The following is a 132,755-nucleotide window of genomic DNA, read 5'->3' as shown; positions in this document are numbered from 1 at the left end:
AACCTGCCCTGCCTGAGGAGAACGGGTCCAAGCCCAGGACCGCCCTGACGGGACTGTAGACACGCAGGCTCCGAGCAGCAGGACTGGGGTCGCTTGCCAGGCAATGCGCTCGCTTCTGGCTAGTCCACATCCTGAGTGCCGTCGCCTTCACCCGAAGCCGGATTTCACCCACATTTGCACCCTGTCCCTCCTCCACCTCATGAGCCCTGTTTGCTAGGGACCAGGCGGCCACCCTGCCCGTCAAATGACTCGTTTCCTCCTCCCCGGAGCCAGGCGGTTCTGCAAACAAGAGCCTCGGCTACTTTGATCCGCTCTGACTTGGGCTGTCACCCGCGGCCACGCAGCCCCCGTCTCAGTGGAAAGGCCTGGCTGGATTCCTCCTTCGTGTGTTTAACCCTAAAAGCTTCCCTTTGAACGGCTGCTTCTGGGGTGTGCCCAGGAGCCGAGTAAAACGAAGGGCGTGGTTTGAAAGGAGCCCCGGCTCCCCTGGCCCTGCGCAGCGTCCGAGACAGAGAGAGTTTACAAACCCCTTCAACTCCCTGGGCCTCGGAGGCCATCTGCAAACCGCTGTAGGGAGGCGGGAGTTTGGGGGGACAGTGGGGCGAGCAAGTGTGAGAAATCGGTTTGGGGGAACAGGCCAGGGTCAGGGTGGGGGATGGGCGTTGGCGGGGAGATGGGGGGCGGTCGGGGCGGGGGAGTGGCAGGAGAGGGGACAGGGGCCGAGGTCACAGCAGAGCATTGGGGGTTTGAGGGGAGACGGGATGGGGGAGGGGCTCCCCGCTCACAGATTCGGGGTCACCGGATCGGGTGTGAGGGGGGATTTGTTCTCATGCCAAAACTGCGCCTGAGCTGGGGCACCTCTGGCCGGGCGGGGGTGCAGTGAGGGGCAGGCGACCCCTATGGCCTCTCAGCGCCCCCGCGGCCATGGGGCAGATTCACCCTGAAACGCTCACGAGGGGGGACCCAGAGACCCCCAACCACTGGGGGCAGCTTCCCTTGTCACCCCGTCACTGCCCTGCCCCCCTCCAGCTCCTGCCCTCTCAGCCTCAGTCCCCAGCCCCCAATGTTCCCTCCGTGTTCTCCCACCCCCCATATTGCCCAGCCTCCCCCCGGCCCCTCCCAGCCCAGCTGGCTGCCATTTCCCAGAGGGCAGCCTGGGAGCCATGGCAACAGGGGAGGTTGGCGGCCATCTTAACTGAGGGCGAGGGGATGGGCAGTTGAGGGGAAGGGGAGCAGACAGGTTCTGAGGGGGGATGGGTGGGAGGATGAGGAGGGACGGGCTGTGGTGGGGGAGGGTTTTGGGGGTCAGGCTGGGGGGATTGAAGGGGGATAGACCAGGGGGAGGTGTGGATGGGGGTGAGTTTTGGGGGTGACTCTTCCACACAATAAATCTGCTGCTCATCCCTCCCGCTCTGCGGGGTGGGGCAGCCGAGGGGGGCGGCTGCAGGGCAGTTGTGGGGCGGCTGCTGGGCAGTGGGGTGGGGATTGAACAAGGCCCATTGGGACCATGCGACCGGGCGGCTGAGTCACTGTAACGCGGCTCCATGTGACGGTGCCGCTGGCGTTACCAGCTGTGTCAGAGCGACGGGCGGGTGCTGCGCCACAGTGACACCGGGTCCTGGCTCCCAGCCCCCTGCTCTAACCACTGCACCCCACTGCCCTCCCAGAGCCAGGGACAGTCACAGTTCCCTGGTCCCAGCTTTCTGCTGCTTCTAGCCAATGGCTGTACAAACAGAGCCTGTCTCACATCCTTCTCCGGTGGCCCGGCCACAAACCACTCACCGTTTCCCCTTCAGCTCGAGGTGCAGGGTCTCTGCAGGCACGGGATGGTCCCTGGCTGTCTCCCGGCTGGTGACCCATCAGGGGCACGGGTTGGAATTTCTCTTTCTCCGATTTTCTTTTGAACCTGGTTTATTCAATTCACGCGCTGAGAAAAGCCCCTTAGAAGCAGGTGTTACAGTGTCAAGCCGTCCTCACCGCCCAGCTGTGGGACAAGGGGCAGCAAACCCAGGCGTTCCCCATCGCCCCCACGCCTCGCACGGTGCCGCGGCTTGTGTCGCACGTGGGCAGGTTTGCAGGCTGAGAGGGAAGCTGCAGAGTCAAACCATCCAGCCCCTGGAAATGCTACAGTTAAGGTCTCCTGAACAACCTTAACTCTGCCCGCTTGGACATGTGCATTACGATGCCATCCTTTGCCAGGCTGACGGTGCCAGGATTTCCTGGGGGTTGCAGGGACCTCTGCTCACTTTCATTGCACTAGATTTGGCCGGCGGATTAGCGAGAACATGTGAGAGATGCAGGAGGAGACGAGCCATCGCCAGCTTCCTGCGGCTGCATCTGCTGGCTCCACACCTCATTCAGGGCTGGGTGGAGCTGGGCACCGGGGTGTTGGTGGCAGCGCTGAGGGGCCCCTCGCTGCCCCATCATGGCATCCAGGACCTCAGGCAGCAGGGTAGTTAAATCCCCCAGTACCACCAGGGCTTATCGCCCAGCCCCAAGCCGGGCCCCCATCCCGCAAAATCCCAGTGCCCCGAGACAGAGCCCCCGGTCCCCCGTGTGTGGGGATGCTGCGTCTGGCACTGGAATAAGGCCCTTACTGCCCCCCAGGTGTCTGCCCCCTCCTCCCTCTGCAGTGGAGTCCCCCCAGCCCCTCTTCTCTCCCCATTTTTCCCTAGACATCACCTGGCCCTGTATTTCTATTGCACAAACCCCCCCCAGAACATCCGTCTCCCCTGGCCCCCAAATCTCCCCCTCCGAGGGGCGGCAGCTGTGATAATGGAACCTCAATTGTGGGTTCAGCCAAAGCAGGCAGGGAGAATCTCAGGCAGCGTCACGAGAAGCTGGGCGAATAAACGCTGGCGGGGGGAAGAGAAAGACAGGATTAGTCCAGCCTGACCGGCCGCCGAACAGAACCCGGCTGCAGGGCGTGCCTGGGACACAGGAGAGGTGGGGGAGCGGAAATGGGTGACCCCAAACTGGGGTGTCAGGAACAAGGCCTCATTGGTGAACGAAACGCCGAGGGCCGAGCTGCGCTGCCACGGCCCCTTTGGGGACCTAAAGAAAGAGATTTGGGGAGGAGAATCAGCTTCGCCGTCGCAGCCGCCACCCCCCAGCCAGACCCGGATCCGCCGGAGTGTCCTGAGGCTCCCCTGGTTTCCTGCTCCTCGGGTCTGTCGCAGGCGGCTCCAGGGGGTTCAGTGGGGGGCTGAGAGCAGACGGGCTCCCCCCCAGAGGGGCTGGAACTCGGGGTGCTGCGGGTGCGGCTGCACCCCCGGACAGGACGTGGTTTCCAACACCTACACCTGGGCTCTCTGCACCCCGCCCCACCCCCATACTGATTGTCCCAGCACGCCGGGCCTCTCCCCCAGAGGTCAGAGCCGGGGGGCAGGATTGTTGGGGGAGGGGCAGACGGTGCCCCCCAGCAGGACACTGCCGTTTCTACCCCTTAGCAGCTTCCCCTCTCACTGCCTCGCTCCTACTCCTGCCCTCTCAGTCTGGGGTCCCCCAATTTCCTTCCCCTCAGTCTCCTGCCCCCCACAGTGCCCCGCCCCAGTCTGCCCCACATTCCCTGCCCCATAATGGCCCCCATACCTCATCTTCCTCCGCCCGCCTCTCTAGATACTCCTGCCCCCCATTGCCAACCCCCCAGTTCCGTGTGTATTGTGAATACAGACATTTTTAAAAGCAATTACCTAGTTACTCACTCACACACACAGTTCAACGGATGAAATATCGTTACCAGCCCCAGTTCCTCGTGTTAGTCCACTGGCCAGGTGACCCAGACATGAAGGAGAGAGCTGGGTCTTGCCGATCCGCACCGATGCTCCTGGAGGATGATTGTAGAACCAAACCCAAAGTCTCCACGTCTTCACCCAGTTTTCCAAGAGCTCCATGCCCGTCCGGGGCCATGGATCGTGCTGTATCATGTAGCTTTCTTACGTCAATCACTCGTAACGTTGCAACCCAGGCTTTCTGTTCTCTCCTGATTCCTGTTCCACACTTTGTCTTGTTCCTGTCCTTGGGGGTTGACTCCCTCGTACATTGGGGTTATCTGGGTCTGTGTCCTCTTCGGCCATTGGGATCCTGAAAGTTGTAGTCTGTCTCTACGGCTCTTCTTGTAGTCATGGAGATTTAGAACTGCCGCCTTTTACCGCAATATTACACCCACATGCCACATCCCGTTCCTCAGTCACACTAGCTAACTTCTCCTTCAAAGAAAAGCAAACTTAAAACAACATTACAGCCCTCAGTTAAAGCTTCCTACCATTAAAGCTACAGTCCAACAAGGTAACAGACTTTCAGAAAAGAGGGGCGTCCCTGTTATTACAATCCTAAAAACGCTAAGGTGGAATTAGCCGTCAATTTGGATCATTCTACTGACACAGAAAAACAAAGCACATTCACGGCGACTGTTCTCAGAGGTGAGCAAGACAGTGGCTTGTGTAACAAAAGGTCCCAAAGCATTTCTAAACAACCACCCGAACTGTGAGATGTTCCAAACAAAATGCAGGCGGGCCTGCGAGATATTCCATGTTCCCAAACACACGTCAACAGGATTATAGCAATAGCGTTTAGGGTGTTACAACTGCTCCTGTCTCCTGAATACTGCTAAAATTGTTGCTTTCAGGCTACATTATTCCCCCTTTTGACCCTTCAATCTTCAAGGGGTTGAATGGGTCCCCGTTTATGCAGTTGTTTGAGAGCAAGGTTCAGAGAGGCAATTTGGGGACATGGTTCCGGCCTCGCGTGCATTCGTTTTATTCAGCAACACATAATGCACCTACCAATAAAACACACACACCTAAAAATGAGAATAATTAGCACATGGTGTATTATTACCGCCAGTATTCCCTTGTTTGTGGGGGACCAACCTGTAAAAACATCATACCAATGATAAGCCATTAACTTTTTGTTTTGTTTTGATTTAGCGATTTGTAGCATGTTTTTATTTGCCTGCATTATTTGTAAGGGTCCCATTTTGTAAATGTTGTTGGAAGTTTGTTGTAGCAGCCGAGTGACCTTCTAACCTTTTAACAGCTGGTCTGTTAGCTCTTGTCCGTCTAAACCGACCCGGACAGAAAAATCAGCTAAGTCTGCAATCACTGCTGTTTGGTTTTTGCTTTGTTTTTGGGAGGGAGTAGCTGTGATTACACTTACATTACACTTACATTATATTTACTTCCTGGAGATTGTCTTACATTTTCATTTTTTCAAACTACACCCTCCCAGGAGGAGGCCCATGCAAATAAAGGCCATTATACAATAGTCCGGTTCATTCCATACGTGTTCCCAGTGGCACATCTTTACTGCATGGCTCAGGAGTGACAGGCAGGGAAAAGCACACCCGCCTTGGAGAGCTCCAAGTGGGACAAACCCCGGGCGTCCTTCCTCTCTGCCAGCCCGCTGGCTTGAAACGCGAGGCAGCCCATGCATAATACGGGGAGTGGGCTAGCGCTCCATAACTCTGGCTCCAGGCTCGTTGGTGGGCAATCTGAACAATGATCTCGCCCAGTCACAAGCCCGGCCTGCCCATGCTAGATACATATTGCATCCATTCATATCTGCAGGTGTAAAACAATAACCTTTGTCTCTGTCTTGACAAGTGGGATAGAACCTTAATAATCCCAGATATAACCCAATGCAGTTCATGTTTTAGTGTAGCCACACTGGGAATTTGCATTTCAGCACATCCAGTAACCAAAGCAGTTTTATTTTCCATTTCTATTTGCTTTTCACACAGCAACCACGTGGTAGTATTGAACCATTGCCATTTAGCTTTCAGGGTTTTTAACCCTATTTGTACTAAATTCACATTGGTGTGTATCTGTTTTTATATGATGCTGTCGTGCAGTTGGGATAGTGAACTTTGTTTTTGATTGCCTTCAAATCCACAGTATTCAGGATTCCTGTTCCAGTTCCGATTCCTCCCAGTATGGGGCCGGTCAGGTCTTGCCTCACTTGAGTGCGCGGGTGCTGGTGGGTCTTTACCAATGCCAGAAGAACAGAGAGCGAATAAAGTGTACGTTTGGGTTCCGTTGTAGTACGTTCTATTTTCTTTTTAACCCACACCTTCTGGCGTCTCTCTGCAGTTGTTAGGATTTCTGAAGTCCAAACAGAAACTCCAGTTCTTTAGATACCTTAAGGGCTACTATTCAAAAGCTTGCTGAAATTTTCAGGGTGTCTCAGGAGACATTTCCCACAGGATCCTATTAGCAAAATTAAGCAGTATTCTTAATTTTTTAAAGACATCTATTTTTAGGACTCCTTCTTTTAAATTCATTGAATTAAATTGACTTTCATTTTTATTCATTTATTTATTTTATTTGCTAGAGGATGTTTTTATAAATACAGTTACACTGCTCATTGATTTTTTTTTTCACTTACTGTAGTAGTCCACACAATGTTAGTAACAAGACAAACAGCACAAAACAGAAAACACAATCTTTGTTCCAGAGGGGTCGCCGTGTTAGTCTGTATACAGCGAAAACAAGGAGAGTCCTGTAGCACTTTAAAGACTAACAAATTTAATTTCTGCAAGCATAAGCTTTTGTGGGCTGTAACCCACTTGGTCAGATGTAAGGAATAGAAATCACAGTGGAGGTATATATACATCCAAGGGTAAGGAACAACAGTGGGAAGGGTAGGTATAAGCAAAGTCCATTCAGTTAGAGTGGTTGAGGCCTATTCACAGCCATTGATTAGGAGGTGAGAATGTGTGAACAGTGGCAATTACTTCCTTTCTTTGCTGCAACAATAAATTCATGGTGCTGCTTTTCAGCTGTTTTGCTGGCGCCCACTTTTCCTGAAGTCCTGAAAGAAAGATCCTTTAGGGGTGGCAGATTATTGCTTAAAATATCTCTTGTTACAAATCTTTTTGCTGATTGCAGGCAAAACAGAGGAATTACCCCCATATTTTTTGTGCCTGGCTGACTTTTTCACAGCCACGACTTTGATCTTTAAAAGATATTAAACTTTATAAAGCATGGAACTACCCAGAAGGCTTACAGGATAACAAAACCAAGTCATCTTACACCAGCAAAACGGGATTTGCAAACCAAGAGGGCTGGTTTAGGTCCTTAAAACCTTACGGATTTAGATTGTCTCTCTTTGCCAGCTGCTCACAGCTCTCATTTACAATCAATTGTTTACAGACAATTCCTTTTGGAAAAGTGTCCCTTTTCCTTCAGAATAGCTGTAAAAATTCCCGGGGACAAAAAGGTGATAGTAGGCACTACCTGACCCCCTGGTATAATTTGTTTCACTATTAGGGTTCCACCCAACGTGACTGCTTCAAGTTATACATATCTTTATTTTACTGGATGTTATTAAACCAAGAACTTTATTTGTATAACACTGTTACCTTCTGAACATTTCCACAACTGTTACCTTTGAACAGAAATCGAGCGCCGGCTCTGGGCTGAGTTCCCCTTTCGCGGATTTATTGGCTCCTCCTTTAACAACTCAGGACCTAAATTTAACCCTCCCTCGCCCCCTCAGTGGGGCTGGAAACCTCAACTCCCCCATCCCCCGTCCTGTCTCTATCCTACATCGCTGGGCTAAGAATAGCATCTGCAGCAATGCTACCTGAGAAGGAGGTTGGACAAGCCAGACCCCCTCCACCCTCATGCTCCAGGGCGGGTGCTGGGCCCAGCTGGGTCAGGACGGAATCTCCGCCCTACGCCATGGGAGAGGGTCGCTCTGTGGGGGAGCACTGTGTGTTTGTGTGTGTGTGAGGGGGGTGGAGGTGCCCTCATCTGCTCAGAGCTCCTGCTCCAGGGAGGGTAGATGGGCCTGTTGGAAAAGGTCGGGGCAGCCTGGGCACCACTAGACGCCTCCTGAGATACCCCCGTTCCCAGCTGGTGCCTGCACTGGGCAGCTGCGATGTGGGGCTGGGAGGCCGCAACTCCTCTGGCTCCCCCATGCAGAGGTGGTGGTGGTGGGCGGTCTAAGCAGCTGAGCAAGGGGATGTGGTTTGCTGGGTGTTGAAGGGAGCTGGCCCTGCACTGACCCTGGTACATTGGGCCTGGTGATTACAGAGAAACCATCTGATGGGTTTGCAGGGGCTTTTTGACTGATGTAGATTTTGCCAGCAGATTAGAAAGCGAAGGTGTGAGGGACACAGGAAGAGATGAGCCATTGTCAGCTTCCTGGAGCTGCAGCCCCTGGCGCAGTCCCTCACTTCGCTCGCACTCAGGCCTCGGACTCAGTGAAGCTGGGCACCGGGGCGTTGGTGGCAGCACTGAGGGGCCCCCACTGCCCCATCATGGCGTCTGGTCTCATCGTCCTCCTCCTCGGTGAGTATCGGAGACAGCCAGGCAGTGTGTCCATGGGGGGATCTGAGACCAGGGCGTGTGTCAGGGCGGGGAGGGGGTATCAGAGACCAGGGTGTAGGATCCAGTTGCTCTGGGATCTGTTCCCTAATGAGCCGTCTCCTTTCCAGGTTGCTGGCTGCCTGGCCGGAGCAGGGTGTCGGGACGTGAGTATCGGTGGGAATGGGGCAGCTGGGGGAATTTGCACATTAAGGATGAGGGAAATGGGTGGGGGGAGGGGCACAGATCCCATCTGAATAGGGTGATCCTATGAATCCTCTGCTCCCTTCCACACCCAGAGGTGGTGACTGAGACCTCGCCACACTCATTGCAGGGATGGGCACCACAAAGGGTGAATTCAGCTGCCCTCAATCCTCTGATCCCCAGGAAGTACAGAGTCGAGGTACCCATCCCCCAGCAGTGACCCCCGATCTCTGCCTGGGGGCTGGCAATAGCCCCTAGGAACAGGTCAGTCAGAGCTGTGCTGTAAGACGAGGACACGCAGAGGGACGGTAGCGATGCCCCGTTGTTTCTCACCCCTCGTCTTGCTGCACACGCCCGTTTCACTCTGCTTCGCTCGTGGGTCAGGCTCAGCCCGACCCGGCGTTCTGCACGTCACCCCGAATAGCTTTGGAAATATCGCAGCCCCAAGGGGCCGTCAGCACCATGCACGAGCGGAGCCAAATCCCCAGCGACTCAGAGCAGTTTGGGGCGGGTCAGACCCACAGTTTGAGCCCCAGGTGTGGGCAAAATAATGTTAGAACAAGCGGGGGATTCTGCAAACACAGGTTTTTTCAGGGGCCTGTCCTGGGAACCGCTTGCTTAAGTGACCGAAATGTGTCCCATGAACACGACCCGCACCCCCAGCGCACAGCACATTTCAAGGGAATTGAGAAACGTGGATTTTAGGACATTGTAAAGAATAATCCATGTTCAGCCCAGCTCCAGCAGAGCTGCTGCTCTACTGCAATGTTAGACCAACAGAATGAGGGTGATTCTGATCTCAGCCCCCCCGGTCAATCCGGAGTCACTCCAGACTGCAATGGGGACAGAGCCAGGTTATAACCTCACCCCCCGCGGGGTCAATCCAGAGTCACTCCTGACTGCAATGGGGAAAGGGCTGAATACCCTGGGTAACTGAGAGCAGAACAGGAATCAGAGATTGGAAATCTTCTTTTCCTCTCCTGTGTCTCACCCCCTGTGACATAAGGATGGCTGTGGGGTAAGATGTTGGAGCGACAGACGGGCAGAGGATTGAATGAGACCAACGCGGTTTGTGTCACCCCCACATAATGCCTGTTTGTTTGTGACTCCAGAGGGGCTGCACCAAACCCTCCATCTCCATCAGCCCCAGTGGGGTGATCCCCGTGGGGGGAAACGTCACCATCTGGTGTTGGCATCATCAGTACCGGTTCACGATGTTCCTACTCTACAAAGATGGAGATGAGAACTACCTGAGATACACGGTCCCGACTGGTTCTGTGGCTGAATTTCCCATCCTCAGCATGAGACGGGAACAGAGGGGAATCTACACCTGTCGTTATTGTGACACAACAGGAAAAGCTAACTACTCAGAGCACAGCGACCCTGTGCAGATCATTGTAGCAGGTGAGGGGTGTGGCCCAGCCTCTATGCCCCCAGCCCCACACCCAGCTGGACCCTCTTGGGGGCTTGGGCCCGATGGGATCCCCAGAGCCAGGCTCTGCCCTGAGCCCTGGGGTTTGCAGGTCACTGTCCATGCTGCCCTGTGCTGGTGTCAGAACAGGCTGGGGGGGGGGCCCTGGAACACACAGCTGCCCAAGGAGCCGCCCCTGGGGGGAGCCACGAAGGGCTGGGGCTGGCTGGGTGGGACGGGGGCCATGACTCCTGATGCATGGGCCCAGACTCCAGCAGGAGGGGCAGCCCCCCCGCTCCTCCCTCACGACCAGACCCCCAGCTCCTGCAACGCCTCCTGCCCTGGAGTTTGCTGCCTGGGAGCTGTGGCGGATCCCAGGGGAGGGCCTGGGCTGTGGGGTTGGGCACAGCTGGGTGCCCGGGTCATGGGGCAATAACCCACCCCCTTGGGGTGCATGACGTCCCCCTGGCAATAGTGGGGGGTTACCCAGAATTCCCTCTGCTCTTGCTTCTCCCCCCCCCACTAGGCTCTCAGGGGACCCCCCAATAGATCTTCTGCTGTCTCTGGCTGGGCCCTGGGCACCGTGGGGCGTGGGGGGCAGCGGGTGACGTCCCAGCCTGCCCCAGTGCACACTGCCTGGCTGGGTTGGCAGGAGCCGGGATGCCCCGGGGATGGGCTGACGGCACAGCAGACAGGCCAGGGCAGAGGCACCTGTGGGGGTGGGCAGAGGGTCATTGGGGGACAGGGAGCTGGGGGCAGTTCCCTGTTCTGGGGGCCGGGGACCTGGGGCTGTGACTGTCCCAAGCCCTGGCCCGGCCCTGGAGGTGCCGGGGGCCTCAGGGGGCAGTGCCCACCTCTGAGTGCCCCCTTCACTGGGGAAGCTGGGGCTCAGCCCCCCAGGATAGCGCGACGCAGCCTCCCCAAGGGGGTCTGACCCTGGGGAGGCCCCAGACCTGCAGCACCTGGGAGACCCCCAGAGGGGGGCTGGGCCAGACCTGCTAGACAGGGGGGTTGGCAGCTCAACTCCCGGGCGGCTGATCTTCCCGTCTGAATCGCCCAGTGACTCTCCCCTTCCCCCACAGCAGCCCCCCCAGAGCGCTCGGATTTCACCCACGCCAACATCGCCCGCCTGGGACTGGGCGCCGTGATCCTGCTGGTCCTGGGGCTGATCCTGGCTGAGGCCTATTACAGCCGCCCAAGGGGGGCGCCCTAGGTGAGGTGACTCCCCTCCCTTCAGTGCCCCTGCCCCCCTCCCCCCCAGGGGATGGGCCCTGGGCGACACGGGCCCCTGTAACCCGCCACCTCTCTGTGCCCTCAGGAGCCTGGATCCGGCCGTGAAGAGAAAAGAATCTGTCTGGGGGACGAGCCACTGTCCCTTGGGGGGGTTGAGACACTGGCACAAAACCCAAACAGCCCTGCCTCGGAGAACCCCCGCTGACAAGGGCTACAGCCTGGAATCAAACCCCCGACCCCATGATCACCAGCCACTGTGGAGCCAGCTAAAGGAGTTGCCCCTGTGCTAGGCTCCCCCAGAACAGCCACTAGAGGGCGTTGGGGTCCCCCTCACTCCACCCAGCTCCGTCTCAGGGCCAGGGATAGAACCCAGGAGTCCTGACTCCCAGCCCCTTGCTCTAACTACTAGACCCCACTCCCTTCCCAGAACTGGAAATAGAACCCAGGAGTCCTGGCTCGCAGGTGGATGCAAGAGGCGAGGCAGCCGCTGACGGTGTGTCCTGCCATCCGGACTAGGGGGTTCAGGTGCGGCGTGGGGTGCAAACCAACCCCTGTTCTCCCTCTGGATGCAGGCATCTTTTATTTGGGGGGCAAGGGAAAGCAGACAGGAAAGAGCGGGCAGGCGGGGGTTGAGTGTGGGGCAGGGGACGTCAGGTGAGGGTGCCCCATGGCAGTAACCCCCCAGCTGCTCCAAAGGGGGAAGTGACCACAGGATACCACTAGGGGGAGCCCTGGCTCCATGGCGAGTCATCCACCAGCCACGGGGTCCCCTAGCTACATACAGCCCCGTGCACCACGCCTGAGTGGGGGGCTGGGGGTCACTCCTTGTCCCAGGGAAGGTCCTGGCCAGCTCGCTGCAGCTGCTCTCTGGGCAAAGTGCCTGTTCTGGGCCACAGTGAAATGGTTTTTCAGTCACTGGGGAGCCCTGCAAAGCAGAGACACAGCCAGTGTCCCTGCCCCCCTCCTCACAGTGCCCCCTGCTGGGAAAGTGGGGCTGAGGTAGCCGGGAACTCCCCCCAGCTGATGCCCCATAGCAGCCATGTCATATGCCAAAAGGTGGGATTAGGGTATAGGGCCCTAGGCTGTGGGTCAGGACTCCTGGGTTCTATCCCTGCTCTGGGCGGGGAGTGGGTGACTCCAGATCAAAACTCTGACCCCACTGCAGTCAGGGGGGTCTTTACCCCACCTCCCCCCAGCCTTTGGCCCAAGAGCCCAGTGTGTGGCGAACCTGGGACTGGCCAGAACAAGCACCCCTGGAAATAGGCCCCTGCTTGCCCAGGGAGAGGGAGCCAGTCCCGGGCCAGGCAGCTCTTTTCCTTCCCAAGCGTCCTACGAGCCAGCCAGTGCCAGCAGCGGGCAGGGGGTGTGTGACCGGGGGGCAGCCTGGAGGAAGCTGCGGATGCTGCTGGGAGCCAGGGGGAATGCCCCACTTGCCCCGAAGCTCGCCAGCCGCCCCTCCTTTTGGGCAGCTCTGGCTGCCCCCCCTCTTCTGCCTCTTCCACAGCCCCCCAGACGGGTACCACCTACCCCCATTCACCCGTGACCCCCCCACAGGCCCGGCCTGGCTCCACACGCCCAGCTGCTGGCTCTGGTTTGGAGCCCCTTGTACACCCCAGCGAAGGGCACTGCTCTGTTTCTACAAGCTGCAGAGCTGCCTCCTGCAGCCGGATGGGGACCTCTCCCCACGTGGGACCAAGGGAAAATGCCCTGTAATATTTTTATGATGCCTCAGCGTGCCTCAGTTTCCCCCTGTCCTTTGCATGGCTAGCAAGGGGGAGAGGAGTAGGGTTAAATCTGTTCTCAGGGGGCCTGGAGGCGCAGGCCTGGAGGTGTGGGTGGCGCCCGGCTGCCTGGGCCACAAGGATTGGGCAGTTAAGGATCTGGCTGAATGCAACCCAGATCCAGAGGGACACGAGAAGCCCCAACACTGAACAATCAATGCGCAGCAGCAAGACGCGCCGGGGAACTCAGCAGCTGCATCTACATGGCAGCGTAAGCCCAGGCCTAACCCTCCTCCCATCCACACACCAGCCGTGCTCACCCAGGGCACGGACCCAACGCCACAGCACCTCACGGGGGTGCAGGGTCCTAGCCTGAGTCAAGCCAGCCCCTGGGGTTCAAACCCTATTGCTCCGCAGTGTAGACGCAGCCCCACTGGCCTCATGCTCCAGAAGTCCTCCAAACATAGCCCACGGCCGGTGGGGCTGCGTCTATATATCTGAGCAATAGGGCTTGAACCCTGGTTCCCGGTTTGACTCAGGCTTACATTTCGGGAGGCCACTAGGACTCATGGGAGCCAGGGTTCAAGCCGGGGTCATGAGGAAGTGTAGCTGCTCAAGCCAGGGGCGGGTCACTCTACTAACTCGGGGCTTACAGGAATATTTTGATTCTGATGTGCAATGCCTCATGGGAGTTGTAGTCCGGGTGCCTCGTGTCCACATTTTCCCGATAGCCTGGACTGCATTTCCCATGATGCACCATGGCATCCCCTCTCAGGCCACACAACCTCCCTGAGTGCTTTTCTAGGTCAAATTCTGCAGGTGTGAAGCTTTTTTTATACACTGAATTTCTAACGGGGGGAAAAATTGTGTGTATATGTGTTGCCTATAAAGGATAACAACCTACTACTGCTGCTGGTTACTGGAGCAGCTCCTTCAGCTCAACCCCTGGGGCCTTTTGCTTTCAGTGCTGAAGGCTGCAAGTTCAAATCTCAGTGCAGGGTTTCAGAAGTGGCAATGGAAAGCTGGTGGGTGCTGCTGGGTTTGCAGCTGCCTCCCACAATGCCCTGGGGCTGGGGCCTGGCAAAACTCCCACAATGCCCTGATGCCAGGAACTGAGCGAGAGATACCCAGAATGCATTGCAGCTACCTCCCACAATGTCCTGGGGGAAGAACGGGCCAAATCTCCCACAGTGCATTGCTACCAGGGGTAGCTACCCAGAATGCATCACAACTGATCATGCTTGCTGGCGGGCGTGTGGGGGAAGGAGCTCGTCCCTGGTCGCTGAGGCCGGGGGACAGTGGTGGCCGGGCTGGCTGGGCGCAGGACCCGTGGGCACCTGTTTTAACAGGAGTTACCTGGTGAAACAGGATTTCCAGGGAGGTCGGACGGCTCCAGCACACGCTGCCCTGGCTGGGCTGCAACGAAAAGTGGGGAGCAAATAGCCTACTACTGCTGCCAGCTAATGAAGTGACCCGCTTGAGCTTGAGCAGAAGCTCCTGGCAGATCTCTCGCCCTCCAATACAGCCTGGCTGCCCTAGTGTGGGAGGAGGGCAGCGGGGTCACTGTCACCCTGAGGGACAGGACGGAGCCGGCCGGCCTTGCTCTGGTTTAAGGCACTTGGTTTCCCCTCTGCAAGCTGGACGTGAGGCCATTGCTGCGCCATCCAGCGCCTGGCACGCCAGCGGGCAGAGCTGATTAGCAGCACACAAAGGCGCTGGAGACCCGGGGCTGTTTCCCCTTTTCGGCTGTGTTATTTTCCGCTGCGTTTTTCTTCCTCGCCAACTCACACGTCCGGCTTCCCAGCAGATCCCGAAGTCAGGTGTATCGAGCCCATCCCAACCTGCCCTGCCTGAGGAGAACGGGTCCAAGCCCAGGACCGCCCTGAGTGGGCTGTAGCCACGCAGGCTCCAAGCAGCAGGGGCTGGGGTCACTTGCCAGCCAATGCGCCCGCTTCCGGCTAATCCACGTCCCATGTGCCGACGCCTTCACCCGAAGCCGGATTTCACCCGCCGTTGGCAGCCTGTCTCTCCTCCACCTCGCGACCCCTGTTTGCTAGGGACCAGGCGGCCACCCTGCCCGTCAAATGACTCGTTTCCTCCTCCCCGGAGCCGGGCGGTTCTGGAAACAAGAGCCTCGGCTACTTTGATCCGCTCTGACTTGGGCTGTCGCCCGCGGCCACGCAGCCCCCGTCTCAGTGGAAAGACCTGGCTGGATTCCTCCTTCGTGTGTTTAACCCAAAAAGCTTCCCTTTGCACGGCTGCTTCTGGGGTGTGCCCAGGAGCCGAGTAAAACGAAGGGCGTGGTTTGAAAGGAGCCCGGCTCCCCTGGCCCTGCGTAGCGTCCGAGACAGAGAGAGTTTACAAACCCCTTCAACTGCCTGGGCCTCGGAGGCCATCTGCAAACCGCTGTGCGGAGGCAGGAGTTTGGGGGGACAGTGGGGGGAGCAAGTGTGAGAAATCGGTTTGGGGGGACAGGCCAGGGTCAGGGTGGGGGATGGGTGTTGGAGGGGAGATGGGTGGCGGTCGGGGCGGGGGAGTGGCAGGAGAGGGGACAGGGGCCGAGGTCACAGCAGAGCATTGGAGGTTTGAGGGGAGACGGGATGGGGGAGGGGCTCCCCGCTCACAGATTCGGGGTCACCGGATGGGGTCTGAGGGGGGATTTGTTCTCCCGCCAAAACTCCCCCTGAGCTGGGGCACCTCTGGCCGGGTGGGGGATGCAGTGAGGGGCAGGCGACCCCTATGGCCTCTCAGCCCCCCGCGGCCATGGGGCAGATTCAGCCTGAAACGCCCCCGAGGGGGGACCCAGAGACCCCCAACCACTGGGGGCAGCTTCCCTTGTCACCCCGTCACTGCCCTGCCCCCTTCAGCTCCTGCCCCCTGAGCCTCAGTCCTCAGCCCCCAATCTTCCCTCCATGTTCTCCCACCCCCATATTGCCCAGCCTCCCCCCGGCCCCTCCCAGCCCAGCTGGCTGCCATTTCCCAGAGGGCAGCCTGGGAGCCATGGCAACCGGGGACGTTGGCGGCCATCTTAACTGAGGGCGAGGGGATGGGCAGTTGAGGGGAATGGGGGCAGACAGGTTCTGAGGGGGGATGGGTGGGAGGATGAGGAGGGACGGGCTGTGGTGGTGGGAGGGTTTTGGGGTCAGGCTGTGGGGATTTAAAGGGGGATAGACCAGGGGGAGGTGTGGACGGGGGGTGAGTTTCGGGGGTGACTCTTCTACACAACAAATCTGCTGCTCATCCCCCGCCTGCTCCGTGGGGTGGGGCAGCCGAGGGGGGCGGCTGCAGGGCAGTTGTGGGGCGGCTGCTGGGCAGTGGGGTGGGGATTGAACAAGGCCCATTGGGACCATGCGACCGGGCGGCTGAGTCACTGTAACGCGGCTCCATGTGGTGGTGCCGCTGGCGTTACCAGCTGTGTCAGAGCGACGGGCGGGTGCTGCGCCACAGTGACACCGGGTCCTGGCTCCCAGCCCCCTGCTCTAACCACTGCACCCCACTGCCCTCCCGGAGCCAGCGACAGAGTCACAGTTCCCTGGTCCCAGCTTTCTGCTGCTTCTAGCCAATGGCTGTACAAACAGAGCCTGTCTCACGTCCCTCTCCTGTGGCCCGGCCACAAACCACTCAGCGTTTCCCCTTCAGCTCGAGGTGCAGGGTCTCTGCAGGCACGGGATGGTCCCTGGCTGTCTCCCGGCTGGTGACCCATCAGGGCCACGGGTTGGAATTTCTCTTTCTCCGATTTTCTTTTGAACCTGGTTTATTCAATTCACGCGCTGAGAAAAGCCCCTTAGAAGCAGGTGTTACAGTGTCAAGCCGTCCTCACCGCTCAGCTGTGGGGCCAGGGGCAGCAAACCCAGGCGTTCCCCATCGCCCCCACGCCTCGCACGGTGCCACGGCTTGTGTCGCACGTGGGCAGGTTTGCAGGCTGAGAGGGAAGCTGCAGAGTCGACTCTCCAGCGGCAGGACATGTCACAATGAAAGTTTCCTGAACACTCTTATCTCTACCGCCTTGTTCACCTGCCTTAGGACGCCATCCTTTAAATTCATGGTCACGTACTAATTTCACCGATACGGGTCAGCAGCTGGGTTTGCACCCAGACTGTGATAAGGGTGGGGAGGATCTGCGCTGAAATATTTGCAGTGCTCAGTTGAAGTTATAAGACCAGACCCCCGTGATCTCCTGGCTGCCAGCTTGGTGCACTTTCCTGAAGGATGCAGGGTACATCAAGGTGACCTGTTCCCCCTCCCCGCAGAGACAGGGACAAGCTGCGACCTGCATGATGCTTGGCCGGGCTGATGGGCCCAGGATTTCCGGGCTGTTGCAGGGACTTCTGCTCACTTTGGCCATGCTAGATTTGGCTGGTAGATTAGAAAGACGAGTCATCGCCAGCTTCCTGTGGCTGGAGCCTCTGGCTCAGTGCCTCATTCGCTGAGGTGGAGCTGGGTTCCGGGGCAGTGGCAGCTCTGAGGGGCCCCTCGCTGCCCCATACAGACATCTGCCCTCACCATCCACTTCCTTGGTGACTGCGCCCATGGGCCATTTCCTTTCCAGGGTGCTGGCTGGCCGGGTTGAGGCACAGCGTGTGTCGGGGTGGGAGGGGGTGAGTATCAGCAAGGAAGGCTAGGGAGATAGCGGGAAAGTTACGAATGGGGGAAGAGAAAAGATGACTTAAGCCTTGTTTCTTCCCCCCAAAACTCAAATCAGCCCCCGGATTTAACCCAGGGGGCTGAGATCAGAATCCAGCGCACAGGTTTCCTGTAGATGCCCTGAGGTGTCCGTCAGTCCTGGGGCTGTCCCTGGGGCTGGGAGCTACAGGCTGGTTCCAGACACAGGGTGGGGTTTGTGTCTCCCCCTCTCCTGTGTGTGTGTGAACGCAGCGATTGCTGTGCCCGGACCCTCCATCTCCCTTAGCCCCAGAGGGTGATCGCCAAGGAGGGAACCGTGTCTCTGTCGCAGCATCCTGAGGTCAAAGAGGGAAACTCAGCTCAGCCATCGGCCCCGTGAGCTCTGCCCAGGGCCCTGAGCCATGCAGACCCGCTGCCCCGGGGATGGGCTGGGGAAGGGGACACGGGGCCTTTCACCTCTAGGGGCTGGCTCGAATCTGGATCTTTTCCGATGTAAGTAAGACCTGAGTGTCTGAGTGGCACTTGCCCTGCCCAGCAGCTGAAAGGGGGCAAGTTATTTGCAGGGGCTTTGTATTTGCATGAGTACAATTAAGTGCTCAGCATATTGCATAAGCACGCTAGGTGCTGAGCATGATGGGAAATGTGTCTGGAAATGTCAGTGTGTCTGGTGTTGTGTTACAAGTCACTTTTGTGTTAACTGCAGGGGTAATGAAATGTTGTCCTTCAATTGTGTGAACAAATGGCATCAGATCTGTGTTTAGCCTGGTCTGGTACAAAATTCACTCGCACTGTAACAGAGTCCAAAAAGGGTGGCGGACGGATGTTTCAGCATTGTGAGTGGTGAGAAATTGCCACAGTAAAGGGCTACCTTCAGGCATAAACTGATGATTTCCAGTTTTCTCCCGCTGCTAAATGGTAGAATTAATGATTCCTCTTGGAGTTGTTTGTGGAAAGCAGGATGTTGCTTTTGTATCAGCAGAAGGTTTTCCCATGAGCTGAAGTTCACTAAGAGCTGAATCACTAGAGAGCCTGGGAAACCTGGACTGACAACCCCCAGAGAGGTGCCAGCAGTGGGCAGCACCTGCGGACGGTGGGATTGGTCGGCACCAGCAGACAGCGGGAGCCAGGAGCCATCAGTGCCTGCAGATGCCAGGCTGGGTTAGCATCTGTAGACAGAAGGGGGCAGCAGACGGCGGGAGCCAGGAGTGGTTGGCACCGGCAGACGGGGAGAGCCGGCAGCAGGGACTCGTGAGACCCAGAGGTGGCAGGAGGCAGCAGCAGAGGAGGCCTGGTCAAGCCTGCGTCCGGCAGGAGCCTGCAGAGCGGGACTGGCTGAGCCCCACCCGAGAGGTGGACATTTCAGCTCCGCTGGTCAGTGCAGGGGAAAGAGAGAGGCGAGAGGCGCAGGACACACCCCATACCCTGGGCTGGGTTTGGCTCACTGAGGTCAGGAATTCTGTTTACACTGGTTCCCAGACCAGGACTGTGTTACTTCCCGTCCGCTATTAAAAGGTTTGTTTTCCACACTCGGACTCTGTACTTGCGAGAGGGGCAGCATTGCCCTTTGGGGCGCCCGGGGGACAGTGTGTGATTTCCCAGGTGACTGGGATGGGGTGGGATCATTTGGGGTGGGATCATTGACAGGGACCCCTAGATCCAGAACCTGGCCCTCGCTGCTGCCGGCTCTGTCTGGCACAAGGGTTCCACCTCCAACCACTAGACCCCACTGCCCTGCCACAGCCGGGGAGAGAACGCAGGAGTCCTGGCTCCCAGCCCTCATTCCCCACCCAGAGCCGGGCTATATTACAGGGTAGGTGCCGAGGCATCATTAGGCTTATGCTGCGTGTCACCAGCAGTAGCAGAAACAAATCGAGTGCTGGCTCTGGGCCCAGTTCCCCTTTCCCAGAATTATTGGCTCCTCCTTTAACAACTCACTCCCCCCCTCACTGGGCCTGGAAACCACGACTCCCCCATTCCCCATCCTGTGTCTATCCCACATCACTGGGCTAAGAATAGCGTCTGCAGCAACGCTACCTTAGAAGGAGATTGGCCAGGCCAGGCCCCCTCCACCCTCATGCTCCAGGGAGGGCTCTGGGCCCAACTGGGTCAGGAAGGAATCTCCACCCTGTGCCATGGGAGAGGGTTGCTCTGTGGGGGGCACTGTGTGTGTGTGTGTGCGGGAGGAGGTGCCCTCGTCTACTCAGGGCTCCTGCTCCAGGGAGGGTAGACGGGTTCCTTGGAAAATGTCGGGGCAGCCTCGGCACCTCTAGACGCCTCCTGAGATACCCCCGTTCCCAGCTGGTGCCTGCACTGGGCAGCTGTGATGTGGGGCTGGGAGGCCGCAACTCCTCTGGTTCCCCTTTGGGGGGGCAGGGCCTGGGCAGCTACGCAAGGGGATGTGGTTTTCTGCGTGGTGCAGGGAGCTGGCTTTTTGCTGACCACGGTACATTGGGCCTGGTGATGGCTGAGAAACAATCTGATCGGGGAAGAAAGAGGCTGAGTGCATCACGGGCTTCCTGGGGCTGCAGGCCCGGATTCAGTTCCTCACTTCGCTCACACTTGGGCCTCGGGCTCGGTGAAGCTGGACACCGGGGCGTTGGTGGCAGCACTGAGGGGCCCCCCCTGCCCCATCATGGCGTCTGGTCTCATCGTCCTCCTCCTCGGTGAGTATCGGAGACAGCCAGGCAGTGTGTCCGTGGGGGGGATCTGAGACCGGGGTGTGTGTCAGGGCGGGGAGGGGGTATCTGAGACCAGTGTAGGTTCCAGTTGTTCTGGGATCTGTTCCCTAATGAGCCGTCTCCTTTCCAGGCTGCTGGCTGCCCGGCCGGAGCGGGGTGTCGGGACGTGAGTATCGGTGGGAATGGGGCAGCTGGGGGAATTTGCACATTAAGGATGAGGGAAATGGGTGGCGGGAGGGGCGCAGTTCCCCCCCCCCCCCAAGGGGCTGATCCTATGAATCCCCTGCTCCCTTCCACACCCAGAGGTGGTGACTGAGACCTCGCCGCACTCATTGCGGGGATGGGCACCACAAAGGGTGAACTCAGCTGCCCTCAATCCTCTGACCCCCAGGAAGTACAGAGTTGAGGTACCTGCCCCCAGCAGTGACACCCAATCTCTGCCGGGGGGGCTGGCAATAGCCCGGGAAACAGGTCAGTTAGAGCTGTGCTGTAAAATGGGGACACACAGAGGGACGGTAGCGATGCCCCGTTGTTTCTCACCCCTCGTCTTGCTGCACACGCCCGTTTCACTCTGCTTCGCTTGTGGGTCAGGCTCAGCCCGACCCGGCGTTCTGCACGTCACCCCGAATAGCTTTGGAAATATCGCAGCCCCAAGGGGCCGTCAGCACCATGCACGAGCGGAGCCAGATCCCCAGCCGCTCAGAGAGGTTTTGGGCGGGTCAGACCCACAGTTTGAGCCCCAGGTGGGGGCAAAATAATGTTAGAACAACCAGAGGATTCTGCAAACACAGGTTTTTTCAGGGGCCTGTCCTGGGAACCGTTTGCTTAAGTAACCGAAATGTGTCCCACGCACCCGACCCGCACCCCCAGCGCACAGCACATTTCAAGGGAACTTGAGAAACGTGGATTTTAGGACATTGTAAAGAATAATCCATGTTCAGCCCAACTCCAGCAGAGCTGCTGCTCTACTGCAATGTTAGACCAACAGAAAGAGGGTGATTCTGATCTCAGCCCCCCGGTCAATCCAGAGTCACTCCTGACTGCAATGGGAGCAGGGCCAGGTTATAACCTCAGCCCCACCGGGTCAATCCGGAGTCACTCCTGACTGCAATGGGGAAAGGGCTGGATTGACCCTGGATAACTGAGAGCAGAACAGGAATCAGAGATTGGAAATCTCCTTTTCCTCTCCTGTGTCTCACCCCGGCTGTGAGCCGTGGGGCCGTGCCTGCACCCCAGGGACGGCTGTGGGGTGAGATGTTGGAGCGACAGACGGCAGAGGATTGAATGAGACCAATGCGGTTTGTGTCACCCCCACTTAATGCCTTTTCATTTGTGAATCCAGAGGGGCTGTACCCCAAACCCAACATCTCCATCAGCCCCAGTGGGGTGATCCCCGTGGGGGGAAACGTCACCATCTCGTGTTGGCATCATCAGTACCGGGGCATGAGGTTCCTCCTCTACAAAGATGGAGATGGGAACTACCTGAATTACATAGACCTGGCTGGTTCTGTGGCTGAATTTCCCATCCTCTGCGTGAGACGGGAACAGAGGGGAAACTACACCTGTCTTTTTGCTGCCAGAACAGTAGATGGTGCCTACTCAGAGTTCAGTGACCCTGTGCAGATCATTGTAGCAGGTGAGTGACCCAGCCCAGCCTCTATGCCCCCAGCCCCACACCCAGCCGGACTCTCAGGGGGGCTTGGGCCCGATGGGATGCCCAGGGCCAGGCTCTGCCCTGAGCCCTAGAGCCCAGAGAGGGGCCGCCCGGGCGGGGAGCAGGGGCAGAGTCACTGAGGGGAGCAGCAGCCACAGGAGGTTGGAGTCCCAGAGAGGGGCCGTGCCCCCCAGGGGAGCTGCAGAGCAGGGGCCTCTCCCAAGGGGATGCTCCCCGTCTCTGGGACGCACAGAGGAGTCAGGGCCCAGGGACTGCCCAGCCACCCCCTCCCACACGCTCCGAATCCCGGGCACCTCCCCACTCCCCTGGGAACCCAGCACTAAATGGCAGGCTGGGCTGATGGGGGCCGGTGGCTGGGTTGCCATGTCAGCCCCTCCCCGCCCGGGGCCTGCATCTCACGGCCTGTCTCCTCCGGCTCCCAGAGCCCTCTCTGCCCAAGCCCTCCATCTCCATCAGCCCCAGCCGGGGGGTCAGCCTGGGAGAAGCCGCCACCATCCGCTGTGGGGCTGGGTCCCAGAACGCCACCTTCCTTCTCTACAAAGACGGAGGCTATTGGGGGCGTGCGATGCCCAGGGGGGACGTGGCCGAGTTCTCCGTGGCCAGCGTCACAGAGGAAGACGTGGGGAGCTACAGCTGCTCCTATTTCACCAGGCGGGAGCCGGTCGCCCTGTCCTACCCCAGCGACCCTGCATGGCTGGCGGTGAGAGGTGAGGGGCCCAGATCTGCGTCTCCCAGACACTCCGCCCCAGGCAGCGAGGGGGCAACAATGGGGCAGGACTGGGGACCCCCTTGGCCAGTTAAAGGGGCTCGATCAGCCCATGGAGCCGTCCCAGGGGAGCCACGAAGGGCTGGGCTGGCTGGGGAGAATGGATGCACTTTTTATGGGTATGTGGGGCCCAGACAGCAGAGGGAGGGGCACACTGCGGTGGGATGGATGGAGGGGTGCGCACGGGGACACACAGACACAGCCGGGTGTGGGGGGATGGGTGTAGGGCGCTGTCGAGGCTTCCTGTTTATGGGGGCACAGGAGGGAGGAGGGAGCCCCATTGGTCTGACAGCACCAACCCCCTTCCCTCTTTGTCATCCCCAGATTACACCTGGGGCAACGTCGCCCGCCTGGCCCTGGGCACCGGGGTCCTGCTGGCCCTGGCCCTGATCCTGGCCGAGGCTGCCCGCGGATGGAGGAGGGGCGGATGCTAGGTGAGGTGCCCCCCCATTTCAAAGTCCTCCCCACTACAGCCTGGCTGCCCCAGCGTGTGGGAGGACAGGGGGTCACTGTCACCCTGAGGGACAGGACAGAGCCGGCCGGCCTTGCTCTGGTTTAAGGCACTTCGTTTCCCCTCTGCGAGCTGGACGTGAGGCCATTGCTGCGCCACCCAGCGCCCGGCGCGCCAGCGGGCAGAGCTGATTAGCAGCACACAAAGACGCTGGAGACCCGGGGCTGTTTCCCCTTTTTGGCTGTGTTATTTTCCGCCCCGCTGCCTCTTTCTTCCTCGCCTGACTCACACTTCCAGCTTCCCAGCAGATCCTGAAGTCAGGTGTATCGAGCCCATCCCAACCTGCCCTGCCTGAGGAGAACGGGTCCAACTCCAGGACTGCCCTGACCGGACTGTAGCCACGCAGGCTCCGAGCAGCAGGGACTGGGGTCGCTTGCCAGCCAATGCGCCCGCTTCTGGCTAACCCACGTCCCGCGCGCCGACACCTTCATCCGAAGCTGGATTTCACCCACCGTTTGCACCCTGTCTCTCCTCCACCTCACGACCCCTGTTTGCTAGGGACCAGGCGGCCACCCTGCCCATCAAATGACTCGTTTCCTTCTCCCCAGGGCTGGGCGCTTCTGGAAACAAGAGGCTCGGATACGTGGAGCCACTCTGACTCGGGCTGTCGCCCGCGGCCACGCAGCCCCCGTCTCAGTGGAAAGACCTGGCTGGATTCCTCCTTCGGGTGTTTAACCCTAAAAGCTTCCCTTTGCACGGCTGCTTCTGGGGTGTGCCCAGGAGCCGAGTAAAACGAAGGGTGTGGTTTGAAAGGAGCCCGGCTCCCCTGGCCCTGTGCAGCGTCGGAGACAGAGAGAGTTTACAAACCCCTTCAACTCCCTGGGCCTCAGAGGCCATCTGCAAACCGCTGTAGGGAGGCAGGAGTTTGGGGGGACAGTGGGGCGAGCAAGTGTGAGAAATCGGTTTGGGGGACAGGCCAGGGTCAGGGTGGGGGATGGGTGTTGGAGGGGAGATGGGTGGCGGTCGGGGCGGGGGTGTGGCAGGAAAGGGGACAGGGGCCGAGGTCACAGCAGAGCATTGGGGGTTTGAGGGGAGACGGGATGGGGGAGGGGCTCCCCACTCACAGATTCGGGGTCACCGGATGGGGTCTGAGGGGGGATTTGTTTTCCCGCCAAAACTGCACCTGAGCTGGGGCACCTCTGGCCGGGCGGGGGGTGCAGTGAGGGGCAGGCGACCCCTATGGCATCTCAGTGCCCCCGCGGCCATGGGGCAGATTCACCCTGAAACACTCACGAAGGGGGGACCCAGAGACCCCCAACCACTGGGGGCAGCTTCCCTTGTCACCCCGTCACTGCCCTGCCCCCCTTCAGCTCCTGCCCCCTCAGCCTCAGTCCTCAGCCCCCAATGTTCCCTCCATGTTCTCCCACCCCCCATATTGCCCAGCCTCCTGCACGGCCCCTCCCAGCCCAGCTGGCTGCCATTTCCCAGAGGGCAGCCTGGGAGCCATGGCAACCGGGGACGTTGGTGGCCATCTTAACTGAGGGCGAGGGGATGGGCAGTTGAGGGGAAGGGGAGCAGACAGGTTCTGAGGGGGGATGGGTGGGAGGATGAGGAGGGACGGGCTGTGGTGGGGGAGGGTTTTGGGGGTCAGGCTGGGGGGATTTGACGGGGGATAGACCAGGGGGAGGTGTGGACGGGGGGTGAGTTTCGGGGGTGACTCTTCTACACAACAAATCTGCTGCTCATCCCCCGCCTGCTCCGTGGGGTGGGGCAGCCGAGGGGGGAGGCTGCAGGGCAGTTGTGGGGCGGCTGCTGGGCAGTGGGGTGGGGATTGAACAAGGCCCATTGGGACCATGCGACCGGGCGGCTGAGTCACTGTAACGCGGCTCCATGTGGCGGTGCCGCTGGCGTTACCAGCTGTGCCAGAGCGATGGGCGGGTGCTGCGCCACAGTGACACTGGGTCCTGGCTCCCAGCCCCCTGCTCTAACCACTGCACCCCACTGCCCTCCCAGAGCCAGGGACAGAGTCACAGTTCCCTGGTCCCAGCTTTCTGCTGCTTCTAGCCAATGGCTGTACAAACAGAGCCTGTCTCACGTCCCTCTCCTGTGGCCCGGCCACAAACCACTCACCGTTTCCCCTTCAGCTCGCAGTGCAGGGTCTCTGCGGGCACAGGATGGTCCCTGGCTGTCTCCCGGCTGGTGACCCATCAGGGGCATGGGTTGGAATTTCTTTTTCTCTGATTTTCTTTTGAACCTGGTTTATTCAATTCACGCGCTGAGAAAAGCCCCTGAGAAGCAGGTGTTACAGCATCAAGCCGTCCTCACCGCCCAGCTGTGGCCCAGGGGCAGCAAACCAGGCGTTCCCCATCACCCCCACGCCTTGCACACTGCCACGGCTTGTGTCACACGTGGGCAGGTTTGCAGGCTGAGAGGGAAGCTGCAGAGTCGACTCTCCAGCGGCAGGAAATGTCACAGTGAAAGTTTCCTGTCCCCCCTCCCCGCAGAGACAGGGACAAGCTGCGACCTGCATGGTGCTTGGCCAGGCTGATGGGCCCAGGATTTCCGGGGTGTTGCAGGGACTTCTGCTCACTTTGGCCATGCTAGATTTGTCTGGCAGATTAGAAAGTCGAGCCATCGCCAGCTTCCTGTGGTTGGAGCCTCTGGCTCAGCGCCTCGTTCGCTGAGGTGGAGCTGGGCTCCGGGTGTCAGTGGCAGCTCTGAGGGCCCCTCGCTGCCACATACAGGCATCTACACCATCCACTTCCTTGGTGACTGCGCCCATGGCGGAGAAGGGGAAGGATCCAAGACCAGTATGTAGGACCCAGTTGCTCTGGATCCTTTGTCTAATGAGCCATTTCCTTTCCAGGCTGCTTCCCGGGTTGAGGCACAGGGTGTGTGTGTGGAGGAGGGTGGGTGAGTATCAGCGAGGAAGGCTAGGGAGACTGGGGGAAAGTTACGAATGGGGGAGGAGAAAAGATGAGTTAAGCCTTGGTTCTTCCCCCCCAAAACTCTAGATGCTCTTGAGAAACCCCCGTTCCCAGCTGGTGCCTGCACTGGGCAGCTGCGATGTGGGGCTGGCCAGCCCCAACTCCTCTGGTCCCAAAATGTGGTGGTGCGGGGGGTGGGGCCTGGGCAGCTGCGCTAGGGGATGTGGTTTGCTGGGTGGTGCAGGGAGCTGGCTTTTTGGTGACCGCGCTACATTGGGCCTGGCGATTGCAGAGAAATAATCTGATGGGGAAGAAAGGGGCTGAGCTCATCACGGGCTTCCTGGGGCTGCAGCCCCGGGTGCAGCTGCTCACTTTGCTCGTACTCAGGCTTGGAGGAGCTGGGCACTGGGGCGTTGGTGGCAGCTCTGAGGGGCCCCCACTGCCCCATCATGGTGTCTGGTCTCATTGTCCTCCTCCTCCTCGGTGAGTATCGGGGACAGCCAGGGTGGATGTCCATGGGAGAGATCTGAGACCGTGGTGTGTGTTCATGGGGGGATCTGAGACCAGGGCTTGTGGTCATTGGTGTGGGGGAGGGAGGAGATCTGAGACCAGGGTGTAGGATCCAGTTGCTCTGGGATCTGTTCCATAATGAGCCGTCTCCTTTCCAGGCTGCTGGCTGGCCGGCCGGAGCGGGGTGTCAGCAAGTGAGTATCGGCGGGGAATGGGGCAGCTGGGGGAATTTGTGCATTAAGGATGAGGTTAAATGGGTGAGGGTGTTATGCTTATAAAATAAACAGCAGGATCTTATTCAGGGGGACAAGGCAATACACCATGTTTATTGTGAATACAAAGATTTCAGAAAGCAATTTCAGAAAGCGCGCGTGCGCGCGCACACACACACACACACACACGCTTCTACAAAGATGAAGTGTAGTTACCTGTCTCAGGTGCTGTGTTAGTCCACTGGCCAGGTGGCTAAGACGCGAGGGAGGGAGCAGGGGTCTGCGGGTGCGCACCGATGCTCCTGGAGGATGATTGTAGAACCAAACCCAAAGTCCTCATCTTTCTGTCCCCTTATATCGGGGTGAGCTCTCACGCCTTCCATAGGTTCTGCTTTGTCATGCTGCATCTGCATCCTGGTGTGATTATTAATCGCCCCTGTTTTGCAAGCATGACCGTTGTTATTTTTCATAGTTCATCTTGTTTTCGTCCTTTGAGGTGGATCCCAGGGACACCAGGCTGGGCAGTCTTCGGCCCTCTGGGTCGTAAAAGTTGTTATCTTCGCTTCCTTGAACACCCGAAGCTGGCGCCTTTTCCCGTCACTCTCTGCTCTCACATACACACATCACTCATTCATCTAGTCACATTCTCATCTCAACATTTACTTACAACGTGTAACTGGAAGACACAAGTGTCCTTCCGAACCAACAACGTTTCTTTTGATCTAAAACATTCACTGTTGTCACAAAACTGCCTCATTTCACGCTGAATCTTTCCGGTTCGGAACAGTTGCTGATGTTACTTTAAGCAGTAACCATAAAACAGGTGTACTTCAATAATAGCAACAGTGTCCCAGAATGATCTTTGGTAACTTTACAAACAGGATAATCAATGACCCGATGTCAGTTTCAGGCAAAGAGATGGTGGCTTCAAACAAACGTATCAATAGTGAACAGATCACCCTGCGTACGCAGAATGCAAAGCCCCACAGAAACTGCTGTGGTGGTTTTTCACATACCAAAAGAATATGGGTATTTCACATAGAACCAATATAACAAAATCTAGCTGTGGGCCTACAGGGGGAGGGGCACAGATCCCCCACCAAGGGGATGATCCTATGAATCCTCTGCTCCCTTTCACACCCAGGCTGAGACCTGGCCGCACTCATTGCAGGGATGGGCACCACAAAGGGTGAATTCAGCTGCCCTCACTCCTCTGACCCCCAGAAAGTAGAGTCAAGGTACTCATACCTCCCCTGCCCCACAGCACCCCCTGAACTCTGCCTGGGGGGCTGGCAATAGCCCCAGGGAACGGGTCAGTAAGAGCTGTGCTGTAAGAAGAGGACACGAATATGGACGGTAGCAATGCACCGTCGTTTCTCAGCCCTCGTTTTGCTGCACACGCATGTTTCACTCTGCTTTGCTCATGGGTCAGAGCGGTTTGGGGTGGGTCAGACCCACAGTTTGAACTCCACATGGGGGCAAAAATAATGTTAGAACAACCGGGGGATTCTGCAAACACAGGTTTTTTCAGGGGCCTGTCCTGGGAACCGCTTGCTTAAGTAACCGAAATTTATCCCATGAACCCGACCCGCACCCCAAGCGCACAGCACATTTCAAGGGAACTTGAGAAATGTAGATTTTAGGACATTGTAAAGAATAATCCATGTTCAGCCCAGCTCCAGCAGAGCTGCTGCTCTACTGCAATGTTAGACCAACAGAAAGAGGGTGATTCTGATCTCAGCCCACCGGGTCAATCTGGAGTCACTCCTGACTGCAATGGGGAAAGGGCTGAATTGACCCTGGATAACAGAGCAGAATAGAAATCAGAGATTGGAAATCTCCTTTTCCTCTCCTGTGTCTCACCCCGGCTGTGAGCCGCGGGGCCGTGCCTGCACCCTGGGGATGGCTGTGGGGTAAGATGTTGGAGTGACAGATGGGCAGAGGATTGAATGAGACCAACGCGGTTTGTGTCACCCCCACATAATGCCTGTTTGTTTGTGACTCCAGAGGGGCTGTTCCCCAAACCCAACATCTCCATCAGCCCCAGCGGGGTGATCCCCTTGGGGGGAAACGTCACCATCCGGTGTTGGCATCTTCAATACAGGGACAAGAGGTTCCTCCTCTACAAGGATAGAAATGCAAACTACCTGAGATACACAGACCCGGCTGGTTCTGAGGCTGAGTTTCCCATCCGCAGCTCGAGACGGGAACAGAGGGGAAGCTACACCTGTCGTTATAGCAACAAAATAGGAAACAGAACACTAGATGTTGCCTACTCAGAGCACAGCGACCCTGTGCAGATCATTGTAGCAGGTGAGCGACCAGCCCAGCCTCTCCGCTGCCTCCCCCACCCCATCCAGACCCCAGGGGGATCTCCGCGAGCTCTGGCACCCAGCCGGTGGGACGTCCAGCCAGTGAAGGTTGGGGTGGGGAGATCAGCCTCCTGGAGGTGGGTGTAGGGAGGGTGGAGATCTCGGCCCCTGGGAGGCAGGCATGGGGGGAGAGGGTGAGATCTCAGCCTGGTGCCTTTCGTGCCCTGGAACACCTGGGAGACCCTGACCCCGTCTCTGCCCCGTGGCTGCCCCTCCATGCTGGCGCGGTGGCTGTGCCGGGGTCTGTCTCAGGCTCGTCTCTGTCCCACTGCAGAGCTCAGCTACCCCAAACTCTCCGTGTCCCTGAGCCCCAGCGGGGGGGTCACCCTGGGGGGAGCCGGGACCCTCCAGTGTCGGGGGCAGCGCCGGGGTCTGGAGTTTGTTCTGTACAAGACAGGGCAGCAGCGCAGATGTGCGGGGCAGGGACCCAGCTGGGGTCAAATTTCCCATCCCCAAAGTGAGCCGGGCAGAGGGGGGCAGCTACCCCTGCTGTTATCACCCCAATGGCAGCCGGTCCCCGGTCGAGCCAAGCGACCCATTAGGGGCACGGGTTGGAATTCCTCTTTCTCCGATTTTCTTTTGAACCTGGTTTATTCAATTCACGCGCTTAGAAAAGCCCCTTAGAAGCAGGTGTTACAGTGTCAAGCCGTCCTCACCGCCCAGCTGTGGGGCCAGGGGCAGCAAACCCAGGCGTTCCCCATCGCCCCCACGCCTCGCACGGTGCTGCGGCTTGTGTCGCACGTGGGCAGGTTTGCAGGCTGAGAGGGAAGCTGCAGAGTCGACTCTCCAGCGGCAGGAAATGTCACAGTGAAAGTTTCCTGAACACTCTTATCTCTACCGCCTTGTTCACCTGCCTTAGGACGCCATCCTTTAAATTCATGGTCACGTACTAATTTCACCGATACGGGTCACCAGCCGGGTTTGCACCCAGACTATAATAAGGGTCGGGAGGATCTGCGCTGAAATATTTGCAGTGCTCAGTTGACGTTATAAGACCAGACCCCTGTGATCTCCTGGCTCCCAGCTTGGTGCACTTTCCTGAAGGCTGCAGGGTACATTGAGGTGACCTGTCCCCCCTCCCCGCAGAGACAGGGACAAGCTGCGACCTGCATGGTGCTTGGCCGGGCTGATGGGCCCAGGATTTCCGGGGAGTTGCAGGGACTTCTGCTCACTTTGGCCATGCTAGATTTGTCTGGCAGATTAGAAAGACGAGTCATCGCCAGCTTCCCGTGGTTGGAGCCTCTGGCTCAGCGCCTCATTCGCTGAGGTGGAGCTGGGCTCCGGGGTGTCAGTGGCAGCTCTGAGGGGCCCCTCGCTGCCCCATAGAGGCATTTGCCCTCACCATCCACTTCCTTGGTGACTGTGCCCATGGGGGAGGAGGGGAAGGATCCAAACCCACGGTGTAGGATCCCGTGGCTCTGGGATCTGGTCTCTAATGAGCCATTTCCTTTCCAGGTTGCTGGCTGGCCGGGTTGAGGCACAGGGTGTGTGTGTGTGTGGGGGGGGTGAGTATCAGCGAGGAAGGCTAGGGAGACTGGGGGAAAGTTACAAATGGGGGAAGAGAAAAGCTGAGTTCAACCTTGTTTCTTCCCCCCAAAACTCAAATCAGCCCCGGGATTTAACCCAGGGGGCTGAGATCAGAATCCAGCGCACAGGTTTCGTGTAGATGCCCTGAGGTGTCCGTCAGTCCTGGGGCTGTCCCTGGGGCTGGGAGCTAAGGGCTGGTTCCAGACACAGGGTGGGGTTTGTGTCTCCCCCTCTCCTGTGTGTGTGTGAACTCAGCGATTGTTGTGCCTGGACCCTCCATCTCCCTTAGCCCCAGAGGGTGATCGCCAAGGAGGGAACCGTGTCTCTGTCGCAGCATCCTGAGGTCAAAGAGGGAAACTCAGCTCAGCCATCGGCCCCGTGAGCTCTGCCCAGGGCCCTGAGCCATGCAGACCCACTGCCCCGGGGATGGGCTGGGGAAAGGGACACGGGGCCTTTCACCTCTAGGGGCTGGCTCGATGTAAGCAAGGCCTGAGTGTCTGAGTGGCACTCGCCCTGCCCAGCAGTGGAAAGGGGGCAAGTTATTTGCAGGGGCTTTGTATTTGCATGAGTACAATTAAGTACTTAGCATATTGCACAAGCGTACTAGGTGCTGAGCATGATGGGAAATGTGTCTGGAAATGTCAGTGTGTCTGGTGTTGTGTTACAAGTCACTTTTGTGTTAACTGCAGGGGTAATTAAATGTTGTCCTTTGATTGTGTGAACAAATGGCATCAGATCTGTGTTTAGCCTGGTCTGGTACAAAATTCACTCGCACCGTAACAGAGTCCAAAAAGGGTGGCGGACGGATGTTTCAGCATTGTGAGTGGTGAGAAGTCTTGTATTGCCACAGTAAAGGCCTACCCTGAAGCATAAACTGATGATTTCAAATTTCCTCCTACTGCTGAATGGTAGAATTAATGATTTTTCTCGGAGCCGTTTGTTTGTGGAAAGCAGGAGGTTGCTTCTGTATCAGCGGAAGGTTTTACCATGAGCTGAAGTTCACTAAGAGCTGAATCACTAGAGAGCCTGGGAAACCTTGACTGACAACCTCCAGAGAGATGTCAGCAGCGCAGCACCTGCAGATGGCGGGATTGGTCAGCCCCAGTAAATGGCAGGAGTAATAGCAATCAATGCCAGCAGATGGTGGGATCGGTCGGTGCCGGCAGACGGGGACTCAGTGAGGTCCGGAGGTGGCAGGAGGCAACAGCGGAGGAGGCCTGGTCAAGCCTGCGTCCGGCAGGAGCCTGCAGAGCGGGACTGGCTGAGCCCCACCAGAGAGATGGACATTGCAGATCCTCTGGTCAGTGCAGGGGAAAGCGAGACGGGAGAGGCGCAGGACACGCCCCGTACTCTGGGCTGGGTTTGACTCACTGAGTTCAGGAATTCTGTTTACACTGGTTCCCAGACCAGGGCTGTGGTACTTCCCGTCTGCTATTAAAAGGTTTGCTTTCCACACTCAGACTCTGTGCTTGCGAGCGGGGCAGCATTGCCCTTTGGGGAGCCCGGGGGACAGTGTGTGATTTCCCAGGTGACTGGGTGGGGGCTCAAGCCAGTTTGGGGTGGGATGATTGACAGGGACCCCTAGATCTAGAACCCGGCCCTCGCTGCTGCCGGCTCTGTCTGACAGAAGAGTTCCACCTCCAACCACTAGACCCCACTGCCCTGCCACAGCCAGGGAGAGAACGCAGGAGTCCCGGCTCCCAGCCCTCACTCCCCACCCAGAGCCGGGCTATATTACAGGGTAGGTGCCGAGGCATCATCAGGCTTATGCTGCATTCCACCAGCAGTAGCAGAAACAGAAATTGAGCGCCGGCTCTGGGCCCAGTTCCCCTTTCACAGAATTATTGGCTCCTCCTTTAACAACTCAGGACCTAAATTTAACACTCCCCCCCCCCACTCACTGGGGCTGGAAACCACGACTCCCCCATTCCCCATCCTGTCTCCATCCCACATCCCTGGGCTAAGAATAGCATCTGCAGCAACGCTACCTGAAAAGGAGGTTGGCCAGGCTAGACCCCCTCCGCCCTCATGCTCCAAGGCGGGTGCTGGGCCCAGCTGGGTCAGGAAGGAATCTCCGCCCTGCGCCATGGGAGAGGGTCGCTCTGTGGGGGGCACTGTGTGTGTGTGTGTGCAGGGGGAGGTGCCCTCATCTGCTCAGAGCTCCTGCTCCAGGGAGGGTAGACGGGTCCCTTGGAAAAGGTCGGGGCAGCCTGGGCACCTTTAGACGTCTCCTGAGATTCCCCCGTTCCCAGCTGGTGCCTGCACTGGGCAGCTGCGATGTGGGGCTGGGAGGCCGCAACTCCTCTGGTTCCCCCATGCAGAGGTGGTGGTGGTGGGCGGTCTAAGCAGCTGAGCAAGGGGATGTGGTTTGCTAGGTGTTGAAGGGAGCTGGCCCTGCACTGACCCTGGTACATTGGGCCTGGTGATTACAGAGAAACCATCTGATGGGTTTGCAGAGGCTTTTTTGACTGACGTAGATTTTGCCAGCAGATGAGAGAGCGAAGGTGTGAGGGACACAGGAAGAGATGAGCCATTGCCAGCTTCCTGGAGCTGCAGCCCCTGGCGCAGTCCCTCATTTAGCTCGCACTCGGGCCTCGGGCTCGGTGAAGCTGGGCACCGGGGCGTTGGTGGCAGCGCTGAGGGGCCCCCACTGCCCCATCATGGCGTCTGGTCTCATCGTCCTCCTCCTCGGTGAGTATCGGAGACAGCCAGGGAGTGTGTCCGTGCGGGGGATCTGAGACAGGGGTGTGTGTCAGGGCGGGGAGGGGGTATCTGAGACCAGGGTGTAGGATCCAGTTGCTCTGGGATCTGTTCCCTAATGAGCCGTCTCCTTTCCAGGCTGCTGGCTGCCCGGCTGGAGCGGGGTGTCGGGACGTGAGTATCGGTGGGAATGGGGCAGCTGGGGGAATTTAACATTAAGGACGAGGGAAATGGGTGGGGGGAGGGGTGCAGATCCCCCCCCCAAGGGGCTGATCCTATGAATCCTCTGCTCCCTTCCACACCCAGAGGTGGTGACTGAGACCTCGCCGCACTCATTGCAGGGATGGGCACCACAAAGGGTGAATTCAGCTGCCCTCAATCCTCTGACCCCCAGGAAGTACAGAGTCAAGGTACCCGCCCCCCGCAGTGACCCCCAATCTCTGCCGGGGGGGCTGGCAATAGCCCCGGAGAACAGATCAGTCAGAGCTGTGCTGTAAGATGGGGACACGCAGAGGGACGGTAGCGATGCCCCGTTGTTTCTCACCCCTTGTCTTGCTGCACACGCCCGTTTCTCTCTGCTTCGCTCGTGGGTCAGGTTCAGCCCGACCCGGCGTTCTGCACGTCACCCCGAATAGCTTTGGAAATATCGCAGCCCCAAAGGGCCGTCAGCACCATGCACGAGCGGAGCCAAATCCCCAGCGACGCAGAGCGGTTTGGGGCAGGTCAGACCCACAGTTTGAGGCCCAGGTGTGGGCAAAATAATGTTAGAACAAGCGGGGGATTCTGCAAACACAGGTTTATTCAGGGGCCTGTCCTGGGAACCGCTTGCTTAAGTAACCGAAATGTGTCCCATGAACCCGACCCGCACCCCCAGCGCACAGCACATTTCAAGGCAATTGAGAAATGTGGATTTTAGGACGTTGTAAAGAATAATCCATGTTCAGCCCAGCTCCAGCAGAGCTGCTGCTCTACTGCAATGTTAGACCAACAGAAAGAGGGTGATTCTGATCTCAGCCCCCGGGTCAATCCGGAGTCACTCCTGACTGCAATGGGGAAAGGGCTGTATTGACTCTGGGTAACTGAGAGCAGAACAGGAATCAGAGATTGGAAATCTCCTTTTCCTCTCCTGTGTCTCACCCCGGCTGTGAGCCGCGGGGCCATGCCTGCGCCCCGGGGACGGCTGTGGGGTAAGATATTGGAGCGACAGCCGGGGAGAGGATTGAATGAGATCAACGTGGTTTGTGTCACCCCCACGTAATGCCTGTTTGTTTGTGAATCCAGAGGGGCTGTACCCCAAACCCAACATCTCTGTCAGCCCCAGTGGGGTGATCCCCGTGGGGGGAAACGTCATCATCCGGTGTTGGCATCATCAGTATGGGGGCATGAGGTTCTTCCTCTACAAAGATGGAGATGGGAACTACCCTAGATACACGGACCCGGCTGGTTCTGTGGCTAAATTTCCCATCCGCAGCGTGAGACGGGAACAGAGGGGAAACTACACCTGTCGTTATACTGCCATAACAGTAGATGTTACCTACTCAGAGCCCAGCGACCCTGTGCAGATCATTGTAGCAGGTGAGCGACCCAGCCCAGACTCTATGCCCCCAGACCCACACCCAGCCGGACTCTCAGGGGGGCTCAGGCTCGATGGGACGCCCAGAGCCTGGCTCTGTCCTGAGCCCTGGGGTTTTGAGGTCACTGTCCATGCTGCCCGGTGCTGGTCTCAGAACAGGCTGGCCGGGGCAGGTCGCCCGGCTGGGAGCCTGAGGCGGGGCAGTTTGGGGGTCCCATGGCTGCTGGGGCAGGTTATTCTGCAGCCCCCCGAGGCAGTTCTGTGCCCTGCCCAGATGAGCGTGACCCTGACTGTGGCCGGGCCAGAGGGGAAGCCGACACCACGGGCTCACCCCGCACTGTGGGCTATTGTCAGGTGTCTGCCCTGCCGCTGCGAGCCAGCGTGTGGCCCCCGGGCTAGCTGGGATGGAGCTGAGAGGAGCCGCAGATGCTCAGGAATGTCCACTCACACGTCCAGCCAGCGCCGTGGGCGGCCTTGTCCTCGAGCGCCACGCCTGCTGTGGAAGGACCCTGCAGACAGAGCCGTGGACCTTGGCGATGGCCCGTCCGCCACCAGGGGCTGCATTGCGCCCGCCAACACCTCCCACGGCCGCTCTCCGCCCTCCAGCATCTCCCCTGCCTCGCTCGGGGCCAGCCCAGCCGCTGCTCCCCATCCATGCGCCCCGCCAGAGAACAGCCCGGAGACGCTCCGCGTTCGGGGGCTGGATGCAGAGAACGAGGAGCCCAAGAACGAGGGAGCCGCGGCTCCATATCTCTGGGGCTGGGAGCCCAGCTCGCAGGGGCGGGATTCTGGGATTGGGGAGCTCTGGGCCGTTGCAGAGAATCTCTGCCCGGGGCTGGGGCTGTCCGGGGAGGACGGGGCTGGGTGACGGCCCGGGTCTGGCTCTCGCTGCCTGTCTCCCGTGCGCAGCTCCCAGCTTACCCAGACCCTCCATCTCTCTGCGCCCCACGTGGGTAACTGCCCCAGGGGCAGACGTCACCATCCGGTGTCAGGGGCAGTGCCGGGACGTGAGGTTCTTCCTGCGCAAGGCTGGAGACCTGAACCTGCAGCGATGCATGGACCCCACTGGGGCCGAGTTCTGCGTCAACGGGACGCCCAGAGCCAGGCTCTGCCCTGAGCCCGGGGCCCAGAAAGGGGACGCCCGGCCGGGGAGCAGGGACGGAGTCACCAGGGGTTCCCCAGCCAGGGGGAGCAGCAGCTGCTGGAGATTGGAGGGAAGGGGGGATCTCTGCCCCCAGGGGCCTTTCCCGGGGGATGCTCCCTGGGCTGCCCTCGCACTGGGGACGCACAGAAGAGTCGGGGCCCAGGGGGTTTGGAGCTGGCACTGTCCCCCGGCCATAAACCCCCCACCCCACCCCTGCTGCTAGGAAGGATGGGGAGGATCGGTGCTGAGTCATGGGGAGGGCGATCACTCAGTCTCTGCTCCGGCCCCTTCCCACTCCCCCTGACAGATGCTGGTTCTATTCCCGCAGGGGGAACCCACCCGACCCAGCCTGCAGTGGCGCCGGCTCCCACCCACCCGGGCAGCGCGGGGCCAGGGCCTGGGGTTGAGGGGGGAATCACCATCGGACCAGCCCTGGAAACAGGTTCGTGCTGCCCAAGTTTGCAGGGGCAGGATTCTGGGTTTGGGGAGCTCTGGGCCATTGGAGAGAATCTCTGCCCAGGGCCCCTGGGTCTGCCCGGGTCTGGGGCTGTCCGGGGAGGACGGGGCTGGGTGATGGCCGGGTCTGGCTCTCGCTGCCTGTCTCCCGTGCGCAGCTCCCAGCTTACCCAGACCCTCCATCTCTCTGCGCCCCACGTAGGTAACTGCCCCAGGGGCAGACGTCACCATCCGGTGTCAGGGGCAGTGCCGGGACGTGAGGTTCTTCCTGTGCAAGGCTGGAGACCTGAACCTGCAGCGATGCATGGACCCCACTGGGGCCGAGTTCTGCGTCAACGGGACGCCCAGAGCCAGGCTCTGCCCTGAGCCCGGGGCCCAGAAAGGGGACGCCCGGCCGGGGAGCAGGGACGGAGTCACCAGGGGTTCCCCAGCCAGGGGGAGCAGCAGCTGCTGGAGATTGGAGGGAAGGGGGATCCCTGCCCCCAGGGGCCTTTCCTGGGGGATGCTGCCTGGGCTGCCCTCGCACTGGGGACGCACAGAAGAGTCGGGGCCCAGGGGGTTTGGAGCTGGCACTGTCCTCCGGCCATAAACCCCCCACCCCACCCCTGCTGCTAGGAAGGACGGGGAGGATCGGTGCTGAGTCATGGGGAGGGCGATCACTCAGTCTCTGCTCCGGCCCCTCCCACTCCCCCTGACAGATGCTGGTTCTATTCCCGCAGGGGGAACCCACCTGACCCAGCCTGCAGTGGCGCCGGCTCCCACCCACCCGGGCAGCGCGGGGCCAGGGCCTGGGGTTGAGGGGGAATCACCATCGGACCAGCCCTGGAAACAGGTTCGTGCTGCCCAAGTTCGCAGGGGCAGGATTCTGGGTTTGGGGAGCTCTGGGCCATTGGAGAGAATCTCTGCCCAGGGCCCCTGGGTCTGCCAGGGTCTGGGGCTGTCCGGGGAGGATGGGGCTGGGTGATGGCCGGGTCTGGCTCTTGCTGCCTGTCTCCTGTGCGCAGCTCCCAGCTTACCCAGACCCTCCATCTCTCTGCGCCCCACGTGGGTAACTGCCCCAGGGGCAGACGTCACCATCCGGTGTCAGGGGCAGTGCCGGGACGTGAGGTTCTTCCTGCGCAAGGCTGGAGACCTGAACCCGCAGCGATGCATGGACCCCACTGGGGCCGAGTTCTGCGTCAACGGGACGCCCAGAGCCAGGCTCTGCCCTGATCCCGGGGCCCAGAAAGGGGACGCCCGGCTGGGGAGCAGGAATGGTGTCACCGGGGGGTTCCCCAGCCAGGGGGAGCAGCAGCTGCTGAAGATCAGAGGGAAGGGGGGATCCCTGCCCCCAGCGGGAGCTGCAGAGCAGGGGGCCTTTCCCGGGGGATGCTGCCTGGGCTGCCCTCTCACTGGGGACGCACAGAAGAGTCGGGGCCCAGGGGCTGTGGAGCCAGCACCGTCCCCCCGCCATAAACCCCCCACCCCACCCCTGCTGCTAGGAAGGACGGGGAGGATCAGTGCTGAGTCATGGGGACGGCGATCGCTGAGTCGCTGCTCCGGCCCCTTCCCACTCACCCTGACAGATGCTGGTTCTATTCCCGCAGGGGCAACCCACCCGACCCAGCCTGGAGTGGCGCTGGCTCCCACCCACCCGGGCAGCGCGGGGCCAGGGCCTGGGGTTGAGGGGGGAATCACCATCGGACCAGCCCTGGAAACAGGTTCGTGCTGCCCAAGGAGCCACCCTTTGTGGGGGGAGCCATGAAGGGCTGGGGCTGGCTGGGTGGGACGGGGGCCGTGACTCCTGATGCATGGGCCCAGACTCCAGCAGGAGGGGCAGCCCCCCCGCTCCTCCCTCACGACCAGACCCCCAGCTCCTGCAACGCCTCCTGCCCTGGAGTTTGCTGTCTGGGAGCTGTGGCGGATCCCAGGGGAGGGCCTGGCTGTGGGGTTGGGCTCAGCTGGGTGCCCGGGTCATGGGGCAATAACCCACCCCCCTTGGGGTGCATGACGTCCTCCTGGCAATAGTGGGGGGTTACCCAGAATTCCCTCTGCTCTTGCTTCTCCTCCCCCCACTAGGCTCTCAGGGCCCCCCCCCAGTAGATGTTCTGCTGTCTCTGGCTGGGCCCTGGGCACCGTGGGGCGTGGGGGGCAGCGGGTGACGTCCCAGCCTCCCCCAGTGCACACTGCCTGGCTGGGTTGGCAGGAGCCGGGATGCCCCGGGGATGGGCTGACGGCACAGCAGACAGGCCAGGGCAGAGGCACCTGTGGGGGTGGGCAGAGGGTCATTGGGGGACAGGGAGCTGGGGGCGGTTCCCTGTTCTGGGGGACGGGGACCTGGGGCTGTGACTGTCCCAATTCCTGGCCCAGCCCTGGGGATGCCGGGTGGCTCAGGGGGCAGTTCCCACCTCTGGATGCCCCCTTCACTGGGGAAGCTGGGGCTCAGCCCCCCAGGACAGCGCGACGCAGCCTCCCCAAGGGGGTCTGGCCCTGGGGAGGCCCCAGACCTGCGCGCCTGGGAGACCCCCAGAGGGGGGCTGGGCCAGACCTGCTAGACAGGGGGGTTGGCAGCTCAACTCCCGGGCGGCTGATCTCCCCGTCTGAATCGCCCAGTGACTCTCCCCTTCCCCCCACAGCAGCCCCCCCGGAGCACCCGGATTTCACCCACGCCAACATCGCCCGCCTGGGACTGGGCGCCATGATCCTGCTGGTCCTGGGACTGATCCTGGCTGAGGTCTATTACAGCTGCCCAAGGGGGGCGCCCTAGGTGAGGTGACTCCCCTCCCTTCAGTGCCCCTGGCCCCTCGCCGGGGATGGGCCCTGGGTGACACGGGCCCCTCTAACCCGCCATCTCTCTGTGCCCCCAGGAGCCTGGATCCAGCCGTGAGGAGAAAAGAATCTGCCTGGGGGGACAAGCCACTGCCCCTGGGGGGGCTGAGACACCGGCACAAAACCCAAACAGCCCCGCCTCGGAGAACCCCCGCTGACAAGGGCCACAGCCTGGAATCGAACCCCCGACCCTGTGAGCACCAGCCACTGTAGAGCCAGCTAAAGGAATTACCCCTGTGCTAGGCTCCCCCAGAACAGCCACTAGAGGGCGCTGGGGTCCCACTTGCTACATACAACTCCCTCTGAGAGCCAGGGATAGAACCCAGGAGTCCTAGCTCCCAGCCCCCCTGCTCTAACCACTAGACCCCACTCCCTTCCCAGAGCTGGGACTAGAACCCAGGAGTCCTGACTTGCAGGTGGATGCAAGAGGCAAGGCAGCTGCTGATGGTGTGTCCTGCCACCCGGACTAGGGGGTTCAGGTGTGGGGTGGGGTGCAAACCAACCCCTGTTCTCCCCCTGGATTCAGACATCTTTTATTTGGGGGGCAAGGGAAAGCAGACAGGAGAGAGTGGACGGGCACGGGTTGAGCGTGGGGCAGGGGACGTCAGGTGAGGGTGCCCCATGGCAGTAACCCCCCAGCTGCTCCAAAGGGGGAAGTGACCACAGGATACCACTAGGGGGAGCCCTGGCTCCATGGAGGGGCATCCACCAGCCACGGGTTCCCCTAGCTACATACAGCCCCGTGCACCACGCCTGAGTGGGGGGAAGGGGGTCACTCCTTGTCCCAGGGAAGGTCCCGCCAGCTCGCTGCAGCTGCTCTCTGAGCAAAGTGCCTGTTCTGGGCCACAGTGAAATGGTTTTTCAGTCACTGGAGATCCCTGCAAAGCAGAGACACAGCCAGTGCCCCTGCCCCCTCCTCACAGTGCCCCCTGCTGGGAGAAGTGGGGCTGAGGTAGCTGGGATCTCCCCACAGCAGATGCCCCATAGCAGCCATGCCATATGCCAAAAGGTGGGATTAGGGTATAGGGCCATGGGCTGTGGGTCAGGACTCCTGGGTTCTATCCCTGCTCTGGGCGGAGAGTGGGTGACTCCAGATCAAAGCTCTGACCCCACTGAATTTCTAACAAGGGGGAAAAATTGTGTGTATATGTGTTGCCTATAAAGGATAAGAACCTAATACTGCTGCTGGTTACTGGAGCAGCTCCTTCAGCTCAACCCGTGGGGCCGTTTGATTTTAGTGCTGAAGGCTGCAAGTTCAAATCTCAGTGGGGGGGTTTCAGAAGTGGTAATGGAAAGCTGGTGGGTGCTGCTGGGTTTGCAGCTGCCTCCCACAATGCACTGGGGCTGGGGCCTGGCAAAATTCCCACAATGCCCTGATGTCAGGAACTGAGCAAGAGATACCCAGAATGCATTGCAGCTACCTCCCACAATGTCCTGGGGGAAGAGCAGGCCAAATCTCCCACAGTGAATTGCTACCAGGGGTAGCTACCCAGAATGCATCGCAACTGATCATGCTTGCTGGCGGGCGTGTGGGGGAAGGAGCCCGTCCCTGGTCGCTGAGGCTGGGGGTCAGTGGTGGCTGGGCTGGCTGGGCGCAGGACCCGTGGGCACCTGTTTTAACAGGAGTTACCTGGTGAAACAGGATTTCCAGGGAGGTCGGACGGCTCCAGCACACGCTGCCCTGGCTGGGCTGCAACGAAAAGTGGGGAGCAAATAGCCTACTACTGCTGCCAGCTAATGAAGTGACCCCCTTGAGCTTGGGCGGAAGCTCCCGGCAGATCTCTCGCCCTCCAATCCCCGTGTGCCACGCCTGAACCAAACCCCCGTTGCTGGCAGCCCCGTCTGCACATGTAACTAACAGGGGCTGCCCCTGACGGAAACACACTAAACTGGACTGGCTCCCTGGGAAGGGAGTTGGGTCTAGTAGTTAGAGCAGGGTGGGGCTAGAAGCCAGGACTCCTGGGTTCTGTTCCAAAGCCTCTCTGCCTTGGGGTTCTAGTTTCGTCCTCAACCACCAGCTCCTGAGACTCTAATACACATGCCTGGGCCCTGGTCTCAGCTGGGGTCTCGGATAGCAGTAATTCACGGGGGAGAACGTGCAGCCCTGGCACAGCAGCTGCCTATGCAGCGACTTCAAGCACTGCAAAAGGAAGGGCAGAATCATGGTTCTGCTCCCACTTTACAGATGGGGAAACTGAGGCCCATTGGGCAGTGACACAAAGCAAGGAATGGAGCCCAGGGGTCCTCGGTCCCCTATTCCTGAAGGCCCGCTATTGTATTAAAATGAGGATGGGCTGGGTTTTTTTCTTTAGTGCCCATTAGACTCAAAGGCCGGGAACACACTAGGGAGAAGAGCACTCTGTGCTAAAGATGCAATCACCCAAGGCCCAGCTGACTGGAGATCCCATCGCAATGATGCTTGGCTCTTCTGAGGAATCAGAAGCACAATTGGTGCTATTTAGCACGGGGGACAGCCCTGACCGCTAGGGGACAGCACCCCCTACTGAACCCCTTGCCCTATCCCTGCAGCCTAGCACAGCACCCCCCTCACACCACATCGGGGCCTGGTGGGTTAGAACATGTGAGCTGGGAGCCAGAACTCCTGGGTTCTCCCCCTGCTCTGGGGTGGAGTTAGTGTTGAGCGCAGGGGGGCTGGAAGCCAGGACTCCTGGGTTCTTTTACCAGTTCTGGCAGGAGAGGGGTGTCTAGTGGTTAGAGAAGGGGGGCTGGGAGCCAGGACTCCTGGGTTCTATTTTGAAGGCTGCTCCCCACTTTTCCTCTTGTCAGCTGGTTCCCTGCCTCCCAGGGCACCTTTGGACCCAGGTGCTTGCTAATCCCGGCCACGATCAGGGAGTGCCAGCGCAGGTGTGTTTGCACCCGGCCCGCTCAAAGAAGGGATGCGGGGGAGGGAACTGGACAGGGAGTTCTGGGGGGTGGCATGCCGTGCCCGAACTGGACGGGAAAGGGGAGGCTGGTGCTGGAGGCTGGATGAGGAGCGGGGGCCCTAGCTGCTCCAGGGGGGGATGCCATGCCTGGAGACCTGGGTTCATTTCCCACCCCTCTGTCTTTGGTCCTGTAAAGACTGGGGCATGGATGGAGCAATTTAGGTGCCGGCATGGGGAATAAACACAAAGGGAGGGAGAACAGACTGCCGGGGTGCTGTGCTGGAGGGACCAGGGCGGGCGCCTCACTGGGGGACCCTACACCTGAATGAGGCAGCGGAGAGGTAACATGATTTACCCAAAATCACACCCCAAAACTCTGCTGGAGAATAGAACCAGGAGTCCTGGTTCCCAGCCTCCACTCGAACCACTAGACACCTCCTCCCTGAGCCGGGGATAGAACCCAGGAATCCTAGGTCCCACGCCCCCCTGCTCTAACCATTAGACCCCACTCCCCTCCCTGAGCCAGGGATAGAACCCAGGAATCCTAGGTCCCACCTGCTCTAACCATTAGACCCCACTCCCCGCCCAGAGCTGGGGATAGAACCCAGGCATCCTGGCTTCCAGCCCTGATTTTGCAGTTTTGTTGCAGCATCCAAGGAGTTAACTGAGGTCCAGGAGGAGGGCGGGGCGATGGATTGAGGCTATAAAGGGCCACCCCCACACAGCCTGGAGCTGCTTCCTCAGCAGGTCCTTTGCCTTTGCTTTGTGGTGTGCTCCTAGGGGGACCCCCTGGAGGCGATGGCAGGTGAGACACAGAGAGCTGGGCCCAGGATGCCTGGGTTCTTTCCCTGGCTGTGGGAGGGGAGTGGGGTCTAGTGGTTAGAGGGGGAGGGCTGCCCCGCCCCTCCTTCAGGTTTCCATTGCTACCTGCAGCCCTAACTGGTGATGGGAATTTCTCTCCCACTTTGGAGCAGGGGCCCATCTACCCTGGTGTCCCGGCTGCACTCCTGACATCCCACCTCCCTGCACAACACACATTGTTCGGTGGGAGAGTCCCCCTGGTGGCTGGTGAAGGGGAAAGTCCTCCCAGCTGGTGCCCTTGGAGCCCCCCCAACAGCTGTTTCTCTCTCCAGTGGTTGCCGGAGAGGGGCCGGTTCCCGGCTCGGAGCTGGCCCTCAAGGGGGATGTGCTGGGGCTGCTGCTGAGCCACCCGGGGGGCATCCCCCTGCGGGATTTCGGGAGGCTCTTCCGCCAGCACCACAGCCGGCGCCTGGATCTGTCCCGGCACGGCTACCGCTCGCTGCGGCACCTGCTGGGTGACATGAAGGAGCTGGTGGTCCTGGACGAGGAGGGCGAGGAACCGCGGGTTCGGTGCTGGCACCCGGCCTGCGCCCCACAGCTGGGGCCTGAGCCTCCCAAGAGACCCCTCCGGCCCCGCCGGGTCCACAAGGCGGTGCCACCCAAACAGCGGCAGCTGGAGGCTCCTAAAACAGGTATGGTCATGGGGGTGGAGGGACCGCTCTCTACTGGGGGAACGGGAATTGCATGCAGTGGCTGTGTGTTATTTATAGCCCTTCCCTTTGCCTGGGGTAGAGTGTGCTACAGGCACCGTCTACACTAAGGGGTGCAACAGTGATTGTTCAGGGCAGAGCTATGCCAGGACTCCTGGGTTCCATCCCCAGCTCTGGTAGGGGACTTGGGGTCACGTTATCAGAACAGCTCTGTTCCCAGTTCTGCGCTTGCCTACAGATTGTGAAGTTTAACTGGAGCTCTGGCTTTGATGCCCTCTGACTGGGGGACAAAGTCCATCTGTGAGAATGCAGTTGCCTCTGGGGTGTAGCGTGTTAGCTGGCTATAATGAGGAAAACCATGTGGTCCTGCCTCTGCTTTGGAGGCAGTGGAAATCAATTATATGGCACACGAGGGTTCCCTGAGTGACTGACAGGCATCCTGTGAACAGGCCTGGCACAGAAACGTCTGCAAAGGGGACGCAGGAAAACCCCTCCACGGGGAATCTCCACCCTCCATGCAGATGCCGGGTCCAGACAGCCACTGTGCCCTGGTGGGAAATCAAACGCTGCCCTCCCCCTGGGTTGGCATTGAACCTGGCTCCCCTGATTTAGTGATGGAGCTGAAAGACCCGGGCTTGTGATACAGGGGCCATCTGTCCCTGGGGGGCCACCGACGGCTGCTCGGCCGATGGGGGTCAGGCTCCCTGCAAACGGTGCCATCGGGAGGGGCCGCGTGCCGCGCTCCTGCGTCCCCCAGGGACGGCGAAGTTCAGTGTCTCACAGGGCGTCTCTTCTCCCCTCTCCTTCCAGCTCCCAGGCTGTGGAACTCCTGCCACCACTTGGCTGCACCGATCGCCGCTTCCCCGGGCCACCCGCCGGCCAGATCCGCCCCCGGGCACCGTGCCCGAGCCGTCTCCCTGAGCCACTTCCCCGGCTCCCGCCTTCCTGTGGCCGTCCCCCGGCAGCCGCCCTTGCTGACCTTCGCCAACCAGCCGCTGGGCCTGGTGGCCTACGGGGGGGCTGCCCCGAACAGTTCTGCGCCGGCCCCCAGCCGGCTGCCCCGCCCGGCCAGCCCCCGGCTGGACCCGGCCGCGCGCTCTGAGCTGGAGCAAAAAGTGGCCCGAGTCCTGCGGGGCTACCCGGGGGGCATTTCCCTCTTCCACTTCCGCCAGGTCTACAGCGCTGCCTACTGCGACCTCTTCCCCCTGGACAGCTCGGCCTCGGTGAAGGAGCAGCTGGCGGCCATGCCCGGGGCCGTGAGGGTGGAGGGCTGGGGGGTGCAGACGCTGCTCTTCCCGGTCTGCCCTCAGGAGCCCCCCGGCGCCGGCGAGGAGACAGGTACGTGTGAGGAGGGGGAGAAGGGCCAGGCTGGGTCACTGCTGGGGGTGCCGTGCTGCAGAGAGCTGGTTGGGGGGGCTTGACTGGGGGGTGGTGCTGTGCTGTGGGGAGTTGGGGTGGGGGGCGGCTCAGCAGGAGGGCGCTCTCCCCCTTCTAAGCTTCACAATCACTGAGCCCATTTCCCTTCTCTCCTGTCTGTCTAGGTCTCCCCCCATCTTTGCCGGAGGCAGCATCCCCTCTCGCCAGCCCTGCCGTGGTGCTGGCGGCCCCAGCTGGGGTCTGTCCATCTCCTGCCATCCCTGCCAGCCCCCTGGAGGCTCAGGAGGGGGGCACTGGTGTCCCAGAGGCCTCCCCTGCTCCTGCAGGCCCAGACCGGCCCCCTGTTCCTTGCAGCCCTCCCCCAGGGCATGGGGTGGCAGCAGAAGCCCCAGCTGAGCTCCCCACTGCCTCAGCTGCCCCCTGCTCCCCAATGACCGGATTAGAGCACGAAACCATGGCACCAATCACTGTGGAGACTGTCGCCCTGGAGGCCGTTACCGTGGCACAGCACCAGCAGCTGCTGTACCCATCTGAGCTGGTGGCCGAGCTGCCCCTGCCACCGGATCTGGCATCTTCTGCACTCCCGTCCTGCATGGGCTCCCCTTCTGCCTCGACCCCACCTCTGAGCCTGCACTACGAGGTTGGCACGGATGCCATCCTCTACAGCCTTAACTCTGCCCCCAGCTCTCCAAGCTGTCCCAGCCCAGAACCATCCTTTCCCCCAACTTTGCCAGCACCCACGTCTGGTGACCAGTCCCCCATGGCCCTGGTCTCCCCTGCGCCGGCCTGGTCCCCCATCCAAGGCATCTCTGGCGCCGCAGATTCCCCCACGGTGAGAACCCCCTTTAGGCCTTTGCCTCTGAGTGAAGCCAGTTTTGCAGCCCCCTACAAACAGCGGGAGGACGGGGGGGCACCATGGGCGGCCATCAAGCCAAAGCCCCGCCTGCCCCCTGTCTCCCCATCCCGTCCCCCGCCTATGGGGAGTAAGGGGAAGCCGCCCAAGCGCAAGAAGGACTGTGTCCTTCTGTGAGGCGGGCGGTGGGAGCTGATGGTGTGTGTGAAATGGGCGTGGGGGGGGTGTGTGAAATGGGCTAGGTCAGGATGGGTAAGAGGGGATTGTGGAGCCAGTGCAGGTGGGAAATGCTTCTCTCCTGCTAGGGGAGAGGGAGCCGCGTTCCCACGTCGCCAGCTGTGCGTGGGTCTGGAGGTGCCCCCCAGGGCATGGGAAAAGGGGGCAGGTGTCGCTATGGGGTTGGGCGGAGCCTTCCTGGAGGGCAGGAGAGGTTGGTTTGAAATTAGGGAGAAGGCCCCATATCCCCCTGGCCTGGGACTGGATTGACCCCACTGCCCCCGAGTGGTGGGGGGCACCCAGCCTCCCCGTAGCGCTGGCTGAGCAGGGGGTGGATTTGCTAACAGGGAGTAGGCAGAAAAATGTACTCCTTCCTTTCAAGCTGGGGTCTGTCTGGGATTCAGCCAGCGGGGGGTGGGGGGAGGCTGAGAATCTAGAACCCACCCCATTTTAGTGGGGACTGGGGGTGGAGCTAGGACACTCTCCATTTTGGTGAGGTCCGGTGGCTCGACAACCCACCCCCTCTTGGTGGAGGTTGGGATGGATCCAGCACATACTCCTGCATTGTGTGAGATCTGCAACCTTCTCCACCTGCTGGCAACCTGAGTCTAGAACCCACTTGATTTGACAAGGGAATTTAAAACCTGTTCCACTTGAGAAGGGCTATCTAGAACCAGCTCCATTCTGGTGTCTGGGAAGCTGGAACACCCTCCATTGGGCTAGCACATGGTGGAATCTAGAACCCACTCCGCTTTGAATCTAGAACCCACCCCATTATGTTGAGGCCTGAGGAATGTAGAACCCGTTCTGGTGAGGGAATCTACAACATGGTTCATTTCGTTGGCGGCTAAGGAATCTGCAACCCACTCCATTATGTGGGGATCTAGGCCCCACCCTGTTTTGGGGGGGGGGGGGCATGGGAGGGGGCAGTGAAAATCTAGCACACGCCCAGTGTTATGTGGGGTTGGCTGGACAGGGTCTGATGCGCCTTCAGAGCCATAGAGTTGCCCTGAGAAAAGGAAAAACTTTACTAAAATATTTATTTCTCCACTCCTCCGGGGGAATCTTGTCTCATAATTTATTTTACGAATCTCCAACTGTTCTCCCAATAAAATTTGCTTCCTGAATGATCTGCTCCTGGGTGACATTTTTTCTCATCACGGCAGGTGTTAGAAATAACCAAACAGGTTGTCCCGGGGGGTGGGTTGGGGAGACGGCTTCTTTTATTGCCTGCTTGTTCCACCTCCACGCCGGGAGTGAGCGACGAGGGGTTACTTTACAATTCTTTTATTTATAACCGTCTGTAAACGTATACACTTCCAGCAACTCCCCATAGACCATGAAATCTATAAAATGAATATTAACTACATGATGAATACAATTATACCTGCCCCTGTTTGTTGTTTACAGGATTACCATACAGAGGGCAGGCACATCTCCTCAAAACCTATTAATTTTACCCTAATATTCTTTGAAGTAAAGGCATGCCAGGGAGAGAAGGAAGATCAGGCTTTCCTCCCACCAAGGGCCTTGTGCAGGAGTGGTGATAAACTTATCCCCTGTGCAGATGGCCAGGAAGGGAGGAAAAGAAGAGAGATAACAAACTCGAAATAGAATTCACACCAATTAACGAACAAGGTTTGCCCGTGCCTTGACTCCGTTCCCTGTAGCTTAGGCCTGACCATTTATCCAGCTTTTAACTCTTTACTTTCCTACAGAAGGGAAATCACCTCTTAAAGGTTCTAGAGCAGAGGCCCTTGCCTTGCAGAACCTAGAACCCAACAAAGCAAAGTCACCACTGGAGGTTCCTTCACATCATCCACTTGGGTAGCGTGTGCTGCACGAGGACAGCCAGGTTGGCTTGGCGCTGAGTTCCCTCTAGCACATTCTCCAACTACGAGAGACGCCGGCTGCTTCAGAGCCAACTGGTGGCAGCGGTGGGATTGTCCTCCATCACTCCTGCTCTAAGGTGACGTCTACACAGCAAGCAGCTGCAAGTCTCTCAGCCTGGGTCCTCAAACCTCCCCCTGCCCCGAAGACTCAGGCCCCAACATCTACACCGCTCCATCTAGTGCTGTAGCATGAGCCCGGTCTGCTGCTTGCCGTGTTGACGCACCCGAATAGAGCTGGGTGAAAATCTTCATTCAAATCCTTTAGCTGAGAAATGCAGATTGGGGCGCTCTGAAATGCTTTGCGTCTGCGCGTTGATTTTTGAGGCTTATTTTAGTGGAAGAAGAAAAATCGGGCAAACGAATGGCTGTGATTTGAAATGGTTTCGTTTTGAGAGTCCCTTCCGTTGCAGTTAGAAAAGGACAGGAAGGTCAGAACTGGAACAAAATGTTTTGTTGCTGGTTAAATGAAATGTTTAGTTTGACCCTAAACCAAGGGTCATTTTTTTTCTTTTTCATGCATCAAATTTTTTTCTCAGCAGACGGGGGGCCAGGGAATTTATGCTATGATGGAAGAACCCTACTGGAGCAGGGCCTGGGCTTAGGGGATCTAAACAAGTGTTTTCAACCTATGGTGTGTGGACTCCTAGGTGTTACCTGTCAGTTCTGTGTTCTTGGGGAACCCGGGCGCAAAACCCCTACTCTCTCTGACTCACCAGAAACCAAAAGCAATGAAAAGGCAGCGGGAGACACACCTGAACCCCTCCAAACAAGGGTGATAGGGTTGAGGCAACTCCCCTAGCCTCATCGACAGCAAAGATGTAAAAAGGCAGCATCTCAATTAGCACATCCACTGGAGAACAGAAGCAAAGATGGAACAAGAATTAGCATACCGAAGGGAGAACCGACCTCCATGGCAGGAACCGCACTGAACTCTGGGACTGGCAAAGCAGGGACGCACTGCATGATGGGAGATCTCTGCTCCTGCTATAAATGAACCCCCACCTGCACACACCCAGCTCTGCGGTTATCAGACCATTCCAGTTATTGATCTCCAAAGCACTGATTCTGCCTGGTCGCACTGTGAGCTCCCTGGAAGGGACACGGCCCAGAGCCAGCAACGATCAGCTCCTAACGTCCCGCATAAAGGAAACCACTCTGGTGTCCCCCTTGAGTCATCGTCTACCCATAAACAAACCTGGTGTTCTCCCTCGAACCCTTGTTTCTTCCCTACAAAAACCCTCCAAGTTCAAACTTCTGTTCTGCAGCCTGGGTCCAAATGCTGCAGCAGCTCCACGGGGACGTCACCTTTTCCTGACTGCTCGTGTTGGGGGCTTTGCCTGTCTCAAGCGCTCCGGACCCTACGCTGAACAGCCTGTCTGCTGGGAACCTTTGAGCTGCACGGGGTGGGGAGACGTCCCCCCCCCTTACCCCAACACTCTCTCTCTCAGTCCTGGTATAACTTTCTACTTTTGTAATCAAAGCTGGGCTGATTTCTCCAATAGCCCAATGTTCAGTGTGTAGTGTTGGAAGTGTGTGATTGTGTTTCTCTCCTTGGATGGTATCACTATTAGGATCATAAGTTTTATACACCTGGCAATAAACTAACTCTTATAATCATGCTGGGTGCCCGTCTCTCTCTCTCCAAACTGCATTTACTCCTTTGTGTTCTGGGCTTCCCTGTCTTGCTCTGCAGCCACGCTTCTCTTACCTCAGCCAAAGATCCCTGGAGTGCCCCAAAATCCTATGGGGCTTGGTCAGCAAGGGGGTTGCTACTAGAACAATTGTAGAGTGGTGCGGGGCAGCTGAGAAGCGCTGCTCTGCCTAGGCGGCGGAGTCCAGGGGCATATGAGGGTGGCAGCTGAAAGTGCTGTTTGGACCCAGCCTGCTCAGAAGTGCGCTCTGCTCTGGTGTGGTGCAAAGGGGCATATAAGGGTGTCACCCAGCCTGCTGAGTGCAGGGACATATCGGGACAGCTGAGAGTGCTGATACCCAGTGCGGCTGAGACCAGGCTTAATCTGGAACGTGTGTGTGTCTCTGGGGGTGGGGGGTTATTTGAATCTGGGGCTGGAGGAACCCAGCCCTGAAAAACTTCAGGTCCTGCAGGATAACTCCCTTGGGATGGGACTTGTAGCTGTATGAACACACACGTAACACAAGCAGTACGTTAGTAGAATCACACCCCCCCTTCCAGGAAAGTAACCCTAATAAATGAGCACACCCCAAGGTAACAGGCAAATCTGCTACCACAGGAGATCCCCGTGGTTTCCCAGAGGGTCCGTACCTCCGTTTGAAATTTTTAGGGGTACACAAATGAGAAAAGGTGGGAAATCACTGCCCTGGAACACAGCAGGGCAAAGGCACCTCAGGAGGCACCTGACCCAAAATAAAATGTTCTTATCTTTCTGAGCCGCCAGGGAACTAACCCCCCCACCCCCAATTGTTGTCCCAGCTCTAATCAGAAATGGGTGTAAGATCCAGCTGGGGAGGTTTCTTATTCGATCTGTTTGAAATGGCGGGGGGAAGGGGCGGTTCCCTGGGCCGTGCAGACCCGTCCTTTCAGCCTGAAGTCCACATTTTCAAAAGGAAAATGAAAAAAGAAAAGAAAAGATGATTTTGGAAATCTCCCTGCGCTCTCATTTTGCCTGTAATTAATATCTAGGGACCTGCCCGGTCTGTTACACACACAGCGGGGCTGGAACACTTTTTATGGGGTGTTTGCTGTTACTGCGTCAGGCAGGGGGTGCGGTAACCCCTCCAGTGCCGCCATTACTGTGTGCATAGGGCCGGAGCGCTGCTCTCCAACTGCAAAGCAAGGAAGGAAAAAAAACAACCCATTTGCACCGAAGGAGCAGCTGAGACGGCCCCGCGGGGTTGTAGCTGCGAAGGGAAGGGTTGGGGACGGGGATGAAATTTCCGGGTTACCAAAGCGGGAGCATCTGTCCCAAATTTCAGAGGCTGAAGGACCGTGGCCGGCTGCGCCAGCCCCCTACGCCTGTCGTCGCCCTTCAGAGCTGCTGTTCTGGGAACCCCCCAAATCCCCCCTCAGCCACCCCCAAGATCCTGCTCAAAGGACCCCTGCCAAGGAGGCTAACACTGTTCTCTTTGGCCCGCTACGCCTCTTTCAGGGGAGCCGACCACATGCTCCCTGACCCCCAAATACCTGATTCCTCCTCCCTGAATGATCCCCCCCACAGGAGGCCTCTAAACCACCCCCTCAGTGATCTCCCCAAAATGCCCCTTCACATCTTCACTGCCCCACAGTGGCTCCCTCCCCCAAAGTGCTCCAGTCCCTCCCCTGCCCAATGTCTGGAAAATAAAGGGGGCCTGGAACTCCCAGAGGGCACAGGGGATTGGCTTGGAGCACCAGCCAATGGCAAGGCCTGCTCCTCAGGTCCTGCCTTCAGTGACCAGAGGGTGTCCCCTGATTGGCTCCCTTGGGCCACACCCCATAAGGGACTAAGGTATAAAAGGGGCTGACCTGTTAGTTTGTGCCTCCTGGTTTTGGTTTTTGTTCTTATAGTGTCTTTTTTGGGGGGGGATCCTCTCCGAAGGGAGCTAGGACTCCTGGGTTCTCTCCTTGACTCTAGGAGGGCAGTGGGGGCTGGTGGGTTAGAAGCTGGGGGTGGCTGGGAACCAGGGCTCCTGGGTTCTGTCTCTGGCTCGAGAGATCTCCCTTCACAGGTGGGCTGGCGAAGATCCTGGCTGGGCCCCATGGAGCCCTGGCTGGAGGTGGTGGTGGTGTCTGATGGTTCCCCCAAGTTGGGCTTGGGGAAGAAGCTGTTGGCTGAGGAGGGGTGCCCCCCTCCTAAGAAGAGACCTTGCCGCCCCCAACCTCGGACAGAGGCCCCCAAGGAATTGAAGCCCCTGAAGCCAGCTGGTACGGCCAGGGGCAGTGCATGCCTTGGTTCCCCTGCTGGGAGGGGAGTGGGGGGGCTGGGATGGAGGTGGTTTGGGGGTGAAAGGAGGGGATGGAGGATTTGGGGAGTGAAGGGGGCTGGAGGGTTTTGGTAGGCCTGGAGGAAGCAATAGGGGGTGGGGGGAGCCATGGGGCCTGGTGTATCCGTGGCTCTGATCTCTGGCTGTCTGTCCCAGCTGTCACGGGCCCTCTGCCCAGCCGTCTGTCTGGCCTGGGTGGCTGTATGCTGCATCTTCCCTATGGGGTTGTGGGGGAGAGCATGGGCAGGCCCCCCAGCTCCTATCCCCTGCCCCTGGGCTCTTCCTGTCTCTCCCCCTGGTTGGTTTCATGACCCATGGGGCTCTGTCCTCTCCTCCCTTCAGGTGGGGATCCCCCCGCGCCAAGCTCCGCTCCCGGGTACCCCTGCTCTGCGCCCCCTGGCGACTGGGCCACCGACTGCTGGGACCCGGTTCACGAGTGGCCCAAGGAACGGGCTGGGCCAAGAAGTGAGCAGAGGCTACCTCTGGGGTTAGAGTGATGGGGTGAGGGGAAGGGGGTCAGGACTCTGGGGTTCTATCTCCTGCTCTGGGTGGGGAGTGGGGTCTAGTGGTTAGGTGCACACAGGTTATATCACAGCCTTGATTTCTCTCCCCCACCCCGGTGTCTTTCACTCACTCACCCACCCCAGGCCCTGTTGCTGCTTTATCTCTGCTCTGTGTCAGTGATTTATTTTTTCGGTAGATTCTGTTCTCTTCCCTCCCCCTCCCCCCCTTTCTAGAGTTGCCAAACAAATCTTCACCAGCCCTGGGGGCCCCCCCGAGTCCGGCCCCACGCAGCAACCCGGCGCAGCCAGCCCGACGCTCCGCTCCCGTGTCCTCTGGGTCCCGCCGTCCTGCAGGAGGGGACCTGGCGCGCCAGCGGCCCCCGAAACCTGCACAGTCGAAAAGACCGAAATCGGGGGGAAACGAAGGTGGGTGAAGTGCAGAGATGGGAGCCAGACAGGAGTCCAGGGGATGCTGGGAGCCAGGACTCCTGGGCTCAATCCCTGACTCTGGGAGGGGAGTAGGGTCTCGTGAGTGGGGCTGGGAGCCAGGACTCCTGGGTTGTACCCCCAGCTCTGGGAGGGGAGTGGGGTCTAGTGGTTAGAGGGTGGCGTGGGTGCTAGGACTCCTGGGTTCTCTCCCCGGCTCTGGGGTGTGACTTGACTCCTAACTCCAAGCTCTGGGCTCTGTGTCGGTCGGCGCCAGGTGCTGCGGCCATCGCCCTGCTCGTGCGGGGCGTCCTGTCGGCGTTTCCCTCCGGCCTGCGGCTGGCGAAGCTGCTGGAGATCATGAAGCGTCGGCATGGGGTCACAGTGGAGACGCTGAGCCAGGCTGCCGGTGCCGCGGACGTCCTGAAGTTCATGGCCCAGGTGCCCGGCCTGCGGCTGCGCACCCCTAAGAGAGGCCTCCAGTGCCTTATCCAGCTTCAGACAGGTAGGGCTGGTGGGTTCCCATCCTCCCATGGGAATTTCCCCCTCCAGGGGGTTTGTCCCGCCCTGCTTCCCTTCAAACAGCTCCAAAAGCTACAGCCCCTCCTGCCAGGAAATATTCCCCTGGTTGGGAATTACCTGCGTTGTAGCCACTGTGATGTCTTTTCTCGTGGCCCAGTGGAGGCCACTCTGCCTGGTAGCCCTGGATGCTCGGACAAGAATACATCTTATGCAGCGTGCTCAGATCCGCCTTCCTGAGTGTGCCCAGAGCCTGCGCCTGGTGCTACGGAGGCGGGGAGGGGAGATGCCCTGAAGTTAAGACACTGTGCGTCTTATGCTCAGCTGCTCCGCCCCCTCTCAGAGCCGTTTGTTCCGGCTCCCGGCAAACGCAGGCAGGTGGCAGCTGCGCCTCTCTCGGGTTTTTGAGGAGTTCGTTGCCACCCTGGGGGCGAGAGGCTTTGTTTTGAGGCACGCTGAGACCCTGCACATCGAGCGGGACGCTTGATGGGCAGGTGGGGGTGGTGAGTGGGTGCCCCCAGGCTGTATCGCAGCCTTGATTCCCTCCCCACACCCCCTGTGTCTGACTCATCCACCCTGCTGCCCGGTTGTTGCTTTATCTCTGGTCTGGGATTTATTTTTTTGCTGTAGATTCTGTTCCTTCCCCCGCCCCCCCTCTAGAATTGACAAATGAATCCGCAGCAGCCCCAAAGCCTCCCCCCAGTCCGGCCCCACACAGCAGCCTGTCACAGCCAGCCCAGCGCCCGGCTCCAGTGTCTGCTTGCTGCTGCTGCTGTCCGGAAACAGGGGACCTGGAACTCCAGCAGCCAGAGAAGCCGGCTCCGTTGAAGAGATCGAAATCCACGGGAAACAGAGGTGATTAAAGCACAGAGATGGGAGCCAGGAGGCCTGGGCTCCCTCCCTGGTGCTGGGAGGGGAGTGGTGTCTAGTGGGTAGAGCGGGGGGGAGGCTGGGATCCAGGACTCCTGGGTTCTGTCCCCGGTTCTGGGAAGGGAGCGGGGTCCAGTGGTTAGAGCAGAACTGCTGGGTTCTGGAATTTTGAGCGGGGTCCAATCTCCGGGGCTCCGTGTGTCTCCGTCCTTCTGATCCTTCGGCGCGTCTGTCCCCAGATGCCGCCGGCACACTCGCCCCATTGCTGCAGCAAGTCCTGCGCCCCTTCCCCATGGGCTTGGGGCTGCCCAGGCTCCTGGACACCGTGTGGCGGGACCACGGCCTGGACCTGTTGGCGCTGAGCCACGAAGCAGAGGATGGCAATGTGCTGAGGCTGCTGGGGCAGGTGCCCGGGATCCAGCTCCACCAGCCGTCAGGACACAGCAAGGGCACGGTGATCCTTCCCACAGGTGGGTGGGGTGGGGTGGATCTTTGCCCCTCTCCCTTCCACACTGAGTCTGTGTCGCCTGCTCTCTGGGGACATCCTACGGCCTGTGTTACACGTGATGTCAGACGGGGCCCCCACATGGGGGGAAGCGTACACTTTACCAGGGCCTGGGGACCTGGCCCAGGCTGCAGTCCCCATTACCACGAGGAAAACACTTTTCATGGCTCATAAAATTGTATGCATGGGACCAGGGATTGTGGGGGGGTGTGAGAGGGGCCCCGTGTTACAAGTTTGTCCTGGGCCTGAAAAAATTATGCTTGGGCCCTGATGTCTGATCAGATTATCACAGTGGTGCCGTCAGGCCTTGGAATCTGACTCTGGCGCACCCCCCACCCCCGCCCCCCGCGGTTGGGTGTGAAGCTGGTTGGCTTTTTTTCATCAAAAGGGTTTTTGACCCAAAACCCCCCACCCCATTTTTGTCAAAATTGAAAGGTTTAGGAAAAGGCTTTGGGGGGGGGGGAGAAAAACCTTCTTGCCCTTTTTGGAATAGACTACTTTGATTCCCCTTCCCCCCCCCCCCCCCCCAAAAAAAAAAAAAAAAAAGCTTCATGGGTTTTCTGTAGGTTCTTTTTAAAAAGGGAAGTTCCCTTTTACAAAACTCTTCTGATTGTCTCAAAGTGTTTGACCTGAAAAGAGTCTAAAATACTTTGTTCCAATAAAAATCCAAACACGTCAGTTTCCACTTTTGTCCCTCTCTTAAAACATTTTTTGCATATTTGGAAAAAAGTGTTTTTGGGAGGAAATGGTGAAAGGTTCATGTCACAACAGCTGACGCTTCAAAAATGTGCAATTTCCTGTAACTTCCTTGGGCTATGTGTGTGTTCAACCCCTGCTTGTGACCCAGCTGGGGCAGGAGGGGTGACCAGGGCAGATGAAAGGAGGGACACTTGTACCAGAGCTCTGGGCCCCCCAGATTGCCTGTAATTGGGGTGAAATGGGAGGGGGTAGGGCCTCAGCAAATGATGGTCAAGGGCCCCACACTTCTCTCAACGAGCCTACAGTGTGTCAGGGGGTGGAAGCCCCAAGCATGATCCAAACTGAGCCCTCTGCCAGCTGAGGTGTGTGTGTGTCTGCTGCCGGCAGCAGTAGTAGGTTGTTACCCTGTGGAAAGTACACACTGGTTCTGGAGCTTATAAAACAGCAAGAGCCCAGAAGTGCTCAGTCGGGGTGGGAGGATGTTGAAGGGGTCTGTGGCCCAATTTTTGGGGGTCCCACCCCCCCACCTGAGCCCACCCCCCATTTTTCTTCCTGCAGCCATGAAACCCCCCTCCTGCTGACCTGCCTCCCTGGGGAATACTGCCCTTGAACTGGCTGTGAGGCTACAGAAGGCATCTGAGGGAGCGCAGGGGGACCAAGAGGAGTGGCGGCGTGAGTCCCATGCAAAGGCGAGGGCCGCTGGGTCCTGACCCCATCCCTCTGTGCCAGAGCCATGGGGCCTGGGGGGGGGGGGCAGCTTTGCCCTGCAAGAGATCTGGCCTGCAGCAGCTCCCGCTTTGCATGGCGGCAGGCGACCCTGCCCCTGCTGTGGGGCGCTGGCAGCTGACACCATTGTGTGTGGGGGGGCCCCCTTCCTAGTGATTGTCCAGCAACCCTGGCTCTGCTGGATTTGCAAAGGAGGCTCTGCCCTGGGGGTGTGTGTGGTGTGTGTGGCCTGTGGAGGTAACAGCTGTGCAGGGGCACAGTGCTGTTACAGCCCTCGGATCTGTCTGTCCGTCCTGGGAGTTCTCCCCTTAATTAGTAGCCTATTAAACCGGACCCTGCCTGCCTTACAGCCGTGTTCTCTGTTCACCCCCCTTCAGCTGGCATGGGTCAATGTCACATCCCCCTGGGTCAATTGCACTGCCCCTCACCCCACTGTGCTCAGCCCCACATGGGCAATGGGGGGGGGCCTACTGGCCCCCCACTCGTCTCCTCCCACCTACAATGGGCAGATATGCCCCCCCTGAGCTATGGCTTGTCTTCTGTGGGGTGCTCAGTCCCAGCCTCAGTGCTGTGGGGGGCAGAAGACCCCATGCCCAGGGCAGGTCCCCCAGGGTAGCAGTCAACTCAGGCTCTCTGCAGACCCTGGCAGCGCTCAGTCACTTTTTTCTTCCTTTCTCCCAAGCCCCACAGGCCAGTAGCTGCTTTGTTAATTGAAGGGGGTGATCCACCAAAGATCCCCTGACTCCGGGAGCTGGGGCTCCCCTGTCCAACCCCCTGCAGCCGGGTCCCAGACCAGCAGGGGAAGGGCGAACATTGCAAGGGAACACACCCCCTCTTTGAATGGGAGACACATGTTGGGGTGTTTGCACCTTGACAAGGGATGATCATTATGTACAATCTGGTAACAGAACCCCGGTGTCCAGTCCCTCCCCCCACCCACTAGACCCAATTCCCCTCCCAGAGGTGAGGGGCACCTGCAGGAGTCCTGGCTCCCAGAGCCCCCACCCACTCTAACCTGCTACACCCCCCCCCCCTTCAGTGTACATCCGCTCGCTCACGCAGCCTTTAGCGCGTGCTCCCATTAAAATGAGCGTGGGCCCCGTTGACGGGGATCTGGGGCCCAGTTCATCCAGACCGACTGCGTAAGATCACCGCTGGCGTAGGCCCAGTTCAGCCCCGTATTCCCACCAGCGCTGGCTGGAAAAGCCCAGCGGATGCCAGCGCCTGGGCCCCCGTCTTCCAAACACGTTCTCAAGAAGCGGGAGAAAGACTCGCCCCTCTCCTTCCAGTTTAACCCAGTCATACTCCGGCCCCCCTCCCCAGAGCGCCAAGGCCAGTAAGCCCCTGGGGTGTGGAAGGAAATCTTTGTACCCCCAGTTTAACCAGTCCACGCCAGTAGCTCCAGCAGAGCCGCTTGGTTGGGTTCCCAGCGGCGGCCCAGCCCTGTTCTCTGTGGGGTGCTGACCTGGCCCCGTGTCCCAGTCACTCCAGTGCAATCATTACTCTCCTGCCCCCAGGGCTGCCAATCACCAAGCTGGGAGGTGGTGGGGGGGGGGGGGAGTAATTGTCTTGCAGATCCCCTTCCCATCAAGGCCCACCAGTGCAGCCCAGTAACACCAGTACAGAGGCTCCCAGGGCCTGGCTGACTCCAGTGACTTCTCAGCTGCAGCTGTTCCAACAGTTAACACCTGAGCTGGAAATAAAGCCGAGTGGTTCCAGTTTCGCCCACAAGCAGGCCCCAGTTCTTCCGAGGAAGCCTCTCTCCAGAGTCCAGGGGATGCCAGCAGCAGTTCCTCCCAGTAACACCAGTATAACAGCTTGTATAACAGGGAGACGCCGCCCTTCCGATTCCAGTTGAACCCCACAGCAGGCACTGGTTTCTCCCAGTAACACCAGTATAAGTCCTTCCCACTCACCAGTTGGATCCAGTGTAACCCACTGGCCTGCCCCACCGGGGACAGCATGGGGGGATGGGGGAGGTCGCTTGCCCCCCGGTCAGTAGTGGCGGGGCCGGCTGTAGCCGTGGGGGACCCCCCAGGGCCGAGGCAGGGCTGGGGGCCCATGGTAGAGCTGGCCCTGCAGCCGGCCCAGGCCTCCGTACCCAGGCGCCGGGGTCTTGTATGCGGGGGACAGGTAGATGAGGGGCAGGCGGGGGTCCTCGCTGGCGGGGGGCGCACCCCTCCGCCTCATCAGTGCCCGGGCGGGCGTGTCCTGAGAGCCCCACTTGGGCTTGCCCTGGGGGGGAGAAATGGGGGGCAGCCCCCCCAGGAGAGTTAGTGCCACTCAGCTGCACCCCAGAATCTCCTATTTCCCCTCCAGCACCTTGTGCCCCCAACATCTCTCCTCTGCCCCCCAGCCCAGCACCATGTACCCCAACATCTCCCCTGAGCACCCCCCACCGCAGGACCTCCTGGCAGCACCCCAGTGCCCCCCAGCACCCTCTTTCCTCCCCCCTCCAGAGCCTCTCTGACCCCCCAGAGCCTCTGAGCCCCAACATCTGCCCCCTGCCATGCCCCCCAGGGCCTCCCTAGCCATCTCCCAACCCCAGCCCCTTCCAGCAGCTCCCCTGCCCCACCCCACCCTCCTTCTACCCTCCGACATCTCCCCCCACAGCACCCCCAAGGGCCCTCCTGCCCCTCCAGTGCCCCATCATCCCCCCCCCCAATCTGCATCATTTCCCCAGGGGTGTCAAGGCCTGGGGGAAAGGCTCTGCACCCCCCCATGCCCCACAGCTTGCCTGGGGCACTGGGGAAGGGCAGAGGCGGGCACTGCACCTAGGTCAATATTGACCCATGGCGGGGAGAATGTGGTGCCAAGGCGGGGCCCAGGGTGCAGCCAGGACCAGAGCCGCAGGGGATGCCAGGCCACCATCAGCCCTGCCCGGGTCATGTGGGGGGGGCAACCTCCAGCCCTAGCCCCCTGGATCTGCCCCCATCCCGTACACAGGCCCCCCCCATTTCCCCAGCCCTGCCCCCGTCCTGAGATAGCCAGCCCCCCAGCCCTATCCCTTGCTCCCTGGTGCCACCCGCTCACCTTCGCCTCCTCCCCTGGCTCGGTGCCGTCCGGGCCAGTGCTGGAGCCGGAGAGCTGGGAGAGGCGGCTCAGGTCCCAGAGGGACTTGCTGGGTCTCTGCGCCGCGATGCCCGCCAGCCGGGCCGGCTGCCCGCCCCGGTGGACGTCGCTTAGGGCGCTGTGGCCCTCGGGGCCCAGGCGGCGGGGTGGGGCGGGCGGCTCGTCGGCCGCCGTGGCCCAGATGGCCCGCACCAACTCCCACTCCCCAGCCCGGCTCTTGGCCACGGGCTGGGGGGCCACGGAGCGGCGCTCGGCCACCCGGTGGGCACCCTTGGACAGCTGCAGCCCGCCCAGGACGCTGAGGTAGGGGGCAGGCTGGCCGTTGGCGCGGCCGTCCCGGGGTGGGGCCGGCGGGGCGGGCGGGAGGTCCCGGGCGGGCGCCAGCGGGCGGGAGGCAGCGTAGAGGGTCCGGAACTCGCGGTCAAAGGCCCCGGCGATCTCGCCCGTCAGCAGCGTCACCAGCTGGCGGCTCAGCCGGGCGTCGCTCCATGTGAAACTGGGGAGGGGGGGCAGGAGGAGAGTGGGGTGCAGGGGGATAGTGGGGGGGCAGGGGTGCATGGGGGAGGGGAACGAGGAGAGGGGTGTAGAAGGGAAGCGAGGTGGGAGGGGTGCCGCAGGGAGGGTGAGAGGAAAGTGGGGGGAGGAAGGGGGAGTGGGGATAGCAGGGTGCGGGGGGGGGGCAAGAGGGTCGCGAAGTGCAGGGGTGGAGGTAGTGGGGCGCAGGGGCAAGGGGGGAGGGGCAAGAGGGTAGCAGGGTGCAGGGGGAGGGGAGACAAAGAGATGAGAAAAATTAAATGTTTTGAAAGACCCACATTGGAAAATAAAACCCTGGAAAATGGGGGGGGGAACCCCCAAATGCTCCTTCATGGGAGTGGGAACAGCAACATTGCCCCCCGATGCACCCCCCGACTCCCAGCACTGGGATGCGACCGCCTCTGGGGTGGAGGATGGGTATAGGGGGGACCCCTCGCCCGGCGTTGGGGTGCGGCAGCCCCTTACCTCATTGGCATCGCTCGGCGTTTAGGCAGGAGGGTGGCAGCATCCAGCATCCATGGGCTGGGGGGGCACTTAGGGAGGCAGGACGCATGGGGCCCGAGTGGGCCCAGACGCCGGGGTTTGGGGGCCCCGATGCTGGGTCGGATGCCTGTTGTGCTGACGCAAAGACGGGCCTCCCCAGACGCCTGGATTCCATTTGCCATCCCCACTGCTCCCCCCATGACTCTGCATGCACCCCCCAGACGCCTAGGTCCCATTTGCCAGCCTCTATGATTCTGTATACACCACCGGACGCCTGGGTCCTTTTCCCAGTTCCCCACTGCCCCCCACATTCATTCCACCCCACTGATGCCTCATCCAGATCCCTCCCAAAGCCTCTGGGGCCACAGAGAACCACGCCAGCCATCACCCTGTGCCAGGGCTTTATTCCTCGAATGCCTCGTCCCCCCGGCCGTCACAGCGCCCCCAGCAGGACGGCCGCGCCCAGCGCCAGCTGCAGACCCAGGCCGGGTCCCCGTGGGCGGGAGCTGGCCCGGTTGCACAGGTTGCCTTTGCAGCACTGGGTGACCAGGCTGTAGGTCACCCCCATGTGGGTAACGGGGTGCTCCTTGCCACAGCGGATGGCCCGGGTGCAGCCTTTGGTCTGGATGAGGGAGACTCCCAGGGCGGCACCGCGCCCCACGAAGCAGTCCTCGTCTGCGGCGCAGCTCATGCGGGTGCTGGGGCAGTGCCGGGAGGAGGTCACCTCGCAGAAGAAGCATTCCTTCGGGCTGGCGCCGGGCAGCGCCAGCAGGAGGGCCAGCGCCAGCAGGGGCGGCATGAGGGCAGTGGAGGTGGGTGGGGGATCACGCAGATGCGGACAGCGGAACCGGAGTCTGGGCTGCTCCGGGGACGGCAGAACCAGGTCCTGGCCCTCCTGATCCAGCGACTTCAGAACCGGAATCTGGATCCGGGCTGCTCCGGGGACGGCAGAACCAGGTCCCGGCCCTCCTGATCCAGCGACTTCAGAACCAGGGTCTGGATCCGGGCTGCTCCGGGGACGGCAGAACCAGGTCCCGGCCCTCCTGATCCAGCGACTTCAGAACCAGGGTCTGGATCTGGGCTGCTCCGGGGACGGCAGAACCAGGTCCTGGCCCTCCTGATCCAGCGACTTCAGAACTGGAGTCTGGATCCTGGCTGCTCCGGGGACGGCAGAACCAGGTCCCGGCCCTCCTGATCCAGCGACTTCCCGGAATCTGGATCCGGGCTGCTCCGGGGACGGCAGAACCAGGTCCCGGCCCTCCTGATCCAGCGACTTCAGAACCAGGGTCTGGATCCGGGCTGCTCCGGGGACGGCAGAACCAGGTCCTGGCCCTCCTGATCCAGCGACTTCAGAACTGGAGTCTGGATCCTGGCTGCTCCGGGGACGGCAGAACCAGGTCCCGGCCCTCCTGATCCAGCGACTTCAGAACCGGAATCTGGATCCGGGCTGCTCCGGGGACGGCAGAACCAGGTCCCGGCCCTCCTGATCCAGCAACTTCAGAACCAGGGTCTGGATCCGGGCTGCTCCGGGGACGGCAGAACCAGGTCCCGGCCCTCCTGATCCAGCGACTTCAGAACCAGGGTCTGGATCCGGGCTGCTCCGGGGACGGCAGAACCAGGTCCCGGCCCTCCTGATCCAGCGACTTCAGAACCAGGGTCTGGATCTGGGCCGCTCCAGGGGTTTCAGTACCAGGGCTAGATCTGGATCTCCTGGCTCCAGAGACTTCGGAGCCAGGGTAGCAGCTGGATCTAAAGCACTCTCATCCAGTCGCTCCAGAACCAGGTGTGAGCCACGAGGACTCGGCGCATTCAGAACCAGGGTCTGGAGGATGGATCCGGATTCTTCGCTCCCGTTCGCTCTGGGTTCCTGGCCGTGGCCGCCGCAGAGAGCTGAGTGCTGCCGCAAGCCCCCACCCAGACTGAGTAGCCCAGCCGTGATGACCTCACAATAAGGCTGCAAGATTCTCATTGGCCCATTCCAGCCAGAGTCTGGTGATGTCACAGTGAGTGATGTCGTCACAGTGATGTCACAGTGAGTGATGTCACCATGAGGTCTGGCGCCCAGGGGAGCCCATGGACAGGAACCATAAAGTCATCAGCTAAAGAGGGAGTCCAGCGGTTGTGGGGGCTGGGAGCCAGGACTCCTGGGTTCTATCCCCCATTGTGGGATCTAGGAGTCAGGTCCTTTCCCCACTCTGCCCCAGATTCCCCATCTGTAGTGTGGGGGTGCAGACCCCATCCCACCAGGGGGCTCACCAGGGGGCACTCCCCAGTCAAATAGCAGGAGTCCCCCTCCGCCAGCCCCCAGGCTGCCCCACACCTGGGCACGCACAGCCACGCACTCCAGCACTGCTTAACCCTAGCGCTTCTCTCACCATGGCACCCTCCACTCATGAACCAAGTGCGGTGCGTTCTCAGCCTCACTGCCAAGCCGGACGGGTCTGTCCCCATCACACAAACCCGCCCCATTGCCGAGACCAAGGCCCGCCCCCCCGAGACGTGGCCCCTGTGGGGTGGGACAAGACAGGAGACACTGAAGGAAAACCCAGATGTGCTGCAGGGAGCGGGGCAGGGGCTCAGCCGGGGATGCTCTCCCTGATACCACTCCTCACCTGTAGCTCCCCGTTATCACCATCTCCCCATCGACCAGCAAGAACTTCTCCTTCAGGCTCCCGGTGACCTGTTTGCGCTGTCGGCTCCAGAAGGTGCAGCCCGCAATGACCCGCACCCGCAGGTTCTGGGGGGGGGGGGGGGGGAGGATGCATAAAATCAGGGACTGGGTCCAAAGCAACATCCGGGGGGATCCCCACCCAAATCCACCCAAAGCCAGGCAGGTTTGGATCCCTGAGCATAGCCAGATGCCCCCGAGCTCTGTAACCCAGCCACGAGTCACGCCCCCCCGGCTTTTCTCCCCTCGCATTCCCTGCCCTGCTGGGGGGGCCCAACAGGGGCGCTCTCCCCCATGTCCAGGGCTGGTGCCAATGCCCCCGTGAGGCACTAGGGGGCGCTGTGCTGCAGGGGGGGCACGGCAGGCCCAGCACCCCAAAGCGAGGCCTCACCTCCATGTAGCGCACGTTGAGGCAGACGCCCTCGGCCATGCTGAGAAAGGCGGCCAGGTGCTGCTCCCCCAGGATCAGGTACACGGGGACCCCCCGCCTCATGCCAGCCTCGTGCAGATCCAGCAGGATGTCGGGGTCCGTGAAGACGTCCATCACCACGGCAACCACCTGGGAAACACCCCACAAGGAGTAGCAGACGTCACCTCTAGGGGGCGCCGGCTCCCATCCGGCCCCAGGGCCGGGAGTGGCTGACTCAGGGAGGTGGGGACTGAGCAGAGCAGGTTGGGCACCCAGCACTCAGTATCATTCCTCCGGGGCTCCCAGTAATGCATATAACTCCTAGACCCCACATCCCCCCCAGAGCCAGGGAGAGAACCCAGGCATCCTGGCTCCCAGCCTCCCCTGCTCTAACCACTAGACCCCACTCCCCTCCCAGAACTAGGGAGAGAACCCAGGCGTCCTGGCTCCCCATACCTTAGTGGCCTGCTGAATTTTGCTGCGCACCAGCTCCTTGACCTTGGGGGCCCCGTCCCCCGGCGGGTGGGTGTAGACCTCCGCGCGGGTGATGCCCTTCCAGCTGCCGTCCTGGGGCCAGCCCAGCTCCAGTTCTGGGAGGGGCTCGTCCGAACACCCGGGCCAGTAGCTCAGGCTGAGTTCGTCAGCATCCCCGTCCCGCTCCCCCGACGGCTCTGGGACATCCCGGGCTGCCTCGGCCAGGCACCGGAGCTCGTCGTCAGATAGGAAGGGGCGCAGCCCATCCTGCGCCAGGCGCTGCGCGTAGGCTGTGTGCCCTCCGGCCAGCAGGGCCTCCAGAGCCAGGCGCTGCCCCTCCGAGTAGAAAAATTCAGGGCTGGATTCGGTCACTGGGGTGCCAGGGGGGGCATCCTCCAAGCAGGCCAGCTGGGAGGCTGCCATGGGCCCCGTGGTGAGTGGGGCTGGGGCTGGAGGGCACACCCCCCCCACACACACAATCAGATACAGACACAACAGCAACACCTACCCAACACACCCCACTCTCAGCCAACCTCCCTGCCCTCCTGGTCAGACTGTCCTTTCCGTGAGCCGGGCGGTGCCTCGATACAGTCACGGAGATCGGGGCCCTGTCACGCTGGGCGGTTCCCAGACTCAGTCACCATGATCGGGGCTCCGTCGTGCCAGGTGCTGCCCAGACACAGAGCTCACAGTCTGTCCATCCTGTCGCCTCTCCAAACCGCGGTTCCTTTATCCCCGTTGGGCTTCCCGCAAGCCCCCATGGCCAGAGGTACAGTCCTAGGAGGTAGCGCCATCTCCAGGGAAACACCCCCACGCCAGGGGCAGGGAAATCTCTGTCCTGGGGCACATCACAGGTGGAACGTACCCCTGGTTGGCCCAGGGGGCAGAAGGCAGGCTGGGCTGGGAGCAGCGGCACAGTCTCAGACTGGAGAAACCTGGCTTCAAGGACCTCTTGCGTGAGTCAGGCAATCACCCCGTGCCTCAGTTTCCCCATCTCTACCACAGGGGTGAGGTGCCCACATGCCACAGTGATGGGGGCCGGCTGAGGATCTAAACCAGATCTAAACTTTAGACAGGATTGCAGCTGGCACACAGAGCCCCTCCTGGGCCGGTCGGTGGCTGGGATCGCCCCAGGGACCCAGCCCTTGGCAATCGGGTTCCTGCCGCTGGGGGGGGGGCGCCGCTGGTCGAGGGCCCTAGAGGGAGGGAGACAAGGCCTCAGGGCAGGATCCCAGTTTTGGGGAAGTGAGACACGCCCCCCACCCCGCGGCTCTGTTCCCAGCAGAGCGCCGCAGCGGAAGCCCCGATAAGATTAGGTTCAAGGGGTGTGTTTGTGGTTCCCCGCCTCCAACTCTGTTAGTTATAGGGCTCTGTGCTTGACAGGATGTGTGGTGCAATGGTTAGAGCTGGCGGGTGCTGGGAGCCAGGACGCAGTCACAGACCATGGAGTCTCCCCTTCCCTCCTGCAGGCTCCCTAAAAGGAACAAGCTGATCACCTGGGCATCGTTTCCTCCAAACAAACAGAACCAGCCCAGCCAGGATTTTTCTAGTAAATCTCTCCAAGAACCAGGAAGAGCAGCGGGAAAGAGTCATAATGGAGCCCAAGTCCCCCCATTCAGCTCCCCTCCGTGAGCCAGGGAGAGACCGCAGGAGTCCTGGCTCCCAGCCCCCCAGCTCCCAAACCCCACTCCCCTCTCCGAGCCAGGGAGAGAACCCAGGAGTCCTGGCTCCCAGGCCCCCTGCTCTAACCACTAGAACCCCACTCCCCTCCCCAAGCCAGGGCTAGCACCCAGGAGTCCTGGCTCCCAGTCCCCCCACTCTAACCATTAGACCCCACTCCCTTCCCAGGGCCAAAGAGAGAACCCAAGAGTCCTGGCTCCCAGCCCCCGCTCTAACCACTGCAGCCCACACCTACCTGCCCCAGGGATCCGGGTTCATATCCTCCCTCCTTCGCTCTCCTCTGTCCTTCCCCTGTTAATGATTCCTCCAGGCAGGAGTTGCTCCTCCCCCTGGGCTACGCAGCCCCCGCCCCGGCTCGGCCCCCCAGGTCCCAGCTGCGGGCGGGCCCGGCTGGGGATGCTGGGCACAGGCTCCTAGCAGGTGGCCCAGGGCCGAGTTGCCGGTTATAGGAGGAGGCAGCTGGGCCCTGGCCCTGCCCGCTGGGCAAACAGGGCGGGCGCCTGGGCGGCGGGTGACGAATGGGGCCGGGGGCACCGAAGATGCAGCCCCGAGTCCCAGCTGGTGGGGCGGCTTCCCAGGGGATTTCCAAGCGCTGGGCGCAGGGAGCCTGGAAGAGTCAAAAGGGAACCAGGTGTCCTGGCTGCCCCTTGCCCGCCCCCCAACCACTGGACTTTCCTCCCCGAGTGGAGGGTGAAGGGACCAGCCCCGACTACACTCCCTCAGCGGTATCTATGGGGCGGGGGCGTGCGGGGCTGGCACGCTCGCCCCTGGCCTGGGGGCTCGGTCCCCCACCCCCATGCCGCTGGGGCAGGGGCAGGGCTGCTTGGCAGGATCCCGGATCTGGGTGGCAGTTCCTAGGAATCCCCGGCCCCGAGATAACAGGAACCGGCTAGACCAGTCCGGCTGCCATGGGATCTTTCCTGCTACCCCGAGCCTGCCCCCTACGCTGCCTGGCCCCTCCTCCCCCCCATCTCACCTCCCGACCCTCTCCCCCTAAACTCACCTGAGTTCCCCAAACCTTCCCCCCAATTCACTCCGATCCCCCACATCCCACCCCCAGATCCCCTCCCCTGACCCCCCACATTCACCCTTGGCCCCCCAAACCTTCCTCCCAACTCCCCGGGAGCAGAGTACTGAAGGGGGCATCGCCCCTGGGACTGACACGTTGGCTGAGGGGCAGGGACAGAGCCAAGACCCAGCGTCCTCATGCCAGGGGTGGGGTGGGCATTGAGACAGGCTCCGCACGCCAGAGGTGTTGGTACCTATAGGGCTCCCTGTCTCGGGGGCCATGACTAGGAGTCTGCCCCATGGGGATGTGGCAATTGGGGGGCCCTCCAGAGGCTGCGCTGCAGAGCCCCATGCGCCCAGCTCAGGGGCAGCTCCCCTAGCTGGCACTGGCGTGGGTCCAATCCCGGGGCAGGGCCATCGGGCTGTGAACATCCCAGGGGCGGGGGATTCTCCGAGGCAGGGATGTTTGGGGGCAGGGGGATTTTGTGCCGGCCTCTCAGCCTGCGGCTGTTCTCCCAGGAAGATTCTCTCCTCCGTGTGGCCGGGTACAGCCTCCTGGCAGCTCAGAGAAACCTGGCGCTTGATCCCCATCTATAGGTCCCTCCATGGGGAAGGGCACTGGGATAATTGATGATTCAACCTAGTGTGACACGACACCCCCCTCCCCCCCCCCCGGCCGGACATTGAAAATAGACCCATTCCAACTGGGAAGATGTGAATTGTTCCCAGGGAGGGCGGGGCATTAACCACCAGATTGATTTCCCCAGCCCTACGCTGGAGTCCCCATCCCCCATTTTTAAATCCAGATGGGCAGTTTCCCTAAAAGATCTGCTCTGGTTTGAACAGGAGTAATTCCGGGGCAAGCCTACAGCCTGCATCAGGCTAGATGCTCCCAATGGTCCCTTCTAGGCTTAGACTCGATGAAGCTGGGCTTTGATCTATAAAGGAGCAATTAAAAGCCCCCTTTACAGAGCGATACTGGAAACCAAAAAAGCCACCGCCCAAGGCAGCAAAAACTAACCCAGGGAAAATAACGGGTTGCCCTCATCCTGAATGAAAACCCAGGGGCTATGGGACAAGTACATCTCAGAACACTTTACCCAGGAGGTCACAATCATCATCCCCATCGTACAGCTTGGGGAAACTGAGGCACAGAGTGGCAAAATGACTCCCCTGTGCTCATCCGCTGGTACTGCAGAAGTAACTAGGTCGCTGGAACAAAGGCAGAAGCCGAGCTAAGAGGCAGCGAGAGAAGAGTTACAGGTAGCAGCGATTTCAGGGATGATTTAGTCAGGGTTGGTCCTGTTTTGAGCAGGGGGTTGGACTAGATACCTCCTGAGGCCCCTTCCAGCCCTCATCTTCTGTGACTATTATTTCGAGAGACGCCGGTGAACCCAAACGCAGGAGCTTCGGCTGCAAATTATTAGAAAATTTAATGGAAACCATTTCCAAGCTGTGAGCCAGGGCGCAGGCCCGTTTCCCTAAGACGTCAGTGGGGGGGCCACCCCTTTCAGCAATGTTCAGTTGAAAAGCCTCGGCTGCATTCCAGAAGCACCGAGCACTTGTACTACGAGGGGGGAGAGGTCGGGGGGCTGGGGTGGGGAGGGTGTCAAAAGTTAGGATTCCTGAAATTAAGCCACTTCCCCCCGCCAAAGAGTCATTGGCCGGCTTTTTTAAAAGTTGGAAGCCATCGTTTTCAAGGCCACCCGATAAAGAGATCTTCACTCACCCATCAAAGAAATGTCCCTGTCCTGGGGGGAGAGGAAAACGCCCCAGTGCTCAGGGAAGGTGAAATGCCCCAGGGGAAATCACAGGGCTTCCTTTCCCGTCCTCTCCTGCAGAGCTCCGCAAAGTCTGAGGCCTTGCGCTGAGCTGTCCTGAGGCTGACACGCTCCACCCCAGAGCTGCCGGCCCGCTGTGGCTGGCAGCAGCCCTGATTTGCCAGCTGCACCCTGGCCGATGCTGCGGCTACAGGACGATGCAGCTGTCAGGGCAGTGCTCCGGCGAGGGGGCCGGAGGGGCAGAGGGGCTGCCGGCCTCTGTCTCTGGCTGGGTCCTGCCGGCGGCGGGGGCCGGCTGGTCTGGACTGCAGTGCCACAGGGGGTCGAAGGGAGACCCGACATCTCCGCCCGACTCAGAGCGCCCGCTCTCTGGCCAGCCCTCTGTGAAGGGGTTGGGGGTTGCTAAGGCACCGGCATCTGGAGCAGGGAAGGGGCCTGGAGCCACAAGTGGGAGCTGCTTGGCAGAGGAGACGGCCTGGTCCTCGGCTGGATCCAGCCCAGCAGCTTGAATGGCTGGGATTGGGCCCACGGCAGCGGGCATGTCCTGGCTCTGACCCGGGCCTCGAGGGAGCAGCTGCACCTGAGGGGTGGCGCAGGGGGCATCCTCAGCCCAGGGGTGGCTCTGGAAGGGGGACACCAGTTGGACCACCTTGTGCCCTGCCGGGAGTGGCCCCGGTTCCTCCCGGCGCCAGGAGGGCAGCTCTGGGCTGGCGTGGGCTAGGAGCTTCTTCCAGGCAGGAGAGTGCACAACGGGTCGAGCGGCTGCACAGGGATCATCCGGGGCTTCAGGCCAGGCAGCCTCTGGGCACAGCGGGGTGTGGGGGACGGGAGGGATCCTTGCCAGGTCAGGAGGGGGCTTAGCTGGGGTGTGGGCGTCCCCAGCCAAGGCAGGGCCTGCGGGGGTGGGAGAGAGCTCGGCTGGGGCAGGAGGGGGCTCGGCCAGGGTGTCAGGGTCCCTAGTTAAGGCAGGACCTGTGGTGGTAGGAGGGGGCTCAGCTGGGGCAGGAAGCGGCTTGGCCAGGGCGTTCATGTCCCCAGGCAAGACAAGACCTGGGGGGAGGGAGGGGGCTCAGCTGGGGCAGGAGGGAGCTCGGCTGGGATGTCGGGGTCCCCACCCAAGGCAGGACCTGCGGGGGTGGGAGGGAGCTCGGCTGGGGCAGGAGGGGGCTCAACCAGGGTGTGGGGGTCCCCACCCAAGGCAGGACCTGTGGAGGTAGGAGGGGGCTCAGCTGGGGCGGGAGGGGGCCTGGCCAGGGCATTCATGTCCCCACCCAAGTCAGGACCTGCGGGGGTGGGAGGGAGCTCAGCTGGGGCAGGAGGGGGCTCAGCCAGGACGTTGGGGTCCCCCCCCAAGTCAGGACCTGTGGGGGCGGGAGGGGCCCCCGCCGGAGCGTCAGGGTCACCAGCCAGGCCGGCAGCTTCTTGTGGGATCCACCAAGCGAGACCTTGAAAACAAACCCCAATAAATCCCATTGACAGTGGGGCAGAGCCAAGCCAGTGGGTCTGATCTGGTGCCCCCCCAACTCAGCCATGCACTCCCCCCCTCCCCCGGGTTTGGGTCTGCCAAGCTCAGTGCTAGACATGCTCAGGGCCCGTGGGGGAAGCTCCCCCGGCTGCCAGCGATTGGAGGCTTTTATTTTCTAAGCCGCCCCAACCAGCAGGGGGTGGTCAGAGCCCCCCGCTGCCCTGGTGCATTCTGGGACATACCCGGTGTGCCTCAGCCAGTGGGATGCAGAGCGGCACCAGCAATGCATGCTGGGAAACGCCCCCCCCCACTGTACCTTGTGCCCCAGTGCATTCTGGGAAGGCCTGGGCTGCTCCGGGGCCGGGCACCAGTAGGGCATGGTGGGAGACGTCCCAGTGCAGGGGATGCTGGGAAGGAATTGGACTGGCCCAGCCAGTGGCTGGCCCAGTTTCAAGGCCAATGGCAGAGGCCTGATGGTTCGGGGCCTCCAGATCTGGCTGGGGGAAGCCCCATCACCCCCTTTGGGGGACCCAGCCTGATCCCTCCCCCAATCACACACCCCCCTTGGCGGGACCCAGTCCAGCCTCCCCTCAATCCCTCCCCGATGTAGGGCAGCTGCCTCCCCCGTTACGTACCTGGCTCTGCCCCCGGGGGTTCATCAGGGGCCACGGGCAGCAACAGCGTCTGCACCCCGTAGCCCTGGATCCTCACCACGTCGGGCATCTGGGCCAGCCGCTGCCTGGTGGAGGCCGTGTGGCCCAGGGGCAGCGGGTGCTGGTGGCTGGCGCTGTACGCAGCCCGGAGCTGGAAGAGGGACATGCCCCCGGGGTGCCCGGCCAGGATGTCCCCCACCTTCCGCTTCAGTTCCGTCAGGTCCTCAGGGGACCGGGAGGCGGGCGCTTCGGGGGAGCCTGCCCTTGGGTTCAGGGGGACACTGCCCAGCTGGGCCCCAGACTGCTGGGTCCCCTCTTCTGCTCGCAGGACCAAGGGGATGCTGGCACACCTGGCTCCGGACTCCTGGGTCTCATCGTCCACTTGCAGGCCTGAGCGGGCGCCGGTGGGCTGGGGTGGGCTGAGTAACCAGGGCGGGAGGCAAGGGGTGGCCCCAGGGGATTTTCCCAGCTTGCCCAGGATGGCAGGGGCACTGAGGGGCTCCTGGCCCGAGGGCAGGCCAGGAAGCAGAGGCTGGTTGGTGAGAGCACTGGGCAGCCGGGGGTTGAGGCAGCTGGAGGCGGGTGGGGCCGGGCGCTTTGCGGCATTAGTGGGGAGCGGACACCTTTTGGAGCCGGGCAGGGGTTGGGCACCGTCAGGGGGCAAAGAGCCCGAGCTGCCTTTCTGCCCTAGAGGAGAGAAGGGGGGAAAGCACCGTCAGGGCAGGGTGGGTAACAGGGCCCACTGCATCCCCCCCAGCAGGTACTGCATCCCTGCCCACAGCCTTCGCCCTGCCCCACGGCCGGGGAGTCAGACAACCAGCAATCCAGGTCTCAGCTACCCCCCATGGCTCTGGGGAAAGCTGGGGGGCGGGGCTCTGGCACATGGGATGGAGTCCAGTGGGGGGCCAGGACTCCTGGGTTCTATCACCGGCCCTGGGAGGGGAGCAGGATCTAGTGGTTAGAGCTGGGGGGCTGGAAGGCAGGACTCCTGGGTCCTATCCCCGGCTCTGGGAGGGGAGCCAGGACTCCTGGGTTGCGTCCCTGGCGCTAGTTGGGGTTCAGTCGTTACTGTTCACCGCTCCCCACCCGAGTCGAACCTGTCCCCAGCCGGATGATGCACTTCTCCCCCTTCTCAGGCCTCCTGTACTCCAGCCCAGGCAGGCGGCTCTGCAGGAACCCCACCACGTCCTCGTAGCCCTGGGAGTTGACAAACGCCTTCAGATCCAGCCCGTGTCTCTCCAGCAGGAACTCCTGCACCTTCTTCAGACGGAGGCCAGACGTGTACGTCCTTAGCAGACGCTTGAGCAACTTCAGGACCTCAGCTACGTCTGCAAAGAGGCCAAGGGCAGAAAGATTGCCAAGGTCAGGGGGTGGGGAATGGAGCACCGGGCCTTTCCCCTCTAAGGGGTGCTGGCTCTGAGCCTGCCCCAGGGTGGGGACTGGCCGGCTCAGGGGGGCAGGAATGGATGAATCGAAGTTCCCCAGATCCTAGGTTGGGGGCAGAGGAAGGAAACAAACTACACACCCTGGAGAATCCTACTTCTTCCAGCACACAACAATTTCCATGCCTCCAGTAGGGGGAACTGGTCATTCTGTAGGTGCCAGGCAGAGATCCCTAGTGGTTAGAGGAGGAGCGCGCGCCCGGGGGGGGGGGAGGGGGAGGTTGGGCTGGGAGCCAAGACTCCCTGTCCCCAGCTCTGGGAGGGAAGTGGTATCTAGTGGTTAGAGCGGTCGGGAGGGGAGGGGGCTGGGAGCAAGGACTTGGTCCTGACAGTGGCTCTGAGCGTCACTCCCTACCTGTCCACAACCGCACAAGGCAATTCTTGCCCTTCTTAGGGGCCTGGAGTGAGAGTCCCGGGACATCCCGCAGGAAGGAGACCACGTCCCCGTAGCCCCTGGCTTGGCTGAAGGCCTCCAGGTTGACTCCGTGCTTCCTCGCCAGCGCCTCCGTCAGCTTCTTCACCCGCATGCCCTGGGGGAGGGGAGCCAGGAGGTCCCGGATCAGCCGCGCCATTGTGCCCACGTCTGCAACCAGACAACGGCGCTTCTTCCGCCTCGCTGGGGCCGTCGGGCTAACGGCCGCATCTAAAGAGGGGGAAAGGAACAAACAGCCCCTCGATAGAGTGAGAGAGCACGGGCCCCCCACAGACACACCTCCAGCCTGCCCGCCCCGGGGCAGGCCCAGCTAGCGCCCCCCTCCACCGCCACCCGTGCCTAACCCCAGCCCTGCCCTGCCCCCCAACACAGAGCACGGGCCCCCCAACCCCTGGGCACCGCCCCAGCCGCATCTCACCCTAACTCCCGCCGCAGGCCCAGCTGCGCCCCCTCCCCTCCCGCCAGCGCGGGGAGATCCCGGCCGTGCCCACCTACCCGTGCCCAGCCAGGCCAGGCAGGTGTCGCCCTTCCCCGGGTCCTGCAGCCAGAAGTGGGGCAGGCCCCGGAGGAGCCCCAGGGCATCCCCGCAGCCCTGCTGGCGGCTCAGCACCTCCAGGTCCAGCCCGTGCTCCCTCTGCAGCGCCACCTTCAGCTTGCCCACCTTCAGACCCAGCGGGAAGCGGCCCAGCACCTCCCGCACCGAGGCCGAGACCTCGGCCAAGCCTGCAACAAGACGGGGGGCTGGTAAGGGCCTGTGCCGGCTGGGCCCTCCTTTCCCCCGCCATGGGGTACCCTGGGCTTGTGGACCCAGCCCTGGTGGGCGATCGGCCCAAGTCCTCGTGTGTCCCCAGAGCAGGGCAGTGGCCAGGAGAGCACCCCACACGCTGCCCCCCAGTGTGCCTCCCAGCCAGACCCGCCCACCCCACAAACAGGCTCCCTTCATCCCCACCCCGGCATCCCGGCCGACAGGCCACCCACACCTAGCCCCCGCCAACACGGCCCCACATAGAGCCCCCCAACCCCCAACCACCAGCCATCTCCTACTGACGTGCCCTGCCCCATGGCCCCACACAAGATGGGCGAGGGACCCTCTTGGGGAAAGGGACCAGACTCCGAGCCCCACCATGCCCCCTGCGGTGCTTGGCAATGGGAGGGGGCATTCAGGGCCTGGCTCAGAGCTGGACCGAGTCTCTCATCCCCCTCCGCCCCCCGGATTCACGCCCCACACACGGTGGCCTTGCTGAGGGGCTGGCTGAGCTGCTCACCGGGTGCCTGCCCCGGGGCTTCCATCGGCTCCACGTCGGCAGGCGGCGAAGGGGCGTCAGCGGCATCGGGTGGGGGGGTGCTGCTGTCCCAGGCCAATGGGAGAGCGGGATCCGGGGGGAGCTTCAGGATGGGGGACTTCACGCCAACACCTAAAGGAGGGGAAAAGAAACAAGGGCCCCTCAGTGGGAGGGAAAAGACAAAGACAATTTGCCCCCCCGCCAGCTCCCGCCACCACACACGACCTCACCTCCCCCCCAGCGCGGCCCCCTCACCTCTCTCTAGGGTGACCAGACGTCCCGATATCAGGGGCTTTGTCTTACATACTCCACTATGCCCCCTGCCCCTCCAGAAAACGGGTCCCGACATTTCACACTTGCGACCTGGCCACCCCACCGCTCTCCGGCGCGGCAGCCGGCTCTGGGTCCCCAGCGTCCCAGCTGTGGGCTGCCCCTGGCTCTGGGGGGATGCCGGTAGCTGCTGCCCAGGGGGAGGAAGCTGCGTGGGGCAGGGGCGCCCCTGAGGGGGTGAGGGAGAGCCTGGAGAGGGCAGCATGGGGCCCTCGCTGGCCTGCAGGGTACTGACATGCCAGGACCCCACTTGGCCTGCCAGCGGTTGTCTCGGGGAGGGGTGAAGGGGTGAAGGGGCGGGTTGGAGCAACCTGGGGGTCCCAGGTTGACATCACATTTTGCTGCTCTTTGGCCTTTAACCCCCCCCCCCGGGGGCTGGTCACGGTAGGTGCCAGGCAGAGATCCCTAGTGGTTAGAGGGGTAAGGGGGTTTGGGAGCCAGGACTCCTGGAGACTGTTCCCAACTCTGGGAGGGAAGCGGGGTCTAGTGGTTAGAGCAGTCGGGAGGGGAGGGGGCTGGGAGCAAGGACTCGGTCCCGACCGTGGCTCTGAGCGTCACTCCCTACCTCTCCACAGCTGCACAAGCCAGTTGTCGCCCTTCTCGGTCTCCCGGACCGCGAGTCCCGGGACATCCCCCAGGAAGGAGACCACGTCCTTGTAGCCCCTGTCCTGGCTGAAGGCCTCCAGGTCGAGTCCGTGCTTCCCCGCCAGCACCTCCATCAGCTTCTTCACCCGCATGCCCTGGGGGAGGGGAGCCAGCAGGTCCCGGATCAGCAGCGCCATTGTGCCCACGTCTGCAACCAGACAACGGCGCTTCTTCTGCCTCGCTGGGGCCGTCGGGCTAACGGCCGCATCTAAAAAGGGGGAAAGGAACAAACAGCCCCTCGATAGAGTGACAGAGCACGGGCCCCCCACGGGGACACCTCCAGCCTGCCCGCCCCAGGGCAGGCCCAGCTGCGCCCCCTCCACCGCCACCCGTGCCTAACCCCAGCCCTGCCCTGCCCCCCCAACACAGAGCACGGGCCCCCCAACCCCTGGGCACCGCCCCAGCCGCATCTCACCCTAACTCCCGCCGCAGGCCCAGCTGCGCCCCCTCCCCTCCCACCAGCGCGGGGAGATCCCGGCCGTGCCCACCTACCCGTGCCCAGCCAGGCCAGGCAGGCGTCGCCCTTCCCCGGGTCCTGCAGCCAGAGGTGGGGCAGACCCCGGAGGAGCCCCAGGGCATCCCCGCAGCCCTGCTGGCGGCTCAGCACCTCCAGGTCCAGCCCGTGCTCCCTCTGCAGCGCCACCTTCAGCTTGCCCACCTTCAGGCCCAGCGGGAAGCGGCCCAGCACCTCCCGCACCGAGGCCGAGACCTCGGCCAAGCCTGCAACAAGATGGGGGGCTGGTAAGGACCTGCGCCGGCTGGGCCCTCCTTTCCCCCGCCATGGGGTACCCTGGGCTTGTGGGCCTGGTGCTGGCAGGCGAGGGGCCCGAGTCCTCGTGTGTCCCCAGAGCGGGGCAGTGGCCAGGAGAGCACCCCACACGCTGCCCCCCAGTGTGCCTCCCAGCCAGACCCGCCCACCCCACAAACAGGCTCCCTTCATCCCCAGTCCCCTCCCGCCCAACAGCCCCACATCCCGGCCGACACGACACCCACACCTAGCCCCCGCCAACACGGCCCCATATAGAGCCCATCACACACCCCCCAACCGCCAGCCATCTCCTACCGATGTGCCCTGCCCCATGGCCACACACACGATGGGCGAAGGACCCTCTTGGGGAAAGAGACCAGCCTCCGAGCCCCACCGTGGCCCCTGCGGTGCTTGGCAATGGGGGGGGTGCATTAAGGGCCTGGCTCAGAGCTGGGCCGGGTCTCTCATCCCCCTCCGCCCCCCGGATTCACGCCCCACACACGGTGGCCTTGCTCAGAGGCCATCTGAGCTGCTCACCGGGTGCCTGCCCCGGGACTTCCATCGGCTCCACGTCGGCAGGCGGTGAAGGGGCGTCAGGGGCATCGGGTGGGGGGGTGCTGCTGTCCAAGGCCGATGGGGGAGCGGGATCCGGGGGGAGCTGCGGGGTGGGGGGCGTCACGGCAACCTCTAAAAAGGAGGGGAAAAGAAACAAGGGCCCCTCAGTGGGAGGGTAAAGACGAGGACGATTTAGCCCCCGCCAGCTCCCGCCACCACGCACGTCCTCACCTCCCCCCCAGCACGGCCCCCTCACCTGTCTCCCCGCCCCCCTTCGCCCGGCACGGCCCCCTCACCGCCCTGTCTCCCCGCCCCCCTTCGCCCGGCACGGCCCCCTCACCTGTCTCCCCGCCCCCCTTCGCCCAGCACGGCCCCCTCACCCCTCTCTAGGGTGACCAGACGTCCTGATATCAGGGGCTTTGTCTCACATACATAACCACCCCCCTCCCCAAACAAAAAAGGGTCCCGACATTTCACACTTGCGACCTGGTCACCCCACCGCTCTCCGGCGCAGCAGCCGGCTCTGGGTCCCCAGCGTCCCAGCTGTGGGCTGCCCCTGGCTCTGGGGGGATGCCGGTAGCTGCTGCCCAGGGGGAGGAAGCTGCGTGGGGCAGGGGCGCCCCTGTGGGGGTGGGGGGATGCGGGGAGCCTGGAGAGGGCAGCATGGGGCCCTCACTGGCCTGCAGCGAACGCTGACATACCAGGGCCCCCACTTGGCCTGCCAGGGGTTGTCTAGGGGAGGGGTGAAGGGGCGATGGGAGCAAATTGGGGGTCCCAGGTTGATGTCACATTTTGCTGCCCTTTGGCCTTTAACCCCCCAGGGGCTGGTCACGGTTCCCTGGTTATTCTGTAGGTGCCAGGCAGAGATCCCTAGTGGTTAGAGCAGGGGGGCTGGGAGCCAGGACTCCTGGGTTCTGTCCCTAGCTCTGTGAGGGAAGTGGGGTCTAGTGGTTAGAGCGGTGGGGAGGGGAGGGGGTTGGGAACAAGGACTCGGTCCTGACCATGGATCTTGGCAGTGTCTTTCTACCTGTCCACAAGCGCACAAGGCAATTCTTGCCCTTCTCAGGCGCCTGGAGTGAGAGTCCCGGGACGTCCCCCAGGAAGGAGACCACATCCTTGTAGCCCTTGTCCTGGCTGAAGGCCTCCAGGTCGACTCCGTGCTTCCTCGCCAGCGCCTCCGTCAGCTTCTTCACCCGCATGCCCTGGGGGAGGGGAGCCAGGACGTCCTGGATCAGCAGCGCCATTGTGCCCACGTCTGCAACCAGACAACAGCACTTCGGCTGCCTCGCTGGGGCCATCGGGCTAACGGCCGCATCTAAAGAGGGGGAAAGGAACAAACAGCCCCTCGATAGAGTGAGAGAGCACGGGCCCCCCACGGGCACACCTCCAACCTACCCGCGCCCAGCCAGGCCAGGCAGGCGTCGCCCTTCCCCGGGTCCTGCAGGTGGAGGTGGGGCAGGCCCCAGAGCAGGCCCAGGGCATCCCCGCAGCCCTGCTGATGGTTCAGCACCTCCAGGTCCAGGTCCACGCTGCCCCCCAATGGACCACCCCAGCCAACCCCTCTCACCCCACAAACAGGCTCCCTTCTTCCTCAGCTCCCCAACAGCCCCGCATCCCGGCCGACAGGCCACCCACACCTAGCCCCCGCCAACACGGCCCCACACAGAGCCCCCATCACGTACCCCAACCGCCAGCCATCTCCTCCCAACGTGCCCTGCCCCACGGCCACACACAAGATGGGCGAGGGACCCTCTTGGGAAAGAGACCAGCCTCCGAACCCCACCGTGGCCCCCGCGGTGCATGGCAATAAGGGAGGGCATTGAGGCCTGGCTCAGAGCTGGGCTGGATCTCTCTTCCCCCCCCAACTCACGCCCCACACACGGTGGCCTTGCTCAGAGGCCGGCTGAGCTGCTCACCGGGTGCCTGCCCCGGGGCTTCCATCGGCTCCACGTCAGCAGGCGGCGAAGGGGCGTCAGGGGCATCGGGTGGGGGGGTGCTGCTGTCCCAGGCTGACGGGAGAGCGGGATCCGGGGGGAGCTGCGGGGTGGGGGGTGTCACGGCAACACCTAAAGGAGGGGAAAAGAAACAAGAGCCCCTCAGTGGGAGGGAAAAGACGAGGACGATTTGCCCCTCCACAGCTCCCGCCACCACGCACGTCCTCACCTTCCCCCTGATGACAGCTCCCGCCACAGGGCCCGTCCTCCCCCCTCAGCTCCTGCCAGGGGACACAGCCATCCCGCACACGGGGCAGGGGCCCAGCTGCCCCCTCCTCCATTCCCACCATTTTTTGGTCAGAAAAGACTGCGGGACGACAGCATCCCTTTTGCCAAAACAACGGAAGAAGAAAAAGGGATTTTTGTCCCGTCCTCCTCAGCCTTGCCCCCCAAAAAATGTTTTTAAAGAGCACAGATTGAGTCCCTTCGGTCCAGGAAAGTGCGGGGACCAGAAGTTTTTTGTCAAACATCTGAGTGAAAATAAGTTGATTTTGTCAGAAAAACCCTGAGGCCGCATCTACACCCCGGGCGCTACAGCGGCACGGAAAGGACGCCGCGTCTCTGCCGCCGTGGCGCAGCCGACAGCGACGGAAGGGGCTTCGGTCGTCGTCGAAGGGACACGTTCGGCCTCCAGCCAGCGGTGCCGATGCCGGGGTTAGGTCGGGGAAGCTCTGGTGCACGGGAGAGTGCCTGGTTCACACCCCGAGCGCCGCGGCTCCGTTGACCGACATTTTCAGCGTAGACCGGGCTTGGGGGAACCAAAAGGCGCCGTTGTGAAGAAGGCGGAGGAAGAAAGGAGCGGCTTCTGTCAAAAAGCTTAAGGGGAAAATCGGCATTCTGGTCAAGAGCCCAGAGAAAAGGGGGCCTCTGGCAAATCTGAGAGAGAAAAAAGCAGCTTTGGTCTAAAAACGTGAGGGGAAAAAGGAGTCACTTGCGTCAAGGCAACGTGAGACAGGAGTGACTTTTCTCAAAAAATACAGGGGGGGAAAAACGGCTTTTGGCAAAGAAACGGGAGGAAAGAAAGTCACTTTCCTCCAAAAATGGGAGGCGAAAACAGGAGCCGCTTTTGTTGAAGGAAAGTGAGGGGAACCCCTTGCTTTTGTTGATAATCATGGAAAACAAGATCGATTCTGTGGGAAAATAGGAGGGAAAATGTCGCTTTTGTCAAGATGAGAGAGAAAACAGAGGTTTCGGTCAAACATCAGAGAGAAAAACGGCTGGTGTCAAAACCCGTGAGGGGAAAGGTCTCACTTTTATCCACAGACAATGTCGAGGTTTTCAGGGAAAAACGAAGTTATTTCAGTTCACAAAAGTCACTGTGATGCCTCATGGGAGTTGCAGTTCAGATGCCTCCTGCCTTGGGTTCTCCCCTATAGCCCAGGCTCCCTGGTAGGACCACGTCTCCCACAATGCACCACGGTCTCTGCTCTTGGCGAGCGGGGGGGGGGCAGGGGACACCAGTGCATCATGGCAGTGGCATGGTGCATTGTGGGAGATGAAATCTCATGGCCGGGGAGCCCAAAGACCAAGTTCAGCCCTGAAGCACGGACCCCGTCCCTCTCCCCTCACCTGTCTGAAGCTGGATGAGACACTTGTCCCCTCTCTCCAGCCCCTGCAGCCTGACCTCAGGCAGGCTGGTCAGATAGTCCAGGGTGCCCACATATCCCCGCTGCTGGCTGTACGCCTCCAGGTTCACCCCGTGCCTCTGCCACATGGCCTTCCGCAGACTGACGACACGCAGGCCGTCGGGGAAGGAGCCCAGGGTGCTGCAGAGTAGCGGCAGGGGGTCTGCAACGTCTGGCAAGACAGAGACACCATGAGAGATACTGGGCAGTAGGGTGCAGACAGGCCATGGGCCAGGTCTTCCCAGCATGCACTGGGGTGGAAACAGCTGGGTGCACAGACAGGTTTTCCCGGCATGCACTGGGGCAGAGATGGTTGGCCAGTAGGATACTGACAAGCCATTGGACAAGTTTTCCCTGCATGTGCTGGTGCACTGCCTGCCTCCCTAGAGAGGGCATGGAAGGCATAGGCAACCAGACTGAGAACCAGCAACTCATGACATGCAGGATCCTAATGATGCAGAATGCCCCAGGGCAGACAGCAGCCATCTCTCCCAGGGGCTCACCTGGATTTGTCTTTGATGTCAGCCATAGGTCTGTGGGATCCAGGCAGGCAGCAGCCACGGGGGGCTGAGTGGGATTGGGAGCTGCGTCAGGGGGGCCGTCAGGGGTGGGACCGGTGCAGAACTGGGGTGAAGGAAACCCAGCGGGATCCAAAGGTGGCAGTGTGGGGATAGATGCAGCTAGGAAGAGAAGACGGGGGATGTAAGAGAAAGGAAGAAAAAGAAAGAGCAATAAAGGAATGAAGAAAAAAAAAGAAACAGAAGGAAGAAAGAAAAGAGGAGAAAAAAGAAAAATGGAGGGTAAAAAGAGTAATTTTGCCAATCAAACAACAAAAATAAGTCATTTTCGTAAACAGTCCCTTTTGTCCACAAGAAAACAACCGAAAAAAAGTCATTCTGTCCAAATTTTCCACAGAACATTTCAAGTTTTCATTAAAAAACAAAATATTTCCATCCAGAAAGGTCACCCCCCCCCCATCCCTTTTAGCTGAGACTCCCTGATCAGACCGCACCTCCCACGATCCACCACGGTCTCCGGTCTTGGTGACTCCCAGGCGACGGTGCGCTGTGGCAGGGGTGCGGTGCACTATGGGAGACGCACTCCCGCTGGCCTGGGGAGCGTGACACAGACCTGCCCAGGCAGGTAGATCACACCTGTGTCTGGGCATCCTCCCGATATGGCACCGAAGGGAGCGTGGGGCTGCGAAAGCTAAGAACGGGCCGGTCGTCGGGGTTATTTCAGGGGGTTTGTAGGGGAAAGAGATACATAGAATGTAAGATATTAAATTCCTTCCCACACTGTTGGAGGTGAAGCATGTCAGCTGAGGCAGGGCGGGTCTCAGCTAAGTCAATCAAGAGCGAGAACAATCAGTATCTTTTGACCCAGCCCTGCTGTGTTGACAGGGGCAGATTCATGCCTGAGCATGACTAAGACAAAAGAGGAAAAGACCCTGAATAAGGGAGTTTCGGGGCTGAGCTGAACATAATGAAACACCCTGGTTATGAAAACAGACCAAAACCTGGGACTGTAGGGCCTGGCCTACACCAGAAAATTAACTAGGTCACTCAGGGGTGTGAGAACTGTAGAGTTTCAAGAGTAGATATCCTACAAGAGAAGAAGAAATGGGCACAAGATGGTATCCATTACGGAGGAGATACTCGTGCTGGCAGAGTCTCATGAAACCCCAGCTCCCTGAGCCGGCCCAGTCTTGTGCGGACTGACCTTTGGGTGACAAACACCTTAGCAGGCAGGGAAGGAACTTGTTAAGAAACTAGAAGCTGAAGATGGCGTGTTAGGTTTTAATTTTCCCTGTAACTTTATTTGCAGTGTCTGCACTGGCACGCATGTCGGCAAAACTTTGATCACGCAGGGGTGTGAAAAAAAAATACACACACCCCAGAGACAGAAGTTTTGCCGGCATAAGCGCTTGCATGCACGGTGCTAGGACGGTGGGAGATGCTCTCCTGCCAACAAAGCTACCGCCGCTCGTTGAGCTGGTTTCATTATGTCTCCGGTCGGCATAACGCAGCTACACAAGCGCTCTTACAGCGGCACAGCTGTGTCGGTACAAGAATATTGAACTGAGGGGGGGAGAAACAATGGACTGAGAGTTCACTGCTTCCACAGGCAGTGGATGTGGTTGTCCAGAAGACAAGGGCACTGGTGTGTGACACAGTGGGGTGTGTAAATTGCTAGCTCAGAGTGGGAAAGAGCAGGGCTCACAGAGCCTGGGGCGAAGTACTAGTTTTGCCTGCAGCCGGTAGCTTTGGGAGAACGTCTCCCCGTGGGCATGGACAAGAATCCCTCATGCTGCCTACAGGTGATAGTGATTCACCCCAGATCCCTCAGTTAACCCCGGAAAGCGTCAGAGGAAGCCCAAGGCTGTATATACTCTAGCGGGCCTCAGAGGAAGGTGCAGGACACCTCCCTGGTGTTAGCGGTGGGATAACCTGCCCTCATGCTAACCAAGACCAGTTCATCCTTGAAGCACGGACCCCATCCCTCTCCCCTCACCTGTTTGAAGCTGGACGAGACACTTGTCCCCTCTCTCCAGCCCCTGCAGCCTGACCTCAGGCAGGCTGGTCAGATAGTCCAGGGTGCCCACATATCCCCGCTGCTGGCTGTACGCCTCCAGGTTCACCCCGTGCCTCTGCCACATGACCTTCCACAGACTGAAGACACGCAGGCCGTCAGGGAAGGAGCCCAGGGTGCTGCAGAGTAGCGGCAGGGGGTCCGCAACATCTGGCAAGACAGAGACACCATGAGAGATACTGGGCAGTAGGATGCAGACAGGCCATGGGCCAGGTCTTCCCAGCATGCACGGGGTAGAAACAGCTGGGTGCACAGAGGCCTTTGGCCAGATTTTCCCAGCATGCACGGGGGCAGAGACAGGTGGGTGTACGGGGGACACTGGCCAGGTCCTCCCAGCATGCACTGGGGCAAACGCAGCTGGGCGCAGAGAGGCCAGCGTGCCATTGGCCAGGGGCTCTCCCCACTCAGGAAGGGGGGGCGGGGTGGGGCTGAGGCAGCCCTGCAGGACACCATCTCCCCCCTCACCCTTCTTAAAGGTACAGCTGAGGACGCGGCACTTCTCTCCCCTCTCTGGGTTCCAGAGCTGGATGCCCGGCACCTCCCGGAGGAAGGACACGACTCCCCGGAACCCGTCGCCCCGGCTGAACGCCCACAGGTCCACTCCGCGCTCCTTCATCAGGGCCCTCACCAACCACTTCACCCTCATGCCCTTGGGATGGCAGCTCAGGATGTGAGAGACATGAGCCAAGACCTCATCCACGTCTGCACGCAGGGAGAGAGACGGCGGGGCTGAGCGGCGGGAAGGGGGAGCCCCTCCAGTCCCCGGGACCCCAAACCCATGGCTGGGAACCCCGATGGAGCACCACCCAGAGAGACAGTGTGTGGACTTTGGCCACGTTTTCCCAGCATGCAACGGGGCACCATCTGCCACCCTCGGACGGGGCAGCGGGAGCTCAGCCTCCGTGTCCAATCCAGCCCTTGGCCTTCCCCCCGGTGCCGAGACGCAGCGACGCACGACACCAGGATCCCAGCTACCCACAATTCCCCAGGACGGGCAACAGCAGCGACCCCCACCCCGGGCACCCCCTGGATTCATCCCTGATGTCAGCCACGGCGCACCGGGATCCAGGCGGGCAGCAGTCACTGGCGGGTGAACAAAATCAGGGGCTGCGTCAGTGGGGGTATCAGGCGAGAGGCCGTCCCAGGGCTGGGCCAAAGGAAACCTGGTGGGGTCCAGTGGTGATTGCAGGGAGATAAAGCTGGCTAGGAAGAGAAAAGAGGGAAGGTAAGAGAAAGAAGGGAAAAAAAGAGGGGGGGAAAAAACGAGAGAAAACAAAAAGAAGAGGGGAGAAAAAGAAAGAGAAAAGAGATGTTAATGTCTGTGTAACAAACTGTGTTAAATAAATGCGCATTAAATAACATTAGACGTAACTATTATCTATTTAACAGAAAACGTAAAAGGGAATGTCTCTGCTTTCACTGAATGCCTTGTTGACAAACAAATACAAGAAACCAGGTCGTCCGTTTCTGTCGTCCTCGCCAGTGGAGATAATAGGGCAAAAGCCAAATGAGTGATTCAGTAGCCAGCCCTAGACCTCCCTAGTAAGACAGATGCGGGAGGGTGAATTACTGCCAGTACGTCCAACGCCCCCAAACAAAGAAGAGAGGCTAGGAGAAATGGTTGTAAGAAACAGTAAAATACATGAACGCAGTGAAAACCCAGTGGCTTATGAAGAGTAGTAAGAGCAAAAAGAAAGAAATAAAAAGGTACCAAGCAACATTTTAGCCAACTACCTAACTCCTGCTTTGAGCAGGGGGTTGGACTAGATGACCTCCTGAGGTCCCGTCTGACCTTAATCTTCTAGGATTCTATAAAAAATGTATCCATTAAGAGAATTTTAAGCTAGCGTGTCTGCACACAGATATCAAATAAAATGTCTGTAGATGCAACCGCTTCAGTGATCTGCGCCTGCCACGTACCGTGGTATCAAAACAGCGTGTTTAACGAAAGGCAGGGGTAAAGCAATGTAAGACTTGCACCGGATCGGACCAGCATAAATCTAAGCACAGCACCTGCGCTGCGAGGCAGGATAATTCACCATCACGCTATGCTGCTCCATCGGCCTTACATTTTATGCTCAATAAAAGGAGTAACGTATTGTCCTAATGAGTCTGTGTTAAGGCTTGAAACTGATTGAGCTGAGTAGTTGCTGTGGATGGTATTTTTCACCTAACTGCCTTGGCCAAATGCATCACATGCCCCTCTGATGCTCGGATAACAACCTGCTACTGCTAGCAGCTACCAGACCTCCTCCTTTAGCTCCAGAGGCAGAGATTTATGTTCTTGGGGGTTGAAGGTCCAGGGTTCAGTCCCTCCTTACCTTCCTCTGGTGTCTCCAGGTGCCCCTGGGAAGAACCGGTGATAAGCAGAGACCCTCCATCCCACAGCGAGCTGTTCTCCCATGTGCCCAGGCTCTCGGCAGCTGGGACAGGGGCGCAGAGGTCCCAGGACGTTGTGGAGTCACATGGGGGGAAGAAGGGAAGTGACATGAAGCCTGCAGGTGACGTGAGAAGAAACCCCGTGAGCCCGGGTGGGGCTGCAGCTCCAGCACAGGACCCCGCAACCCACCCTCATAAGGCAAAAAGCTTATCCTAATCCTAGCGGAGTACAGGACTCCTGGGTTCTCTCCTGGCTCTGGGAGGGGAGTGGGGTCTAGTGGTTAGAGCGGGGGAGGTTAGAGGGGGGGGGGGAGGCTGGGAGCCAGGACTCCTGGGTTCTCTCCTGGCTCTGGGAGGAGCCCCCCCTCTGTCCCCTCCAGAATACACAGGAGGATTGACCCCCCCCCCCGCCCACTCTGGGATCCACATTCAGACTCCAAAGTCTAAGAAGTTCTTTCCAGTGAGTGGCCTTTAAAAACAGACCAGGGAGTGCGCAATTAACCATAAACTGTACCTGTGTAACCTCCCTGCAGTCAGGGGTGACTCCGGATCGACCCCGGAGGGGGAGCTGAGATCAGAAACCAGCCCTGCCCCCATTGCAGTCAGGGGTGACTCCGGATCGACCCCAGGGGGGCTGAGATCAGAATCCGGCCCCTACCTGGCTCGTTGGATGGGTGCAGGGTGCATGGCGGAGGCGCGCAGGCCGGCCTCTCGGGGTCCATCCCCGCAGCCTCCGGCCCCTAGCCCAGGGGACTCCGCCACGCCGGATCGTCCAACCAGCCGCTCGGTTTCGCTTCTTCCCAGTTTCCAGCCCGAATCGCGGGCAGGGGGCTGCAGACTCGGTCGCCCCCATTGGCCGAGGGGACTTTTGAATGAGGAAGCGGCTTCTGCTGGCCCCACCCCTCACTCCTCCTCCCTGACCTCCCCCCCGCCCTCTGCCCCAGCCCGGACGCCTGGGTTCTCTTCTCCGTCATGCCTCCGGGAGGGGCGGAGGGTGTCGTGGTTAGAGCGGGGAGTACTGGGAGCCAGGACTCCTGGGTCCTCTCCTTAACTCTGGGAGGGGAGTGGTGTCTAGTGGTTAGAGCAGGGGGGATGCTGGGAGCCAGGACTCCTGGGTTCTCTCCCTGGCTGTGGGAGCAGACTGAAGGGTCTGGTGGTTAGAATGAGGGGCTGGAATCACCCCTGGTGGGGGCAGATTTTGATCTCGGCTCCCTCAAAGTCAATCCAGAGTCATCCCCTGGGTTTTTGGGGTGGCAGATCCCCTGGCCCTCTGTGGGGTTGGGGCCGTGACTCTGGGTTGTAGCTCCCGCCTCCTGGCCTGGAGCCCGCTTCCCCCCACCTCCCCTCTGCTCTCGCCAGAAAGAAGCAGGCGGACTCTGATTACTTCTTAATGTCTTTAATCACACAGTGTCGCTGCCTTTGATCTCTCCAGATGGGAGCCGCGGCGTTGCAACCAGGCAGCAATCATATCCCTGCCGTGGGCATCGGCAGAGCCGCGGGTCTTTGGCGACTGAGGGCCACCATGGCTGGGCGAGCAGGGGCCTGCGGGTTGGGAGTGAGGGACGTCGGCGGAGCCGTGGGTTGGGGGGCACCGGCACAGCTGTGCCTGCTCCCCCGCCCCCCACGGCCACTCGATGTCACAGTGACCCCGGCCCGGACGTTTCAGCAGAACGTTTGCTGGGTGACGTTTCTCTCCCTTGCTGTCACCCCCCCATGATGCCCCCTCTGCCCCCTTTGCTGTCAGCCTCCCTCTATGATGGGCGGCCCGGAGATGCCTTGCTCCCCAGTTCTGCCTTCCGGGGACTGGTCGAGGCCCGGTACAATTTGAGTTGCTTGACCATTCTCCTACAGGCCCTGCATGATTTCTGTGGCTTTCTCGGCTGTTCTGACCCCTGTAGCATGACACCTTCCCGTTGGCAGAGACTGAATAACCGTATAGATGTCCCAGCTTCTGCATAGCAGGGCGCATAAGAAGACAAAATACAGATACTGTATGGCTTGCAGCTGCACGTAGATAACAGTGATGGGAACAAGAAGTTATCCTTGAAGGTCTGGGGGTACCCTCTTTTATTGCCAAGGGGCATATTTTCCCTCCGCCTCCTATCACCAGATGTTTTGAGGACCCCAATTATTATTGGTGAGAATGGAATGTCGTTAAGGGTGGAAACCCAATGGAGGTGATTAGCATATATGATAATGAGCGAGATAATTAGGTGAAGGTTGTTTATGGAAGTCTATAAGAAGTCACCACTTAGATAAAGGGGGGCGCTCCATCAATACCCGACTCCGTGGGAGGTGCTGCCGGTTGGATCAGGGGATCCACTGACTCCCTGGCGGGGCCCCTGAAGAAAGCCGTTCCTGTCTACAACCTGCTGAGCGACTGCTTAGCTCTCCAGGCTTCGTGAGTACGAGATGGTGTCATTAATTTCAGGCTTTGTATCTAACTCGTGTATTTATAGAAAACCTTGCACATTAAACCTTATTGATCTGCAAATCGGGCGTCCCGTGTCTCGCTGGTATCCACACGGATCACTAAGTGTCCAGAATCAACAGAGGACATGTTCCCCCTCCAGCTGTGACCCCCACCGTGAGTCTCGGCCGCTCGTTTCCTGCTGTGGGGCCTGAGGGCTGCCCTGGGCCTACACCGCCCGGCCATCCCCACTGGGGGGTCTCTGGGCCCAGGCAGTGCGGAGAAGGGGCGGGAGATTGAGGGAGGATGGATGAGATGGGGGAAACGGATGGATTGGAGGAAGGGGATTGTGGAAAGGGGAAGGGGACGTGAGTTGGGGGAGGGGGATTGTGGGGGGAAAAGGGATAGATTGGGAAAGGGGGTTGTGGGGGGATGGGGAAGGGGGCGATGAATGGGGAAGGGAGGGAGGTTGGATTGTGTGGGGAGAGTAGGACTGTAGAGATAAGAGGGGCCACAGTCAGTTGTTTCCCCCCCCCTTTGCCCGGCACCCGTCCCCTAGCAGGGCTCGCCATCGTCCGGGTCGCCGGCGTTCCCGCAGCGCCCCCCGGCCAGGCCGGCGTAGCTGCCCCTGCAGCCCTTGTGCCCCCCGGCAGCGGGGCGGGAGCAGCCGGGGGAGAAGTCCAGCGAGTCGCTGACGCTGAAGATGTACTTGTCCCACAGGAAGCGCTCGAGGTCGGGCGCCAGGCTGGGCGGGCGCGGGCCCCGCTGGCTCTGCTGCTCGTAGATCCGCCGGCGGTACTGGAACTCCAGGATGGTCTTGGTGTAGGTGTTGAGGGTCAGCACCGCGGCCGACATGCAGAGCGTGAAGGAGAGCCAGGCCATGCTGCGGGGCGGGGGGAGAAACCTGCGTGAGCACAGGGGCCCGGGAGTGATTCCCGCAGGCCAGAACCACCCCCAGGCCTCAAATCCCCGTCCCTGCACTCGGAGTCCTCTCCTACCCACCCACAGCCCTCTTCCTGCCCCCAGCTACCAGACACCTGCTGCCCAGCTCCACATCACTCCCACCCACCAATGAGCTGCCTTCCCGCCCACCCAGTTACCCACCCATCCATCCACCCACGCACCCACCCAGTTACCTACCCATCCAGTTACCTGTCTACCCACCCATCCACCCACCCATCCAGTTACCTGTCTACCCACCCACCCAGTTACCTGTCTACCTACCCACCCATCCACCCACCAATTTACCCACTCAGTTAGCTAGCTACTCACCCACCCAGCCACCCACTGATATATCTTCCACACACCCAGCTCCATCCATCCCTCCCTCAGCTATCTTCCCATCCACCAACTATCTAGCCATTCACTTCCCCAGCCAGCCGCCTATTCATCTACCCATCCATTTCCCTCATCCACCCACGTATTTCCCACCCATCCTTACACACCCGTCCCACATCTATCTATCCATCAGTCAGGCCACCCATCCCCCAGCCCTCCATGCCTGCCCCTCCCCCTCCACGCACCCGCCTCGCTAACATCTCTGGGGCATTTATAAACTAAAACGGCCACGATCGATTCCTCTGTGCACCCCCAGACAGGGATAGCAGCAGGGCAAAGTAGGTACAAGTTTCAACCCTGGCACCCTGGGGGCAGATGGGAGCCGGTGTCCCCTGGAGGGGAAAGGCCCCATGCCCTATGTGACGCTGTCTGGCTTAGGGGTGACCGTTTATAATATTATTTAATACCAATAAGACAAAATGGCAATGGTCCTTACAAGCTGGGCCGTGTCAGGGGCCCTTGGAAAGGTTATAATTGGCGAAGCGTGATAATCTTGTTCGTGAGCGTGCATCCTCTTGGAATGGGCAGTCACGGAGCTGCGGGATCCGTCTGTATCCACGCCCTTTGAGCTCTGCTAGTGGGTTATACACCCCACAGGCACGTTAGTGTCAGCATCGATTCCTCATCAGGGGCCAACATCTAGGGAGCCCAGGGAGAGAAGCCACTCCGGGGCTGCGCCTCTGAGTCAGCAGGACATATTGGGACAGGCCTGTGGTCAGGGGGACTCACTGTGCTCTTCTCTGCCCGTGTGCTGAGAGATTGTGTGTGAAAAGCCACACGGCGGAGCAGAAATGCAGCGGCCCCATCTCCAGCTTGTCTCCATTCCTGCTTCCTCCCTACCTCCGGATCAACTCTTTTCCACCTGAAGCTGTGAGACAAAGGCCTGAGACCCAGCCAGGTACTGGATGTGCCCCAGGGGGACGGTACAAGCCTGCACACTCCACGGTTCTGCCGCAAACCTGGTATATACGGATGGACTGTGAAGTCATTTGTGTGTATCTGGTTGTTCTGACCATTTAACGTCTCTCCTCTTGTTTGTTTCTTTCCTTGTATAATAGACCTTTAATCTTCGTTACTAAGGGATTGGCTGGCAGCCCAGGATTTTGGGTAAGATCCAGACTCGTCTGGATCTGGTGATGTTGCCAGCCAGTGGTTTGGGGATCAGGAGAACATTTTGGGCAAGGAAAGAGAGTTTAAATAACTTCTCTCTTTACTGGCCCTGGTTGCTATTGGGGGCCAGAGACTGAAATGCAGTAAACGGGGGGCTGTGTAATTTCTCCTTTCAGCTTCTGAATAACCGGTGTGGGGGGATCAGGAGCGCGGTTTGCGACCGACCGGTCAGTGAATCCTCACCGCCGTGTTAGCCGCCAGATTGGGAGAATCTGCTCTCCTCTTGCAGCCTGCCCTGACCGTAGCGTTTTCAGGTGGGCTACCCTAGGCATGGACAGGTCACACATCCCCTTCCTCACCCCCTGAGCCAGACAGTCCCTGCCCCGGGGCCAGAGGGGAGCTGGCGCGCCCTAGAGGGGAGAGGCCCATGTCCCTGGGGTACTCACCCGAAGGACCAGCCATAGAACCAGGTCTGGGGTCTCCAGTCCTTGGGCCCCAGGTTGACGGCTACCTGGAAGACGGTCATGTACATCATATGGGCCACCATGCCCAGGAGGCCTGGGGACAGAGAGCCCCGTTAGCGCAGGGGATGGGGGGAGGGGCACTGGGGAGGGCAATGGCATTGGAGGGGTTAATGGGGGGTGATATCGGGCGGGGGCCGTGGCGTTTTGCGAGGGGTGGCACCCGACAGTACAGGGATGAACGCAGCCATGGCGTTGGGGGGTGAGGGTTGGGGAGGGGCTCAGTACCAACAGCACGGTGATCACCGCGGCGAAGGCCTTGGGGGGGAGGGGAGATGCTGGGGGGGCAGTGGGGGAGGGGACTCGGTACCCGACAACACGGTGACCACCGCGGCGAAGGCGTTGATCTTCAGGCCCCCGATGAAGCTGGCGTAGCAGGTGGCGTCCAGACACATCAGGAGGAAGCCGACGCTCAGCAGGACGATGTAGAGGAACTCCGACGCCATCGACAGCCACAGCACCCCTGGGGGGGCACCCCACGGTCAGCACGGGGCCCCCCATCCCGCACCCTCTCCCTGTCCTCCCCCCCCCCCAGGGCATGAGCTGCATCCCCCACGTCCCAGCACAGGCCCCCAGCCCCCCTCTGCCCCAGATGGGAAGGGGGTCTCCAGGGCATGGCGGGGGGGTCCCAGCGCGGAGGGGGTTGGCTGGAAGGAAGGGAAAGTCCCTCCCTGGATGTGTCCCTCTGTCCGGCCGCTCACCTTTCTCGGACTCAGGGGGCAGCTCTATGAAACTGCGGCAGATCTCATCTGGGAAGAGGGGGGGAGAGAAAAGGACAGTGTGAGATTCGCGGGACTGAGGGGCAACCGACGGATGCATCACTGCGCAGTCCAGCCCCCCACCCCATAGTTTACCTCGGCGGTGCGCTGAGATATGGCCCTCTTTGGGGTGGGGCGCGGGGGTTGGTTGGACAGGGACCCCTCACCCAGCGCTGAGATGCAGCCACCTCTGGGGTGTGGTGTGGGGGCTAGTTATACGGGGACCCCTCGCCGGACGCTGGGATGCGACCCCTCTGGGGTGGGGCGTGGGGGCTGTTCATACCTCCGTGGTGCTCTTCGCAGGAGAGCCAGAAGCCGGTGTGGAAGTAGCGGAAGGTGTACTTGTCCTCGCCCGTCTCCCAGATGTACTGCACCACGTTGGGGTCCAGGGTGGTGTTGCCGGCCTCCGTCTCATTGGCCCCGACGGGCACGCAGTTCCCCTTCCTGATGGCCGACAGGCAGGGCGGCTTGACCACCTTGTGCGTCCCCTCGCACCAGTAGCTGGTGGCGAAGGCTGATACCGAGAAGCAAAGAGCCAGCGAGTTCAGGGCCAACGCCAACAGCGAGCGCATCTTTCGGCTTAGCTTGATCATCGTCTCGGCTCGCCGACCACCGCCTGCCTCCCGGGCCGGACCTCTGTCGCCACAGACCGGCTCCCTTCCTAACGTGGTCTCCCCTCTGCTTTTCCTCTCTTCCGCTGTCGCCTTCCCACTCGCTGCCTCGCCAAAAGATTCAGTCTCTCCGGAAAAGAAAGTTTCTTGGACCCTAGACAGCGTGAAGAAAGGAAATTTCGGCTCCCATATGTCCCTTTCCCTCCCTCCCCGAATTGGATGGAGAAGGACAACGCGCCGCGGTCTGAAGATTTATAGTTTAATCCACTTTTATCTTCCAGCCCGTCTTGGAGGCAGGAATCAAATCTTTGCTCTCCGCAGCTCCCTAATCTAGCGCTGCGCCTCTGTCTTCCCTGCGGAGAATTATCTAGCATCCAACTTTCCTCCCCGCCCAGCCCACCGCCGCTTTACCGGCCAAAAGATTGGCTGCTCAGTTCAGGACAGGGGTCAGAGTCACCTTGGTGCTGTCTTTTGACCGGCACTGATTCAGAGTCGAAAATCGTGCTGAGTTACTCAGACAAACCCAAAGAATAATCTTCCAAGGGAGCCTTAAACCCCGTGAGCATCCGTTGCTGAGATCGGGGACCGGGACGCACCAGAAGCGGGTTGGGAATCTTTGGATCTGTGCTGCACTGAAAGAATAAAACCAACCTGGCCTTACACCTGGTGAATATCAGTTGTTAAGATCCCGGCTTGGGGTGCAAAGGGAGCAAAGTTTGGGGCCCACGATTGTTCTTTGTTTGGGCCACAAAGACTTAATTCATTCAAAAGAACAAAAGCCCCCAGTTGCGTCTTCAGTCCGGTGACTATCTCAGGGATCCCGACTCAGAAGAAGCTGTGTGGAAGGCCCTTTGAGCGCTGCCTTTCCCTCCGCCCCGGGACACACCCTTCAAAGGCATAAAGTCTTAAATCCGGCTGACGAGCCCCAGGGATCGGGACGTGCTGGGGTCTTCAGGTTTCGCGATGCCTCACCGAATGAAAGCGGCACCGCCTCTTCAATCCGATGAATTAGGTTCGGGAGCTTGGGGACCGGGATGCAAAGGAAACGGGAGCGGAGATGAATTGCTCCGTGGATTGCAACAGCCTCTCACTGGACCCGGATCAGCCGGGATTGAGAGCCAAAGGACTCAGCCTGGAGTCTGGCTGGCTTCGTAAAATCCAGTGTCTCCTATCCAAGGAGCGTTGGCTGCGACAGCTGCCGGCTCAGCGAAGGGGCGGTTGGATTCGGGGGGGGGGGTCTGCCCTGGACTCAAACACCCCTTGAGTTCTCTGGGGAGTTTAGATGGGTCCCGAGAGCCTCCAAATGACCCCTGCGCCTGGTGTTTGGCTACGACCCTCGATGCCTGCTGGGCTGGTAGCTGGGCGGCCCCCGGAGGCAGATAAATGCTGGGGGGACAGATCTCTGCCACCTCCAGCGTTGGAGCTGCCCCCCCTCCCGGCCTGAAACAAACGGGGGCATCGCGCGGCTGATTGAAAGCTCTTCATTAGCGCAGAGGCACCCTGGTGCCGAGGGTTGTGGATTAGCATCTAATCAACAGCGGAGGAGAGGCGGGCGGGCGGGGGGGTGTGATTCTCAGCTGATCCCCTCGGTCCGGCACAGCTGGAGGGGTTAGCGGGGGGCACAGAGCGGGAGAGGAGTGCAGGGGGTGGCTGGGTGTGGGGGGAGATAGCTAGATAGAGGGGGTGTATGGGGACAGATGAGGGTGTGCATCTGTGTGTGTGTGTATCTGTGCACACACTCACCGCTACCTCCTGCTGGTGTGTGTGTGTATCTGCGCACACGTTCCCCTGCTGGTGTGTGTGTGTATCTGTGCACACACTCACCGCTACCCCCTGCTGGGGTGTGTGTATCTGTGCACACTTCCCCCTGCTGGTGTGTGTGTGTATCTGTGCACACACTCACCACTGCCCCTTGCTGGTGTGTGTGTGTATCTGTGCACACGTTCCCCTGCTGGTGTGTGTGTGTATCTGTGCACACACTCACCACTACCCCCTGCTGGGGTGTGTGTATCTGTGCACACACTCACTGCTACCCCCTGCTGGGGTGTGCATATCTGTGCACACACCTCTGCCCCCCTGCCGGTGCATGTGCTTTTGCACACACTCCCCTCCTGCTGGTGTCTGTATCCGTGCACACACTCACTGCCGCCCCCTGCGGTGTCTGTGTCTCTGTGCGCACCCAGTCCCTGGTGGTATGTGTGTATCTGTGCCTGCCCTCCCTGCTGCCCCCTGCTGGTATGTCGCTGTGCACACACTCCCCACTGCCCCCTGCTGGCAGCGCTGCCTGGGTTGCGGTTCATCAACCTGTCTCGGGTCCATATCAGGCCCCACTGCTCCCCCATACGTGGAACGGGACCGACCGGCTCCCCTGCGTTTGGGAGCAGGATCCCAGGCCCCTGCTAAGGGGGGAGGCGAGTCACTGGAGGGAGGGGCCAAGACCCAAAGCCCCTCCCCCGTGATGTCCCAGGGACAGGGGTGGGGATGAGAAGAGCGGACCGGGGCAGGGATGGAGGGTATATGGGAAACTCGCAGCTGGGCTGGGTGGGGAAGGAGGGCAGGGAGTGGGGCAGGGGGGCCTTTCCCCGCTAGGGGGCACCGGCTCCGATCCAGGCTCTCCCTTTCCCTGCCCAGGCGGGGCGGTGGAGGTCAGCATTAGTGCAGGGACACCCCCACCCCCCCGGAGCTGCGGGCTGAAATCCGGGCGGGATTACGGCTCAGCTGGCATTAAAGAGCGGTTTTGCGTGTTCCTTTCATTAAGATCAACATGTTACAGGGCCAGACCGTTCTCCCGACAGCCCGTGAGGACAGGGGAGATTTAAACACAGCGAAGCAATTAGAGAAGCGAGTCCGACCCCTGGGACAGGAAGGGGGGCGGGGAGGCTGGGAGCCAGGACTCCTGGGTTCTCTTCTCAGCTCTCGGAGGGGAGTGGGGTCTAGTGGTTAGCGCGGGGCGGGGCTGGGAGCCAGGACTCCTGGGTTCTCTTCTCAGCTCTGGGAGGGGAGTGGGGTCTAGTGGTTAGCACAGGGGGGGGCAGGGAGCCAGGACTCCTGGGTTCTCTTCTCAGCTCTCGGAGGGGAGTGGGGTCTAGTGGTTAGCTCAGGGGGGGGCCGGGAGCCAGGACTCCTGGGTTCTCGCCCAGCTGCGGGAGGCTCCTGGGTTCGGGCCCCCCATTAGCATCATTTGTTGCTGTCGCTCTTGTTAGCAGTTACACGTTTGCTCTTCGCTGGGCCCTGCTCAGACCCAGCCGCCTCCGGGGGTTCGGGTGGGGCGGGGGCCGACCCGATGGAAAAAGCCCATTGAACGACCCACATTCGCTGCATCCCGGACGTCACCCGAGGCCGCCTCAGCCCCTGCCGTTTCATGACACAATTAGCCGCAGCTGCTAATCAACTGACTGAAGGGGACAGGAGGCGGGGCTGGGACACAGCGGCTGTTTATAGAGGGTCCCCCCCCCGGCCAGTGGGGTCCCAGCTACAGCTCTGCTGGTGCCCCCCCCCCCCCCCACAACCCCCTGCTATGCCAGCCCTGGGCTCCCCCTAGCTCTGCTGGTGCCCCTTGCTCCTGACCCACAGCCCCCTGCTAGCCCAGCCTTGCCCCCTCCCCCAGCTGTGCCAGCCCCCCCCCCCGCTGTAATCACTAGACCCCATTCCCCTCCCCCCACCCACCAGCTGTTTTCTTCTCCTTCCCAGCGCTTCCCGCAGGGGGCAGCAGGGAGTGTCTCAGGCTGGGGGGCAGCTGAGGGGTGTGAGGGGACAGATATAGGGCTGGGTGTGGGGCAGTGGAAGACAGCTATGGGGCTGTGGGGTGGATACAGCAACAGAGGCAGACGTTGGTCCAAGAGGGGCAGATGGAGACTGCAGGGGAGGTGGATGTGGGGCTGGGGCGAGGGGGGGCAGAAACGTAGCGGGGGCAGGGGGAGCAGGGAATCCGGAACCACAAAACATGAACCCAGCCACACCCACGTTGCCCCAGGCTGTTTATTTTTGTAGGGTTGCTTGGGGGGAGGGGGTATTTCTCAGCAGGCACAGACCCCCCACCCCAGCCTTGTTGTCGTTACAGATTCCACCCCCTGCACCCCGAATTAGCCGCAGCTCTGCCCCCCCATCCACTGTTGGGCGCCCCCCCTTGTCATCCTTGTTCTTCAGCCACCTAACGGAGCAGGAGTCGGTCCAGTCTGGGGTCTCGGTGCCGGGCGAGTCCCCCCCCCAAAGGACGGGGGGTTCGGAGTCTCCCTTCGAGGGCAGGAACCAAAAAGGCCAGGTGCAAGACTGGACCAACAGCCTGGAGTCTTGGGATCGGTGCGTCCCCCCCTGCCTGGGCCCAAGCGCTGGGCTGCCTGGTGGAAAAGGCAGGGAGGGCAGTGACTGCAATTTCACCCCATTGCCCCACGCACCCGTGGGAGCTCTTCCACCGAGGGCGTCCGGTGTTTCAGTCCACAGCCGGCAGTAGGAGGGCACCATGCATGACCAGCGCCCCCAGGATCAGTCCAGCCGCCAGCAGTCCCAGGGAGGGGGCATGGAGGTGAGGGGCGGCGCTGCGGCCAGGGTGCAGGTCCGGCCGGCAGGGCAGGTGGTCGTGGAGAAGGTGCTCGGGCGCGGCTCCTGCATCTGTGGGGGGGGGGGAACACAGAGGGGGGATCAGGGGAGGCTCCCCCAGCTCCAACCACTAGATCCCCCCCATCTTGAGCTAAGAGTCCAATTGGTCTCCCACCTGAGTCCTGGTTTGTCCTGGCATTCCCTGGTGCCCCCATATGTGTGATGAGTTTGGGGCAGCCTCATCCTAATTCCCAAACAGGCTTCTCCCAGGCACTGACAGCCCCCCCGCCCCAGCAAAGAAGTTAAGGACAGGATGAGTAATGGTGATGGAACCTTCCCCCCCCCCCCGCCACTCCTGGTTTGGGGTCCCCTGAGCTGGTATTCAGATGGAGGGGAGTGTGAGCGGAAGAGAGGAAGGAAAGGGGGAACTTCTGGTCTCAGGGGGCCCCAGTCTTGGGGTGAAATGGACTGTGGCTGGGGGCGGGTCTGATCCCAGGAGATCTCTGGGTTCTGAGGTGGGGGGTCAGTGGTTTGGGGGGTCTTGTCTCAGAAAAGGGAGTTTCTGGTCTGGGGGAGCTGCTCTCAATGGTGGGATGCTCTGGGGGAAGAGGAAGACCTGGGAGGGGAGATCTGCTTTTGGGGGGTCCCAAGAGGGGGGCTCTGTTACAGGAGTGTTCTGGACCCTAGGATACCCAGGGTGGGGCTCTGGCCTGGGGATGTCTGGAGAGGGGGCCCAGGTGGGGGTCCCAGAAGGGAGGCTCAGGACCCTGAAAAGGGGGGCTCTGCTCCCTGGGGCCTGCCCCCCCATCCCCGTCTCACCCCGCGAGCGGTTCCAGATGAGCAGCCGCAGCTCGCCCAGGGCCTGGCTTAGGTTCTGCACCCTGCCCTGCAGTTGGCTGTTCTCGCTCTGCAGCTCCCGGATGGCCTCCTGAAGCTCGAAGGGGCGCCCCTTGCCCCCCAGCAGGGCCAGCAGCACCAGTGCCGCCCACAGCCCCATCCCGCCCGGCGCCCTGACCCGACTGAGCACCAGAGCCAGCCCCGGCGTCCATTGATCCCTGGCCCTGTGCGCCAGGCTCCAGCCCCGATCAATGCCCTCTTCCTCTGGGCTTGTAATTACCAGCCCCTGCCGTTCAATGTGCCCTGCTCCTCGCTTCCGACCAGCAGCCCCCTGCTAGCCAGCCCTGGGTTCCTCGCCCCCTCCCCCCAGCTCTGCCAGGGCCCCTCACACTCCCCACCCCACGGGGACTTGCAGGTTCTCCCAAATCATCAAGAAAGAAGTCACAGGGATGTGAAAAATGTCGCATGGTGCTACTGTAATATACCTGATAAATAATACACAGCGCCTAGCAGCATGGGTGCTGTGACTGAGGCTCCCAGCACTACCGTAAGACACATAATAAATAACGTACAGCACCTAGCACCATGGGGTACTGTACTGGGCCATGACTGGGGTTCCTAGGTGTTATCGTAATACACCTAAAAATAATGTACAGTGCCTAGACTCGAGCAATGGGGTCCTGATGTGGGCCATGACTGGGGTACTGGGGTGTTACCATAATACACCTAATGAACAGCGTACAGCACCTAGCTCCCAGCATTACCGTAATACACCTAATATATGATAATAAAAATAATACATGAAACTAGAACAGAGGGATCTCTCCCCCCCTCCCATCCCCCACAGCAGCTGATCTGAAAAATGGGTGGGGGAGGAGCTGCTGGGGGCAATTTAAATGTTTAATTTACTCATATTTAAATGATTTTATTATTTTTTTTATTTTGGTGCCTGTGAATTTTGAGTCGTTGTGGATCTTTCAGCTGAGCTCGGCGCTGCAGATTCTCGAGGGTTCTTTCCCCAGCCGCTTTGTTTGTTTGGGGGGGGTCACCCCAAAAGGAGTTGGGGGAGGGGCAAAAAACAGCCGCGGGCAGTTGCATGGCCCCTGGGCTGCAGAGGTCAGCGGAGGGAGCCCGGGTTGGGGGCGAGGAAAGATTTATTTTACCCCCTCTGTGCACGGTGCGGGGGGTGGGAAGGAGCCTGGCGCCGGAAAGAGCCGAGCGCAGCCGCCGAATGTGCCCGAACGAGGCCCGAGCGGAGCCGAACGAGGCCCGAGCGCTGCCGAACGCGCCCGAGCGGAGCCGAACGGGGCCCGAGCGCCGCCGAACGTGGCCCGAGCGGAGCCGAAGGCGCCCGAGGGAGGTGCCGGAGATTCCCGAGCGGTTCCGGAGATGGCCGAGCGGGGCGCGCGGACCGGATGTTCAGTCGCTGCGCCGGCCGCCTCGCCCCTCCCTTTCCGTTTCCGGCAGGAGCCGCGAGAGCAGGTAGCGCCCGGAGCTCCGGGCCCGGCCCCACGTGGGTGGGGGGTGGCGGGACCCCCGAACCTCCCCGAGCCCCCTCCCGCCGGGCGCCCCCTTCCCGCCCCACCCCCCCAGGGCCCCGGGCGGTCCGGTCCGGTCCGGTCCGGTCCGGTCCGTTCACGGCTCCTGTCCCCGCAGGCGATGTCGGCCCATCTGCAGTGGATGATCGTCCGCAACAGCTCCAGCTTCCTCATCAAGAGAAACAAGCAAACCTACAGCACCGTGAGTGACCCCCCCCTCCCCCGCGGGGACCCAGGAGTCCGGCCTCCCGCCCCCCCTCCCCCTCCCCCGCGGGGACCCAGGGGTCCGGCCTCCCGCCCCCCCTCCCCCTCCCCCGCGGGGACCCAGGGGTCCGGCCTCCCGCCCCCCTCCCCCTCCCCCGCGGGGACCCAGGGGTCCGGCCTCCCGCCCCCCTCCCCCTCCCCGCGGGGACCCAGGGGTCCGGCCTCCCGCCCCCCTCCCCCTCCCCCGCGGGGACCCCCGGCCTCCCCCCCCCTCCCCCTCCCCCGCGGGGACCCAGGGGTCCGGGCTCCCGATCCCCCTCCCCCGCGGGGACCCAGGGGTCCGGGCTCCCGATCCCCCTCCCCGCGGGGACCCAGGGGTCCGGGCTCCCGATCCCCCTCCCCCGCGGGGACCCAGGGGTCCGGGCTCCCGATCCCCCTCCCCCGCGGGGACCCAGGGGTCCGGGCTCCCGATCCCCCTCCCCCGCGGGGACCCAGGGGTCCGGGCTCCCGATCCCCCTCCCCCGCGGGGACCCAGGGGTCCGGGCTCCCGATCCCCCTCCCCGCGGGGACCCAGGGTCCGGGCTCCCGATCCCCCTCCCCCCCCCCGACCCCCTCCCCCGCGGGGACCCAGGAGTCCGGGCTCCCGACCCCCTCCCCCTCCCCGCGGGGACCCAGGAGTCCCCCCGACCCCCTCCCCCTCCCCCGCGGGGGCCCAGGAGTCCGGGCTCCCGACCCCCTCCCCCGCGGGGACCCAGGAGTCCGGGCTCCCGACCCCCCGCCCCCTACAGCGTAAGGCACCCGGGGGCTCCCTGAGCGGGGGCAGACCCGGCCGGGCACCCAGAGCAGCTGACCCGGGCATTCTCTCGTTGAAGGAGCCGAATAACCTGAAGGCCAGGAACTCCTTCCGCTACAATGGCCTGATCCATCGCAAGACGGTCGGGGTGGAGCCCGCCGCCGACGGCAAAGGCATCGTGGTGGTGCTGAAGAAACGGGCAGGTGGGTGTGAGGAGGAGGAGGAGGATGCAGGCTGGTTTCCTTCCCCGACAGCAAGGGATTCTGGGAGCCAGACGGTTTTCCTCCCCCCCGCCGCGCACACTGTGAAATAGGGATGTCTGGTGGGGAAGGCAGATCTGGATTGAGACCCACCTCCCCAGTTCACTGCTTGGGCCCCCCCGAGAGGCAGAAGGCCCCGTACCTCATTCCCTGCCCCCCTGAGCCCAGCTGGTCCTGCCCTGGGGTTGGATTGGAGCCGGCGCCCCGCAGAGGGGAAAAGCCCCATCCCGCTAACTAGACTAGCCCCTTTCCTGTGCTGCTTCCCCACGGCCTTTCCTGGCCTCTGTCCTGTACCGTGGCTCTGATCCGTGGCTCCTTCCCCCAGGTCAACGCAAGCCAGCCACCTCCTATGAGAAGACGACCATCAACAAGAACGCCCGGGCCACGCTCAGCAGCCTGCGGCACATCATCCGCAAGAACAACTACCGCAAAGATCTGCGCATGGTGAGTGCCTGGGTTCCACTGCCCAGGGGCTGGGGCCCTGCTTCCCAGACGGGGCTGTCCTGTGGGTGTGAGCCCAGCGCGGGGGGCCCTATTGGCCAGAGCTCCTCTCCTGAGGGGCAGAAAGGGGCCCAGCTGGCTCTTGGAAGGGGGCTATATTTGGGGGGGTTGGGCGCACACCTTGGTTTTAAAGGAACTTGAAACAGATTTGGATTTAATGTTTGAAATTAGATCTGGATTTAATCCGGGCGGCTGCGAGGGTGCTGTGATCTGCACTCGGCTCACCACACCTAACTGGAGATTTGGAGACCATCCATGCTCCATGCTCTCTCCATGCTCCAGCAGAGGGGACTGGTTGGCTGCTAATCAGAGCATCCCTCTGGGGTGGGGGGGCTTGTGATCAGCCCTCTGCTCGCCATGCCTGCTCAGAACTCGCCACGCACTCAGTGCCGGAGGAAGGATCTCCCCTGGATTTGTGGTGGTGATAGGCACTCGACTCACCATGCCTGGTCCATGCCCTCCCGCCCATTTAGTTCCAGGGGATGATCTCTGGATGTGGGGTGCAGGTTGGTGCTTGGCTCACCAGCCCTACTCTGTCCACCCCTGCTGTGGGGGCAGGGGGCAGAGAAGCCAGGCTCAGCCCCTCCCAGCTCTACAGGGCCTGTCCCTGCTGTGTATTGGCCTCACAATCCTCCCCCCCCTGCAGGCTGCTCTGCGCCGCGCCAGCGCCATCCTGCGGAGCCAGAAGCCGGTGGTGGTGAAGAAGAAGAGAGCCCGGGCTACCAAGACTGCCTGAATGGCTAGCACACCCCAATAAAGGGTTCAAACCAGCCTGCAGCGTGTCACAACCTCCGTTTGGGGGGTGGGAGGGGCAGAAAGGGGCAGCTGTGCAGCAACCTGTGCCTGCCGTATGGCTGGGTGGCGTCTCTGGAGGGGATGCCCACGTGGCGGTGTGTCCAGTGTTCTTCAGATATAGGGCCCTCAGGATTGGCCCCATCTCTTAGGTGGGGAAACTGAGGCAGGGAAATGGGCAGTGGTTCTGCCACTATGTGATCTTGAGCAAGGAGAGAACCCAGGAGTCCTGGCTCCCAGCCCCCCCTGCTCACACCCACTAGACCCCACTCCCCTTCCACAGCCGGGGAGAGAACCCAGGAGTCCTGGCTCCCAGCCCCTACTTCCCAGTGGAGCCCAGGAGTTTGTGGGGCCCAGCAGCCCGAGTTACGTCCCAGATCCTGCTCTGCATCTTGGTCTATAGATGGGGGGGGTTGGCTGGGTGGAGGTTCCCATGCCTTGGCCACATGTGAATCGGCCCTTGCTGCACCCCACTGCAGGAAGTGGGGCCCAGTTTCCCTGTCAGTTCTCTTGACAATGGCAGGGGCAGAGTGTCTGCTGGTGGACGGCAGCGACCCACAGCCAGCATCTGGGGGAGGGTCATGAGGTGGCTGCAGGGACCCAGATTTGGCCCAAGAAGCTGCCTCATGGTAGCCAGGCAGCAGAGGCCGAGTCGGGCCAATTTCATCCGCAGGAGAGTGGGTGGGGGGAGCCCAGGGCTGGGCTAGCAGGCGGCTGTGGGTCGGGAGTGAGGGGCACCAGCAGAGCTGGGCTCTGGCTGGCACCGCTGCTCCCATCTGTCCCCTTGGTGCTGGGCCCGGCTGCTTAGGCCATATTTACACCGTGCTTTCGGAGCCGGGCTCAGCGCTGATCCCCTGTAACGGGATTGGAGACGGGGGGGGGGGGACGTTATCCCTAACATCCCCCTGTCCTGCCAATGGCTTCGGGACAAACAGATTATCCCTGTAATGCCTGTCAGTGCAGTAGGGAACAGCCGGGGCAGGGGGGATACGTCTGCCCGGGGTTAGAGCAGGGCTGGGAGCCAGGACTCCTGGGTTCTCTCGCTGGGTGTGGGAGGGGAGTGGGGTCTAGTGGTGGGAGCCGGGGGGGGGGGGTTGGAGTGGCCCCCGGTTTGGCTCCCTCCTACCCTCCACTGCCGGTGGGAAAGTTACTTCACTTGTTCCCAGTCTGTACAGTGTCTGCTGCGCTCTTCGCCCCCTCTAGTGGCGCCAGGTGGTACTGCGCCGCTCAGGGTGGGACTCCAGCTCATGGGGCGCTCAGCTTTGCCCCTAGTGGACAGGCCGTGTAGTGCAGAGGGTGGTGCCTGCAGTCCTGGAGGGGGCCAGTTTGATTCCCCCCGCCAGCCCCGGAAATCCCCCGTCTGCTCCCCCCTCAGAGGCTCCACGTGGGGGGGCTGTGAGTGGTTTACACGCAAGGCTCTTTATTGAAAAACAGACACCGGTACAGAAATTTAAGACAAATACCCTCATCTCCCCCTTCCGCCCCCCATCGCTGGCCCCAGCCCGTCAATTCCTGACCGCGGGGACGGCAGTCCCGCTCGCTCTGGGGCGGGGGAGGAAACGAGACAGATGCACAAACTGCAGGGACACCACATGAATCTGGAGGGATGAGGGGTGGGTATTTTCCAAGCAGGCTTCGTTGGGGGGGGGGGGGGACCCATGGAGAGAGGGGACAAATCAGACCGGGGAGGAGGGGCGGGGGGTAGAGAAGGAGCAAATGGAGAAATGCAGAGAGCTTTTCCCGGCCCTAGACAATGGTCATTGGTGTGCGCCGTTGAGGAGCCAGTGCTGGGGGCAGCGGCTGGGATGTTGGATGAGGAGGCAAGATGCCTGGACTCAACTCCTGGCTCTCCTGGTGTGTCTGGGCAGCCCCCGGCCTGACGGGGCCCCAATTTTGGTGACCGTCTGGGCAGCACCCGGCCGGCCGGAGCCCCAATCTCAGTGGCTCTGTCTGGGCAGCGCCCGGCACGACTTGGTCCCGATCTCGGTGACTCTCTGGTGTTTCTGGTCTCTCTATTTACATTATCCTCTTCGAACAGCTATTTCTCTCCTCTGATTTCCCTTTTTCTGTTCACTGCTGCTCTGCCTTCTCCTTTATATATATATATATATACTGCTGGGTCTCGTGGTGCACGGGGGGGTCTCTGTGACAATCCTCCCCCGTTCGGCTCCCCCCGACAGCCTGGTTGGAAGTGCCCGACACGGCGGATGGTAGCACTGGAGGAGGAGGAAGGATGCAGCTACCAGGAGCAGGGGAGGGGGGTGTTATATGGCAATGTACAGCTGGAGAGGGGTCAGGCGCCGCCTTGCACACACGTCTCTTCTCTCATCCTCTCGTTCGGTCATTCGTTCACTTTCTCTCTCACACACACGCACACCCAGGACGGGGGAGCCGCTCCCGTTTGTCCCACGCTGTCTCCCGCTCAGCCTTTCCCTTCCCGCGGTTCCTGGCCCGGTGCCCCGGCTTTCCTATTTCTTGGGTTCGTATTGGATCAGCTTCATGATCGCTTCGTTCTTCATCACCCCGGAGATGAACTCCCCCTCGGCGATTTTATCTGCGGGAGGGGGGACAAAAGGGGCGGGGGGAAGGAATGAAGGGATATGGGAGATGGATTAATAAATGGAAATATAGGCCCTTTGCCCTCTAGGGGGCGCTGGCTCAGGGCTGGGGCATGGGGCCTTTCCCCTCTAGGGCTGGGTTTTGTAGATTGAAGGGGCTCCAGGGGGTGGGCATGTGTCACCCTCTAATGCCAACATGGGGGCACAGCAACGTCCCAGCAGCGCAGCTCTGAGCTGGCCAAGGTGGGGCTGGGCCGTGGGCTAGAGGGGCCTGGCGGAGCCCCTTACCGTTATCTCCCTTTTTGAAATAGGCCCAGAGCTTGTCGGTTCGTTTCTGGGGGCTGTTCTCATCCTCGGCGAGTGTCTTCTGCTCCTCAGGGGGGATCATCTTGAATATCGCCTGTGGGTGGAGAGACAAGATTGCACATATTGCTGTGCCCCACCCCAGAGGTGGTCGCATCTCATTGCGTTTTCCCAGCTGGTATTTTATTTCTGCACCTGCTGACATGCAGGTGACTCTTTGCCTTGATCCCACTCTAGGTTCAGGCCCACTGCACTTAAGGACTAATCCCCAATTTACAGGGGATCACAGGGCCCAGCTGGGGGGATGGTGATCATGGGAGAGGCTAAGTGAGGCATTAGCTGAATACATGAGACTTTGCCGGTGGGTGGCTGGTTAACCTGGAGCGTCGATGGCAGGAACTGAGCTGCTGGAGCGATCAGCTGAAATCGCCACTATGAAGCCATAGGGATAAAAATCAACGATTTTGGGGTTTTATTTGGAAAAAAAAAATATATTGAAAAAATTGATTTTAGGAAAAAAGCGACATCAGATTATTTTGGGGATTATTTAGTTCAATGATGAGATTTCCTTTTTAAAACTCAGCCTGTTCCAAATGAAATCCAAATTTAATACAAAATTTAATACAAATTTAATACAAAATCCGCTACGGCCTAAACTTATTAGCCTCTCGTAGATCATTTACGTGTGCTGAATCCAGGAGCCTCTGTCACGGGTGCTGTTTTCCCAGGCAAAGCAAGAATTCGGGGGAAACTTTTGAGGTCCAGTTTTATAAATCGGGCACAACGATAGGAAACCAGCAAGAGGCGAGTCACAGTTTTCAGCAGCACCAAATAGGTCCAGTGAATAAGGATCTGAAAATATTAAGCTCTGTAGTTGCTTAAATAAACGTGCAGCGCTCTAGTGCATCCTGCTAGGAAGGGAAATGAGGTCCCAAATCTAGTGTAAAGGCGTTTGTTATTTGTAAATCAGCAGGTTTTAATGGTTCTGTCAGCCAGGGAGGATGCAACTGGCTGTAGAAAAGAACTGAAATACAGATAGGAAAGTTGATTAAAATGGGTGATTTAGACCGGGTGATCAAAATCCATCCAGCTACGAAGGGCTCAGAGGTCGCGATGGATGGGTCACATTTTGTCCACTGTTCTCCCCTATCGAAAAAATGCATTTTTTAGAGCCCAGATTCCACAAATCTTGCGGTGCGGGGGAGGGAAGAGAAAAAGGCTGAAAAAGTCTTTTTCACTTGGAAGCGGTCTTTTGGTTTTGAAGGTGACCACTTGAAACTCAAACACGTAACCCCCCTCCCCCCCCCTCCAAAAACCAGCCAGATCCCAAACCCACAGCAGGGGAGGGGGAACGGACACTTTGGGATGAGTTGACTCAAACAACAGTTTGTCGAGTTTGGGGGGAAATTGGTTTGGGGTCAAAGGTGGCAGATTTTCAGCGGCTGGTTTCCTGTTTCCGCAGGAGCGGTGACAGTTAGATCCCTACCGGGTCTGTTTGAACCCAGCTGGGTCCGTCCGCACCCCAGAACCATCCTTTTATTTAAAAAAACCCCACATACTTATCTTTTAGCCCCTCTGAAATCCAGTAGCAGGTAGTTCCCCAGTCCCTAACCCGGGCTGAGGAGGACTCAGCAGCAAGGGGAGGTTTTGGCCACCAGGGGGCATGCGATCCATAGCTTGCAATCCAGGCTCTAACCCTGGTTGCGGGAAGGGAGTGGGGTTCAGTGGGTTAGAACAGGGGGGCTGGGAGCCAGGACTCCTGGGTTCTCTCCCAAGCTCTGGGAGGGGACTGAATCTTTTACTCAGCCCCGTGCCACCCTCAGTCCAGCCATGCTCCGGCCCTCGCGTCCCAGACCCCTCAGTGTGCCTTGAACGCCACCGTCACCGAGTTTTTGGCTCCCTCTGGGTATTTCCCAGGTTGTTTTTAGCGACCTCTCGCATGCCAAAGCCACCACCTCCCCCTCGAGTCCATCTCCTCCTCCTCCTCCCCCCCTGTGTGGCGGCAAATCCAGCTTAAGGTCTATTATTTTCTGCAGTGGGGGCAAAGAGCGCCCTTGTCCCCAGAAATCCGCCTTAACCCCAGCACAGCGGCTCTCCGAGGGCCGGTTGAGGCCACCCTGATAAAATTAACACGCTTTAGGCCTTCACACTGGCAGGTTCCTTCCAGCCAAGAGGCTCAGTCCCGGCAAATTAGCATAACAGGATTTCGTGGCAGGGAGGGGGGAGAAGTCGATGGGGGGGGGGGTGGAACGGCAATCCCACCAGGGGTGGCTAATGCCATTTGCGAACTACGCAAACCCTGATCGGGGCTAATCCACTGTCATGCTCCATGGCGTCATCCCGCCACCTGTCTGGGGGTCAGGCAGCCCTCGGTCCCGCCCATCCCCATGCCGCCTGCCCTCGGCACCGCCACCACTGGGCTGGATGCAGGCATGTTTCGGGTGCCTCTCAGGGGCGGGGGATGATACCCAGCTAGCTGGGCCGGCTGTAACGCTGCAGCGAAACAGGCCAGAATGGTTCTGGCTTCTGTTCGCCAGAGCGTTGGACGTCAGATGCAGGCGGCGATGGCTCCGGGGCGGGAGCCCAGCCTCGGGCGCCGTGCTTGAATTGGGGGGGAGGGGCAGGGCAGCTTGGACAAGAAGGCCAAGGGGGCCCTGAGAACAGGCTGCAAAAATGGCCAGGGTTGTTGCCCAGAGGACGGGGCTGGGCCGCTCGCCCCGTCCCCCAGCGGGCAGGACGAAGTGGGAATCGCTTTAACTTGCCACGAGGGGATCCGGGGAGGAACTTCCAAGCTCTGAGGCTCGGTGGGCACCAGGCTGGGGCCCGTGGGGGGTTGTGGAGCCCCCGGCACTGGAGGGTTTTTTTCAAAACAGGTTGGACAGACGCCGGACACCGCTAGGAATCCCCTCACAGCACAGACGCGCACCTCCGGGGGTGCTGAAATCCCTACGAGACATTGCTATGGGAAAACTGACCTTGCGCTCCCCCCCCCCCCCCCCGCCCAGGGCACTGCTGTGGGGAAGTTCACAGCACCTCCCCCGCATCCTCCCAGGACACTGCTGGGGGGAAAGCTCACAGCACCACCTCAGGGCACTGCTGGGGGGGAAGCTCGCAGCGCCACCTCAGGGCACTGCTGGGGGGGGAAGCTCGCAGCGCCACCTCAGGGCACTGCTGGGGGGGAAGCTCGCAGCGCCACCTCAGGGCACTGCTGGGGGGGAAGCTCGCAGGGCTCCCCTCTTCCTCTGGGCTCACCGTGATGATCTCCAGCACCTCGCTCTTGCTGATCTCGCCGTTGCGGTCGACGTCGAAGAGGGAGAAGGCCCACTCCAGTTTGAGGTTGGTCTTGCCGGAGGAGGTGAGATGCAGGGCGATGATGTACTCCCGGAAGTCCAGCGTCCCGTCGTCGTTGGTGTCGAAGCTGCGGAAGACGTGGCGGGCGTAGACCTTGGGGTCGGAGTTGGGGAAGAAGTTGGCGTAGATCTTCTCGAACTCGGCCCGGCTGATGCGCCCGTCCGGGCACTGCTTCTGGAAGCTCTCGTACCACTTGCACAACTCCTCCTCGCTGTACTTGGTGTTCAGCTTCAGGTCCTCCAGGATCTCTTTGGACAGAGCCCCGCTTTTACTGTTCCCCATGGCGCCCCGCTCCGACCCCCCGGCTCTAGCGCCCCGACCCTCCGCTCTGCCCTAACACCCCGACCCTCCGCTCTGACCCCGGCCCTAGCGCCCCGATCCTCCGCTCTGCCCTAGCGCCCCGACCCTCCGCTCTGACCCCCCGGCTCTGGTGCCCCGACCCTCTGCTCTGACCCCGACCCTAGCGCCCCGATCCTCCGCTCTGCCCTAACGCCCCGACCCTCCGCTCTGACCCCTGGCACTTGTACCAGCTCTGACTACTCTCTTCCAAGCCCTCTTGCTCCTTATATAGACTCCCTGGGGAGCCGGGGAGGGGGGCGGCTGGCTGTCACCGAGGATCCCCCCCAGACACAGAGGCTATTTCGGTAGCGCTGATCACATTTTCAGCCAGGAGATCAGAAGCTCTTTAGTGCTATTAAAGGGAGATTGGCAGCTCTGAGCCACTTGGCGTATTGTCTGCCCCTGACCTTGTGCTACTGCCGCCTCGCCCGCTTCGCCTCCGTCCATAGCCAGTTCTCAGTTCCCAGCCTCCTTATGCATCCAGCCAGCCGCCCCAGCTGTCTGTCTGTCTGTCTAGACACACCCAGCAGCTCTTGATCTAAAGTCCCCCAAACCCTCTGGTGTTTCAAAGGAGCAAATCTGAGTTGGGAAGCAAAGCCAGGCCTCCTGGGTTCTGACCCTGGCTGTGGGAGGGGAGCGGGGTCTGGTGGTTAGAGCCAGGGGGGCTGGGAGCCAGGACTCCTGGGTTCTGTCCCTGGCTGTGGGTGGGGAGTGGGGTCTGGTGGTTAGAGCTGGGGGTGCTGGGAGTCAGGACTCCTGGGTTCTGTCCCTGGCTGTGGGTGGGGAGTGGGGTCTAGTGGTTAGAGCAGTGAAGGCCCTCGAAGTCAGGCGTCTAGCCCGGAGACCCCAGCTCAGAGCAATGGGCCCATCTAGCCTGGTGTCCTGTCGCCTGAATGTCGCTCCCCGGCTCCCTGATTATGAGACAAGATGCTGGAGGACTGAGAGAGTGAGACAACGCTGGGGCCTGGAGACAGAGCAACCAGCCGGGGTCTGTAACCCTGAGATCGTGCTGGGAACGGGGGTGGGGGGGTGAGAGGGCAGGGATCACTGCCAATGGGCGGGGCTAAAATTTAGGCTCCGCCCTGACACCGATTAAAGACCTGGTAGCGGGTAGCTGCTGGTGGTTGTATAAAAGGCTTCCAGCACCTCTGCCAATCCCGCAAATTAAATTATCGCCATTTGCTGGTCATGGGATCGAGCAGGTTAGCGCGGGGGAGGCTGGGAGCCAGGACTCCTGGGTTCTAGCCCCAGCTCTGTGAGGGGAGTGAGGTCTAGTGGTTAGAGCAGAGTGGCCTGGGAGCCAGGACTCCAGCGTTCTCTCTCCGGCTCTGGAAGAGGAGTGGGGCCTAGTGGTTAGAGCAGAAGGTGGGGCTGCTACTGGGTCACGGTTTTATTGGGGCACTTCAGTTCTGCTCCCCTTGACGCTATTTTCCCTTCTGTAAATTCCAGGACCCCCCATTCTACTCCTGGCTCCCAGCCCCCCTCCCCGCTCTCACCAGTAGGCCCCACTCTCCTCCCAGAGCTGGGGTGAGAACTCAGGAGTCCTGGCCCCCAGGCCCCCTGCTCTATAACCACTAGTTCCCATTCCCCTCCTGGAGATGTTTCATGTGCGCTCACCATGCTGTAACCCCCCAGTGGCTAATTACAATGGGCTGCTGCTAATTATAACCCCCCCTGTGCCTTGTACCATATGCTCAATCCGCTTTGGTGGCTCAGATCTGTCAGCAAAGAGGCATTAATGTCACGGCCAATCTGTCAGAGATGGGGAGGTGAAGGGCCCTGCTCCATACCGTGGTGGGCGGGGGGGGGGGGAAGGGGGGAACTGCATCAGGGGTCGACGTGGGTTGGGAGGACCCACAACTCTCTGATTTCCCCCTCCCTCCCACAGGCCCCTGGCTCGAACCGTCCCGAGGAGCCAGGGATCTCCCAGGCCCCCCACTCTACGCTGTGAGCGAAATACCTTTCTGGCACCACGGCGCTGAGGGATGAGCAGAGGCTGGGCTAAAACTCTGCGGCTTGTGATCCCTCGTCTAGAAATAGGACCCAGGAGTCCTAGCACCCCTCCAACCCCTACACCCCACTCTGCTCCTGGAGCCGGGGAGAGAACCCAGGAGTCCTGGCTCCCAGCCCATCCCATTCGCTAACCACTCCCCCATACTGCCTCTGCAGGGGTCCTAAAGTGATGCCCCCCAGTGCTGGCCACTGCTGAAGCTGGGGTACCGGGGCAGATGGGCTATTTCCTGTCGTGGTGTAACCCAGCCCCAGTGATTGCTGCCTCCAGACCCTGCCCCATGGCGTAGCTAGAGTGGCTCTCCCAGAACCACATCCGGTGCTGATTTAAAGACACCGGGCGCTGGAAAATCCACCTCCTTCATGATGGAGGCCGCAGTGCATCATGGGAGATGGAGTCCAGCTGAGGGAGCGGGGGGAGGAGGCAACGGGGACATTAGTGACACAGAACTACAACTCCCATGAAGCACTGCAGCAGCAGAACCATATGAGGAAGCCATGGTGCATCATGGGAGATGGAGTCCAGCTGAGGGAATGGGGCCTATGGGTGGGAATAGGGATGCTAGGGACACAGAACCACAACTCCCATGAGGCACAACAGCAGCCCACATTCCCACGCCAGCCATGCCCCTCTCTAGTGTGTTAACACATGTGTTTGTGTGTGTGGATTTGGGATATAAATTTGTGGCGGTGTATGGGCTGGTGACGTGTGTGACTTGGTTGTGTGTGCTGTCACAGTGTGTATATGTGAGGGAGTGCTTTCTGTGTGTGTGTGTGTGTGTGTGTGTGTGTGTGTGTCCCCACTGCCCTCTGCTGGAGGGGATGTGCCCTGCTCCGTGTTTGTTTGTGTGTGTGTGTGAGCTTTGTGTTGTGAGGGGTGTCTGGGCATTCTGAGTGGAGGGGTAAATTGTATGTGTGTATAAAAGGTGTGGGGGGGAGTTATGTATACGGATGGTGGGGGCGTTGTGTTTGTACGGAAGTTGTGTGTAGGTGCATAAGCTGTGTACTTGTAATTTGTGTGTGTATGTATGGTGCATGTGTGTGTGTGTGTGTGTGCCTGGTGCCCCCTGCTGGAGGGGATGATGCTCTCCGCTCTGTGTGTGTGTGTGTGTGTGTGTGTGTGCTGCTCCCATGGTGTGTGTGTGTGTGTGTGTGTGTGTGTGTAAGGGGGGGCGTGTGTGCGACCCAGTCCCCATGCGGCACTGACCGACCGGCAGAGGAACTGGCTAATTGGCTCCTTATCATTTCATCTGACGAGTCCAGACGCCAATTGCCAAGGGGGGGGGGGGCGGGAGTGGGATTGGGGGGGGGGGAGGGACCGGGGGACTTGGCCAGGGCTATATTCTAGAGGAAACAAAATTACAGCACTTCAGCCTGGCAGAAAAGGGAGAGACGCAACCTGGGACGGGGCCAGCGAGCGACAGACAGACAGACAGACAGACAGAGGGGCTGGGCTGGGCCAGAGGACAGTGGCTGGGGCAGGGAGGAAAAGTGAGAGGGTGAAAGAAAAAGTGAAGAAAGCAAGAGCTACGGCCGAGGCCCCCCAGTGCTGAGAGGTAAGCGGGGGATGGGTAGTGGGCCCCCTGCCCCATGGGCCCTGGGGGCACACCAGAGGCGTTCGGGGGGGGAGGGGGGAGGATGCTGGAGAGTTCACCCAGCTAAGGGAGGTGGTGGCGAGCGGAGCCCATTGAGGAGCCCCCGCCCAGCACCTGGCCTGCACCACACGCACCTGCCTCACATCAGGCCTGCCCCGCACAGCTGGAATGTCCCCCCGCCCCCGCCCACAGCTGGAATGCAGCCTGACCCCTGTGCGGCTCCCACCTGGGTTGCCTCGCACACCTGCCGGGCTCCTCCTCCTCTCGGCAATGTGCCCGTCCCCCGCTTCATAGCCCTGCCCCCCAAGACAGGGCCCCCCCACCCCACTTGTCCCCGCGCCTCCCCTCTGGGTTCTAGAGCCGGCTTTGTCGAACGCACTGGGTCACCCGCCATCTTCCTGGCGGCCCCTCCACCCGCATAGGGGGCAGAGCAGGGGCATGGCTGGGGTACCCTGAGCTGTGGCTATTCTCTGCCCCACCAAGGCCCGTGGGGCGGAGCAGGAGCCTGGCCTAGCAGCACCAGACACACATGACCCCCCATCATGCTGCGCGTTATTAGCTGTGCTATCCTAGTGGATCTAGTGCCTGTCCGTATTTGTATGGGACTAAAGCAGCAGAAAAGGGGGCGTAGACCCCAGCCCACCCTGCTCCACGTCTCTCTTGGCAGGTGACAATTCACAGTGAAATAAAACCAGGGTAATATTTATTGTAGGGTCTTAAGGCCGGATTCTGGATTTTAAAGGTACAGGCTCCCTTTTGTGCTATGCAGCCGGCCATGTTATGCTGCTCTTGGGAGGATGTTTTGGCAGGGTCTTCTGAACCAAGTCTTTATTTGAAGTCACAAACCCCCTTTTGGCAGCTCATGGTGGGGGGCAATGTTATTGTAGGGTCTTTGGGCGGGAATATTTGTTTGTAACTCTTGGCTCCCTTAACCCCAACCCTCGTCTTCCCTCCCCACACCCCGTCTCTCTCTCTCTCGCTCCAGACAGGTCGCCCCACCCACCTGCCATGTCTGGCCCCCCTGCGCCCTACGACCGCGTGATGGTGAACATGGCCATGGAAGAGGTCCAGATCCAGCGGCTCCCAGACCCACATCTGGTGAGCACAACCACGGGTGGCGTGGAGGGTGCCTGCCACCGCTGCCTCCTGCCCTTCAGCACCGTGGCGGCACTGATCGGGGTGGCAGTGACGGCCCTGGCCTATGCCCGGGACGCCCATGGCTCGGTGCTGTGTGTGCTGGGTCTGGCACTGCTGGGCGCCGGCGTATTGGGCTTGGCTGGGAGCTGTCTGGCCCGCTGCTGCCGGGGCCGCAAGATCAGGGGCTGGAGAAGTGGCAGCTTCACCCTGCTGACGGCGGACCAACTGCAGAAGAAGATGATGGTGTGAGAGTCCAATCCGGGCCAGCACAGGGGTCCAGTCCTGCTTCTGCCTCCACCCAGAGTCCGATCCAGGCCGGCACAGAGATCCAGACCAGGTTCTGCCTCCACCTGGAGTCCCCCAGCTGAGCCATTCCACCTCCTGCTGCATGGGACCAGCCTTGTGTTGTGTGTCATTGCCCCTGTACTGCAGGTAATGGGGGAATTCTCCTTTAACATCAACACTCCCTCACCTGACTCCCCTGCATAGAAACATCACAGCCTCCAGCCCTGCCTTGGACTCTTGCCACACAAACTCCACACCAATGGGCCCATCTAGCACGGCATCCCACCTCCAGCAGCAACCAGCCTCCGCTGCTGCGGGGGAAGGCACAAGACACGCCCCCCCCGGCCCCCTCCCATGGGAAGAACTCAACCAGTTACTGCTCTCCTGTCCTTGCTGAGAATCATGTGGCAGGGAGTACCCCAGGCTGTGCAAAAATAATCCTGCCTTTACTTGTGATTGGCGCTGCTGCATGCGTGTGGCACCAGCCTCGTGATTTAAAGGGTCAGCTCAGAGTTTAGCAAGCAGGTGGGGGGGGGGGCCGGGGGGGGGGATGTCTCTGGCCTCGCTTAAGGGCTGGTTTAAATATAAAGGCTTCCGATGCGGGTAGCACTCTGGAGCTGGGTAGATCAGCCACTGTAGCCCTCTCTGGGATGGGGGTGCAGGGGCTGGTTATAGAGGGACCCATGGCCCGGCGCTGAAATGCAGCCACCTCTGGGGTGGGGGTGCGGGCGTTAGGTATATGGGGAGCCCCCATTGAGCCCCCCCCCCAATGCCCAGGGCAGTACTGGCGCACCGGGGCCCCATGGCGCTGGCCAAGGCACATGCCAGGCTGGTGACATGTGTGTTTATGGGGGGGGGGGGCGGGGAGTGGGGGGGGGAGCGCGGAGCCGCCTGCCCAATCTCTGCCATCTCGGTGCCCTGCCTGTAAACAGCCGGGGCTTATCAGCTCTGGGCCGGGCTCTGGCCAGGGCAGCGCATTGTTCACAGCGTCAGGCCCAAGTCAGGCCCGGCGCCCCCGGCTTATCTGCATCCCGCACCGGGGGGGGGGGGGGGGGGGGGGGGGTGACGTTAGAGGAAGCATGGGTGGGTGGGGGACAGCACCTTCAAGAATGGAGCTCTCCCCCCCCCCCAGACATAACCCCCCTGCCCTCCCATCCCCCCATGGCCCTTGCCCTCCCCCACACACCTCACCCCTGCCCTCCCCATACAGCCATTTCTGTGGCACCAGCACAGCTCCCCCCCCCCCTCCATCCCCCCAGCAATCTATCTGGCCCCATACATTCCCCTTTTCCAGCCATTTCACCCCCCCAAGGTGTCTGCCTGGCAGTGGGTAAGCAGGGGGGGGGGGTGCAGTTGTGGGGGGGGGGGGGGCTGGGGCACCCTGTGCCTCTTCGCCCTTCCCCAGACATTCACGCCCCCCCCCAACTCCAGGCTGCGGGTCCCCCCAGCTCCCCCTTCATCCCATTACCCCTGCCAGCACCTGCCGGGCCCCATACTAAGCTGTGTGGCGCAGCAGGGGGCTGGGACCTTGTGTCCGGACCCCTCTGTGCTGCCAGCTGCTGCGCTGAGACCCCGGGGCCTATCCCCTCTGTGGGGCACTGGCCCTAGATGGGGTGACTGGCTGGCTCAGGGGGGCAGGGAATGGGGCACGGGGCCTTTCCCCTCTAGGGGGTGCCGGCTCCTATCTGGCCCCCGGGCAGCACGAACAGTAAGTGACTCTTGGTTGACCCCCCATTCAGACACCCCTGCCCCCCACCCCCATGTGTGAAACGAGTTTGCCAGGTCTAAGGTAAATTTCCAGGTGCTGCATCACCTCCCCCTTCCCATCCCACCCCAAGGCCCAGCACTGGGTGAGTTCCCCCCCCCCCCAGTCCACTAGAGGAGGGTGCCTGAGGCTAGAGAGGGTATGGGGGAGGGGGGAGATATGGGGGGCTCACTCTGGGGATGGAGCCAGGAGTTGGGCATCAGAGGCAGCTGAGCTTCCCCCCCCCCAGCGCTAAAGTCCCCTGGAAACTTTAAGGGGAAGAGAGAATATTGTGAATTATAGGCTGCCCCCCTAGGACTGAGCCGTGGGGCAGCAGCCTGCGGGGGGAGAACGGGACACACGCAGCTTCCAAACCCCAACGGGGCGGTGCCCCTCTGCTTGCCCCCAGGCCAGGGGGCTTGGAAGGGGGCAGTGGGGCAGACCCCAGCCCTGATCCAGCAGAACCCAGGAGTCCGGGATTAGCAGCTGCTCAGTTTCCCCCCTGCCCTCTGCCCAGAAGGGCTCTGTCTCTGGCAGAGCAGGGGTTAACACCTTGGCTGTCTCTCTCCCAGGCCTGGGGGGGAGTGGAGAAGGGGGGGGCACACATGGGCCTTCCAGCCTGTGGCTCCATCCCTGTTTACAAAGGACCTTTCCTGTTCCCAGGGTCCCTGCCCTGCTGCTGTTGGTTCACTCACCCCCCCGCCCCTGCAGCGCCGGGAGTCAGGGGCAGTGGCTGGGGGTGCGCGGGGGGGAAGAGAACCTCTGGCTAGGAAGAAGGGAGTGAAACTGACCTTGATTTCCTCTGCCCCCTGCTAGCCCCGGGGCCACCCCATCACCTACCCCCAGCTCTGCCTGGGTCCCACCCTCCCAAGCCACAGCCCCACTAGCCCCGCCCTGGCACCCCCTGCTGGCTGGCAGTAAATGGGGAGACAGGGCCCTGAGAGCCGGGCGTCTCGCAGCTGGGATGGGGGGGGGGGGAGGGGAGAGGCATCTGTGGGAGGACCAGACTCTCTGCTGGGCACCCAGGGGAGCAGCCGGGCACTTCCTGCCCCTGGGGAGACCAGCAGCAGCAAACTACTCGGCAGGAGGGAGGGGCACTGGCAGAGCTGTGGGGGGACCCCTGGCACTACAGCAGGGGGTCAGGATTGAGGAGCACAAATGTTGCTGTCCAGGGGGGTTTCTGGTCCCATGTAAGGGGCTCTGTGAGAGTCTGGCCAAGACCAGCCCCCCTTCACCCCACCCATGGGGTGAGGGGAACCATCCCCGCCTTTGAGACCAGCCGGCTTCCTCTCCCTCTGTTTTGGGGGCTGCCTTATGATTCTCCATTCAGCCGTGAAGTCCTGTGACATTGCCGGGTACAGGATTGATGGAGCGAACAACCGCATGGCCCCCCTGCACCAGGCCGAGGGGGGGGGCGGGGGGAACTGCTGCGGGGCCTGGCTGTGGAGCGGAGAACCCAGCCCAGAGCAGATTACCAGCAAAGCCCCCGCTGGAAAGTTACTCCAGCCCAACCTTTCAAGTAGAGGAGGTACACAGCATGTCAGCTGCCTACGGACACTTACTCAGACTTAAAGTAAATTTAATGTGGTTTGTCTTAATTCCTTGCCAAAGTGAATTAAACTAAACCCCATTTAAGATCATTTCCACTGTGCATAGGCACATTCACACATCGGCTTAATGAATTCACTTTAAATACTCACCTTTATTTAATTTGGATTAATTTGCCCCAGTATCCTGTGTAGACAAGCCTGACCCCAGCCCCTCCCGAGCATGAACTGGCTGAAGGAATTTGATGCTGGGTGCCTGAATGCCGCTGGTCCATGTCCCAGCTGTTGGGAGAGGCAGGACCCCAGCCCCACCTTGTGATATACACAGAGCAGGATTTTGCCCCAACGGCACCTACTTCCAGCAATAATTTCTGCATGCAACAGGTACAGGCAGGGGCCTGAAGGTCACCCAGCCTGGGAGGTTGAAAGGGGGTCTCTGCCCACAGCTCTGCAAAGGAAATGCGGTCTAGTGGTTAGAGCAGGGGGTCTGGAAGCCAGGATCCTGCCTTGTATCAACAGGATTCAGACCACTTCCTACATGTGGGGCAGCTCTGCCCCCTGGTGGCTGGATTCCCACCTCTTCTTGAGCACACATGGCCCAGCCTGGATTAAGATCTGGATTAAAATCTGGATTACAATCGCCCCCGCTTCTGAAGTGGGGGCACAGGTGGCAAGGATCCGGGGTGCAGCAGTGACAGGGGGAATAAATTAACCCTTCATTAGAAAAAAGTCCTTTAATAGAGTTTTTTTTATAACTTAAATAACTTAGATTGAAAAAAAAAAGGATAAAATACCAAAGCGTCTTAACAAAATGCTGGGAAAAGGGACAGTTTTATTCTAAGCCTGCCTGGTTCCCCCCTCCCCATCCACCCCCACTTCCCTCCCTCCCAACACCAACTAGTCCATGATTCGAGCCAGGCCCCACGTCCCCCCCCCACCCCTAGAGCCGCCGCAGCGCCCGCTTTTTGTCCGTCTTCTTCTTTGCCAGCTGTTTCTTGTCCCTGTCGCCAGCATGCTTCTTGGCCATGGGGCCTTCGCCCCCGGCAGCCAGGGCGGCGGCGGAGGAGCAGGGGTCGGCAGGGTCCTTGCTGGCTCCCCTCAGGCTGGAGGGCTGGGCGTGGATCTCCGTCAGCAGGCGGGCCCGAGCGGCGTACTCCTCATAGTTCTCCAGCAGGAGGCGCCCCGCTTCCTCATTGAGGGCTGACTCGGGGTTGGGGTGGATCAGCAAGCACTTGATTGTCTGTGGGGAGCAGAGAAAAGGGCTGGGTTAACCCGAGCTGAGGGGGGGTCCCCACAAGTCCATTCCCAAGGGAAAAGGTGTCTGTCTGGTTTTGATTTGGGGTGACTAGCCAAGGTGCCAGCGGGCTCCCTCCAGTCCCATCCTTTCTGCAGACAGCTACATCTGGGGGGGTCAGGACACCTGGGGGAGTCCCCCCCCCCACACAGTTTGTCTCAGCAGGTACATGGCAGTTACCCCCTAGCTGCACCCACCACAGCGGGGGGGGCCCCTACACACCATGGCCAGACACGTAGCAAACTTCCGGCGCTTTGCTGCTCTCCCCCTGCCAGCTGATCTAGTCTTTTGAGGCACCAACAGATCCAGGGTGCCCTGAAAACCAAGCCCCACTGAGGCGCCCTCAGAACCGAGGCAGGCGAAATCAGCCGGCATCCACCGCAATCCCCACCCTCAGCACTTTTCTGCTGCCCTTCTAGTCAGTTTCGCTTGCAGTTAAGGGATCCAGCCACCAGCTACACACCTGGTTTCTGTGGGGGAGCTGGGGACGGAGCATGCCAGCCAGGGGAGCCGGCTGTGACCCCAGCTTTTGAGGGAGCCAAGGCAAACCCACTCAGGGCAGCTTTAGGAAAGGCTGCCAGGCCTTCCCTCTTCGGCCCCCCCCCGCCCAAATGGAACTGACAGTGAAAACTGGAGATGCGCCCGCAACGCCATGACAGGCCAGAGAGACTCCGCTGCCGAATGTGCAGGAAGGTGCCCAGCCGGCCCGGCGATGGGCTGAAGCCTGCAGGCAGCCCAGTGCAGTTGGGTCTCTAGTCTGCTCGGCGCCTCGGAGCCCCTAGCGCAGGATTGGAGCCACAGTGCTAGGTGCTGTACGCACACACGCTCCCGCCCCCCCGAGTGGATAATAAAGGCGGCTTTGCTTAGGTCAGTGAGAAGGTCTCCTCCTTTACTTCATCTGTAGGGTCCTGCTCTGGCCTCCTTGCCCGCCCCGCCCCCCCCATCCCCTCCCTCATGCCAGGAACTGTGCCCCCCATTCCACTCCTCCCACCACGCCAGGGTCTCCCATTCCCCCGAGCCCCAAGGCAGATAGACTCAGGCCCATCCTTCAGGAAGCCGGGGCAGCAAATGCCTAGCACCTGCAGGGCAGCGGCCTCAAGTCGCTGGAGGCCACAGGCAGCGTGACCAGCAGGGGAAGCCTGCTGTGCTGGGATGGAGAACCTGCCATTGCCGCAGCACCTGTCGTCCTGTCCTCTGCTCCCGCCCCGGCACTGAGATGCGACCGCCTCTGGGGTGGACCGTGGCAGTCACAGAGCCCAATAGCAAAGGGGGACTGGCAGCTTCCAGCAGGCCGCCTGGGGGGCTATGGGGTCGTTTGCACTCTCCTTCCTTCCCACTGTAGCTCAGGTGCCCTTTCCATGCTCCCCACGTCACTGGTGCGAGAGCCGCTGCTCTGCAGCGCCCATCCCGCATTCCCGCCTTAGCGTCCCACGTACCAACCCTGTCCCAGCGCCCTGGGCTGCAGTGCGCCACCGACTGACCTTCCCCGCGCCTGCCCCAGGTCAGCGCCAGCATGGGCCCCCTTCACCCACCCCAGGGCCCCCTTCATCCACCCAGCTCCAATGTGAGCTGGACAGCAACCTCGGGAATGGCCAGTCACATGCCATCCTTGGGGGGGGGGGGCTCTGAGGGGCAGGGAATAGACAGCTACATCCCCAAGCTGCCCCATGGACCTGGGGGGGCAGGAACAGCCACAGCACAGTGCCCCAGCCACACCTGCAGTGGTGGTGGGAAATTCCCAGGGGCAATGTGCATGGATTTTACACAGCTGGCGCAGCTGGCAGGGATCCTGTGGAAATATCTGACGATCAACCCCAGCCTTACACCAAAAATCACACACACCTGCCCTAAGCATCCCCCCTGCCCCACACACCTGGTGACCCACCCTCCCAGGAGCTGCCCCCTCACATGGGATCCAACCTGCAGCTGTTCAGAGAGTCAGGATTTCCGTGGCCAGCCTTGCTCTGGGGAGCAGATGGCTCATATGGAGATCCTGGCTGCACATGAGCCCCCCCCAAACTGGTACTGGGCTGGGGCACCGACTTGAACAGCTTGCAGAGAACTCCCCAGAGCTGCGGGGAAACTGAGGCACAGCCAAGGGACGCGACAGCTGAGATCAAAAGGCAGCACAAGGAACAGAACCTAGCTTCTCGCTGGATCCGGCCTCCCACAAGGGAGAGTGGAACCGCTGTTTCGAACCAGAGTTGTGTCTTATGCGGAGCCTTCAACTTACCAGCAGCACATGCTTAATGCCCAGCTCTGCCTTCCAGTCTCTCTTGAGGACGTTGACGCAGATCTCGCCGTTGGCGCCCACGTTGGGGTGGAAGATCTTGGTGAGGAAGTAGCCCTTGGGCGGCGCGGCTGGGAAATCCTTCCCCAGGATGAGCTTCATCCGGAAGACGCCCCCGGCATACGGCGTTCCCTCTGCCAAGGGAGCAGAGCAGGTGAGATGGGATCCAGCCCCACACCTCCCTGGGTACATACCCACCCCCAACTCAACCTTTGGAAGGGCCCAGCCCAGAACAGCCACATGGACTAGGGGGCACTGTGCTGCAGGGGGAAGATGGCAGCAACTCACAGCTGACCCACAGGGGAGGGGGCAGGGATGCGACTGTCCTGAATGACCCCCACGCACCTGGAAGGCCCTGTTGTGTGTTCAGGGAGGCAGCCCAGCCACCTCCGGGGCGGGGGTAGAACCCTCTCCCGGCACGCCTACACAGCAAGTTTAGGACAGGAAGTTTAGAATCCTGCATCCTGTTGGCGTTGCAGAGTAATTACTTCCTGCACCCGCAGTTCCCTGAAGCTGGGATCCAGGCATGACGCTGGGGTCCGCCAGCCACACCTGGGGAAGGCAGCTCCTAAGTCTGAGAGGTGCTGCTTTCTGCACTGGAGTCAGCGGTGACTGAGGGGAGAGGGCGCCCCCCGGCCTGACGCCCCCCAGCACCACACTGGGGTCAGAGCAGGGATCACACCCCAGAGGCAGGACAGGCTGCAGTCTGTATTCAGGGCTCAAACCCAGCTGAGGGGGGAGGAAAGCCACACCTCCATGTAGCTGCTAGCCACGCCCCCCCATCTCACCTGGTCCTTCGATGGTGACCTGGACGTCTGTGATGTCCTCCTCATTGGGGAAGACCTTGATGCCCTCCGGAGGGTCCGACGTCAGGGTGGAGACCTCCTTGTAGACCAATCGGATGACGTGGGGTGGCAGGTTTTCCACGTTGGAGTTCTGCAGGGGAAGATAGGTGTGGGTGAGTCAGAGAACAGGGGTGCTAAGCAGAAGCATTCGGGGCCATGGCTCATCCTGGGCGTCTGGAGACCATCGGTGCCCCACACAGCTCTCCTGGGGTAGCAGAACTGTGCCAGGGACAGGTACACTGGAGCCCTGGGGTCAGCACCGGCTGCGAGAGGAGATGCCCCCACCTTGCTTTCTGCAGCACAACCCCGCCAGCACCGCGCTGGGAAATCAGGGTCAGCACTGACTGCGAGAAGAGAGCGCCCCCTATTGAGCCCCCCACCCTGACCCATGCCAGGCCCATGGTCTCCTCTCACAGCGTTCTCTCGGCCCGATACAGGATGGTTTTGAGACCCAAGATCTTGCATCCCTAAGTGGTAAGAAACGCAGCTTGGACTTGAGCCTCTGAAATCAGCTTGGCTGGACTCCTGGCTTTATTAGGGCCCCTCTAGGTCACCCATTAACTCATCCCCCCAATCACACCAAGAGAAAGTCGCGGGATTGGGGAAGAGGAATTGTGTGGCTCTGTTGAAGATGAAGCCCAGAGATTACAAGGAAAGGCTACCCATCAGCTTTGGCCACCCACTGATCTCTTCCCCCTGCCCTAGTCCTGTCTTGGGATCTGCCCGCAAACCAGTGGCCACAGCTAGGGGACAAAAATTGGTTTTACTGTAGCTAATCAAGGGGCTGGTCCAGAGGATCAGTTGGAACCTGAAACCCTGTACTCATCCCCAGAAGCAGCTGAGCAAAATTCCCACACAACTGTTCCCCCCACCCCGCAGAAAGGCTCTCGAGGGAGTGAAGTTCAGCTTGTGAACCATTCACACCCCACACATCCATCATCAAGCAGCAGCATCTTCCTGAGTCTGCAGGCTCAGGGATTCCCTGTTCAGCCCCCTGTAATTAGCAAGACTCTGGTCAGTTTCACAGGTGCTAAAGGTGAAATTGATAGTGGGGACAGGACCCATTTACAGGGCCTGGGGATCCTAAAGCCAAGGGGATCATAATGCAACCAAGACCTCTCCTCCCCGTTAGACCTGTAGGAGCGAAGTGGGGAAGGGCGGTGGTGGGGGGCAGAACTTCAAAGAGATTGGTCAGGTAGAGAGATGGACACCCTCCCCCCCATTCTAGTTAACGGTGCTAACCAGGACAAAGCCCCCCATTGTGCCAGGGACACAGGACCCTAAATATTATTTTTGTGGGGAAGCCCCTGCTACGTGCATTCCTCAGTTTTCGAAAGCCACGCCTGGACTCTGAAGATGCCAGGAGCACTCAAGGCAGCTGGATTTCAGTCTCAGCTGGCCTTAGGGGACGAGCTTCAGGGGAAGCTACAACCAGCCCCACATCCAATCCCAGATCAGGGGCAGATTTAGCCCCACCAAACCGCTTTCCCAGGAGATCAGACGCCTCTTCATGGAAGAGAGACAGGCTGCTGCAGGCTCTGCTGACCACACACACCCAGGGCGCCTAGTCCAGGGGCCTGACCCTGCCTCAGATCCAGCAAATCCCTACCATGTCCCTCCTTGGCCCCTCTGCTGGGAACAGGATGTGTAAGTGCCAGGCTGGAGTAGGGATGCCACCTGTCCCTGGGAAATCTTTAAGGGCGCTCAGCTAGCCATCCAGTTTTATGGGTTCCGGATCATCCCAGATGTCCTGTTTTTTGTACCTTGGAGGTGGCAACCCTAGGTCCGACACAGATTGAGACCCACTAACTCATTTCATGCCAGAGAGGACAACCCAGCAGCCATCAGACAGGGATGACTTGCAGGCACTCCTGGATTGGCACATTAGGGTCAGAGAGATACTACAGGCTCAGCTCCCCATAGCAGCTTAAGGGGACCCCCCATGTACCTCCCCTGCCCCCAATCTCAAATCAAGTCAGTTTTACACCTTGCCCCCTTACAATCAGCCTGGGGCATCAGATTTGTATCCAAAGAGAGGAACTAAGAAGCCATCAGCCAGGTCATGCCAGCAAGAGTGTAGCCGGACAGGAGGCAGCAAATTACAAAGTGACTTGCGCTTTGCAAAGGGGTAGAAGCTGCCTCCTTGATCCAGCCTCTAAAAGGTAAATACAAAGGAGCAACAAAGCCAGGAGGCCCTGGATAAAGGAGGAGTGTGTGGCCAAGGCAGGCCAGGCCGGTAAAGAGAGGTTCCTGGTCCCCTTGCAGCTCTTAGGTAGATCCCCCAAGACCATGATCGGCGCAACGTATTTCTGCTACAAGAACCACCAGCTTCTATCCGCGGTTAAAATGTCCAAACCACAGACACACCGTGGGCGCTAGGCCCTGGTGAAAACATCGGGGAGCCTTTAAAGACCTTTGCTCCGCGTTTTGTGGCAGGTGACCTAAATGATCCGGAGGTGAGCTACATAACAAATATGCCAGCCAACCTTCCCCTAAGCTAGCCTGTGAATATCAGGCTGCGCTGAGCCATCACACAGCGCAGTCTTCTCTACACAGAGGGCCTGCAGTGCTGCACATCAAGATGTTTTAGAAAGCATGCCGCATTTGCTCCACACGGCTATACCCGGGGAAGGAATTAAGTTGTAGCCACATCTACACAGTTTTAGTCACAACAACTCTCCATGGGCCAGTTTCCACCTCAGAGGCCTACCCCTGTTAAGTTAGGTCACGGTTTTTCAACAGCAGCTAGCAATCTGGAAGTGCCTAATTTGAACCACCTCTGTTGGTTTTCAGGAAGTGTCCTGGGGGGAGGAAAAAAAAATCAGCTCCCCCCATCAAATCACTAAGTGCTTTTGAAAAATCCTGGCATTTGCTGGCAACAAAATCCGGAGGTGAAACATGGCCTGGGGAACAGCTAAACATTAATAGCAGGTTATCTAAAAAGCAGGAAATAAGAACCACCTTGGTGCTCAGGTAGGTGTAAGACCCTTCCTATCTGCACTGGACTGACAGTGGGACCCCATGGCACACACCAGTCACCTAAACTTTTCTACCAGGTGTTCTTAAACCATGCAAGATCAGCAACAAAATCCACTAGCCCAGACACAAGACTAACAAGTCCAGTTTATAGATGCCTCAAATCAACCAGCTGAGTTGGTAACTTTGTTACTCAGCTCCCCCCGCAACCACGCATCATGACAATAATTATAATTTTATGCTCAAAATTACACACAATTTATCAGGGCAAGTCACTGGGATCATGCAAGGCCTGTGTAAGAAAACCATACCCCTCGCTGTCCAGTCCTCTCCAGAGATGAGCCAGCACCCCACAGTCAAGACACACACACACATACATACCTGCCATGCTTTCAGATCCTCCATACAGACAGCATGCAAGACAGATCTAAGCAAATTAGAACACCATTTCTTGTCCCCATAGCGGCACCCAACAGAGACACATTTTTGAAAGGACATGTGGTTGTCAGGTTACCCGCAGATTTAAAAAACCTTATACATCTTAGGAGCAGCTTTTGTATTATCGATATTAAAGGAGGCAGCAAAATTAGACCCACCTCTAGCAAACGTCAGACCCAACAAAACCTATATCCTTTTTTAAAGGCAGCCTTTACTGATAACCCATAAAAAAAACATGCAGCCACCTTTCATATCCCTCTGTTCTAATAGTCAAACCCATTTGAAAAAAAGCAGTTATTTAATAAATGAGGCACAAAAAAAACCCAAGTCAACTTTCACCCCAAGTTTAGAGCCTATTAAAGTCTCTCCTTTTAAATAAGCACCGGCTACAGCTTTTAAAGGACCAGATGCCCCAATCTTGGCGGTTTTTGCCCCATTAAAGGCCTGTTTGTTCTATTCTTCCTGAAGCACCAAATTTACCCTTATTAGACCTTAAACAAATTGTTGCCGGCGTTATTGCTAAACACAACTGTTGCATTTGGCTAGTGACTCCATGCACACAGTCGGCCCCAGTGTTAGGCCCCTATATTTCAACCTTAAAAGGCTAATGGGCGCCAACCCCAAATTTCCACACCTCATGCACCCCAAGCCCAGATTGCAGCTAGGCCCTACTAAAAACACAACCAGAGCTGCTGCTGTTATTATCGATAATAAAGCTGCATGCCCCATAAGGCCTCGCTATCAGCTTTACCCCTTTAAGGGGGCACAGGCAGCTGCGCCTTACAAAATAGGGATCAACCCCTCCGAAAAATTGCTACCCCATAACCTGGTGGGTGCCTGGGGAAGGCAGAGATGAAAGGAGCAAGAGCCACTCACCATGGTGGTGGGTCTGGCCGAGGTTGGCAGAGAGCAGGGGTCCCCTATGCAGGCAGGGCACCCCGTAAAATTGGGGGTCACCCCCCCTAGCCCTAATGGGGTGGTCCAACCCTACAGAGACCAGCCCTTTGCTCTGCAGGGTGGGGAGAGGCAGGATCTCCTCCCACACCTCCCCCTCCCCACCTGGGCCCACCAGGCTTCCCCCTTTCCCTCTAGCCAGCCCCCCCAATCTGGGCTGCTCCCCCCTTTCCTCCTCCTCCTCCTCCTCCTGCCCCCCCCCTTGCAGGGATTCCCCCCTCCTCCTGGCTCCTTTCCAATCGCTCCCACCCTCACTGGAGCTGGGCTAGTACCCAGCAAGGGACTTTATAGCCTTTGGCCTAGGCCGACCACGCCCCTTTCGAATCCCGGCCGCCCAATCAGGCCCGGTGGAACGGGGAGGGGGATTGCGCCCCCTCCCTCCTGCCTTCCCCGGGAGAACGTTGACAACAAATGTCCGCGACGGGCGGGAGCCAATGGGGAAAAGGGTGAGGGGCGGGGCCAGCTGCCCGATTGGCTGGATTTGAATATGAACGCGAGAAGGCGGCGGTTGAGAGGCAGGAGGGAGGGGAGAAGAAGGAGCGAGGGTTGTTTACCCCTAACGGTCGCGGAGAGGGGCGGGGCAGCGATTTGAAATGCCGGATTGACGGCCGCCGGAGCCAATGTGGGCGAAGGAGCGCTCGAGGAAGGGGGAGGGTGGGACACCCATGGCGATCCACTTCCCACACAGGGGCGGGGCCATTAAAAAAGAGAGATAGCTGAGGGGGCGGGACTTCCCGTTATTATGTTGAAAATGGCAGCCCAAGTAGCCAATCAGAGTGGAGGCAGTGACTACCCTCCGCCCACACTTATTACCACCTTATAAATATTAAAATATGCAAATATGGGCTCAGCCAATCAGCTCGTGAAATTGGGGCAGGCGGGAAGAGAATTATGGTCACCCAAAGGAATCACCCCACCCTACTTTAGCCAGCCTGCGGGCTGGGCCACAGGGCGCCGTATGTGTCATGAGCCCTATAGTGCCAGGAAGGGAGGGAGATTCCCTGCTAAACCCGGCAAGGCTCAGGTCAGCAGAGACATCCCAAGCACAGCTGTGGGGTAGGGGGTGTGGGGCAGGCCCCAATGCGGTGCTGAGGGGTGCTGGGTGGCAGGGAGACCAGCAGGGGGCTGGCCCCGATGCCCCCGGCCGGTGCTGGGGGGTCGCCTGTGCCCCATTCTTTCACCATAAAAATAAAGTCTGAGGCCTGGTTTTTGTGGTGCCCCTTATAACACCCTCAGGTTGCTTCCTGGGCATTAGGGTGACAACCAAGGGGCCTGGCCTCGTCCCCTGATGGGCGGCTCCATCCTGCCGGGCCAGGTGGACACAGAATCGCTGCTCCCCTGTGCTGAGCAAGGGGTCCCCGTATAACCACCCTTCCCACATTAACCAGTCCTGTGCCCCACCCCACAGGCCAGGGCAAGGGATCTCCCTCTAACCAGCTCCCGCACCTCACCCCAGTGGGGCTGCGTCCCAGCATCAGGTGAGGGGGTCCCCATGTACCCAGCCCCCGTGCCCCACCCCAGAGGGCCCACATCTGCACACCATCATGAGTAACAGCTGAGAGCGAGGGGAGAACTCCAGACCAGTAGCAGGAAACATCTGTTTATTCAAAAAACCCCAAATTACAGCAAGTCCAGGGAACTTTATAACAACTTTATTTCTCCTTTAAATACATATGGAGTCACTGGCCTACGGGTTGAGCCCAGAGTCCGTCAAGATTTGTCGCACCCACTGGCGTGGTCACCTGATTGATCGAGTCATTAGTTAATTAGTTTTATTATGATTAATTATTAGTTTGGTTGTTGTGGTTTGTTTTTTTGCTTGAAACTCTGTTTAACCTGATTTGGTTCCGACGCCTTCCGAGTTCTGTGCGATCCAGTCACTGCATTGTTTTTGTGGCTCTCATCGACATGGATTGCCGTGATCTGGCTGGTGTGTGTGTGTCGCCCCCTGCTGGAGGGGATGGGTCCTGCTCTGTGTGTATTGTGTTAGTTCACACACCAGGGGCTGCGATTCCCCCTCGGGCCCCACAGGCTCCCACCCCAGTGCTGCCGGGAGTAGGTGGTCGCGGACGGTGATCTTAAGGCACGTGAACCCCCTTGACAGGCCTGGGGGAGATCAGAGCCGGAAGGGCTATCCCATCAACTCACCTCCCCCTGCCTGCTGCCTTGGGTTAGGAAGGGGCTTCCCCCAAAGGGCAGGCTGCCCCCCAGCTGGACTTGTACCTACCTCGGAGGCAGCTGGTGCTGTCTGCTGTGGGAGATGGGATCAGCTGGGGCGGTGGGGCCAGATGCTGGGCCCATGGGTCTGATCTGGGGGCAGGGAGGGGGCCGGATACTGGGCTACGTGGGCCCTCTGGTCTGATCCAGAGGGGGCTGGCAGGGTGTGGGAGACTGGCCTATATGGGCCCATGGGTCTGATGTGGGGAGGGACAGAGAGAGGGCACAGTGCCAGCCTAGATGGGCCCTTCGCTCACTAAGGAGCACTCTTCCCTGGCAGTCAATGCTGGCCCCATGCCCCAGCGCAGTGCTAGGGGGCTCTGTGTGGCAGGGGGTGGGGAGGGGGCTCAGCAGGGGGTGCTGTCTTGCAGGGAACAAAGCAGGGGGGCTCAGCAGGAATCGCAGCCTCTGCTGCCCGAAAACGAGTCAACGTGTGGCAGGGGAAATGGTTTCCTCGTCCTCCCCAGCTGGTTAGCGGGGGCCTTTCACTACTGGAGCCGGTGGAACGATCTGCCGCAAAGGCCCCTTCCGATCCCCTGGATTTAGCTTGAATTTCCCCTGGTTTTGAGCAACATGAACCTCACTGATTGGTCACTGGACATTTTATGCACAGTTCGGCCCATGGGGGAGCTTCCCGACGGGTTGACCTCGTGCTGCGTGGGATTGGCCACCCGCTACCTTCCTGGATCGTTCCCAAAGGCAACGGGCGAGTAGCAGCCACGCAGCCAAGAGCGGCAAGTGAATGAGGACTAGTGAATTAGCAGTGAATAGTGAGTGCGGAAGAGTGAATTGCACGCAAAGAATAGTGGCCAGGGAATGAGGGTGATTAATGAGAAATGGTGGCAAGGGAAAGGAGAAAAGTGAACAGCAAACAGCGAGATGGACAATGAACAGTAACGTACATCGAAGAGTGAAACGCAAGTGCCAAATAGTGAGTAAAGAATAGTGAGCAACAGCTGAGAGTGCAAACTGCATAGCGGGCAATGAACAACAAAGAGGAAACGGAGATAGTGAAGTTTAAATAGCAAATGACTAATAGTGAAAGGTGAGCAGTGAGCAGGGATGGTGAAACGTGAGCACCAAATGACTAATAGTGAAAGGTGAGCAGTGAGCAGGGATGGTGAAACGTGAAAAGCAAATGACTAATAGTGAAAAGTGAGCAGTGACGGTGAAGCATGAACACCAAATGACTAATAGTGAAAGGTGAGCAGGGATGGTGAAACATGAAAAGCAAACGACTAATAGTGAAAAGTGAGCAGTGAGCAGGGGCAGTGAAATGTGAAAAGCAAACAACTAATAGTGAAAAGTGAGCAGTGACAGTGAAACATGAAACGCAAATGACTAATAGTGAAAAGTGAGCAGTGAGCAGGGATGGTGAACTGTGAACACCAAACGACTAATAGTGAGCAGTGAGCAGGGACCATGAAATGTGAAACGCAAACGACTAATAGTGAAAAGTGAGCAGTGAGCAGGGACAGTGAACCGTGAACACCAAACGACTATTGTTTGAGACACGACGCTCGCCCGCAGCGCGCTGCCGAGAGTGACTGACAGCCTGTGAACGGCAAAGGGTGAATGATCAATACCAAGCAGTGGAGCCCCTCGTTTCTGTGCTGAGAACAACCCGTTCCCCAGCGCGTGGGGCCCAGGCCCCCCTGCCCATATGCCCAGCTGGGCACGGACGCCGGGATGGGTGAGCTCCCGCACACTAGAGCGATGAGAGCCGCGTGGTTGCAAGTCGAGGCCGGTGTGGGAGCCGGGGGGCTGACGTGCCTGTCCGATCGCACAGAACTCTGCCGGAGGTGCCAGCAGACCTGCAAGCCGGCCAAGGAATGGGGCCGGAGGCAGGTCAGGAAGGGAGAGGGCGCCTCACAACCTGAGGCTGGGCTTTCCAGTCGGTGGCTATGGCTTAACCCTTAGCGCGGGTGACGGGACTGGTTAAAACAGTCGCGGTTCTAAAAATAGAAGACACCATTTTCTTTTTCCTATTTAAAAAAAAAATAATAATAATAATGCAAAACTATTCAGCCCAGGGCTGAAAAATCGGCCCCTCGGCGTCCTGCTGGAAGTTCTCCAGAACGTTTCCACGGGACGGAGGGCCTGGCTCAAGCCAGCCCCGCGAAGCTCTCCAGAACGAGCCCAGGGCGCCTGGGGAAAGGTGGGGTGAGCGTCCCGCCAGGGCCGTGCTCCGCTGGCCAGTTGCTAACGATGACGCTGAGGGGGTGCGAGGCCGTCCAAGAGCCCGGTGGGACAGGATCCCGGCCGGCTGCCCCGCGGGGCGCAGGGATGGCTCCACCGGCGCCCAGCAGCGGAGGAGAGCTCAGCCTGGGGCTGGCTGGGCTGGGGGCCCAGGGAAGATGTGGGTGGCCCATGTTGCATGCCAGGGACTCCCATGGGGAGTGGGAGCTCAGCATGGGGTGGGGGGGAGTGCGGCCCCCCCCCCGGTTCTGCAAGGGGTGGGGAGAGCTGGGTCTCAGGCGTAGGGCCGAGGACACGCCACACAACACAGAGCCTGGCGCCCCCCGACACACACCTCGCATGCACGCACCCCCCAACAGGCAGCCCCGAGGCACCCGGGCACGCACGCGCGCTGCCTGCCCACGTGAGCTCACGGCGCGTACACGCTCCCTGAAGGCCCTCCCCGGGCCCCCCCCCACGCGTGCGCCAGCACACCCGATGCCAGCAGCAGGGTACAACCTGGCGCACGGGGGCCAGCACGGCTCCCTCGCCCGCACACCCCGCACACGCAGGCGTGCTCTGTTAATTCACAGCGCGTGCAGCCCCTCCTGCCTCCTGTCTTGCCCCCCACCGGCTGCCGTCCCCCCCCGCTCCCCTCCCACCGACCCCCACATTCCCCCTGTCGACCCCCCCACACTCCACACCTTCTGCCATCCCCCAACACCTCCCACCGTCACCCACAGTCCCCACACACTTCCCATCACCCCCCCACCTCCCGCTGACCCCCCGCACCTTCCACCATCCCCCAACACCTCCCACTGTCTCCCACATTCCCCCCCCCCACCTCCTGCTGTCCCCCCCACTCCCGCCGTCCTTGCACTCACTCCAGCCTGTACAAGCCCGGGGCTGCTCCCCCCATTCCCAGTGCCATGGGGTGACAAGGGAGCTGCCCCAGCTGCCACATCTCAGCACTGTTTCGGGTGGGGGAATTGGTCCCCCCAGGCCTCTAACACATCCCCCCATAGGGTGGGTGCAGGGTCCCATCCTGGCCGGGTGGCTCTTCATCTGGGGACCCAACCAGCCCCCGGTCAACTATGGCTTATGCTTGGAGGCATGGGACCGAGAGGGGGCACCCCACTCTGTGACCCCCCCCCCAGGAGGGCCACGCAGGGGAGGCCCACAGCAGTCTCCCAAATGGAGCACCCCACCCTCACCCCTCGAGGGTCAGTCTTGGGTCAGAGCCGAGTGGGAAGATCTAAAATCCCTGGGAATATTTGTGGGGGGGGGGGAGCCGTGACTCGAGTTGGGGGGCAGAGGGAAGGGAAGCCAAGATTGTGGGGGGGCAGCAGAGAACCAGGGGTCCTCCCCCCCCATCCCTGGGGTCACCCATCAGGGGAAAGTTTTGCATTGAGATGCTTCGAAACAACAATAGCAACAAAACCCCGCCCCCCCCACCCCAAACTGCCCCTCCCAACATGAAAATACATCTGGGACCTAAGGAGGCGGGAGAGGAGGAAAAGGAGACATTAGCCCTTGATTCGAGTTCAGCGGGGGCGGGGGAGAATCAGGGAGGGGGGTCTGGGAGGAGGAGGATGACGGGGCCTGAGGAAGGAATGGGGGGGGGGTTCCCTGCCCCACATTGATTCCCCTGAAAATCCATAGTGGGGGGGGGGCAAAGGAGGTCCCCCACAGATCACATGACTCTGATGCTGTACAGAGGGCACTCCGTTAATTTCGGGGTGCGACGCAGTGGAGGGGCAGGGGATGGCTTGGTGCCACAGTCACCCGTGTCGGGGGGGCAGAAATCCCCAGAGCTGCTCCCCCTGGCCCCCCACGCCCTGCCTTGGCTGACACTCAAGCCCCTTCGCGTTGCTTTGGCAGAGTCCAAACCCACCCCCCCCCCCCCAGGAGTCCCGGCGTGGGGCCAGGGCGAGGGCACTGCACCCAGCCCCAGCAGTAGGGGGCATGGCCGGGGCGCCCTGCGCCGTGACTCCTCTGCTCCATAGCACCGGTGAAGTCAATGGGGCAGATGGCAGCGCTGCCATGGTAGTCGGCGGGCCCAACTGACCTCCCCCAAAGATCCTGAGAATGGGGGCGGAGGGCAGAAATTGAGTTGGGTGGGAAGGTTTGAGGCTGGGGCTGCCCATCCGGAGAGGAAAGTGTGCAGACCCCAAAAAGTCAAATCCTAAAAACACCCTTCCTGGCATGTCCCGTAGCCTGATCTTTCAAGGGAATGGCTTAAAGTTCACCGCCTGAATTCAGGCGCCGTGATTGTCCAAAGTTTGGGGCCGGACGCCGTTCCAGGGCCCGCGCTGCAGAAAGATGTACTGCAAACCGTGCCCCTTTGAGGCCAAGCCAAGTTGGGGAACCCCGGGGAGGGACACCTCCCCTGGACAATCCCTGAGGACACCCCCCAAAATCACTTGGTTTGAATGAACTGTCCTGCTAGGAAAAGAAAGGGTTAACTGCATGGGGGTGAGGGGTGTTGAAAGCAGGGGGCGGAGGGGCATGAGAGATTGGCTGGAGGGACAAGGGACCCGTTAAAGGCAATGCTGTTTTCCACATGACGTGGAATGAGCCTGGGGAACTCACTGCCACAGGAAGTAGTTGAGGCCAAGAATTCAGGGAGGTTCAAAAAGGGGTTGGGCAGATCCAGCCTGCATTACGCAGGGGGCCTGACTAGATGAGCCCACTGCTCCCAAATCTATGGAGAACTGGGACATCTGGAGGGAATCATAATTACTGCCAGCACCAATGCAGGAAGGGATGTCAAACCTGCTACAAGGGGAGTGAAACGCAAGAATCCTGACAGCCTGATCCCTTCCTCTACTGTAATCACTAAACCCGCTCTCCTCCCAGGCCCAGGGCTAGAACCCAGGAGCCCTAGCTCCCAGCGCTCTAACCACTAGACCATATCCCCACCTGGAGCTAGGGATAGGACCCAAGAGTCCTGGCTCCTCTCCCTCTGCTCTAGCAACCTTCCTCTAAAGCCCCAGATGTCGGTTACAGTCAGAGACTAGGTTAGATGGGCCCATTCATTTGCTCCAGTCAATTTCCTCTGTTCCGGTGATTTCTGGATGCCAACAAGGCGTTCCTAATTATGTGGCAGCACTGAGTGCCTGCCTGTCTGACAACCAGGTGTTTGAGACGGACCCCCTAAAAACTGAACCACTCCCCCACCCCAAAATCACAGGAGCCTAAGAACTGACAAGATCGGAGTGATAGACAGGCCCATCTAGCCTGACATCGCATCTCCACCAGCGGCCACTACAGACTTGCTTCAGAGGAAGGGGCAGGACATCCCCAGGTGGGCAAATATGGAATAACCCACCCAGGGTTCAGATCTTGATTTATAACCCCGGCTCAAGAGGTTTGTGACCGAGGGCCCAGCTGGATTACTGGGAGTCATGTCTGCCCCTAGCAAAGCCAATCCTTTGTAGGCGCCTAAGCTTTTGGCCACCACGGCATCCAGTGGCAGGGAGTTCCGCAGGCTAAGCGCATCGCAATAAAGAATCTCCTTTTATTGGCATTTAAACTATCACCACCCAGAGCCCTGCTGTCAGGAGCCAAGGCGAATTGAGGGGTTTTCTTTACCTTCTCAGCAGTCCCTTTAGAAAAATGGAGGCCAGCTGTTCTAAACCAGACGCCATTCCAAGGGCCTCAGGAGTTCCTAGCACCTTGGGGAAGAAGGGGACTGCGTAGTGCCCGGACTAAGACTGTATGTGGCTCAGAAACCACAGTCCGTGGTGTAGCCACGAGGGGAAGAGAACCCTGCGGTTTAGCCTGGGTTCCGGTTGATTTTAATATGTTTATTTAGCTTGGGAACTCTGTGGGGGAAGACACAGACAGAGTGCATCTGTGCAGCGCCTGGCGCAGTGGGGCCCTGGTCCCAGTGACTTTGTGTCTGGGCAGCGCCTGGCGCGGCGGGACCCCCACCTCAGCGCTTCTGTGTCTGTGCAGCGCCCGGCCAGGCCCCCCTAGGCACACCGCGGTGCAAACAATCACTAATGGTCT

At 60.3% G+C, this 132,755-nt stretch overlaps 13 protein-coding genes across 15 annotated transcripts; 6 read left to right on the top strand and 7 right to left on the bottom strand.

Moving 5' to 3' along the window:
- The first annotated feature begins 20,133 nt into the window (after window positions 1-20,133).
- On the top strand, window positions 20,134-23,069 carry LOC137143158 (leukocyte immunoglobulin-like receptor subfamily A member 2). Its single transcript, XM_067532783.1, has 4 exons — window positions 20,134-20,164; window positions 21,522-21,815; window positions 22,277-22,561; window positions 22,945-23,069. The coding sequence occupies exons 1-4, from the start codon at window positions 20,134-20,136 to the stop codon at window positions 23,052-23,054; spliced, it is 720 nt and encodes a 239-aa protein (XP_067388884.1). The 3' UTR covers window positions 23,055-23,069.
- A 3,947-nt stretch (window positions 23,070-27,016) lies between these two features.
- On the top strand, window positions 27,017-39,238 carry LOC137143157 (leukocyte immunoglobulin-like receptor subfamily A member 2). Its single transcript, XM_067532782.1, has 9 exons — window positions 27,017-27,137; window positions 28,728-29,033; window positions 29,367-29,504; window positions 33,200-33,310; window positions 34,601-34,894; window positions 35,802-35,992; window positions 36,695-36,914; window positions 37,554-37,748; window positions 39,108-39,238. The coding sequence occupies exons 1-9, from the start codon at window positions 27,017-27,019 to the stop codon at window positions 39,236-39,238; spliced, it is 1,707 nt and encodes a 568-aa protein (XP_067388883.1).
- Window positions 39,239-42,920: 3,682 nt separating this feature from the next.
- On the top strand, window positions 42,921-47,269 carry LOC137143111 (resuscitation-promoting factor RpfA-like). The gene is made up of 4 exons (XM_067532722.1): window positions 42,921-42,990; window positions 43,319-43,678; window positions 44,507-45,034; window positions 45,238-47,269. The coding sequence occupies exons 1-4, from the start codon at window positions 42,984-42,986 to the stop codon at window positions 46,101-46,103; spliced, it is 1,761 nt and encodes a 586-aa protein (XP_067388823.1). The 5' UTR covers window positions 42,921-42,983; the 3' UTR covers window positions 46,104-47,269.
- Window positions 47,270-51,543: 4,274 nt separating this feature from the next.
- Window positions 51,544-56,397, top strand: LOC137143113 (uncharacterized). 3 transcript variants are annotated; one of them, XM_067532725.1, is made up of 7 exons: window positions 51,544-51,911; window positions 52,313-52,435; window positions 52,708-52,899; window positions 53,177-53,404; window positions 54,079-54,273; window positions 54,528-54,758; window positions 56,051-56,397. In XM_067532725.1, exons 1-7 carry the CDS (start codon window positions 51,746-51,748, stop codon window positions 56,071-56,073), a joined length of 1,158 nt encoding a protein of 385 aa, XP_067388826.1. In that variant the 5' UTR covers window positions 51,544-51,745; the 3' UTR covers window positions 56,074-56,397. The 3 variants fall into 3 exon arrangements, with proteins under 3 accessions (XP_067388826.1, XP_067388825.1, XP_067388827.1); XM_067532724.1 differs by having other exon boundaries at window positions 54,049-54,273; XM_067532726.1 differs by lacking the exon at window positions 52,313-52,435 and having other exon boundaries at window positions 54,049-54,273.
- A 1,816-nt stretch (window positions 56,398-58,213) lies between these two features.
- Window positions 58,214-64,350, bottom strand: FAM83E (family with sequence similarity 83 member E). Its single transcript, XM_067532723.1, has 5 exons — window positions 63,841-64,350; window positions 63,367-63,534; window positions 62,920-63,044; window positions 59,252-59,786; window positions 58,214-58,453 (listed from the first exon to the last, which is right to left on the bottom strand). The coding sequence occupies exons 1-5, from the start codon at window positions 64,279-64,281 to the stop codon at window positions 58,214-58,216; spliced, it is 1,509 nt and encodes a 502-aa protein (XP_067388824.1). The 5' UTR covers window positions 64,282-64,350.
- On the bottom strand, window positions 60,708-61,346 carry SPACA4 (sperm acrosome associated 4). Its single transcript, XM_067532741.1, has one exon. It carries the CDS (start codon window positions 61,104-61,106, stop codon window positions 60,741-60,743), a length of 366 nt encoding a protein of 121 aa, XP_067388842.1. The 5' UTR covers window positions 61,107-61,346; the 3' UTR covers window positions 60,708-60,740.
- A 3,641-nt stretch (window positions 64,351-67,991) lies between the features above and the next one.
- Window positions 67,992-74,770, bottom strand: LOC137143101 (uncharacterized). Its single transcript, XM_067532713.1, has 7 exons — window positions 74,499-74,770; window positions 73,586-73,735; window positions 72,816-73,043; window positions 72,243-72,530; window positions 71,543-71,773; window positions 70,428-71,132; window positions 67,992-69,772 (listed from the first exon to the last, which is right to left on the bottom strand). Exons 1-7 carry the CDS (start codon window positions 74,713-74,715, stop codon window positions 69,354-69,356), a joined length of 2,238 nt encoding a protein of 745 aa, XP_067388814.1. The 5' UTR covers window positions 74,716-74,770; the 3' UTR covers window positions 67,992-69,353.
- Window positions 74,771-74,773: 3 nt separating this feature from the next.
- On the bottom strand, window positions 74,774-85,294 carry LOC137143156 (uncharacterized). Its single transcript, XM_067532781.1, has 12 exons — window positions 85,130-85,294; window positions 84,414-84,587; window positions 83,152-83,295; window positions 82,558-82,794; window positions 82,015-82,242; window positions 80,004-80,180; window positions 79,445-79,672; window positions 77,798-77,947; window positions 76,909-77,196; window positions 75,864-76,013; window positions 75,067-75,298; window positions 74,774-74,786 (listed from the first exon to the last, which is right to left on the bottom strand). The coding sequence occupies exons 1-12, from the start codon at window positions 85,191-85,193 to the stop codon at window positions 74,774-74,776; spliced, it is 2,085 nt and encodes a 694-aa protein (XP_067388882.1). The 5' UTR covers window positions 85,194-85,294.
- A 2,070-nt stretch (window positions 85,295-87,364) lies between these two features.
- LOC137143155 (germ cell-specific gene 1-like protein) lies at window positions 87,365-91,201 on the bottom strand. Its single transcript, XM_067532780.1, has 5 exons — window positions 90,892-91,201; window positions 90,552-90,599; window positions 90,161-90,313; window positions 89,776-89,887; window positions 87,365-87,764 (listed from the first exon to the last, which is right to left on the bottom strand). The coding sequence occupies exons 1-5, from the start codon at window positions 91,199-91,201 to the stop codon at window positions 87,437-87,439; spliced, it is 951 nt and encodes a 316-aa protein (XP_067388881.1). The 3' UTR covers window positions 87,365-87,436.
- Window positions 91,202-98,015: 6,814 nt separating this feature from the next.
- RPL28 (ribosomal protein L28) lies at window positions 98,016-100,659 on the top strand. Its single transcript, XM_067532712.1, has 5 exons — window positions 98,016-98,074; window positions 98,249-98,332; window positions 99,207-99,330; window positions 99,713-99,831; window positions 100,535-100,659. Exons 2-5 carry the CDS (start codon window positions 98,252-98,254, stop codon window positions 100,622-100,624), a joined length of 414 nt encoding a protein of 137 aa, XP_067388813.1. The 5' UTR covers window positions 98,016-98,074; window positions 98,249-98,251; the 3' UTR covers window positions 100,625-100,659.
- Window positions 100,660-102,788: 2,129 nt separating this feature from the next.
- Window positions 102,789-107,174, bottom strand: RCVRN (recoverin). Its single transcript, XM_067532716.1, has 3 exons — window positions 106,794-107,174; window positions 103,527-103,638; window positions 102,789-103,234 (listed from the first exon to the last, which is right to left on the bottom strand). The coding sequence occupies exons 1-3, from the start codon at window positions 107,172-107,174 to the stop codon at window positions 103,149-103,151; spliced, it is 579 nt and encodes a 192-aa protein (XP_067388817.1). The 3' UTR covers window positions 102,789-103,148.
- Window positions 107,175-109,626: 2,452 nt separating this feature from the next.
- LOC137143154 (transmembrane protein 100-like) lies at window positions 109,627-112,222 on the top strand. The gene is made up of 3 exons (XM_067532779.1): window positions 109,627-109,788; window positions 110,769-110,797; window positions 111,826-112,222. Exons 1-3 carry the CDS (start codon window positions 109,627-109,629, stop codon window positions 112,220-112,222), a joined length of 588 nt encoding a protein of 195 aa, XP_067388880.1.
- A 4,046-nt stretch (window positions 112,223-116,268) lies between these two features.
- Window positions 116,269-124,491, bottom strand: UBE2S (ubiquitin conjugating enzyme E2 S). The gene is made up of 4 exons (XM_067532717.1): window positions 124,269-124,491; window positions 119,922-120,069; window positions 119,077-119,267; window positions 116,269-116,789 (listed from the first exon to the last, which is right to left on the bottom strand). Exons 1-4 carry the CDS (start codon window positions 124,269-124,271, stop codon window positions 116,490-116,492), a joined length of 642 nt encoding a protein of 213 aa, XP_067388818.1. The 5' UTR covers window positions 124,272-124,491; the 3' UTR covers window positions 116,269-116,489.
- Between the last annotated feature and the right edge of the window lie 8,264 nt (window positions 124,492-132,755).

Source organism: Emydura macquarii, unplaced genomic scaffold (assembly GCF_026122565.2).
Source record: "Emydura macquarii macquarii isolate MOO-44397 ecotype Brisbane River unplaced genomic scaffold, CSIRO-AGI_Emac_v2 contig_3296, whole genome shotgun sequence".
NCBI classification, from domain to species: domain Eukaryota; kingdom Metazoa; phylum Chordata; order Testudines; family Chelidae; genus Emydura; species Emydura macquarii.
This window is presented reverse-complemented; position numbering and strand designations above follow the sequence as displayed.

What these genes read in the sequence shown, in the direction of transcription:
- LOC137143157 (XM_067532782.1), top strand. Translation starts at nt 27,017, where the DNA reads ATGCTCCTGGAGGATGATTGTAGAACCAAACCCAAAGTCCTCATCTTT. An exon ending in TGTGCAGATCATTGTAGCAG is followed by an intron (nt 29,034 to 29,366) that starts GTGAGCGACCAG and finishes GTCCCACTGCAG; the next exon opens with AGCTCAGCTACCCCAAACTC. An exon ending in TGTGCAGATCATTGTAGCAG is followed by an intron (nt 34,895 to 35,801) that starts GTGAGCGACCCA and finishes TCCCGTGCGCAG; the next exon opens with CTCCCAGCTTACCCAGACCC.
- UBE2S (XM_067532717.1), bottom strand. An exon ending in GGTCACCATCGAAGGACCAG is followed by an intron (nt 119,268 to 119,921) that starts GTGAGATGGGGG and finishes CTCCCTTGGCAG; the next exon opens with AGGGAACGCCGTATGCCGGG. An exon ending in GCATTAAGCATGTGCTGCTG is followed by an intron (nt 116,790 to 119,076) that starts GTAAGTTGAAGG and finishes TGCTCCCCACAG; the next exon opens with ACAATCAAGTGCTTGCTGAT.
- LOC137143111 (XM_067532722.1), top strand. An exon ending in GCTGGAGGCTCCTAAAACAG is followed by an intron (nt 43,679 to 44,506) that starts GTATGGTCATGG and finishes CTCTCCTTCCAG; the next exon opens with CTCCCAGGCTGTGGAACTCC. An exon ending in CGGCGCCGGCGAGGAGACAG is followed by an intron (nt 45,035 to 45,237) that starts GTACGTGTGAGG and finishes CTGTCTGTCTAG; the next exon opens with GTCTCCCCCCATCTTTGCCG.
- FAM83E (XM_067532723.1), bottom strand. Translation starts at nt 64,281, where the DNA reads ATGGCAGCCTCCCAGCTGGCCTGCTTGGAGGATGCCCCCCCTGGCACC. An exon ending in AAATTCAGCAGGCCACTAAG is followed by an intron (nt 63,535 to 63,840) that starts GTATGGGGAGCC and finishes GGTGTTTCCCAG; the next exon opens with GTGGTTGCCGTGGTGATGGA. An exon ending in AGCCAGGGGAGGAGGCGAAG is followed by an intron (nt 58,454 to 59,251) that starts GTGAGCGGGTGG and finishes TCTCCCCCCCAG; the next exon opens with GGCAAGCCCAAGTGGGGCTC.
- LOC137143101 (XM_067532713.1), bottom strand. Translation starts at nt 74,715, where the DNA reads ATGGCGCTGCTGATCCGGGACCTGCTGGCTCCCCTCCCCCAGGGCATG. An exon ending in GCTTGTGCAGCTGTGGAGAG is followed by an intron (nt 73,736 to 74,498) that starts GTAGGGAGTGAC and finishes CCCCTCCTTTAG; the next exon opens with GTGTTGGCGTGAAGTCCCCC. An exon ending in CCTGGCCTGGCTGGGCACGG is followed by an intron (nt 72,531 to 72,815) that starts GTAGGTGGGCAC and finishes CCCCCTCTTTAG; the next exon opens with ATGCGGCCGTTAGCCCGACG.
- LOC137143155 (XM_067532780.1), bottom strand. Translation starts at nt 91,201, where the DNA reads ATGATCAAGCTAAGCCGAAAGATGCGCTCGCTGTTGGCGTTGGCCCTG. An exon ending in CTGCGAAGAGCACCACGGAG is followed by an intron (nt 90,600 to 90,891) that starts GTATGAACAGCC and finishes CCCTCTTCCCAG; the next exon opens with ATGAGATCTGCCGCAGTTTC. An exon ending in GCCCCCTGAGTCCGAGAAAG is followed by an intron (nt 90,314 to 90,551) that starts GTGAGCGGCCGG and finishes GTGCCCCCCCAG; the next exon opens with GGGTGCTGTGGCTGTCGATG.
- LOC137143156 (XM_067532781.1), bottom strand. Translation starts at nt 85,193, where the DNA reads ATGGACCCCGAGAGGCCGGCCTGCGCGCCTCCGCCATGCACCCTGCAC. An exon ending in AGCCCCGGGGCAGGCACCCG is followed by an intron (nt 77,197 to 77,797) that starts GTGAGCAGCTCA and finishes CCCCCTCTTTAG; the next exon opens with ATGCGGCCGTTAGCCCGATG. An exon ending in CCTTGTGCGCTTGTGGACAG is followed by an intron (nt 76,014 to 76,908) that starts GTAGAAAGACAC and finishes CCTCCTTTTTAG; the next exon opens with AGGTTGCCGTGACGCCCCCC.
- RCVRN (XM_067532716.1), bottom strand. Translation starts at nt 107,174, where the DNA reads ATGGGGAACAGTAAAAGCGGGGCTCTGTCCAAAGAGATCCTGGAGGAC. An exon ending in AGGTGCTGGAGATCATCACG is followed by an intron (nt 103,639 to 106,793) that starts GTGAGCCCAGAG and finishes CTCCACCCACAG; the next exon opens with GCGATATTCAAGATGATCCC. An exon ending in TTTCAAAAAGGGAGATAACG is followed by an intron (nt 103,235 to 103,526) that starts GTAAGGGGCTCC and finishes CCCCTCCCGCAG; the next exon opens with ATAAAATCGCCGAGGGGGAG.
- SPACA4 (XM_067532741.1), bottom strand. Translation starts at nt 61,106, where the DNA reads ATGCCGCCCCTGCTGGCGCTGGCCCTCCTGCTGGCGCTGCCCGGCGCC.
- LOC137143158 (XM_067532783.1), top strand. Translation starts at nt 20,134, where the DNA reads ATGGCGTCTGGTCTCATCGTCCTCCTCCTCG. An exon ending in TCTCATCGTCCTCCTCCTCG is followed by an intron (nt 20,165 to 21,521) that starts GTGAGTATCGGA and finishes TTGTGAATCCAG; the next exon opens with AGGGGCTGTACCCCAAACCC. An exon ending in TGTGCAGATCATTGTAGCAG is followed by an intron (nt 21,816 to 22,276) that starts GTGAGTGACCCA and finishes TCCGGCTCCCAG; the next exon opens with AGCCCTCTCTGCCCAAGCCC.
- LOC137143113 (XM_067532724.1), top strand. Translation starts at nt 51,746, where the DNA reads ATGGAGCCCTGGCTGGAGGTGGTGGTGGTGTCTGATGGTTCCCCCAAG. An exon ending in GGAACGGGCTGGGCCAAGAA is followed by an intron (nt 52,436 to 52,707) that starts GTGAGCAGAGGC and finishes CCCCCTTTCTAG; the next exon opens with AGTTGCCAAACAAATCTTCA. An exon ending in CACGGTGATCCTTCCCACAG is followed by an intron (nt 54,759 to 56,050) that starts GTGGGTGGGGTG and finishes TTCTTCCTGCAG; the next exon opens with CCATGAAACCCCCCTCCTGC.
- RPL28 (XM_067532712.1), top strand. Translation starts at nt 98,252, where the DNA reads ATGTCGGCCCATCTGCAGTGGATGATCGTCCGCAACAGCTCCAGCTTC. An exon ending in ACAAGCAAACCTACAGCACC is followed by an intron (nt 98,333 to 99,206) that starts GTGAGTGACCCC and finishes CTCTCGTTGAAG; the next exon opens with GAGCCGAATAACCTGAAGGC. An exon ending in ACCGCAAAGATCTGCGCATG is followed by an intron (nt 99,832 to 100,534) that starts GTGAGTGCCTGG and finishes CCCCCCCTGCAG; the next exon opens with GCTGCTCTGCGCCGCGCCAG.
- LOC137143154 (XM_067532779.1), top strand. Translation starts at nt 109,627, where the DNA reads ATGGGAGATGGAGTCCAGCTGAGGGAGCGGGGGGAGGAGGCAACGGGG. An exon ending in TGAGGGAATGGGGCCTATGG is followed by an intron (nt 109,789 to 110,768) that starts GTGGGAATAGGG and finishes AGAAAGCAAGAG; the next exon opens with CTACGGCCGAGGCCCCCCAG. An exon ending in AGGCCCCCCAGTGCTGAGAG is followed by an intron (nt 110,798 to 111,825) that starts GTAAGCGGGGGA and finishes CGCTCCAGACAG; the next exon opens with GTCGCCCCACCCACCTGCCA.